Source organism: Eubalaena glacialis, chromosome 3, assembly GCF_028564815.1.
Source record: "Eubalaena glacialis isolate mEubGla1 chromosome 3, mEubGla1.1.hap2.+ XY, whole genome shotgun sequence".
Taxonomy (NCBI): domain Eukaryota; kingdom Metazoa; phylum Chordata; class Mammalia; order Artiodactyla; family Balaenidae; genus Eubalaena; species Eubalaena glacialis.
The window spans coordinates 94,155,762-94,299,247 of record NC_083718.1 but is presented as its reverse complement, the minus strand read 5'-3'; the positions used below and the strand labels follow the sequence as shown (position 1 = coordinate 94,299,247).

The 143,486-nt window shown below is 48.0% G+C and overlaps 1 protein-coding gene across 4 annotated transcripts; it reads right to left on the bottom strand.

Annotated features, from left to right (window-relative positions):
* Nucleotides 1-26,568: 26,568 nt before the first annotated feature.
* On the bottom strand, nucleotides 26,569-85,112 carry SYT6 (synaptotagmin 6). Of its 4 annotated transcripts, none has more exons than XM_061186145.1 (7): nucleotides 84,950-85,112; nucleotides 73,167-73,515; nucleotides 71,156-71,711; nucleotides 38,399-38,519; nucleotides 33,721-33,892; nucleotides 32,363-32,513; nucleotides 26,569-26,640 (listed from the first exon to the last, which is right to left on the bottom strand). In XM_061186145.1, exons 1-7 carry the CDS (start codon nucleotides 85,110-85,112, stop codon nucleotides 26,569-26,571), a joined length of 1,584 nt encoding a protein of 527 aa, XP_061042128.1. The 4 variants fall into 4 exon arrangements, with proteins under 4 accessions (XP_061042128.1, XP_061042131.1, XP_061042129.1 ...); XM_061186146.1 differs by lacking the exon at nucleotides 26,569-26,640 and adding an exon at nucleotides 28,357-28,374; XM_061186147.1 differs by lacking the exon at nucleotides 26,569-26,640 and adding an exon at nucleotides 28,357-28,374 and having other exon boundaries at nucleotides 32,384-32,513.
* Nucleotides 85,113-143,486: the final 58,374 nt, after the last annotated feature.

Sequence of the window (143,486 nt, the reverse complement as noted above, 5' to 3'; positions counted from 1 at the left end):
ACTATACTTCAATAAAATATATTTTTTAAAAAGTTCTTATTTACTAACTGCAGGGTGAGCTCTAAGTCAGAAGATCAAGTAATAAATTAATCGAGGAAACAAACAAAAAGAGTGGATAGGGGTCCGGGGTCTGATTCCAGCTGTGCTTCTGACCAGCTATGACCTTGGGCAAGTCAAGTGCCAGGTCCAGGTTCTTCTTCTGTAAAGTGAGGGAGGTATTTAAGGGCTCTCAGAGGCTTGGGTTTACTCACAGCAGGATGGGTCAGAGTGGAGGGCCTTTACTAGGTGAAACTAGCACCTGGCAGCTGACCCAGCTGTGGTGGGAGAATGTGGCCTTTCTAGCCCCATAGAATAAGGAGTGGACACCTTTACTGATATAGCAGGCAGACATTCAGTCTGAGACCCCTAATGAAATAGCAGGGTTTCTAAATAGTAAAGACCCTGAGGGGAAGCTGGAGTAAGTAACAGGCACCAGAGACGTGAGTCTGGGATTAGTTCAGCCCAGATATCTGGCTGGGGTCATCACCTGGGCACCATTCTGCTGGGAAGAGGACTTATTTATGCAAGCAAGACAGGCTTTTGTCACTCTTTCAGGTGGCTACTGTGACAGCGGTGGTAGCTGTATCTCCATCTGGAGATACAATGTTAGGATGACAAAGTCCACAGTCTTGTGAGGTTTAAATGCCAGCAGAGGGAGACAGGTAAAAAGCGGGCACGTTAAGTGCATGACTTATAGGAGCAAAGTAAATTCAGTGGTGGTGATCTTTTCTGCAATGGAAATGTGGGCAGATCTGAGGATTGGTCTGCTCACTCCTGGGTTGTAGACAATCCTTTGGTCACTTTAAGTTGTAAAGACAGCCTCAATTTGAAAACCAGAATGTCTGGTGCAAGATAATGATTAAATGCTCCAGTTTCATCCAAAGCTGGCTTCTTGACTCTAGGAAAAAGGAGGGATGTGGCCAGCTTCTGCTTTCTCTTATTACATCATCTTCCCCACCTCACCGTCTCACCTCTTCCTGGCTAGTATTTTGCTCCTTTCCGGGTGGGGACTGTGTATGTGAGAGGGAGAGGGAATGTGTGTTAAGGGGATGGGGCAGTTCTTACTAGACTGGGAGATTCTGTGTTCTTTGGCTCAGGCAGATGCTTAAAGCTGACTCTTTCTTTGGAGATTACAGTCACTGCAGTTTCTTTGGCCTAGGTAGATGCATCTTCATTGTGAGGGGTTATTTGCTTTTCTTCCTTGGTCCCTAGAAACCTGGTCTTCTCTTCCAGCTTCTTGCTGCTGGGATTTCTGCATCCTCTGGGGGCCTCACTGGGCGGAAAAACCCAAGACAACCCTTCTCTGATTTTTCTCACATGTTCACATTGGTCCAAAGGAAATACTCAAGCATCTCATATTCCAGCAGGCTCTGGAAGCACAGACTGAACCCAGTACAGCACCTTCCATCCTGTTTTCCCAGGCTGACCACTTTGGTTTTCTTGAGGGGAGTTGGCACCAGTCCAATATCTAACACTCCTCCTCCTCTCTTGCCAACCTGAGAGAACACACAGTAAGTGCTCTAAGGGGTCCTCTAACGCCCTCTCTCCAGGCTTGAAGGAGGTAGCACTCCCCATCCTACCCCTTCCCCTTGGGTGGAAGGAGTTGGCTCTCTCAGGACAGCGACAAATCCTTCCCAAAAAATCCTCTATAAATCCCTCCTTCTTCATTTTTTTTACCTCTCTTTTTATATACGTGAACTGGCTCAGGGGATCAACAATCATGGAAACATTCTTGACCATTTTCTTTGTAGATTTTGTATATGGTTATCTAGCTTTGAAATTTCACACCTATTGTTCCTTGGTGTTTTGGTGGAAACTTCCATTTTAATGTCCTATTACACAGGTAAACAAAGAGAAGATAATTTCAGATTTTAATAAGCTGCATGAAGAAATGGAAATGGGGTGATGTGACAGAGGGTGGCCTGGGGGGAAGAAGAGCTAATTTAGAAAGTGTGATCTGGGAAGGCATCTATCTCGGAGGACGTGGCAACCTGAGCTGTGACCTGAAAGACAAGGAGCCAGTTCTGCCAAGATCAGCCGGTTCTGCCAGTGTGTCGGGGGTGAGGGAAGATAAAGCATTTCAGGCAGTGGGAACAGCAGTCACAGAATCCCGGGGGCAACAGGTATGGTGTGATCAAGGAAGGCCACAGGCTGGATTGAATGGAACAAGTGATGAGAGGACATTGGAGAGGCGGGCAGGGACTGGATCATGCAAGACCGTGGGCTTGGTGAGGGTTTCGGATTTGTTCTAACTGCGTGGGGAAGTTGTTGGAGGGTTTTGAGCAGGAAATGACCTGGTCTGATTTATATTTTAAACAGATCAATCAATGACACGGAAAGAAAGAAGGAGAGGGAACTATTATAGAAGAAAAGAACCTTAAAGACATAACGAAACACAATGTATAGACCTGCTTTGAATCCTTATCTAAACAGATTGTGAAAAGAGATCTTTGAGACAACCTAGGAAATTTGAATACAGACTTGGTGTCAGATGATATTAATTAATTATTGTTAGTTTTGTTAAGTGGGATAATAGCATGATTCTTAAAAGAAATTCTGTATTAGTTTGAGATACATAATACACAGGTGTTTATGGGTGATATGCCATGATATCTAAGATTTGCTTTGACATATTACACACACACACACACAAACTCACAAACAAAACAACAGAAAACTGGGGCTTCATTATACTATGTTCTCTACTTAGGTATCTTTTTTTTTTAGAATTTTAAAAAAATTTATTTATTTTGTTTATTTATTTTTGACTGCATTGGGTCTTCATTGCTGTGCGGGCTTTCTCTTGTTGCGGCGAGTGAGGGCTACTCTTCGTTGTGGTGCACGGGCTTCTCATTACGGTGGCTTCTCTTGTTGCGGAGCATGGGCTCTAGGCACGTGGGCTTCAGTAGTTGTGGCGTGCGGGCTCAGTAGTTGTGGCGCACAGGCTTAGTTGCTCCGCGGCATGTGGGATCCTCCCAGACCAGGGCTCAAACCTGCGTTCCCTGCACTGGCAGGCAGACTCCCAACCACTGAGCCACCAGGGAAGCCCCTCTACTTAGGTATCTTTAAAAACATGCATATGATATAACATATGTGAAATCTAAAAAAATGATACACAGGAACTTATTTACAAAACAGACTCACAGACGTAGAAAACAAATTTATGGTTAACAAAGGGGAAAGGGGCAGGGACAAATTAGGGATTTGGGATTAACAGATACAGACTACTATATATAGAATATATAAAAAAGGTCCTACCGTATAGCACAGGGAACTATATTCAATATCTTGTAATAACCTATAATGGAAGAGAATCTGAAACAAAATATACATATATCTCTGAATCACTTTGCTGTATACCTGAAACATTGTAAACCAACTATACTTCAAAAAAATTGGGGGGAAATGCATATTAAAAGTTACAAAGAAAAGAATTTGGCTGTTGTGTGGAGAATGGATTGCAGGGGGCAAGAGTGGAAGCAAAGAGACCAGTCAGCAGGCCTTTGCAGTCATCCAAAAAGAGGAGAGAGGTGATGGTGGCTTAGAGTAGGGTGGTAGGGTTGGGGGTAGAGATGGAAATAAAGATAGAGATTTCAGACATAGACCCAACAGAGCTTGCAGGTTGGATGTGAAGGATAGGTAGCAGCCTGGGTAAGACTAATAAGAAAGTAACACTGGGGACATTGAGGGAGCTCATTTTTCCACCCCAGGGCTTTCATTCTCAAACTAATCCCCACTAGATTAGGGATGGAGAAATGGGGAACGAAGGCTCTTTCGATTATTCATGTCACAGGTCAATTTTATGTTCTTGGCTTTGGGGTTGGGCTTAGCCCAAGTTAGCAATACAACCGTAGGGAGGTAGCAAAGAGGCAGGGAGACTGGAAGACTGGCTGAAAAGTTTGGAATAGCTGCAAATTCTGTAATTCTACAAGGTAATTGGAAGAAATCACTCCCCATTAGGAGTTATGGTTCTAAACTTCTGGGAAAATCCTTGGTTTATCTTCTCCTGGATGAAATGGTTTTTTCCATACTAGGCCATTCCGTAATGCATTTCAGCAGTGGAACCCAGAAACACAGACCTCAGATTTACTCTTGGTGAGATCAACTATGCAAACACCCGTTTAGCCGCTAGAACCACTGTGTCAGCATTTAGGGAGCTTTAATACAGCCACAAGTACTGGTGCCAGTAAAGGGACTCCTGACTGCCTGTGATCTGCTCAGAGGCAAAGCTATTTGTTGGTAACTCTTTGTTTTTGGTGTCACCATTTTCTTTTTCCTTTCTGTACAACTGGTAAGACAAATGGAGATGTGCGTCTGTCACTGTGGATCTATCAATGGCTTGGATTTTCTGGATATAATCTTGTTTAATGGAGGCAGGTCTTTTTCTGCCTGAGTTTTTTCCCCTATGTGTAAAGCATTTTTTGTTGTTGTTGTCGCTAAAGTGCTCTGATGTCCTGGCACTAAAACACAAAACACACACACACACACACACACACACGCACAGAGTGCTTTTATTGCTCGTCCAGAATGGAGGCTCTGAATGGTGCTTGGAATGCAGTTGGGACAGTACCGTGTGAGATGAGCAGACCTCATCCCTCATAGGCGGCTGCTGCTTAGCCTGTTTCGTATCCTGTCATCCTCCCTGATCCTGCTTCTGCTCGGTCTACCCTGTCATGTTGTTCTCTAGAAAATCAGGTCACCCTGTACCTAACTTTCCCCTGGTCAGTGATTTTTAGCCACTTATTGGGCTTGTCGTGCTGTTTCTAATCCTTGCTCAGCCCAGCCATGTGCGCTGCCATTAGAGAACACTACAAATCATCACTTAAGGACCATAATATCCACTCTAATGGTTAGAACACAAGGTCGCCCTCTCCCTTGTGTCCAAGCGGCAGTTGTAAGCTCTTGCAATAGGTCCGTCATTGCCTTCTTAACAAATACAGTGTCTTCTGAGTTGGGGGTCTCAAATCTCACTCCTCAGGGCATAGTTTTCTTTATTTTTTTTATTATTATTTTTTTAATTAATTAATTAATTATTTTTAATTTTTGGCTGAGTTGGGTCTTCATTGCTGCGTGTGGGCTTTCTCTTTGATGCGGTGTGCGGGCTTCTCATTGCGGTGGCTTCTCTTGTCGCGGAGCACAGGCTCTAGGGACGTGGGCTTCAGTAGCTGTGGCACGTGGGCTCAGTAGTTGTGGCTCGCAGGCTCTAGAGCGCAGGCTCAGTAGTTGTGGCGCATGGGCTTAGTTGCTCCGCGGCATGTGGGATCTTCCCGGACCAGGGCTCAAACCTGTGTCCCCTGCATTGGCAGGTAGATTCTTAACCACTGAGCCACCGGGGAAGTCCCAGCATAGTTTTCTTTAGAACATGCTCATTCATGTGCTTTCTCTGCTACCAGAGTTTGGCACCTGCTCCCCAGCTGTCACTTATGGATTTCTCCAGTAGGAACCATCCCTAACCACTTGCCATCAGGCAAGTCACTTAGCATATTTGAATCATATATCCTTCTTAGGTAAATAAGAGTAACACTCCTCCTGGCCTTCTTTCTTGGCATTGTGCCAGGGCTGGGGGCGGCGGGTGCTGGGATTATCCAATGAGACACAACTTGTGAATATCCTTTACAAAATATAAGACGCTGCACGGAAGTTAGCAGTCATTGTAATAACCAAGAAGCGTCTCTAGGAGGTGGGAGGTATATATGCAGCAATAGCTAAGCGTGTCTTTTTTAATCAACAAACCTGTATTGAGTATGTGCCAAGCACCGTGATCAATAAGACACAGTCCCTGCATTAGGAACTTAAAGTCTTGTGCTATGGACAGACAAGAAAACAGATGCTTACAATTCAGAGAGATGAGAACTATGGTAATGCTAAGTCCCGTATGGGAGTGCACAGAAAACACATCTACCCTAGACTAAGAGACCTCCGAGAAGACCTCCTGGAAGAGGTGTGGGGCATGAGCAAAGCTGAGCCAAAAGAGAGACTGGAAGATAGAGGCTTCTGGGGACTGTAAGTTGTTCAGTATGGCTCTAAGAGTGAAGTCCAGCGGTAAGGCTGGAGAGGCAGGCAGAACTAGATTATGGGGTGGGGGGGTTTGGAACATTGGGGCACTACTGAAAGGTTTTAAGAGTGACACTCAGATATGTCTAAAAGCCACGTGAGGAATATTTGGGAAAGAGGGAAGACTGAATGGGGAAGATCAGTTAAAAGGCTACAGGGATAAACTAGTTAAGAGATTACAGTAGCATTCTCTAAGCTAATGCTGGAGGGTTGAAAAGAAGTAGATGGATTCAAGAGATATTTGGGAGGTAAAAATCAATAAAATTTGATGTTTAATTAGATATGAGGCTTGGAGTCAGGGACTCCAAGGATTCATTGGATTTCTGCTTACTTTAAATCCCAAGAGAGAGTGAAGGGTAACATCCTTATTTCTAGCTTGAAGAGCTGTATGGATGTATGGTGCCATTTACTCAGGTCAAGATCATGGAAGGAGAAGGATGGACATATAGAAACATGATAATTTCAGTTTGGGCTGTGACTCATTTTCAGGGCTTATGGAGTCCATGTAGAGACAGACATAGTATTTGGCTATTCTGATATTTATTTCATGATGCTTGGCTGCTCATAACTCCAGGAAGGGACAGAATTACAGAGTACATTGTTCTTATGTGACTGCCGATGCTGGCTTGACATAGAACTGATGGCAGACACTGGCTGACCAGCAACTGTTTGTGTGTGGTCTGGCTCAGACAAATGAGTGATGCCAATCAGATTTCGTCTCTGGAGAGTTTCAACCAAGCCACTGAATACTGCCAGTCATTAATGGACATTGGTGTTGGAAGGTCTTATAGAATCAGGGGCTGTGGTAGCAGTCACTGGGGCCATAAGTATGTTGCTGAGAGGGCAGCAGATTGGTCCCCCATTGTCTTCCTGAAAGGCCTGAAAAGAGAGGATGGAATAGACACAGATTGATGAAAAACCGGGTGACCATGTCACCACCCCTGAGAGAGAAAGACAGAGACAGAGAAAGAGAAGATGTCTGGTTTATTTTCTAATTTTTATTTCCAGTTTCCTTGAGCCTGGCTGTCCTTGTTCTTTCTCTCCCTTAATATCTCTCTCTCTCTCTCTCTCTCTCTGTCTATATATATATATATATATATATATATATATATATATATATATATGGATATATATACACACACACATATACACACATACATACACACACTCATATATATATACACATACATGTACCCACACATACATACACACATATATGTTTAAGTGTTACATAAACATATTCAAAAAATTTTACTTTAGTTCTTTTAAAAGTGTGCAACCAGAAAAGTTGTAATTAGGATGGAAATTGGAACCAGGAGTGTGGTTTCAAGTGCTAGAGCCTCAAGACTTGAGACTTGACACCAGCTATGGTATCATTGGAATGAGACATAATAAAAAACTTTCATTATAGGATAGGAAGTTTGCGGTCTGTGATTTTTGGTGGAAAAACACTAATTAAGTTGTCACCTGCTATCCCTTGAGACCCAGACCATAGGCACACCAAAGGTGAAACTTTGGGAGGCTTGATGCCTGAATGTAAGGATAATGAAGCAGATTACTTATTGCTTGAAACCTTAGATAAGGGCCAACAGCAAAGAGACAGGATTCTGTCCAGAATGCTGGTCTATGAGCAAATAAGAAAAACAGGGTGATTATGTAATTCTGGTGCAGGAAGCCCATTTTGCCTGTAGCTGGAGCTGTCTGATTACTTAGAACCAAGTCCAAAAACCAGTGGGCACTGCCAAAGTTTGGTCTGGTCCTAATTTTCTGTCTCACTGAGTTTCTAGTGCCAAAGTTAAAAACTCTGATAGACAAAGATGGATGTTCAGGCCATGGGGAAACAATTATTTGGGAGGAGAAAGAGTTGCTGGAGAAGATGACACACCCCACAAGCTCCTCCTAGGTATTTCTCACTCTGCCTTCCCCAAGAAGAACCCTCCCACCGAGAGGCAAGTCTCACAGCCAGAGTTGGAATTTGGATAAGGAAAGACAGGTTAGGAAAGACGAATCAAGTGTTTTTCAGCTACATCCCTTCTGTACCATGTGGCATCAGCCATTAAGAGAAGGACAGTCAGACTGAAGAAGCTAATCCTGGGTTCTAAACAACAGATTTGTGGGCCTGGTCCTCAGGATTCATTTGGGCTGTGAAGGATAGGCAGCTTCCCAAGGACATTGGCCTTTCTGTGCCAGCTAGGGGTTCCCTGTTGCTTTGGGATCTGATATATGCTTGGACCAGGAGCCACTGTATGATTCTTGTCCTAGAGATCTCTTTCTTTCCTTTATTTGTCAAAGTGAATGATTTTCCCCCTGCTGTCATCCTGTTTTTTTCTCCATTGTTGGATATCAGGGGAATGGCAGAGGTTACATTTACCATTTAGTTCACAGATTGTAAGAAAGCGAGCAGTCATATTTGGACAGGATCTCACAGAAATAGAAGAGGAATAGACAGAGACTGAATGTTTTGGATTCTGGGGCAAGCAAGCAATCTTTGAGATGGCCTTAGGATACTCACCAACTCTGGATGAGGAGCGGAACGTGACTTCATGGTGTTTCTGTTGGGGAGATGTATGATTTGTAGCTGTAAATGTGATCAAGTTAGGCGAGAGTGTCTTTGGAAATGTTTGAATAGGGAAAAGTTCTGTGTGCCAGGCAGGGAAGCAGAAGAATGAAATTGACAAGCCATTATTACTTGTCCTGTCCAGTGATGCTAGAAGGGACAACTCTATCTACCACATGATTCCCTCCCTCTATAGTGTCACAGCTCTTGGACCCATGATGGACACCTAACCCCGGGCAGCCAATCCTATGACTCCTGTTGTCTGGATTGAGTGGATAGACTCATTCAAGCAGACTCTTTCGCCCAACACTTGCACAAGGATTCATGGAATCTATTGCCATTTGGAGTGGGTTCTGGAGTTGGGTCCTATGCACTTGGGGGTTAATGAGTAGGCAGAAGAAGGTGATGGGGTGTGAGATGATAACAGAGCAGACCCTGGAGGGTGGGGAGACAGAATTGCTGCTTCTGTTCCTAATGGGTTTCTCCTGATTTCAATTCCAGATCCTCTCATATCTGGCAATGTTTTATTTTCTGTCATTGGAGTTCATTGGATTTCTGCTTACTTTAAATCCCAAACTGTAGCAGAAATCTAGAGTTCAGGAGAGAGATCTGGGTGGAGATATGGTTTTTGGGCCCATCCACATTTCCATGGAATCAAGACCCTGCGAGTAGATGAAATCACCTAAGGAAGGTATAGAGGGAAACAGAAAATGTTGCTTTTTTGATCATTTTAAATACTTTACATGCTTTAAAAGACGCTAAGTGCTTGTGCATATGATTTTACTTTCCCGTCTAAATAACTCTGTGAAGTAGCTATTATTATTAACCTATTTTTACAAATAAGGAAAGGTGATAATGAGGGTTGAATCACTTTGCCCAGGTCACACAGCCTATAGCAATAGCAGCGATGGGCCCTGTCTTCTGACTGATCCATTTTTAATCCCCCGATAGGAACAGATAGAGATCCACGGAGCCAAGCTATTTGCTCTGGGCAGGAATCTGGGGGGATCATTCCCCCCTTGAGGTGGGCACCACTTTGTAACTCTAAGAACCAGCATTGCCTGCTATTTGCAGAGAACTTGTCAAGAGAGTAAATGAAATGAGGGACATTTGTTGCCAGGGCCCCTCATTTCCCTTTGTATGTTTCCTCCTCCCTGATCCCCATGACGAGCCTGCTGGTCTCCAGAGCCTTTAAGGAAGACCACTGATGCCCCATCATCGGAGCAGGGAGGGACCTGCGCTCCAGAGTTATCTCTCCCTGGGACTTCCCTGGCAGGCCAGTGGTTAAGACTGCGTGCTGCCACTGCAGGGGACACGGGTTGGCTCCCTGGTCAGGGAAATAAGATCACACACACACAAAAAAATGACAAATTTATCCCTCCCAAGGTCAATTCCCAGTCCCTCAGAGATGCATTTAATGCCCCCAAATTTTACTAGTTTGGGGTGGGTAGTGGGGGGAGATGGTAAATGGTATTTTTTGGACAGAGGGTTAGTTTGGGAAATGCTGAGTTAAATAAACATAGAGATTTCTTTACCACACTTCTCAGAGCGTTAGATGTGTTAGTGTGCGTCTCCCCAAGGAGCATATTATGGAAAGAATTTCCTAAACCTACTTGACCACAGAACACTTCCAAATGTGGTTGTGTTCTGATGGGGGAGGGAGAGATATTGCGTAGGTGGGAGGCCGGAGGCTCACAGGACACCTCAAACCCACCTCCAGGGTAAGCAACCACCCCTCTCTATTTGCAAGCTACTGGCCTAGACCAGAAATCTCCCGACTGATAAGTGTGTGTGTGTGTGTGTGTTTAGCAAGTGTGTATTTGTGTCTATGCACCCTCGCAAGTAGACAGAATTCCTGGCTATCAGCTCAAAGGCAGGAACCAGATTGATTTTTATCACTTAGCCCTTAAGTTCTTTCATCTCCTAATATTCGCTCAGGTCCCTTTGAGCTTTGAGGACTCCCTGTTAAATAAGGCACAGCCTGCCTCACATGGTGGGGTGTGTGTGTGTGTGTGTGTGTGTGTGTGTGTGTGTGTGTGTGTGTGTGTGTCTCCAGTTGGTTGGAACGGGGCAGGGCAGGGTGGGAGAGCTCATTATCATTCTTAAAAGTCTAGGAAGGAGACAAGGCAAGATAAGAGGACACTTGGGCCCTTGCTGCTGGCCCTGACCCCTTGGGGGCCCTCTCTTTGGCCTGCCCTACCTACTGAGGATGTGTTGGAGGAGCCTTGCAGGGAACTTCTCTCAAATTGACACCCTCTGTTTATTTTTGCACCCCTAATTACCCCTTCAACTTGCCTTGGTTTATTTTTAGAGGTTTCCCATCCACCTCATTAACAGTTCGTAAAAGCTCCTGTCTCATATTTCTACCATTTATACCCTTAATTAAACACCATGTCCTTTTTTATCTCTGAATACTCGCCTTGTTAGAATTTAAATGGAATGACTCCCGGCTTTGGCCTTACTGATTTTAAGCATTCCCTCCCCTTCCTACCACCCTTTTGTGTGCCCTGGGGTTGTCTAGAGCCCTGTCTCCCCAGAGTTTTCTCTGTTGCCTTTTGGTTATTCTTTTTCATAATTGAGGACTGAGCTTGTAGAAGAAGAAGGTTGGAGACTCTGGCTGCTCTGTTTTGTGTTTTGGTTTTGTTTCGTTGATTTTTTTTTTGGCACCCTTGGCCTCCTTCCTCTATCCCTGCCTGAAATTATGAGGAAAGAGGTTGGTTGGGATTTTTTCAAGCTTTGCCATCCAGTGTGTAAACAGAACAGCGATGCTTAATTAAATGCACACCAGGACTCAGATCCCTGATCTTACACCTGTTGATCCTCCCATCTCATCAGGAAAGTGCTGCCTAATTACCTTTTCCTGCTGGCCCAGTTTATATTCAAATCCTCTTAGTGGGAAGGGCCAAAGTATTGAAAGCATCTATCATCAGAGACATAGATTCCAGGTACCACTTTGCAGAGGAAAGAAGGCTGGCGTGGGGGCAGGAGCAGCACGTTCAGTCTGGTGACACTCAGTGGCACGGGTCCAGGTTTCTAGGGCAGAAAAGAATATGCTTCCTGGGCAGTGTCTGGGGGCCTGTGGAGGAACCAGCACTTTGGGCAAGCAGCCAGTGGCCTGTCCTTCATGGTTTGGGCCCAATTTGCCTTGTGGAGCTCACAGCCTCCCCGGCAAGAGACAAACCTGTTGTCCATGCTGATGACTCAGGGGTGCAGGCTGTGACGGTGCCCCCGCCCGCTAGAAGCAGGACAGAGTAGTTAGGGTCAGACTTTTCCAGGTTTTATTCTCAGCTCTTCCCCTTGGCCTTAGACAAGTGACTTTACATCTCTTACTTGTTTCCTCATCTGTATAATGAGATAATACTAATTGTACCTACCTCCTTGTATTGATGTCAGAATTAATCGGGTAATGCAGGTAAAGAAACTGGCATGGTGACTGGCACATCATAACTATTTAACAGATAATAGCTGCTAGCATTAGTATTAGTATTGTTGGAAGGTAGTGGCCATGTGGTCCTAAGTGGCCATTCTGGACCACAGGGGCAGTGGGAATACTTAGAGAACCTTCCAAAGATGTATTCTCTTTAGCCTATTTCTCCCAGAAATTATCCTGTGTTCTGTGGATGGTGTAGGATAATTCTGGGTCATGGTGATGACGTTGATTTTATTCTGTAGGAGAAGTTATCTACTCATTCATTCACATGCCAACTTAGCCAACAGACATTTATCAAGCATCTACCAAGCAAGGTGCAGTGGGGACATCAGCTCTCAAGCAGGCTCTACTCTGAAGGGAAGACCCTAACTATGACATACATCAGAATGAAATGTATTCTAGGAAGGAGATACAAAAGTTGGACTTAGAGGCACAGAGAAAAAGAAGCTGTTAATTTTGACCTGGGAGGTGCAGAACTCAGGGATGATGGAGGAAGGACATTTGAGCAACAACACGAAGGACAAGAAAGGTTTCAAGGCAAAGGAGGAATGGAAGAACACTCCAGGATGAGGGAACAGCATTAGCAAAGTCATGGAGAAGTGGAGATCCATAGTTGTTTGGGAAATGCAGCCTGTGTGGAGAGAGGGGAACATGGCACTGGACTTGAATGCTCCGGTAGGGAGTCTGAAGGAATGTGAGTGGGTGGCCAAAGAGACCTGACATCAGATCTTTGTTTCAGAGAGATAGCTAACCGGGACTGTGTGAAGGTAGGTTTGCTCCCAACATTTCACCACGAGGAGACCCCTTTCATTAATTTACCTCCATAGATCTCACAGTTGATTTGGGCCATTTAACAAATTCTATTTATTAACATCTGTGAGGCTGTATTGAGGTAAATGTACAGTTTCTAGTAGTTCCTTTAAATATTGAAGATCCATAGATAATCTGAAAGTGCCAGGTTGGGAACCAAGGGCATCGAGAGAGGTCAAAGAGCAGAGATCTGCAGACCCCTTAGTAAATGCCCACAGTCTCCTGGGCCAAAGTCAGGGGACTGAGCTCGGGCAGGGCTGTGCTTTCCAAAAGGCAGGGATAGGTGGGAGACAGTCTGTGGGTGCAATGGACAGGACTTGTGAGTGAGTGGGGCAGAGGAGAGGGAGGAAAAGAAAGAAGGTGATTCAGAGGCCCTGGGCCTGGGGGTGAGACTATCAGTGGTGCATTCACCAAGGGAGGGGGTCACGGGAGCACTGGGAGGGGGAAGAGTCAGCAGAGAGTGGGATACAGAGTTTGAGGTCCCTACAGTCATCCACGTGGAGTTCTCCAGCAGGAGGTTGGGAGCTTGGGAGGCATCTCAAGACATTTTCTCATGGGCAGAAAAACTGGGGCTCTGTTGACCTTCTATCCTCAGGCTCAATGCATAGGATCAGTGGGTGGGACTAGTGATCCTAGGCCTCCACCTTATCTTTTTTTTTTTTAACATCTTTACTGGACTATAATTGATTTGCATTGTTGTGTTAGTTTATGCTGTATAACAAAGTGAATCAGCTATACGTATACATATATCCCCATATCCCCTCCCTCTTGCATCTCCCTCCCACCCTCCCTATCCCACCCCTCTAGGTCCTCACAAAGCACCGAGCTGATCTTCCTGTACTATGCGGCTGCTTCCCACTAGCTATCTATTTTACATTTGGCAGTGTATATATGTCCGTGCCACTCTCTCACTTCGTCCCAGCTTACCCTTCCCCTCCCGGTGTCCTTAAGTCCATTCTCTACGTCTGCATCTTTATTACTGTCCTGCCCCTAGGCTCTTCAGAACCTTTTTTTTTTTAGATTCCATATATATATGTTAGCATACTGTATTTGTTTTTCTCTTTCTGACTTACTTCACTCTCTATGACAGACTCTAGGTCCATCCACCTCACTACAAATAACTCAATTTCATTTCTTTTTGTGGCTGAGTAATATTCCACTGTATATATGTGCCACATCTTCTTTATCCATTCATCTGTCGATGGACACTTAGGTTGCTTCCATGTACTACCTATTGTAAATAGAGCTGCAATGAACTTTGTGGTACATGACTCTCTTTGAAATATTCCACCTTATCTTTTACCTTATGCTCCAATCAATCCCTGATCATATAGAGTCTACTTCCTAAAATTCTCCTGTATCTGTCCCTTGGAGCCTAGGCAATGCTTGTTGACTCTCAGAAGGCAAAGACTGGGTTAGGAAGCGGGGTGGATGGAGGGGCTCTGGATAGCACTCTGCCACCACCTCCTGTGTCCGTGCCCAGCCTGCGGTCAGCCTGATTTAGAGCAGATGCTCTCAGTCATGATCAACCTGTCTGCCTCTGCTTTTGCTCTGTGGTGACAGAGCAAGGGTGTGGAATGGGAAGCAGATGGCTTGCCCTGCTGTACTCGGGACTGAATTGCAATATCAGTGGTGGGGGCACTGGGCAGAGTTTCCAGAGTGGGTACTTCTGCTGCTAACACCCCTTCCTGTTCAGGTTGACAGTGTGCTGCCCTTGGGGCTGCCAGACAGACACCTGGTGAGGGGCATAATCCCACCCCAAGACTTTCCATGAATGCAGCCCTCCGTGACTGCCCACTACGTGGAATTCAGGAATTCAGAGCACAGTCACCCTATGAGCTGGGTCTGGGTCAGGGTCTTCTTGATTAGGAACAGCTGTCCCACGCCAGGTAAAGCCAATCTCTAATTCTGGGACCAAATGGTCCTCCATGCATGGGCTTGGACTTTACCAGCATCAGAATCATCTGCCAGCTTGTTGGAATACAGATTCCTAGGCTCCACCCCAGGTCTGGTGCATCAGAATCTCTGTGATAGTGATTTACATTTTTAGCAAGGTTTCCAGGTGGCTCGAATGCACAGTAAACTTTGAGAGCCACTGCTGGAGACCATCCATATTACCATTACACTTGATTTTCTAGAAACTGTTTCCTGAACCACACGCTTGTGTTCTGAATCTGGGTACTTGACTCTGGTCTAGGCTCGTGTGTCCTCTCGCTTCTGGCAGCAGGTGCTTCCTCTCTTGCAGGCCCACCATGATGGGGCACCTGGACATGCAGGGCAGCAGGGGGAGCTGGACAAGAAAAAGGGTCCGATCGTGTTCACTGATGTGGGGAGGGCTGGGAGTCGAGGATCAAACCAGCGGGATAATGCTGAAGTTCACAGACTGCCGAGGGAGAAGTTTGCTTTGGGAAATCCTGGGTTTATGTTGCAGCAGGAGGTCCAAGGGCCTTGTCTGTGGCAGGTGGCAGTTTGGGTCTGGTGCTCCAAGGGTCATGGGCTCTGGGATGTGGACCAGCATTGGCACGGAGGTGGTAGGTGATGTGGAGTTGGCGGTGGGTGAAATTGTCCAGGGAGAGGGTGGAGAGGTGGGGAGACGCCAAGCACTGGGCCTGGGGGCCTTCTCACTTCTACGGATGTCGGTATAAGAGTTGGGATGGATGCAAAACAGGATCCTATGAAGGAGACCAGAGTCAGGTAAGGCGAGAACCTCAAGGAGGGAGGGCTGATGGTGCAGGAGGCACTCCATCCGGGAGCCACAGAGATGGAGTGGGAACACTTGCTTTAACAAGCCATTGGCTCTGCGTACTTGCGAGGAGACAGTGGAGGCGAGTGTTCACGAGCTTTGGCTCTGCTCTAAGTGGGGTACGCTTGGGCGGTGGCGCACCTGTGCGTTTGGCTTCCCTGAGGGGCTGGCATGGACTCTCGCACAACCGGGCTGCAAACAGGGCAGTAGAAGGGGAGCCCCTCCTCTGACATGTCACCGTGTCCTCCCTGTGCAACTGGGCTTGGCCAAGGCTAAGCTGTTACCGCTTGCCCTGCGCTGGCTTCCCATGCCCTGCTCCCCAGGCAGCCTAGAACACCATGGCCCTTCTCTGCTCCTCGAGCCAGAAACTGCACTCTGCTAAATGAGCTGGAGTTGCTGGAACTTTCTCGTCCGCCTAGGCCACTTAAACTTCCAAGTTGGTTGAACACCAGCTGGTTTTCCGTTTGGGTTTGAGTTGCCCCTCCTCCTTGCACCTCGGCGGCAGCCGGTGAGGTCGAAGAGATGGCCGCTCAGCTGTGGCTGAATGTGGGGAAGCTCACTCCGGGGGACAGGCATGGAGTTGGGAATGAAAACTGATCCGTGCCACTTGGCTTCACGTTTTTCTCCCCAAAGTGAAAATCCAGCTGGCGCATTCCCCCTGGTTTGCTTCTGAAGCTGTATCCGGTATTTATAGAGGACTGAACCAAGGGCCAATCAGCTCGGAATGGAAATTCCTGAGCCTGGAGTTCTCTGGAGCAACCGGCTCTTGGCTTTCTCTCTCCCTGGAGTTCAGCTAAGGTTTTCTCTTGAAAACTTTCAAGTTCTGAGAAGTTTGAGGAGGCACAAATGGAGAATGGACATGACAACACACTGACTGTCTTCTCTTGGTGTGGACACCTTGTGTGTTTTTTGGGGTTGATGGCCACAGATGGGTGAAGGGCCAGGAGAATGGATCAGTGGGGGACCCCGGGGAAGCAGCTGCGATGCCCAGCTCTCTGGGGGTGACGGGCATTGTCTACTGTTCCTGCAGCCTCTAGGACCTCCCACTTCTGAAATTATGTGCCCGTGCTGACCTACTGGGTATCAACCAGAATTGGTGGTGGTTGTTAGCACGAGCCTTCCAGCTGCAAGGAAAAGGGATTGTGAGAGATTTGACATTTGAAAAGACAGCTGGAATGAGTGAGATATCGACTGACACATTCACTAAATGTCACCACTTTTGTTTCTTTTCAATGTTCAGTGCTTAAGTTATTCTAAATTAATTACATAGCCACTTGATTTATTCCTTATATTCCCCCTCCCTGCTCCCTCCCACCCTCTCTAAGCTTAAGAGCAGCACATTGGCTTATCCCCTTTGTTCTCAGGTTACTCAGTTGTGAAAGTGACAGGGCTTCAAGGAAAAAAGGAGAGGGTCCAGGCCGCTGTGCTGCAATAAGCTCTCAGGATGCAGATCCGAGGTGGAGCCTGACCACTGCCATCAAAGCAACTACGCCCCTGTTTTACAGATGAAGGAAATGAGGCTCAGAGAGGTTACGTGATCCGCCCAGGGTAGCCTGGAGAAGCTTGAGAAGGCAGGACTTAACCCAGATCTTCTGGTTCTAGGCCCTTGAGTTTTCCAGCTATACTGGGGTCAGAGAGTTGAATCCACCCTCACAAGGCAAATCTGGCAGGAAACAGGTAGCTGCTGGGATTGAAAACTGGAGAATATAGTTCTACCCCCTGCTTCATTGCCAGGGAGAGAGCCCCTGGGAGCATCAGGGCAGCTCCAGGTTCGAGACCAGGGGTTACAGGAAGAACTTCTCTGCATAGCATGTCACGTATATTTGGATCATATGGGAAAGAAAGTTCCTGGTAATTGAAGGATGACAGTGTCTGAAGCTCGTCTGGCCCTTTGATTTCACAATCCATTTTAACTGCAGTGTGTCATTGTCAGTAATTTCTCCAGGGAGATGAAAGACCATGGTATAAAGGGCCATAGCCCTTTCAACCATGATTAGCAAGTCCTCTGTCATCTCAGGGACTCACGTTTCCAAAAACACTTAGAATTTCTAGCCACGAGTTTTCATTCCTTATTACTCCAGCCTGAAGGGGCCTCACAAACCTGACTCAGGCACAGATTGCAAGGTGAAGCCACAGAGAAAAGAACTGCTACATGTCTCAGTATGCCTGAGGCTCCTGCCCACGTTGGCGCTCTGTGTCTCTCTGGATAATTCCTGATGTGTCACCAAACTTCCCCAATCTGTGCAGAAAAAAGAGTCACCTGGGGAAAAGAGTCACATACCTCCCCACTCCTACCCCCAGGACTAATTTACCACGAGTTACTCGTCCTCAGTTGAGATCCCTGTAGGAGGAGACTCACCACTCTGGTTCTGAAAGGAAAGAGATGCAAGAAGGCAGAGCTAGCCTGTGTGAATTCCTGAGTTTCCAGGCTTCCTCTGAACCCTCTGAATTCTTCTGTCTGTCCTCTCCCATGGCAGCTCATCATCAGTTTCCCTTTTCATCCCGTCTAATTGCACAGGCTTTGTTCGGAGCTGCACATCGTAGAGTGATGAGCCCTTGACTGTGCTCAACACTGCTTTCCAGTAGAGCTGCTGAATTACAGCCTTCACTCTTCCTTGTATTGTCCAACATAGAACACATTTATGGGCTGACTGGCTGGGGCTGGGTGTGATGGGCAGACTCCCCAAGTCTTTAGCTGTTCCTAGAGGAGTAACTGATGTAGGGAATCAAGTTAGTATGCGTGACTGAGGGTTCACAAAGAGGTCGTTGTAGGGCTGTCTCCGGGAAGGGATGAGGCTGGGCTCTCAGAGGGTACATTTGGGGTGCGCCATGAAGGGGATATGCATAGATGGCTGGGGTAGGCAATCCTTCTCTAGGATGCCTTAAATCTCTGGTATATCTCTAGCATTGCCCTTACCATATTGTAGAATAATTTTCTATTTTTGTGTCTATCTCCTCCTCTGAATTGTGAGCTCCTTGAAGAGCTATGTTTTGTTAGAAGGCAGCTTGGCATCGTGCTTAAGCATGTGAGCTCTGGGATTTAGATATCTGGGTTCAGCTGTGTGACCTTGGGCAAGTTTCTTAACCTCTTAGGCCTAGAGGAAGAATTAAGTGATATAATGGATGTAAAGAGCTTAAAACAGTGTCTGGCATATAGGAAATGTTTTGTGTTTGTTAGTTATTATTAATTTGTGTGCCCTCAGCCCTAGCATGTTACCTGATATATACTAGCTGTTCAACACATGTTTGTTGAGTGAATACCTATGTGCATGCAGAAGGAGATGAGCCTTCATTCATGGGAACGAGTCCAACTGAAGTTCTTGAGTGTTCTGGAACTGAGTGGGCAGGAAAGAGAGATTGGGCTATAGGGTTGAGTTTGGTCAGCAGGTTGGGAGTTGTGCCAGGACATTTGCAGTTGTGGGAGATGACTTCTACAGAAACTCGGCAAGAGTTGAGTTTAGTGTAAAAGGTCTGGTTAGCTGGTTTGAACTCCATGACTTGGTCCTGCACCAAGGATCACAACATGTGCTTAGAAGTAGGAACCCCAGAGGTGAGGATGAATTTGTGGACAGATTGTCAGCAAATGGCATTTGTGGGTGATTACAGTGTCCTTAAGAGTTGGATCTCTATTAATACTACCCAAAGCAATCTACAGATTCAATGTAATCCCCAGCAAAGTCCCAATGATTTTTTTTTTTTTTTGGAAATAGATTCATCCTAAAATTCATATGGAATCTCAAGGGACCCCAAAGAGCCAAAAATAATTTTGAAAAAGGACACAGTTGGAGAATTTACACTTCCTGATTTCAAAACTTACTACAAAGCTATGGTAATCAAAACAGTGTGGTACTCACATAAAGACAGACCTATAGACCAATGAAACAGAATAAAGAGCCCAGAAATAAACCCTCACATATATTGTCAAATGATTTTCAACAAGGGGGCCAAGATCATTCAATGGGGAAAAGACAGTCTTGGCAACAAATGATGTAGGAAAAAACTGGATATCCACATGATAAAAGAATGAAGTTGAACCCTTACCTCACAGCCTATACAAAATTTACCTGAAAATGGATCAAAGACCTAAGTATGAGAGGTAAAACTATAAAACTCTTAGAAGAAAACACTGGGGGAAATCATCATGGTATTGGATTTGGCAATGATTTCTTGAGTATGACACCAAAAGCACAGGTAACAAAAGAAAAAATAGACAAATTGGATGACATCAAAATTAAAAACTTTTGTTCATCAAAGGACATGATCAACAGAGTAAAATGGCAGCCCACAAAATGGGAGACAATATTTGCAAATCATAAATCTGATAAAGGATTAATATCTAGAATACATAAAGAACTCTTAAAACCTAATAAGGACAACAGCAAAAATTCAAAAATAAGCAAAGGACTTGAATAGACATTTTTCCAATGAAGATATACAGAGGGCCAATAAGCACATGAAAAGATACTCAGTGTTACTAATCATTAGGAAAATGAAAATCAAAACCACAACAAGATACCACTTCATACCTATTAGGTTGCCTACCATCAAAAAATCAAAAAATAACAATTATTGGTGAGGATATAGAGAAATTAGAATCTTTGTACACTGCTTGTGGGAATGTAAAATGGTGCAGCTGCTATGGAAAACAGTATGACGGTTCCTCAAAGTATTAAAAATAGAATTACCATGATACAGTAATTCCACTTCTGGGTATATGCCCTCTCAAAATTGAAATCAAATCAAGGACACGAAGAGATACTTGTGTACCTACGTTCATAGCAGCATTATTCCAATAGCCAAAAGGTGAAATGTCCACTGTGGATGAATAGAAAGCAAAATATGGTACATACATACCATGGACTATTACTCAGCCTTAAAAAGGAAGGAAATTCTGACACGTATTATAACATGGATGAACCTTCAGGACATTCTGCTAAGCGAAATAATCCAGGACGAAGAATAAATGTCATGGTAATTCCCTGGCAGTCCAGTGGTTAGGGTCCCACACTTCCACTGCAGGGGACACAGGTCCAATCCCTGGTCAGGGAACTAAGATTGAGCAAGCTGTGCAGTGCAGCCAAAAAATAAATAAAATAAAAAAGAATAAACATCATATGATTCCACTCTTATGAGGTACCTAGAGTAGTCAAATTTACAGACAGAAAACAGAATTATGGCTGCCAGCGGCTGGAGAGAGGGAGTGGTGGGGCTGCTAAATAATGGGTGTAGAATTTCAGTTTTGCAAGATGAAAAAAGTTCTGTGGATGGATGGCAGCGATAGTTGCACAAAAATGTGAATATATTTAAAGTCACTGAGCTGTACACTTAAAGATGGTTAAAATGGTAAATTTTATGATATGTATATTTTACTACAATTAAAAAAAAAAAAAAGGCAAGAGCATAGCTGAAGTGGAAAAAAAAGAGGTGGGTCCCGGCAAATGCGGGTGAAAATAGACTAGTGAGCCAAGTTATGTTTAAGCACTTTGGATTAACTTGTTATGAAGAAGCATTTTATGAAGCCCTTGATTGATGTTTTTGTTCATTAGCATTTTCATCGATCAGCTTCACTTGGGGACACCTCCATTATTATTCACATCACTTCTGTTCTCCTTGACCTCTAAATGTTGATGGGTCCTGAAGAACATCTCTTTGAGACTCTCCTTGTATTGGCGTGGCAGCGTCAGCCTCCTGTCTTCACATCTCATTTTGGTGTGTAAGCTTTCTATAAATTAACATCTCATGCCTGACCTCTCAGCCAAGCTGCATGTTGGACTGCAGCTGCCTGCTAGACATCCCTCCAGCATCTCAAACTCAGCTGGGCCCAAACTGGACTCATCAGTTTTTTTCTTGTTCTGCTGAGTTTCTGGTTTCCATGGAAGGCACCATCATTCTTCTGGTGCCTCAAGTGTAAAGCCAACAGCTTTGAATCCTGTTTCCCTCTCCCTTCTTCCAGATTTGCTCAGCTGTCAGCTCTGTGGTGTTTTCCACCTGTGATCACCACATTCTGTGCATGTGCCCTTGTTTCCCTGTGCACTGCCTATGCTAACCCAGCCCTTGGTCCACTCTCGACTGGACCGCTGCAACTGCCTGCTGGTCTCTTCGTCTCCAGTCTCTCCCAATGGGCTTGCCACAGCTGTGCGGGGGGTGCAGCTGTGAACCAGCCAGAGGAAAGCCAGGGAGAGGCCAGTCCTGTTCCCTGAGCTAGAAGATCAGACATCAGGATAGGGCTTACTTCAAAGAGGAGCAGAGCAGGACAGGACAAATCATAAAGTCCCGAGTGGCTTGTCGCTGAGAAATAGCCTGAGGAGGTGAGACTGGGTAAGTGGATGAGGTGTGGCAGCTGGACTAAGTCTCAGATTCAGGCAAGTCTTGAAGTTCCAGGTGATCAGCCTTTTTGGGAGCAGAAGCCAAGCCTCCAATGGGGGGTGGGCAGTGAGTCTGTTTCCCAGTGAAGGCAGCTGGCAAGAAGTAGGCGGGGGCCAGGGTAGGGGAAAGGAGCGCTTCTCGGGCAGAAGTCCAGCACTCTGTCTGGGAAGACCACTGCAAGCAAGGGGGAGGTGGTGCTCAGGGGCCTCCTTGTCTCCCCTGGATGCAGGCAGCTTGGCAGCCCTGGGAATTCCTCAGCTCCGGGTCTTCACGTGTATGGACCCCTCAGCCTGGAATGTGCGCCCTCCTCACAACTTCCACATCCCCAAGTCCTACCCATCCTTAAAAGGTCTAGATCAGGGGTCCCTTCTTCCTTGAGCTGTCACTCAATCGGCAGAGCTGTGGTATTCTTTCTTGGACTTCTGTAGCCTTTTATTTCACCTCCCTTCCTGCATTTACCACTTTCTACCTTGGACTAGAGTTACTTATGTTACCAAGTTACTAGACTAAAAAGCTTTTTGTGGGCAAGGTTCAAGTCTGAGGCTAGCACAGGTGTGTGGCCCAATATATAGCTGTGTGACTCAATGTACAGTCCTTGATTTCATTCGAAAATGAATAGACCACAGTTTCCCTTTATTAGTTTCTCGGAATCAGCCCTTCAGTAGCTGTCACCCTTCACGGGTCTGTGAAGTTCACTGTGGTCCTACCAAGTCCTGATGACCAAATATTTCTACTTCTTCTTCCTCTGGGAGCTTGAACCCCTTATGTTTTGGAGGCCACATGAGTAGTTCTGGGCAATGAACTGTGAAGGAAAGTGACATATGTCCCTTCTGGGCCAGAGCACTGAGGCCAGGATGAGACCCTTCCGAGTGCTCTTTACCCACCCTCGGGCGTGGCAACTGGCAATGTCTGAGATGTTGGCTGCTCTGTCATCCTGAGTTCCCCTGAATCAATCCGATGAGCAGAGCCCCCCCTTGCTGACCTGTGATGAACATCTAGCATGAATAAGAAATAAGCCTTTGTTGTTTTCAGTCACTGAAATCTGAATGTTGTTACTGCTGTATAACCCAGTGCAGCCAGCCAGACGCATTTACCCTGATGGCTGATCTGCTCTAGATGTGACTAGCGCATCATCAGATCCTGGCGGCTGGTGGGTGACCTGATGGGAAGTCAGAAGCAAGAGGAAGCTGCATCTTTGGGCAACAGAGTGCTTCTCTCAGCAGTTTGGCTCCCTTGGTGTCATGTCACTGTGGAGTGTCAGTAATTTAGATGCAGATGTGCAGGAAGAGATAGTACCTTCCACTCTCTACTCTATGGGTTGCTTTCTAAATTAATTAAAAGCTGAGGGTGAGCAGAGAGGATATTCTATTAAGTTAGAATGTTTTTTTTTTTTTTAAATTTTCGAGTCTGCAACAGGATTTTCTCAAGTTGTGTTTTATGAGAATTAGCAGGATTCCTCTCCCGGTAGGCGAAAGCATTGCACTTTCCCAGTATGAGTGTGTGACCCCTTCCCTAGAGAAGCTTCAGCATCTGGAGTGGCTGCTTGTTGAGCTGAACAGCTGAGAAAACAGCAGAGCCCCGTGTACCAAATGCTCTGTGAGCTACAAACCTGACAAAACACAGGTAGATTCCAGCCTTCCGGGGTACACAGGTATTCCTTGGGCAGAATAAAATATGAACAAGCCCTTCCGCTGTACCTTGATTGAAGGGAAGTGGTTATCTATGTGAAACAAAGATTAAAAATAAAAGCTTTCCAGTGTCCTGTGTGTGTGCTGACTGTTAAACCTCAGGAATGTACGATGATAAGAGAAATGGGCAAGAGGAGATTTAATTGAATAAAAACTCCAGGCTGTGACAAGGGTGGGAAGACACAAAGCAGTGATTAACAACATACTTTTTTAAATGACGATGCAACTAATTGCATCCTGAGTGTAAGGGGAGGGGAGGGGAGAAGCATTCTTCAGCCTAGAAACACTGCTCCATAAAGGGAACTTTGCACTTTCAAAAAAACATCGATGTACAAAAGGCCCTGGTTATCATGACTTCAGCGAAGCTCACATCACCAAACCAAGAAAGAGGTTACTCGTGGCAGAGGAAGCTGACAAATGGTTCAACCTTGTATTTCATTTTATTCTGCAACTTGTAATCATTTTATGCTCATCTTTGAGGGAGAGAGATCAGGGTAGACAATGAAATGGGCAGAAATTCAGGTTCCATTCATGCTTTGGGTTGAGGACTAGTCTCCCCTGAGGATGCTGGAGGCGGGGGTCCAGGAGCTGAAAGCCTCCCTTGGCGGGGGGGGCTCCCCAGCCTGTAGACATTTACTAAAACTGCCGTAGCGGGAGTGGTAGCAGTTGGTCAGGGTGGTGTGGAAGCTAACCATAATCTGCTCAGGAAATGATTTTTCACAGCCACTGGGAGGCTCACTCGTGCGAGATGGCTGCTTGGACATAAAAGGAATGCCTAAGAGCAGTGACTCTTCCATGATTCGCGCTGAACCTATTCCCTTCTCCAAAAGGTTAGACCAGTCCTCCCCATCTGCCTACAAGTTTGAAGATGACAGCTGGACATGCATTTCAAGCTCACTTCTGGAAGGAACCCCTCACACTAATTTCTGGGCTCCTTATGATGCTGGAAAGTCAATGCCCCCTTCATAGTTGCAGGACCCCCCAGCACCTGCCCAATGATTGAGATGGCCATCTTGATGGGGTCATTCTAGAGTCAAGAAACAGAATAAAGTTCATGGCCTGTTGGAAGTCTTGTCATGACCTTGAGTTTTTTCTTCTCTCAAGAGAACATCCAGCCGCAAGACCACTTGACTGGGAAGGCCTGTCAGTCACAAGACATTTGGGGAGAAAACTTATCTTTACACCAGTGACACGTTAGCCCCTAGCCTAAAGCTCAGTACAGGGTGAATTCTCAGTTTATCTACATTTTTTTAAGATGAAGACTTCTTTTGCCACAATATCCTGTTACCTCCTGCCCAATCTGGTCATTTTTAGGACTTAGAAGACGCTACCCAAAGTTATATCAGCACAGAAACCTGATAACTTGGCTTAAAACAAGGGTTACTTTATTGAGTTGCTGCTTCTAAAGCATGTGACATATGTAAAGAGTGAGACACAAGGTGTGTGAACAGTTTTTACGTTCTTGACCTGCCGTTGTTGAAGGAAGCGTTTCTTCAGCAGACTTGCCTCTAGCCAGTCACACACACAGCTCTGGAAATCGGCATTTCACAGCCACAAACTGAAGTGAAAACCCACCCACACATCTACCAGGGCTATACAGACTGAGATGGAGCAAATCAATCTAGTTCTAGGGGGTTGGTGGGAAGGCCACTATTAACTCAACAGAAATATACGATTACCATACAGAATAGTTCAAACATTCTTTTTTCCTAAACTGAACTTGACCTACGGTAGAGATCTAAAGAAAAAAAAAATCCTTCACTACCACTGAAACAAACAAACAAACACTGAAGTCCTTAATAATCTATAGAACTAAAGTTTAAGATGAACATTGTCCTAGAGTCAAGGGGACTGAAATAGACTTAAGCTGACTTGGTTTTAATCAAGAAGGTACTGTTCGTAAAAAGATAGACCACACCTATTCCTTGGATTTCAAAACTTCCCATTCAGAAAAGAACATTTTATGTAGTTTTTTTCTTTGATCTCTTTAGGCATTTTAAACAGTTGCTTGATACTTCATGGAACTATAAAGCTATGTATAACGCAGAAATCATTCCAGAACATATGTGCTTCCTTTTTTTTTTTTTACAATGAAGGTTATTTTTGAGAACAAAGATCTTGTTTTCAAACAAATATGGTCATTAACTGTGGCGCGCCAGAAAACATATGGCATGTTCGTTTCAACAGAATCATTCCTAAAGAAAGTGACTCAGTTCCCATGAGGAATCAAGACACGTTCAATTCAGGCAGAACGTTCGCGAGGACTGGGAGCGAGGAGCCCTGCACGACCAGCTGAAGGTTCAGACAGCTCGGAGCGCTCCCAATTTCAACATGGGACCAGGAGTCCACATCTCGGTTTATGTCACATCGGCAAAGAGCTTCTAAGAGTCGTAAGAAGTAGCCTTTGTAAAGGCTCTTCGCCAGATTTGCACCTTCCCGAAGCCCACTTAACAAAGCAGCCATTGCCCATCCCACTTCCCTCTCCTCCGGGGTTACGGAGGTCAGTGGAGACACAAAATTTCAGAAACTCAAAGCACCTCCCCCTCAAAGACGACTATTTTACACTGTATTTAATAGAACCAATGTCGGGGCTCTCCCCTCTTTTTTTTTTTTTTTTTTTTTCTCTTCTTTTCTTCCTGACCGCAGATCCATGAAAAGTGAAAGAACCAGAAAAACATCACCTTGGGAGACAGAAAAGACTAAGACAGATCTGACCACACGACGATTGTCTCGGCCTTGACCTACATGGGGCAGCTAAGACTCTGGAGTGAGAGGCGCTGCCCCTACCGCCGCTGCTGCGCAACACTGTGTTTAGACGGTTGAACAAGTGCAAAAAAGAACCCTGCTGAGTCTCGTTGGTGTGGCCCTTCCGCCGTGCAGCTCAGGGTGTCGGAGGTGGTTTCGGAGACGGGCACGAGCTCTCGCTGTCGAAGCTAGCGGCTCGGCCCTGCCACTGCGGAAAAGAGAAAAAGCCGCTTACCCGTTGCCAAGGGAATGTACATTTCAACTTCTGAAACTCACCCGGCCCATGCACTGAATTCACCTTTTCCCGGCTTTTCATAAGCTTTCGTGAATTTTGCTGTTAGCCATGCAAAAACGTAAGGAGACCAGCTTTCGAGCTTCTAGTTTGGAAGGCCTGATTTTTAGAAAAGACCTGCTGCAGAGATAATGAAAGCTTTCTTTAGCGTGTGGAGTGCATGCGTGCAGGTGCGTGTGTGTGTGTGCACGTGCGTGCGTGCGTGTTAGTTAATGAGGTGCTATGACCGAACCATTTCTGAATGCTTCAGCCATTTTTCACGCTGAAAATCGGATTCTGTTAGCAGCGAAAGAGGCCGTCTGCAGAGTATGCCCTTACTGCCAAGATCCTGCAAACATGAATTCGTAGCAATTTGTCTGGGAGCTGTTCGTACAGCTAAAGCCCTGATCTTGCTTCAGCGCTGGGCTCTCCTCTTCAGTCTGAGTGCTTCCCGGGGGCCTTCACACTCAACTTGTGAAGAGGTGGGAGGAGATGGCGGCCCCCTGCCCTTTCGGGTGCCTCCACCTTTCTTTTCCTCCCTCTCCTGTCTCACAGGCTGCCACCCCCTCAGCCCGACTCTAACCCCTCTGTGAAGATGGTGATGTAATGAGGTGTAATGGAGTGAGGAGAGGGCTGAGGATGGATGACCCGCACTTGGGCCATTGAACCCTTCTTTACATTGAAAAGCCAGGCAGAGCTGGAGCGATGTTTTCTGGACAAGGATCTGACCCTGTGAATATTCTAGACCCGTCTGGTGACTGTATAACTTCAAAGCATGTCGGCGTCCACTGCTCACCCCATCCTTTCTGTGAGCAGAGGAGACGCAATACTTTCCTAGGTGCCTGTGGGACAAGGCTCCAGGGAGAGAAGTTAGGTACGAAGGGGGGGGGGTGGCCTTTCTGAACCTGAAGTGCAGCCCCTTTTGCTTCTCATGGGCTTTTGGGGTCTCCATGTGGAGTGATGGGGCTGAGGAGAAGCGGATTACACCTTTGTGTTATGTGTAGGGTTAGGATGGGAAAGGACGCGGTCCCTCCTCCACCCCCCACCTCACAACACAGCCCTCTCTAGACAGAGCCGAGCCACTTAAGGATTAGACCATCCCTTCCAGCATCTCCTGTGGGAACCCACAACGCAGAGGAGAGACCCAGACCTGCTGATCGCCTTCATGTTCCTGGCTCTTAGGAAAGCCTCTGTTACCTGTCCCCGGGCTCGGTCCCTCATGGTCCCTTAGTACACACTGGACAGGCCAACCTGCAGATCTTTACAACTAATCAAAGGCTGGACAGGCAGGTATTGATGACCACCATAACGTGACCTGGGCCTGAGCAATCTTAGCATGCGAAACCCGAAGGCAGGCCTGGGGGATCATCCAGGCTAGCTCTCTTGTTCTTGCAGATAAGAAAACCAAGACGCAGAGGAGTCAATGCACAGCTACTTAGGAGCAGAGCCAGGATCTGAAGCCAGGTCTCCTAACTCCATCCACACTCAGTGTTTCCTCCGCTCCATCCTGTGGCCACCTTTGCACCTGGCCACATCAGGAGAAGAAGGAGACACACGATGGAATAAGAAACCTAACCTCTTTGGTGCCATACCAGGTACTTACTCCTAACTCCGGTGGCAGTCTCTCTGCTTGCAGCATCCACGTGAGTGAAATCACAACCGAGGGTTTCCCTGGTGAAATATTTTACATAAATAAATGCCTGGTTTTTGAGCCCACTGTGACTTCTGACTCAAGTGTTTCTTAACCAGAAGGTGACATAAGATGATTACTAATGCTTTCATTTAACAGATCTTCATTTTAGAACTTCTACTTTTCCTGTTACAACCTTTAACATCAGTGAAAGGTACATTGTAATTACTGGCTTCTCCCCTGGGTAAGCATGCCTCTTAAACAACCTGATTGATAGGCCAGCTCAGAGGAGAAAAAAAGAAATGGCTACATCTTTTTTCCTTTATATAATAGCTCAAAGAGAAGTCACACGGAGCATAATTGTTTATCCAGGACAAATGAAGAAGGCACACTGGCTCCCCTGCCAGCCCCTGATTTTTCCTGTGAAGATAAACAGAGGGAGGAGATGGGGTTCCTGGACAATGGGAAGATGAATGGTTCCTGCAGGCTTATCATGGTGGCTCTGAAATAGCAGTGAATTGGTCCCTGGCACACCAACGAGGATGATTATTCCAGGGCGGCTGTGGTCCAGTGAGATCTCTTATTGTTCTGAAATGTGTGACATTCCAACAGAGATCTAAAATCTCTGGCAGATGATCTGAATTTGACCCTTCATAGTAAACCGCCTTGGAGAAGATCGCTGGTCAACGTGGGCTCTGTGTGTGGTGACAGCGACAGCACTTAGCATTGGGCAGGAGTGCTGAGAGGAAAGAGGCCACAGCCTCTGCTGGGGAAGGATGCTCACTGTGGCTTAATCAATTTTTATTCATGAAAAAATCCCAGCAGGGAAAAATACCTTTTCAGTTAATTTGTTCCTTCAACCTAATTTTAAAACCCCAAACAAACAAGCCAGTGTGGTGCCCTCTGTTCTCGTTAATAAAAAAGAAATGATCACAGCACTTGAAACTCCTCTAAGAAAGGTGGAATATAAATATAGTGCTTTCTAGATATGATGCCATTTATCTTCCCAGGAGTGGGAGAATAAGATTTTTGTATGTATTATACAAACGAGAGAAACAAGTTCCAGGAGCAAGGTTCTTGCTCAGTGTCCAGAACAGGACCAAAAAGAAGGCAGGAGCTCTAAGGATGATTGAGATGATAAATGTTCAAGTACAATGCATCACATGAACACGAAGAGGGTTTACTTAATATTATCCTAGTGGGTTTTTAGATGCATCTCTATAAAGGTACTTAAACTATGGATGCTAAAAGTGTAGGTACACATTTTTACAAATTTGTACTGAAGAAATCCTAAGTTGCCAAGGTGAATGTCATTTTCAGCTTCTTCATACAGAGAAATGATCAGCTGAGCAGAAAATGGAAGGCCAGGGAGTGGGGGAAGGGAAAGTCTCGGGAACTTGGTGTGCGAGGTCAGGAAAAAAGTAAACCCAAAGGATATGAATCAATTTATTCTCTTTTCGTTTTCCATATACTGTTACTTTCCCTTTTCTGTCTCATCAAATATTCATTTTCAAGTGCTTGGTTCTACTTTATCTTTCTTTTGTAGTCTGGACCTGTGAGTCAGAGTTCTTAAAGAAACAGGACTTGAAATCAATTATTTGGCTTAATTAGGTGGTATTCATCATGGAGAGCAATTCTGGGGCCGAACCCCAGCCCCTCTGTGCTACCCTGCACCTCACCCCCATCTCCAGCCACTGTTGGCTGGTTACTCCAGTCTGTGTGGCCAGACTAACCCGGTAACAGCAATGGATTATTGCATCTTCAAGGTCAGAAAGGCGATGCAAGATGTGGGCTCACCTGCCACCTGTCGTCCTGTCATTTTGGGCCAGAGTTTCCTGGAAAAGCTGAGATGGGAGGAGCCTACCCCCTCATTTTAGCAACCAGGAAACTGAAGACCAGGTGGGGCAGTGAGGTGCCTGAGGCCCTGCAGCCCATCAGAGGCCCCTCAGCTCCCATTCCTTGCCCTTGCCCCACGCTATCCTGAACGTTTTAGTATACTTATTCTATCCTTAAATACCTGCAAAGGGGAAGAGATATGGCAACATATGTATATGTGTAACTGATTCACTTTGTTGTAAAGCAGAAGCTAGCACACCATTGTAAAGCAATTATACTTCAATAAAGATGTTTAAAAAAAAAAAAAAAAAACCTGCAAAGGATTTTAAAAGGAGGGGTGCCACACCCCCTCCCTAGACTGAATCAGCCCTGCAGTCGGTGAGGCGCTGGATGCCCACTGGCTGCCTCCTGTGTAGGTGCAGGCTGGTTGTGTGTACCCCACTCACACCCTGCAGAGAGGGCCTTCTGGAAGAAAGGGGAGCCCAGGAGCTGAGGGACTGGCCTCACTCATTAAAGCTCCACAGCTGTGGTAAAATCAAGGCAACCACCGGACAGAAATGTGAAGCCTCACACTGTGGGCAACAGGTGCCAGCAGGCTTGACCACCCTGAGAGGGAAGAGGAGCCGGCAGATTCTCTGGGTTTGCTGCCCACACCTTTTCTGTGTCACAGAACATGGGGAAGGGGTTACTCTGTTTTTAAGCTGAGGGGCCATGTGGCTTATTTTTTTATTAGTAGGTTTTCCAATTTTTATACAACTCTCTAGACTTCCTGGCTTGAAAGGATTAAAATGAGTGAATGATCACCTGGCTTTCTAGGATATGGGTGGAAGTAACAAGATGAGGTTTAAAATTTGCTTGGCTACCCCCATGTCCCAAACCATTTAAGAAAAAGCAGCCATAAAAAGAAACGAAATTGAGTTATTTGTAGTGAGGTGGATGGAGTTAGAGTCTGTCATACAGAGTGAAGTAAGTCAGAAAGAGAAAAACAAATACAGTATGCTAACACTTATATATGGAATCTAAGGGGAAAAAAAAAAAAAAGGTCATGAAGAACCTAGTGGTAAGACGGGAATAAAGACACAGACCTACTAGAGAATGGACTTGAGGATATGGGGAGGGGGAAGGGTAAGCTGTGACAAAGTGAGAGAGTGGCATGGACATATATACACTACCAAACGTAAAATAGATAGCTAGTGGGAAGCAACCGCATAGCACAGGGAGATCAGCTTGGTGCTTTGTGACCACCTAGAGGGATGGGATAGGGAGGGTGGGAGGGAGGGAGATGCAAGAGGGAAGAGATATGGGAACATATGTATATGTATAACAGATTCATTTTGTTATAAAGCAGAAACTAACACACACACAAAAAAAATTATCTTGAAAATGGAATTGCACAGCAAAAAAAAAAAGAAAAGAAAAGAAAAAGCCGGCTGGAGGACCACCAAGGTGATAAACGGCAGGATCGTAAATTGGTGCTGTTTGGTGGAGGTGGGGCAGACTGTGTCACTGGAAGAAACATTTTCTTTGCAGCTGAGAGAGCAATAACCAGCTCAAGATTATGCTACAAGTTGGAAAGGTCCAGGGCTGGAGCCCAAGTCTCGGGACTCCCAGGCAGTGCTGTGTCCATTACGTCTCTGTTAGGATCCAGCTGGAAACTGGGCCACCTTGAAGCCACACTCTCTTCTCCAACAATGGAGAGAAACAACATTCATGAGGGTAAGATCCTCTCTCTGGCCAGCTCCATCCACGCGGTGAGAACCGCCCCAGGACTGTCTGGCTAGAGCCTCAGGGAACTTACTGCTTCGACAGGGGTAGAATTTCTTGCCAAGTTCTGATCTCACCCTCTTGGGGCTCTCTCTGAAAGGACTGACTTGGCTCAGGGGCTTCATGGAAGCATTCCGGGCCTGGCGCAGTGAGCTGCTGGGAAGGCTTCCTCCAAGTTTTTCTTTTCCATTTTGAACTCAGTGTCACTTTCAATATATTCAACATCAAAGGCTTTTTGTCAAGCCGTTTCCCACCATCTTCCCCCATTTCCTTTCTGCCTGTTACACCCTGGGTGAGAAGCGTGTACCCCCCCACACCAGCGCCCCCCAAGGACCCACAAAGGCGAGGTCTCGCAGCAGCCAACTGCCATTCTCCAGCCCACGCTGCCATGCAGCAAACATGCCAAGGGCCAAGCGCGACCTCACCCACCTCTTTGAAGGATTTCTTTACCTCCACCAAGGAGTGCCAGTGTGCGATGGGCTTCCGCGGGTATGCCAGCATCTCGTTCCAGTGGTCCCTGCCCAGGCCTTCGGCATTGATCCCCACACGACAGACTCCTATGATCTCGTTGTGGCCCACTCTAAGGGAGAAACAAAGGGCCCGGCATCGGTGACCAGACATGCTCTCAGAAAGGGAAGTCCCGCGGTCTGGGTCTCAGCCCCACAGGTCTAACTCAGAATGCCGAGCTCTGTAAACAGATGCTTGGCAGGGCCTCAGGGTACCAGCGGCAGTGAAATACTGCCCAGCCTCCTTGGGTGGACATTGGACACAGACAGATGAGCAAAACGTTCTAAACTTGTTTGGAATCTCAGGAATGGTGGGCAGATGGCATGACTTTGGGGAGTGGGAGAGTTTAAGTCTCTTCCTTTATTTGACTCAACGAGCACTTGAGACATTAGCGCTATTGGGAAATAAATCAACCTGCTCTGAGTACCATTTCTCCATACCTAGCGGCTGTGATGTGATTTATTCACTCAGCAAGAACAGTCATCACTCACATTTGTTCACCCAGCATTTACTATGTCCAGGAACTTGTGCTAAAGATCCTGGATTGAGACTTTACTGCATGTTTTTTTTCTCCTTCAGTGAAAGTGACACCTGGAGAGAAGGAGTCACAGTGGCTGAAGTAGTTGGAGAATGTGTTGGAGCCAGCCTTGACGGGGATGCAGGATTTGGAAAGTGGTAGAGAAGAAACACATACAAGGTGGGGGAAATCAAGTTGGATGGATATGCCGGGTCCAGATCTGGAAGGTCTTGAGAGTTCAGGGGAAGAGCTTGTCCAGACAGCAGGAGCCATTGATGGTTCTTGAGAGGGGCAGGCCCAGGAACAAAGTGGTCTTTTAGGAAGGTGTGCCTTGGTGTGTTGGCTGGGTTGAGGCAGGAAGTGATGAAGGCAGGGGTCAGCTAGGAGGCTGCACAGACATCCCCAAGTGGGAGTGGTAGTAGCAGTGGAAATGGAGAGGACGGGGGGAGGGGGGGTGGGCGGGATTCTAAAGGACAGATGCCAGATGGAGGAATGGGAAGAGTCGGGAGTGAATTCAGGGAGATTGATGGGTGGGGCAGCCCCTGATGGAAATGAGCCCATTGGGAAGTGAAGCTTGAGCTTCTACTTTGGGAGGGAATCCATGCTTTTCCTCAAACTCCTGTACCCTCCTTGTGTAGAGCCAGATTTGAGACCAATGAGTGTCTGAGCCATGAACCACAATGTCCAAGTTCAAAGAGCCCTGTGCTGCACTGGGGTGGGGACGAGGGGCAGGGGATCGTGGCCCTCAGGGACCTGTACCTACCGATCATAATCCATAACTGAGATGAGCAGGCTGACTTGATCCATATTCTCCGGGGGAATGTCAAAGATGATGGCCTCATTGTAGACGGGGTTGAGGGTGTTCTTCTTTATGGTGGTTTTCTTCTTCTTCAGTCTCCGCCCGTCACAAAGCAGGGACACTTTGACGTATGGATCTGTGCCAATGGGGCCAGTGAGAAGGGAAGGGAGCGTGTTAAACAGATGTCCTTAAACATCATGTGCAGCAGAAGGATGGAAGCCCCAGACCTACTGTTATTCTCAGATGGTATCAGTGGGTTGTTAAAATAACTAAACCACCTTGTATTTATGTAGCACACCTGTCTCTGCGGATGCTCTGTGCTTAATAAACACAGAGTCTTTGGCGACCTCAGGCTTCTTATGAGAGTGCTTAACGGACTTTCACTAGTGGGGAAGCTGGCCCCAAATCAGACAGGATACTTGCCTGTGGGTATGCCATTCATGGCCCTAAATCTCAGCTCCATGGTGGCTGGCTGGCTCCAAAGGATGGGGAAGCTGAACAAAGGCACTCTGTTCCTTTCACCTACTTGGAGCCTTTTCTCTGGGGGGTCTTGTCAGCATTATTAACCAAAGCATAAAGTGGGTAAAAATAGAATCGATGACACCCAAGGAGTAGCAATGAGACAGAGTAAATGAACAGCGACAGTCACGATGCTTGTCCGGTCCTCCCTACCTGAGGACAGGATTATGGGTCTCATTGTCCCATCAAGCTCATTTCCATCTGGCATCAGGGAGGGGGTAGGAGCCCTGCTCTCTGCCTCCCTGGAAGCTGTTTCCTGCCCACTCTGGGCAGTGGAGGAGGAGAGGGCCGTGGTCGGGGGAGTGAGTGAGGCGGCCTCCTGGGACTCAGGGTGGCCGGCTGCCATTTCATCTGTCAGTGGGATCTTGGAATCTCTCCAGCCCTCGAGGAGATGTCTTTTTACTGACCTCCCATGCGCCTCCCATCCTTGTCTCTTCTTTAGTTTTCTGAATGAGTATTTCATGGTCAGCTTCCTACCCTGAAATTTTTTACTCATCCAAGTGAAGTGACACCGATTGTATCTCATCGCTCAGGTGTCTCAGTCACCGTCATAATTGTTATTTATGCTGCACAACTCAAGAAACGGGAGGGCAACTCACAGGTAATAACAGCTTTTGAGACACTGATGTGCTGAGACACCTGCTTGCCCAGAAGCCAGGGCTCCTGTGACTCTGTCAGGAGGTGCGGACCAAGCAGCCGCTCCCAGCTCCTCATTCACAGGCGTATGGCTCTATCTCATGGGCACCCAAGTACCCAACGAGGCGCTCATGCTCCCTGGGGAATTGTTCAGGTGGCAGAAGAGGTGCACAGCTTTGGGGAAGCTACAGAGAGCCGTGACATGGGATCAGAAACTCAAGCCTTAAAGGCAGTTCTGTAGATGCCCACATGTGCTGCAGACTCTCCAACGTGACAGCAGCAGCTGTGCCTTAGCCATGGGGGCATTTGGGTTTATGGGGGACCTGGGGAGACCATGAGGTGTTTAATCACCCTGCTGTCTCTGACAACCCATTTGCAAGGGTTCTCTCTCAGGATGATGTTCAGTAAAAAGGAAGGAGGAGTTCCTAGAACTGCTGTGAGATAGCTGTCTCATGTCCGCAGGCTCCATTCTCTATGGATACGCCCCGGACAGTGTTTAGGTCCAAGCAGATGGGTGGGATAGCTACCTCCGAGACCTGTTGTTAACTTGGCAACCTCTATGCTCCTGAAGTGTGAACATTGCCTTGGAAAGCGTCTTCAGGCTTGAGGCTGCCCAAGTGCTGCCTCATCCCCTGCCATGCCTATTTCCATACACGCCCACAGCGGAGCAAACCTCCATGTCGCCAGGCTCAGAAAGATGTGACAGAGCCACCTGTCCCACGGGGCACTAGGCAAATGCCTGATGATTAGCTGGGAGATTCTCAGCTTCCTTCCCCACCTCTATTCACTCGTATGAGGCATATCTAATTTATAAAAGTCAGTGGGTGTTTCCCTTGAAGGAACCCATACTCTCACCATCATCCAAGAGGCTAAGCAGAGAGAGGGCTCTTCCTTAGGGTTTTTGCTCTAGGGCAGAAGCCTGTGCTTCTAATGGAATGCTGGCTCCAGACGACCTTTGAGGCCCTTTCCTCTCCAGCAGCCTATGATGTTTATGCAGCTGAGGGAAGGGACACAAAGACCAGCAGTGTGTTTCAGCCTCCTTGTCATGAGGGCCATCATAATTCAGCATGCAGTATGTGCCAGGCACCACTCTAAGAGATTTACACATATCATGTCATTTAAACTTCATGTCAACCCTATAAAATATTCATCATCCCCCTCTTATAGATAGGGGAATTGAGGTTTGAGAGATCAAGAAACTTGCCTAAGATTTCAACTTAGGTCTGACTCCAAAGTTTACATTTGTAACCACTAGACTCAAAGCAGTACGGACCAGATGTGGCAGAGGTGGGTGTGTTTACTCACTCACCATCCCTTTGGGGTATACTGATCCTTATTATTATTTTTTATTATTTTTTATTGTCATGGTTCTAGTGGATAGGCTTAAAGAATTGATTCACGACTAGTTTAGATCAAGGAGAATAGGAAGATCCTTGGTTTTAGAGGTCAAAGTCATATAAATCAAGAATAGGCAATTAATGAGCTCCATCCACTCCCCAGTTTAGTCCAACATCAAAGCAGTCTGGGCTGAAGGCAACCTCAAACTTATCCTCCAAAACAGGAGATCTAGTTTGAGAGGCCCCTGGCAGGTGTATCCCCACTGCATCACCCTCTGACAAAGTTCTTTATCCTATAAATTCATTCATTCATTCATCATTCAATACAGACTTATTCAATGCTTATTGTGTTCCATGAACTGTCCCAGACACTTGCTTACCTCAATGAACAAAATAGATATCCCTAGCAAAAAGAGGACCCCTGAATTTTCAGAATCAAGCTGAGATTTAATACCAGATTCCAAACCCAGGTAGAAAAGAGAGGCAATCATGAGAGGAAGGTTAGAACTTAGCGTGAGAAAAGTCTCTCACCCCCAACCCTCTGATGTGGAACAGCCTTTACGATTACCTTGGCGGCTTCGCTGTAAGCTCTCTCTCTAGCACATCAATTTAATTACACCAGAGGAGATAGTGTGGGGACTTGGGTAGCAACATCCTATTTCCTTCAGCAGTCTTGAGAGTCCTCAGTGAATTTCCGTCCCTGCACACACTTATTTTGATATTAAAATGAAATCTACATTGGTTGTATTTTTGGAGGAAGCCAGCTTCCTGCTGCCTAAGAGCTTTGCACGTGTCGGAAGAGGTTCTTTAAGCTGCTCACCACATCCTGATGTGTGGTGGTAGCTTCAGGGGAAGGAGAGGCATCAGGGCAGGCGCTAGAGGCATTGGGTCAGGCGCTATCTGGGGCAGCTTTTGGCCTGGAAGGTATGAGTGTTGCAGAGAGACAGTGCGGGCTGGGAGCAGAGGCTCCGAGGGCTTCAAAGCCACAACTGATACACCTTACTTCAGCGTTTCTTGACCACCCTTCCCTGAAACCTCATATTTCAAGGCCTAATATCTCATCTTCTTCCAAATGCACCAAGTTGGGCCTGGGCCCAGATATTTTCAGCTAGACGGTCACCTCTTTATGGCAACTGTGGTTACACTAAGGAAATAATTAATGAGTAAAAGGAAAAATCTTCCATATACTCCCAGCCAAGTTCAGAGGCACCTCTGGAGTGGATTTATGTTGCTAACTGGAATCTCCAGAAGAGCCTCTTGGGTAGGGGTCCAGGGAAACAAACCAAGCCTTTCCCTGCATTTGCTACTGAGTGCAGCCCAGGCTGTTCTACATGCCGGCTCTTGGGGACGCTCTACCCCATCCCTTGGGCTAATGAGCTGACACGGGGAAGGAGGCTCCTGGGACTCCTCTGTTATATCAAAACTCAAAAACCTTCTCTGACAAATGACTTGCAGAATCGTGGAAAAGGATCAAACCTCTGACACCGGGTCCAGCCTGCAGGCTCTGAGGCTGCATCCAAACAAGCATCTCCTCGGTTGCTAGGACAGGACTTCTTTCTCCTGCTGTACCTAGCAGCTCTCCTGGTGCTGAGACAGAGGCCCAGAGCCCTGCAGGAAAACCTCAAATACAAGTGCACTTTGTTTTTCAGCGCCTCTGTTCCTTTGACTCAGTCTTCAGGGCTGCCGTCGCTGCGTGGACCTACAAACACTTAAGACACTCAAACTTGACATAACCCTTGGAAGTCCTGAGGCCTCACACAAACTAGAATGATGTTCCTTAATTTTTTTCTCCTATTTATTTGCTTCTTATTCTCTCCATCCTCAAAGAGAAAGAATGATAGTAATAGCTAATATCTACTGACTGCTTATTATGTGTCTGGCACATTTCTAAGCATTTACGTGAATTTACTCGTTTATCCTTAAAGCAACCTGTGTCAGTTTTTTTTTTTTTTTCAGATCAGGAAACCAAAGCATTACACCGCAAGGAAGTAGCAGAACTGGAATTCAAAGCCAGGCCATTTGCCTGCAGGGCTGTGCTCCTGTTCGAAGAATACTGACAATTCTTCCCCCTTCTCTCTGAACATCTTTCCACATCCTAATATCTAGGCTGCGGGGAGGCCACTTGGCAAGCGCTTGGGTAGGAGAGGTACCTGAGTAGCCTGTGATGTCCATCGCCTTGAGGTTCCGACATTTGATCACAGTGAGGGTGAGCCTGCCTGCTGTGGGCAGGTAGCAGAGGGAGAACATGATCTCTCCCAAATCCACGCTTTCCTGCAAAGAAGCAGACAAGAGGGCAGATGAGGGCCACACAGCTCCAGTGCAGCTGCAGGGCCACTCCGGAGCCCAGGAGAAGGCTCTCTGAGGGAGAGTGCTATGTCTTTAAGGCCTGACGTTCTGGCCTCTATGCTGAGAGTCACTGGATATAAAAGGCAATGATAACAACGTTGGCTCTTCAGCAGAATTTGTCCCCTTCAGTATTCCTTCTGAGCTCTGATCAGACTCTGGTCCTGGTCCTCCCCTCCTGCTTTGGCCTCACCTGCCCTACCTATGCCCTTTGGTTGCAGCCTCCAGACCACCAGGCCTTTTGGGGTCCAGCCCTATTCTCCAACTTACGCTTCTCAGTCACTGGACCCCTTGACTCCCCACCCTGCCTGGCCTGGGGTCATGACAGTATTCTGTACAAGACCCACTCTGGCCATCAGGGGTCCCCTCTCCCCACATATCTGGTTCTAGCTCTCAGCTCAGTCATTCTTTGTGAGTCCCTCTGCTTTGGCAGCTTCCTAGCCTCTCCCGAAACACATCTAGCACTCCAACTTCCAGGCTTCAGTGTGGAAGCACAGGGAATCAGGACCTGCCCAGGATATGGTGCTGACCAAGAAGACGTACACTCGTCATTCCAAGTTTGTGCCAGGTCTTGGATCCGCTTTGTCCTTAAATGTGGTCACGCTTCAGAAGTGAACCCAGCATGGAGCACACACTCTGCTGCCTCTCCTGCCCCTAGAATCATCATGACCAGGGATCCCAATCCTAGGAAGTTTCTGAGCAACAGGGAATAGGAAAATGTCAAAGATGGTAAGTGTGTCCAGCTGTTGAATTAAACAGCACCCTGCTGGACTGTCTCCTCTTCCTGATCCACGCCTGGTGGAGGAAGGTGCTGTCACTGCAAAACCTCTCCCTCAGGCTCTGAGGCTGACGTGGGGCTCCAAGACATGGAGATGTTTCCTCTCTTAAATCTCCCAGACCCAGGGTGGAAGAAGAGGAGGTCGGGGTTTGGGGTGGCTCTGATTTCAGATGCAGATATCCATTTGTTCACTCATTCAGTCAGTCAACAAGCAGTAATTGAGCACCTGCTATGTGCCAGGTGTTGCTCTGGCGTACTAGAGATATGGAAAAGAACAAAATAGACAAAAATCGCTGCTCTAATGGAGCTTACATTTTAATAGGGCAAAGGACAAGAAAGATGGTAAGTAAGTTGGTAAAAAGGATCAAAGAGAAAAAAATAAGGCAGGGAAAGAAGATATGAAATGTTCATGGGTGAGGCCATAGTTGTTGAAATTTTAGACAGGCTAGCCGGGGAGGCCTCCTGGAGGAGGTGACTTTTGAGAAAGAGAGCAGTCAAGGGTGGCTCCAAGGTTCTTGTCCCTTCTCCTCACAAAGAACCACCCTCTACTGGGGACTCCAAGAGACCCCTGATACTTGGCCTCACCTGGAGAATAACCCGCCACCCCTTCCAGAACCTGTGGTCCCAATGATCTCCCCTAGGTGGCACTGATACCCACCCTTTCCCTAGCCCAGGATTTGTCCTTTTTTAATCCACTGGTGAATCAAATCCCAGGAGTAGCTGGTGAATCCTCCCGGCTCCCTGGGTGAAGAGGTGGAGGGGGCGGGGGTATTGGGGGTGGGTGTGAAGGGTGGAAGGGTGGTGTCTGGCTGGGGCAGAGCTGGACACGCCATACAGAGAGCTACCCCCACACCCCCACCCCAGCACAAGAGCCAAGACCAACACCCACGAGCTCCTGTGCCCCATGAAGCTCTTCTGTGACGGGCAGCTCCACTTCTGAGGCTCACAGCCACTATGCAAAGCAGGGTGCATTGTCATTATTCCCTCCATCTCACAGAGAAGAACTCAGTGTTTAAACTTGGGTGTAAAGGCCCGACCAGGCTTGCGTGGCTGGTGGGAGACACAGCTGGACTCCGACCCTTAGGAGAGCAATGCCCTCCCAGCCCACCTAGGGAGCATCTCAAGGTAACCCTGGCTCCTCTAGACCTTAGACCACAACTTCACCTGTTCTTCTGTTTCTATTTGCTGAGAACCTGCTAGAGGCACCATGTTTAGTGGGGTGTAACCGGTTAAAAGAAAGCACCAGGATCTCCCTCTCCCTTAGGGAGACACAGGAAGTGGCCCGTGACAGGTGCTGTGGGTGTACGACTGTCCCCTCATACAGCAGGGGTCGGGTCAGCAGTGCACCTGGCTGAATGTTCCATCTCTGGCGGGGGCACCGAGGTACAAGGAGGCCCCCAGCTGCCTTTATTTCCTTGTAACTCTCCAATCCTGCCCAGACTTAGAGAAACCCTTTCAGACTCAATAACAGGAATAAGAACCAAGGTTATTGCATGCGTACCAGGCGCCAAATCCTTTGCTAAATTATCTCCGTGAGTCTCACCACAGCCCTGTGAGGTAGGTGATCTTAGTATCCCTACTGCACACAGGAGGAAATGACTATTTGGTGAAGTTAAGCCTTTCATAGGCCAGCACTGCTGCTTGCACGCTCTCAGTGGCTCCCCCTGTTCGGCTTCTGGAATCAAGGCCCATCATCCCAGCTTGCGTTCCAAACCCTTAACAACTGGGTCCTGTCTTCCCTCCTCACCTGATTATTTCTTTCTGTTCCTCTATGCCAACCCTGTGCTCCAACTGGCTGGTATATCTTTGGTCCCTTTGGCCAAAATGCCTCCTCCTCTTATCTTTGCTTGGACAATCCCATGCATCTTGTAGGGCCCAGGGCCATGCCCCTCACAGGGATCCTCGCCCAGGGTCCAGCCCACACAGAGCATATCTCCCCTACACCCCTGCAGCACTTTCTGTCCCTGAGCTGCTCACAGGTGTTACCGAGTCCCTGCCTTGCTGCAGCTGGGCCCTCCCATGCCGTCCAGGGACTGGAGGCCCCTTAGGGGCAGGGGCTTTGCTTTACACCTGCTGTGCTTCAGGGGTGCCCGATAGCACAAGAGGAGCTACACACATGCCCGGATCATATTAGGGCCCTGGTAAGGAATCTGGAAGCTCCTAGGGCCCCCCTGTGAGGGGGGTGAACAAAAGGCTGCTGTCACCGTTTCCCCACATGGCTACTCTGGAGCCTTCGAAGGCTGTCTTGTCGCAGGAGTCTGAGCTGATTGGTTTGTGAGCTTCGGAGACTTGCCTGGGGATGTGGGAGATCCCTCGGGGTGAGTGGAATCACCTGGGGCGCTATGGGCTGCCCTCAAGGATGGCTCCCTCCAGGGAGAGCACCGACCCAGCGGGCCCCCTCCTTTTGTGGTAGAACTGTGGCAGCTGGGGGCACTCGTGGTGCTGAGTCTGCAGCGAGGTTTGGGACCCCCCACCCCCATCCTGGTCCCTGCACCGAACAGTGAGTTCCACCCTGCATCGTTGGGCCCGGACAGGCCAAGGGCGTGAGCCCATATCCCCCTACGACTTGGACGCAGAGAGGAAACTGGGGCCGGGGGGCCCGAAACCCAGTCCAGGACCTTCTGCTGTGGGTGATCGGGCCTCGCTGGACCTGATGGCAAGATAGCTGCCCCTGGCTCCATGGATCAAGGTGGGTATTAATTCCCCTGCACACATAGGCAGGAGAGGACGGGTTATTTGATAAGGGAAAATAAATGGGTTACTTTTGAGTAAATAGATGGAGCTAAGCAAACAGAGTCAGCATCTCCTGGTCGCCACCTTCCTCTCTACAAAGCTGGGCCCAGCTTGACCCCATGGGCGGCCTTCCTGGGTTCTCTCGGCACCACCCCCTTTCTCAGGGGGTTTCAGCCCCAGATCGTGTGCACCTTGCCAGCCTTTTATCCTCATTAGGGATGTTCGCGACTTTGGCTTTAATAAAACCAGGGGTGAGCAGGGGCTGCAGAACAGCCAGCGTGTTATTGCTTTCATCTTCACCCTCCGTCAGGGGAGGCCGCCATAGGGCCCCTGACTGATAAGGAGCTCCCTGGTGCTGGGGAGGTCACTGCTGTCCAGAAAGAACCAGAATCCAAGTTGGCCCTCTGGACTGCTAACCCAGGGGCTGACAGGGTGGGTCTGAGCCCAGTAGCGGCTGGTAAGCGTCTTGGCTAATGCTTGCAGGGGGTAGGCCTGCAGCCAGGATGTCGGCTCCTGGAGCAGTCTATCCTTACATGCATGCAGCCTGTCCAGCTACACTGTCGCCCGTTATAGTAGCACTCTCCCCTGGCTGCAGTATCCAGGCATCTGGGCAGGAAGATTTGTAAAGGCCCATCTATTGCACCACACTGCCCTTGCTGGTTCCCCAGCTGCCCATCTGCAACAGCTCATTAAAACACTTCTCTCTCCTTGATGCACTCACACAGCCCTAGGCATAGAAAAAAATTCCTATCCGTGGACTGCCCGGGAAAGAGCAGTGAACCACAAGTCAGGAGACTTGGGCATTAGTCCCTCCACCACTAACTAGCCCAGAGATGTCGGGCTCATCATTTCACATCTCTGGGCTTCGGTCTGTAAAAATGAGGGCGTTGCACTAGATGTTGTAGCCTTAAGGTCCCTGCCAGCCATAAAAACCAAGCATTCAAACTGGAAAATCCATCGTCAGGCATCATCAATTGAGATGGCCCAAGGATGCCTAACTGGTGTCTGTCTATTACCCACCTCAAGGTATCTAGCAACTTTGTTTTGAAATTCAAAGACACTCATTCCTTCGGCTCCTAATGCCCCGCAAGTGTTTTTTGTTCTTCTCCAGGGCTAGCCTTCTTCCTCCTAAATAGGCAATGAGCGGCGTCAATGCCTCAGCGTCCGTCTTGGGAATCCAGGCTGAGCGAAACAAGAACGATACTTCCCCATCTCTTAGAGAACACTTCTAGTCTCTTAATCATTAAGTGGCTTGTCTGAATTTCCCATCATCAGCAGAGAAGCATCCGCTACACTTTCGGAAAAGCCACAGGAGAGTAAAAGGATCTCTGAAGCACTGGGCAGGAAGTGCTGTTCAGTTACCCTGGCTGGGGGGCTGGAAGAGAGATGGGGTGGAAGCGAGTTTGGCTCCAATGGGTAAAGAAACGGCCAGTGAGCAATCCCTCTGTGTAGGCCTGGGGCTTGGAAGTGGAGTTAGAGGTGAGTCAGATGTGGAGGCTGGATGCCGGAACTGCTCCCACAGCCCCCCAGACCTCTTCAGAGCCCACGCCACGACCGTAACCTTTACCTTGATTGTGGGGATTATATGATGAATGCTGTGTCCTCATTAGATGCTGGGCTCTTTGGCGGCAGGGATAGGGTTTGGTGTTACTCATCATCAACCCCCCACGTCTAGCCCAGGGCCTGATTCACAGTAAGAGCTCAGGAAATACTGGCTTGATGAAGGAATGGTTGAGCCTATGGATTTGGGGTCAGGCCGCTCTGGGTCCAGGTTCCAGCTCTGACGTTTATGAGGAGTGTGGCTTACTTTAATCCTCTCACGGTCTTGGTTTTCTAATCTGTGAAATGGGGCTAATAACAGTATCTACCTCTTAGGACTGTTAAGATTAAATGAGGTAATTTGTGTAAAGCACTTAGCATAGTGCCTGGCACAGAGTAAGCACTCAGGAAGCATTAGCTGCTATTATAATTATTATAACTACAATGACTATTGTTATCAAGAGTTCACAGTCTTGGTGCAGGGCCAGGGGAGAGAAAGGCACGTGGGTAAGCAGTGGTATCTGGCTTGATCAGTGAGCCCTGTAAGAGAGGTGTGGACAGATGTAGGAGGTAGACGAGGGAGGAATAAACTCTGCGAGGGATTCCAGGGTAGGCTTCCCAGAGGGGGTGAGACTTGGTAGATTCCGGCGAGGTGAGTGAAAGGAGCTGACAGCAGAAGAAACAAGCAAGCACATTCCAGGCAGGGGGTCAGCGGGCGCATAAAGACACAGGGGGCAGGCGCGGAGGTCCCACGTGGCTAGAGGGCAACGTGGACGCAGGGTGGGCAAGAGCAGCCCAGACAAGGCTGTGAACAGGGCAGGGCCCACCTTGTCTGCCTCAGGGCCCACACCTAGCAGCTTGCCCTTGACCCTGCAGGTGTCTTCTGCCCCATCTCCCTCTCAGCCCACCGCACCACCCTCCACCCAGACCGCCACACCAGAGACCATCTTCACGTGTGTCATTCTTTCGTCACCCGCCTACTAAAGGTTCCCAAATACGGGGAGACAGTAGTGGTGAGACAGACAGAGTCCCAGCCCTCCAGGAGCTTATATTCTGGGGGAGGGAGACAAAAATAAAGTAAGCAAGAGAGTATCTGAAGGCACTGAGTGAACCAGGGCCGGGACAGAGGGTAGCGAATGGCAGGGGGGCAGTTTAGACAGAGGGGTCAGGAGGCCGGTCTGACCTGAGAGGTGGGGAGATGGCCTGCCAGGAGGGGAAAGTGAGAAGCGCCACGGGAGTGGCACACGGGGTGGCTGAGAGGCGCTGTGCTGGGGAGCCCCGGGTTAGGGAGACAGGGCCAGGTCTCAGAGGCCCTGAAAGATGTTTGGATTTTCCCCCTGTGAAAAGCAGGACCTCAGCAGGCTTGCAGAAAATGGATGGCCGGGGGAAGAGTGGAAGCCAGAAGGATCCTAGCTTCCTCGCCCGCCTGCAGCCTCCACATCCAGTCAGGTACCCCGCCATGCTGTTCTGCCACCTAAGAGTCCGCAGACTCCAAGGCCCTCTCTTCCCCTCCCGCCTGCACTGCCTTAGTTCTGACCTGCACCAGCTCTTGCCTGGACCTCCCAGCTTTCTGACTCCCTCCCCCCAACCCCTCTGATCTATCCTCCTTGCTATAACCAGGGGGTCATTCTCCTGCTCAGAATCCTTCAGTGGCTCCCCATTCCATACCTGTTTTGTAACTGGAAAACTCTTCTTCAAATGAAATATTGTTAGAAGTCCAAATATATACAATGGATGAAAAGTGGCTTAGAGACAAAGCACCCAGAGCTCCTACCTTCAACCCCTCCTTGGAGCTTCTAGGAGTCAGCTTGAAAATCACTTACCCACAGCATCGTGTGGCATTCAGGTTTCTTCATGATTTGGCCCTTGCCTTTCTTGCCAACCATTCTGGTCCAGGTGCCCTATCATGGGCTGTCCTGTCCTAAGTGCTCATACGTACCGAGCCATATAAATTTCACAAAAGCCTTATGATTATCTGCATTTTCTCCACGGGGACCCTGATGTGCAGTGAGGCTGTGCCTCTGGCCCAGCCCACAGCCACTACATGGCAGAGCTGGGATGTGACCCCAGGCAGCCTGGCTCGAGAGCCCACAGTTTCAGGCACTACAGCATCTTGCCTCTCTGTAACTGCCCCTCCCAAACCCTCCAGGTTCTTTTGTACCTTCATGCCTTCGCTCTGTTCTTTCCACTGCCTGAAATAACCTCTCCCTCCCTCTGACTGTCCCGGACAACACTCCTCTTTCCAGCCCAGCTGTCCTGTTCCCTCCTCTTGGGTCACCTCCTCTCACTCCTCTGGTCAGACTTAGGGTGTCTCCCATGGCCCCTGGGTCTAATGGCCTAGGGGACAGGAGTTACGAACGCCTTGAAGCCCGGCAAGGCACATCTGGGACGAAATCAGCAGGATCTGGTGACCCACTGGCCGAAGGGGATGCAGTGGAGAAGGGCGGAGACTGACACCCCGGCTGCCCCGAGCCCGAGCCCGCATGGTTGAATCAACTCTCTGCTGGGGGAGGGGAGCGGAGGGGGCTCCGGCTGTGAGCCCCGGGCTGTTCCCTGCTCCTCCTCGGGCCTGGGCTTGCAGGGGGAGAACGCCCAATGCTGGGGGCGGCCGGGGTAGAAGGCAGGCTGTGTCTGTTGTGCTGCTTGGGCTCCCTGCTGGGAGCTGGGGCAGCTTCTATTTGTTCTGACTTCCATGCCTGCTTTTTCTCTCAAGTGTTTTCTGCCCCAAGGGCATTGCAGCGTTATGAATAAATGATCTAGCAGAATGGAGGCGCCTTAAACGAACTCCATACGCTCTGGCTGCAGCCTGTGTTGTGGACACTGGAAGCCTGGGACCCGGCCTGGCCCATGGAGAAGGAGGCCCTCCAGCTCACAGGGAGCGGGGAGGTGAGGGAGACCCTCGCGGTGGGTGTGGTCCCGGGGGACCCCTTGAGACACTACAGCACATCAGTGGGAGACAAGTGTTTCTCTATCTGAACATCTTCAGGGAAACAGATGGTTTTATTTAGGAAACTTTTTCACAGCCTCTGCTTCGTGAACCTACCCTTGAAAAGAGGTTTAGCGTCTCACACGCACCGTTACTTTTGGGCAAATATCCATGAGTCAGAATCACACTGGGAGGTACAGATCTCTTCCTAATGACTTTAAAAAAAAGTGGGTAGAGAGGAAGGGGAGCTATGAGGGGCTGGAAGGAGTCTGAGGAGAGCAGAGTTTGGGGAAGTTCTAGAAGAGATGGAGGCAATGCCTGATCAAGTCGAAAAGTCTGCACCATGGGTGCTTGTCTGTGAGAGGCCAGGGTCGAGGACATCACCTCCGCTCTGGTCCATCCACGGGCATCTTCACTAATGACAGGAGTTAGTGGCACATTAATGAACTTAATGATGAGAATCTGTCTTCATTTCTTGCCTCAAGTTGTCCTGCCGCGTGGCTGTCAAACAGCTGTCAGTTTCCCCCGGAAAGGGCGGGCAACTCAGCAGTGAGTGATCTGCTCTCTGCCCGAGAAGGGCTGTGGCCGCAGGGCTCTCGGCAGGAGGCAAGCTGCCCTGGTCCCAGTGGGGCAAGTCTCCTGGGACAGCGGAGGAACATTTCTGCAAACAGGTGCCCTGGGGATGCCAACAGGCAGGGCTTTGGTGCCAGACAAGGGCATGTGCTTGAACCACCAGTGATGGGGGCTTTAGCTTCTTCCTATCTTTGCTGACCTGAAGGTTTAGGTTTGCACCTGTCTCCTGCTCCAGACACTCCAGATGCTCCAGACCTCTGGGTCTTGCTGTGATGAGGCTCCTCTCTGAAGACCCTCTTTGCAGCCTCTCATGGAGTTGCCCACGCTGCTCTTAAAGCATTCTCTTCGTTCAGTTCTCCTCCCACCTCTGCAGCTACCCCTTTCAGTCCCTGCTGGATCCTCCTCTCGTCCCTACCGCTAAGCAGTGGGTTCTAAACACTCATTCTCTCCTCACTCACCCACAGCATTAACGCCCATCCCCATGCTCGTGACCCCCGAATTTATGGCGCCTTCACCGACCTCTCCTCTAGACTCCAGCCTCGTACGTCCAACATGACATCCCATCCTGGACATCTCACAGAAATTCAAACTTCTCAGATGCTCGGGGTGAACTCTGAGCTTCTTCTGTTTACATTTTCCTCTTGTTTTCTCCAACTCAGGAAATGGCCCCTCCATCCATCCAGTTTCTCCAGGCAGAAACAAGACCTCATCATTGATGCCTGCCCTCCTTGCTCCTTTGCATTTAGTTCAACCCCAGGCCCTGTCAATTCTATCTCAATTCAATCTTGAGTCTACCCACCTCTCTCCACCTCCAGTGCCACACAGAGGGCAAAATCCCGTCTCACTTGCTCACAGGCCACAGCCTCCTAACAGGTCCCCTGCTTCCCTTTGTTCTCCTGCCTCACTTTCCATACAGCAGCCAGAAAGCACTTCCAAAACTGTAAGATGGACCATGTCACTCCTCTGTTTGAAACCCTCTAGTGGCTTCCCCCTGTGGTAGAATAAAAGCCAAAAACCCTTCCCAAGGGCTTCCCTGGTGGCGCAGTGGTTGAGAATCTGCCTGCCAATGCAGGGGACACGGGTTCGAGCCCTGGTCTGGGAAGATCCCACATGCCGCGGAGCAACTAGGCCCGTGAGCCACAATTACTGAGCCTGCGCGTCTGGAGCCTGTGCTCCGCAACAAGAAAGGCCGCGGTAGTGAGAGGCCCGCGCACCGCGATGAAGAGTGGCCCCCACATGCCACAACTGGAGAGAGCCCTCGCACAGAAACGAAGACCCAACACAGCCAAAAATAAATAAATAATTTTAAAAACAAAACAAAAAAACCCTTCCCAAGACCTACAGGGCCCTACATGATCAGGGCCCAAGGCTTCCCCCTCCCCCTGCCTCAGCCCTCCTCACTATGCATTAGCCCCTCAGGCTCTTTCAGCTCCTCAACTGTGCCCCCAGAACTTCGCACATTCGTCTCCCTCTGCTTGATCATTCTTTCCCCAACTCTTCACACGGCAGGTGTCCTCTCATCCTTCAGGCCACTTCCTCCAAAGCCACAGCCCCTGCTCTAGACTGTGTGTTCCCAAAGGACAGGAACTGGGTCTGTTTCACCAGGGCCAGGAACTAGGGCAGAGTAAACCAAAGTGCCCAGGGTGCAAAAGCAAAGGCGGTGGAGGCCCTCATTCTTAGCTTCACTCACGCATGCCTCCAAGAGCGAATGCTTCCATACATTCTGCCCTCTTGGTGCCTTGCTTACCTTACCCTGGTCCCTGTCCCGTATTTTACTCACCACTATATTCCCGGGACTAAGCACGTGCCTGGTAAATAAATAACACAGGCTCACCAATATTTGTTGAATTAATGAGCAACTCAGCTTTGTGGGGTGCACCTGGTTAGAAGGCGGTGAAAAGGACGGGTGTGGGCCCTTGCATAACCTCAGCCTCGGGTCTGTCCAGCAGTGTCCCTGTGGGTAACGAGATGTGGGTAACAGCTCAGGGTGGAGCCTCATAAGTTGTTGCTCAGGGTGTGGTCTGGAGGTCTCCTGAGTTGGACTCACTTGGGGAGGTGGGGACTTGACTCCTGAGCTGCGCCCCAAGTCTACAGAGTCAGGATCTCTGAGGGTGGGACCTACATGTGCGAATGACTGACAGGTTTCCCAGGTGATTCTTCTGCATCCTCGGTTTGTAACATAAGGCAAATGAGGAGATTCCGAGGCTGCCCTGGACAAGACCCTATTAGAGCCTCTGTGGCATGGCGTATGACGAAAGTCATTCAATATCAGTGTTGCCAAGCAAAAGTTAGGATCATAGAAGGGCCTCTTCGCCTTTGTTAGGTGCGAACGAAGTTCCAGTGGATCAAAGCCACGCTGAGCCACCTGGAGCGCTTGCTCACCACCACCCTTCGCTTTTTCCCTACGCATCTCAGGCACGCCGCAGAGCTGAGTTTTAGCAAGAAGGGGCCTCACCCAAATTTAGATGGTTTAAGAAAACTGGATAGCTCTCTAAAAAGGTCTGACACAGCAGCAGAACTTGGAACTTGCCAGAAATGCAAATTATTGGGCCCACCCTCACAGGGGGTGGGGCCTGGCACTCCATGTTTTAACAAGCCCTGTAGGGAAGTCTTAGGGGCTGAGAACCATTGCCTTGTGGAGTTAGAAGAACCAACTGAGCACGCACACTCTGGCCGGGATTTTGACGTTGCTTCCACTTTGCCTCCTTCTTTTCGTGATCAAAGCCAAAGTCAAGAGAGAAGGAGACTGACAGATATGGAGCATCTGCTTGTTTGTAGAGCCCATGCTGGGTACTTATCATACTGTACTTAATTCATATGGTTCATACAACATTCCTGGGAGGAATCCAAAATTATTGCCATATTGAGGATCACAGAGGTTAAGTAATCACCTAGGTTCTCAGAGGGATCGAGCAGGTCTGGATCTGGTCTCCCGTCTGCTGACTCTGAGGCCTTGTTCTCCTCCTCCGTGCCACGCAGCCTCCTCTGGAACTGTGCTCCACTGCACCTACCTTCTGCCCCTGGTTATTGAGGATCAGGTGGGCTAAGGACACGTGTGGGTGTTTTTTTTTTAAATACATTTATTTATTTGTTTATTTTTGGCTGCATTGGGTCTTTGTTGCTGCATGCAGACTTTCTCTAGTTGCGGCAAGCGGGGGCTACTCTTGCGGTGTGCGGACTTCTCATCTCGGTGGCTTCTCTTGTTGCAGAGCACGGGCTCTAGGTGCACGGGCTTCAGTAGTTGTGGCACGTGGCCTCCATAGTTGTGGCTCACAGGCTCTAGAGCGCAGGCTCAGTAGTTGTGGTGCACGGGCCCAGCTGCTCCATGGCATGTGGGATCTTCCCGGACCAGGGCTTGAACCCGTGTGCCCTGCATTGGCAGGGGGATTCTTAACCACTGCACCACCAGGGAAGTCCCTCCCATGTGGGTTTTGAAAGCAAAATTTTTCAGTGTTCTGGAAGCAAGAAGCCCTAAAGAGGAAGCCTCTGAGACTCAGAGTCATTGCTTCTCTCTGCCTGCCCCAGTCTGCTTCCTCTTGAAAGGGGACAAGCGTGTGATGTGAGGGGATCCATCTCCTGCTCACTTCAACCAGCCAGTGCCGGCATCCTCAGTCAGCCGTTCCTCATGAAATGCACCTATATGTCATCATCTCACCCAGGGCTAAGTTGCTCCAGTGGACACTGCCTCATGCAAGAAGACTGGGAGAGGAGGAAGCCGGGCCAGCAGTGGAAGGACCCTGCGCTCTCTCTGCACGGATCTTCCCACCTGAACTTCTCTGGGGTGCAGACACCAGGTCTGGGAGGAGGAAACCCTTCATGAAGAAATTCTGGGCAGGTAAAGTGTTTCCCTCTGTGTCTTGCAGAGTTGGAGTTATTTTCCTCACTTTTGTTTTCCAGCTTCCTCAGGTCTTAAGGTGGGGCGAGGGGATGGTCTGCAGTCCCTGTGGGCCTCCTGGGAGAGTTGCAAGCATCATATCTTGGGATTCACTCCCTTGGTGTAGGATCTTTGTGGATCGGAGCAAGACAACTCCACATGCCACTAGGCAGCAAGAGACGACGAGTGACTGGTCAACTCATCCAATCCTAGCTTCCAAGCAGGACCACATTAAACTCAACAAATGAGGCCTCTTTTAAAGACATCTCACTCACACCTTTCGCAGTGTTCCATCATCCTGGAACTCAGGAAATTCTCCTTGACGTCCAACCCAGTGCCTCCCAGGTTACTTACACCTGCCCTCCTAGTTCCCACCTGCTGTTTCATCATAACACAGACATTATGCCTTCACAGTCTTGAAGACAGTATCAGTTTTGACTTCCTTCCCTTCTCCAAGGCTGGGAAATCCAGTGTCCTTGGCCTTCTAAAGTTTCCAGGCATTTCAGTGGCCCTCATCCAGACCCACAATAGTCATCAACAAAGAACTCTCAATTGGGGGGTTGGTGGGAAGCTGAGGTCTTGGCTCTTCATCCAGCCAGAGGAGAGGGAATCACAATTCTGCTACAAAACAGCCCCAATGGGGGATGCATGGGACTTGGGGCAGAACCCAGGGTTCAAATCCCTACTCTACTACATTCCAGCTGCATAACTGTGAACGCCATTGAACTTGTCTAACCCTCTCTGACAATGAGCATCAGCCATCCTCAGGGTGGTTCCCTGTTGGGCAGCTGCTCTAAGCCCCTGATTTGGAGGCATATGAGGAAACCACAGGAAAGACTTTGCCAGCTGCTAGTAGAAAAATCAAGATTTACGTGCAGCGAGCATACAATCATTCTCCTGCCATATTGGGGCAGGTGGTGGCCCTGCACCCAGTGGATGTGCTATCCAAAGCCCACCTGGTGGGCTGAGGGGCCAGGTGTGCTCTATGGACATCTGAGTCAGGAAGAGGAGGAGGGGCAGCTGCCCTGGGAACGTCCCTGGGTAGAGGGTGGGAATGAGAACATCGTCTAGCCTGGGTTTCAGAGGCCACAGCTCCTGACTTCAAGGCCCATGGGAAGCTGTGCTGGCTAGCAGCCTGCCTCATTCTTTCCTCCCAGCCCTGGGCTTCCCCACCCAGCAGCATCTTCAATAAGTGGGGTTACGGAAGGACACCTGTGGGTCTTCTTAGGCTCCAGGCACCAGCTCAGGTGTCCCCAGCAACAGGATAAACTTAGGGGTAACATTGAACTTAGAGCCAGGAGGCCTAGGTTCAAATCCCAGCTCTGCTGATAGTTGGCCGAGTGATCTAGGGTGCGTCATTGGGCCTCCCTGAGCTGTAAAATGAAAGCGTTGTACCAGATGACTTCACCTTCTCATCTGTAAAATGGGCTTAACCTTGAAGATGAACGAATGTGTGCACTTAAACCCCTTGCATGGGGGGTCTAGTGCAGAGCAGGCTCTTCATACACTTGCTCAAACGTTCAGGCCCCTTCCTGCTTTGTCCTGCTGTGGCGCTGCATCGGGCTGGGGTTGGCCTCAGGAATCTCCAAGCTGCATTCTGACAATCCACCTCTGGAAGGAGAAGCTACTGGTGGAAGAGGAGGGCAAGGGAGGAGGGAGCGTGGCTCCAGGACCCCTAAAGCTGCCCGAGGAAGTACAGAGCTCTGTGCTGGGAGGTTGTTCTGCCCCAGGCCCAGGGCCTCCCTTCCCCCTCTGCTCACCCAGAAGCATGATGATGAAACACCAAATTAGCTCCATAATTGTAACTCCTCCAAAAATTATAGGCCGCACGCTCTGCCAGAGCCAGCTAATGTCTCCCACTGGTGAGCAGGTGACACTAATGGTTATTTCCTCTCTTCCAGGCACCAAGTGCAGAGTGGCAGAAACAAAGAGTGAGGCTCAGGCTGGGAGGCAGCCCCGGGGGTGGGGAAGAGAGGTATCGTGGAATCAGTGCTCCTGCCTGCCCCTGTACCAGAGCCACGGCTAGTGCTGCCTGAGCTCCAGAGCGGGCGTTCTTTCAAATCCTTCCTTCCTTCTCCCGGAGGGACTGTCTCTTGGCACTGAATGAGCCTGGACAGCCCCCAGGTTCAGGAAGAGGCCAGCCTGGCATTAAGGCAAGGCCATACCCCACAGCCGTACCCGTGGCCCAGCCCAGCCTCAGCCCCTCATGCTGGGCGTCCCCAGGGTTCCTGCTACTCTTGCTGTGGCAACTGCTTTTGACCAGGGGACCTGCTGCTCCCTGGACACCCCCATCTCTCAGGCCCACCTCTCAGGCTCCTTACGCAAGTTGCAGCTCGGCTTTCCTTGCCGTCCTCTCTCAGCTCCTCCTCCCACCCCACCTCCACCTGCCTCTGCTCTCACGCCAGACAGCACCATCTCCTGTCTGCAGCAGTGAGGCCACCTGTCCTCAAGGAGGTAGGCCTTTCTCAGGCTGAGCCGGGCCCCTTCCTGCCAGGCCAGGCAACGGGAAATCACAGATTCCGGGACCTGCGTTCTCCGCCAACCACGCTCCCCACGGCTCTGCAGAGCACCCGCCAGTCTGTTTTGGCCCACGCGTTTCTTAGAGACTAAGGTGGGAACTGGGTCTCTTTATAGAATTCCTAGCCAAGCACCTTCTGCCACTACTGCAATTAGCAGGTCGAGAGTAAAGATCTCTCTGTGATAATCAGTATAAGAGCTCAAGGGTCCTTGGATATTACAAAGATCCCTTCTCGTTTTACAGATCAGAAAACAGAGGCTTTGAAAGCCTGGGCGGCCCAGTTGATGCTAGATGGAGTTTTTTTAACCCCTAGACTGCTTTGGAATCCCCTTCTTTCACTTTCCAGTTTCACTCCACATGTATAAATGGAGCACCTACAGATGAAGGCCCGGGTTAAGGGCTAGAGGGGACATGCAAATAAACAAGACCCCGAGGGGCAACAGTGGAAAGTCGAGAGCCCTGGATTCCAGAGACTGCTAGCCTCTACCACAGTGAGGATGATTACAAGGAAGAGCCTTCAAGATCCCACTCGTAGCTCACACCCATCCAGCACTCGCGGCGTGCTGGGCACTTGGCTAAGAGCTCTGTGTTTATAGATTAGGGGCTACTCTTGCCCATATTTTACAGATGAGGACGCAAGCACAGAGATATTCACAAAGATATGAACCAGCCCACTTTGCTAAAGAGGAGGGAGATATGGCTTAAACCCACGCAGCCAGACCACAGGGCCACCCTCTCAACCACCGTGCCAAACCAGCTTGGTTTTCTGAAAGGTTGTCCTCGGGGATCACATCCATTACCCTCACTACCCAGTGTTTTGGTTTCCTCTAATGCTTCTGGAGCCCTGGTGAAGCAGTGTGTGACAGTGCTTTATGTCTGTTTTCTCAGTTACTCGTTTTTATAAATCTTTTTAAAAGAACCTCATTTACGTGTCACAGCAAATTCATGAACTAGGTCTTATGATTACCTCCACCCCCTTTGAAGAAACTGAAGCTTAGAGGTGTTCGTAAGGTTTTGGAGTTCAAAGACCAGGCTGTGAACTGGCCCCGTGATGTTCATTATTCCCTCTGGTCCCAGGAGCAGGGGGTAGCTTTGTTTTCCCCAAGCATCTGGTTTATACTTATTTCATGGACACAGAACCCTGTGACTAGGCTTCCCTTCTCACATAGCTGCTAGAATGCTTCCAGGCAAGTGTGAGTCTGCTCTGGACAGCGTTCAGATGGTGGGCACACGTACTGGGTGGTGGCCTCTCTGGACTCCACTTGACTTTCTTTCATTTATTCTTTTGCCACATTTGTATGTTGTCTTAAGTTTATTTGTAATCATATTATAGGTCTTGTGAGCTAGCTAAATCCTTCTTAGAGCAACACAAAGTGACAGACACAAATAAATGAAAGTTTTTAGTACTTGCTGTGCAACCTTCAGACAATTCACTCTGTCTTGCCTCAGCTTAATTTTCTCTATCTGCAGAATTAGAATAATGTCCCTGCGAAGACTTGCTGAGGACTGAATGAGACAATGTGTGTAAAAGGGTCCTGTAAATTAAATAGTGCTATGTAAGGGCCAGGTGGACTTGTAATATTGTTATTAATAGCAAGATGGGGTCCCGGCCCTTGGGGCACGTGCCCCATGAGTGGTCTGGACCCAGGGATTGGTGAGGAGGGCCTGGCTGGCTGCGACCCAGTCCTGCATGTTGGGAAGATACCCAGAGCTGCTGATGGGTTTCTCAGAGTGGCCCAATGCTGCCGTGGTGGGGTTAGAGCTGTGCCAGACCACACTGCCCGTACCTGGAGGCTGTCCCTGGGGCTCTGCCCACTAAGAAGCCAGCTGGCTGAAGAGGGAGAGGTGATATCCCCAGGGCCACCCCCGGGCCCCAGAAGAAGGTCAACCGTTCACTGTGAGGCTGTAGGGCTCCCCAGAGGGTCTTCCAGGATGTCCCAACCTCATCAGCTGGGAAGAGGAGACCACTCCTCACGTCTCTGGGAACTCAGGGATTCACTGATAAAGACGAGCAGTGGCCATGGTCCATGGTGAGAAGGCAGGCCTGGGGGGCCCAGGTTCCTGAGCCTGGTCTTCACAACCCCGCCTCTGAGCCTCGGCCCTGCTCGCCTAACAGTCTCCCCCTCCTGTTCTCCACACCACATCCTTCCCTTCATGCTAGCATTCTTCCAGAATCGCTTAATCCCAGAAACTTCCAGGCCTAACCTAGACAATGCTTCAACCCTCTCTCGGTCTCCAGATCATTCCTGTCCCTCACTGCCTTCAGGTGATTTTTCTAAGTAAGGGGAAGATTTTGGATTTCATCAAAATGTTAATGGAGGTTATCTCGGGATAATGGGCTTATGATGCATTGCATTTCTTTTTTTGTGGCTTTCTGTATTTTCCAGAATATCTAAAACAAGAATATAATGCTTTGCCTTGAGGCAAGGAAGGGTAAAATATATTACAGTCTTACAGCTTTTAAAGAAAATGATCTCACATTTGGTTCTTCGCTTTAAAACTGACTCCAGGGAATCTCCTCAGTTTGCCTCATCTACAAAATTGAAATGCTGATTTCTTACTGTGTCGAGAGTGTTAAATGAGATAATGTACTTGGAACATGCTTTATAAACACATTAGGTGTTATTGTTGTTAGTCCCGGGAACAATCAACTGCGGCAAGAACCTCTGGAGGTCCTTTCTCATTGACATTTCACCTCAACCTTGTGAAATACAGGTTATTTCCCACATTTTACTAATGAGGAAACAGAGAGGTGATGTGATTTGTCTAAGGCCACACAGCAGAGGCAGGATTCTCCCTCTGGTCTCCTGACTCCCAGTCCTGCTGACCTGCAGGTTCTTGGGGGATGGCACCGTGTTTGCCAAATGCCTTGCGGAGGCCTCTTGGATCCTGACTGACAGACCAGAGCTGGCCGTGTGGCCTTGAACAGTCCTGCTCCCTTATCAGTGCCTCGGCTTCCCCAAGAGTGAAGAGATAATCCTTATCCTCCCTTCTCAACATGTGGGGGACAACCTGTGGAAGCAGTTGTGGGCTTATTATCGTCACCCATATGGGTACGTCACAAGCTGCATAATCTTCAGGACACAAGGTCTTCCTGAAATTCTTCTTTTCCAAATGCAGTTTCTCGGGGCAACCAAAAGTTGTCTCTCTCTGGGGGACTGGAGTCCCAGAGAGCCAATCAAGCAAGATTGAATGGGAAGAAGCCCCTTGCTGGGTCCCCAGTGTCTGATGGACGAAGCGTGCGTGCAGGTGTGTGTGTACACACGCGTGCGTACAGGGCTGCCCGAGGTCTGGCCCAGGGAGGCCCAGGCTGGCTCCAGCTGGCCAGACCCAAGGTGGTCAGGGGACCCTGCTGAGTCCTCCCTTCCTCTCTCATGCAAGAGGAATAGTTGCTCAGCCAGAGTTTCTCTGGTAAACATTGCCCAAATTGGGTTGGGGGAATATTTTTCCTTAGGGAGCACTCACTCCCGAAAGTGAGCTGTGTGTCTGCCCAGCCTTGGACAGGATTTACTAAAACCAAACCAAACCAAAACAAACCAAAACAAAAAAAAGCCCTGTCAGCAGGAATTGGAATTACAAAGGCCCTCGCTGCCTGCCTTTTTTTCCCTGGCCCCTTTTTCTCCCCAAGCCTACCAAAACGGCCCAGAAGCAAGAAGAAAGTTTGGTCCCATGTTTTTCCCCTTAAAGCATTTTCAAGCAGGTGCTTCCAGTCACCAAGTCAGCCTGTCCCCAACTTCTTAAGAAGGGACATGCTTATTGTGTTTTCATGACACACCACCAAGAGCTGTTTTCCTCTCTCTGGAAGCTGGACTGTTCCGAGCACATGGTCCAATGTGTCACTACAGGGATGTGAGTCAACTGAAGGTTCTCAGAAAGTGGCATCGCTCGGCCCCGCGGGGAAGGAGTCCCATGCCAGTGCTGTTCTAGGGCTGGGCTGGGAGAACCCTGCCCCCGCATCCCTCCCGACAAGGGCTCTGGAGAAGGCTAGCCTGGGGGGGAAGGGCTGAAGCAGTACCTCCCTTCTCCCCCGACCCTGAGCTGCCCCATCTTCCCTTTTGGGTTTTCTCTTCAGTTCTATCTGCCCCATCATCTTCTGCACTCTGTTTAAAGCTCCAACCCAAGTGTAGACCCATACCTGGTCTACTCCTGGTTCCCACCGCATCCCTGAAATAGCCCTGCAATGTGAAAAAGAACTCCAAATGCTGAGGGTGAACAAAAGAAATAACCACAGAAAACACAATGGCACACAGATAGGGTGCCTTCGAAGTCTTTCACCACTGGCCTCCAGGCCCAAAGGGCTGGGACAACTTCACAGGCCCCTCCCTGGAAGCTCTGTGCCCATTTCTGGGGAGTGGCACCCTCTCTTTTCTGGACATTCATCTGTGGTCTCCTAACAGCCTGTATCCTTCCTGGCTGAAACCTCATCCAATCCTACCACCTGGGGTCTCCCATTTAGGCCTCATTTTGGTGGGCAGGGCTGTTTCATTCTCAGCCCACTGGCAGAACTGGTAGAGCTGAGATGGAAAGTGGGTCCCCCTTCCTATCTCAGGTAGCAATTTCACCTGTCCCCCTAAAGAGGGGCCTCTCCTGCATATACAGGGACGGCCCTACATGCCCCTTTGTGGGCTCAAGGAATGCCAATGGCCATAGCAGTTCTTAGGTAAAAAGAGAAAACAAATGCTATTTAAAACCACAGTTGCCTTCTATGGAGGGTGGAGCCAGCAAAGGCAATATAAGAGTCTCAGGGTTCCATTGCTCCTGGGGAAGAGGGCCCGTCATTCAGTTGAATACCTTCTTGGGCTCTGAATGTTTGCAGATGGGGCCGGAGCTGAGCCTGGGCTTAAGGGCTGGCGAGAACAAAATTTCCCAGGGCAATTTAAAGAGGGGCATAGTTTGTTTGTGATTGAGGCAGAGAGCCTGGGGAAGGTGGAGAGGAGCCAGCAGGCTGAGGGGAGCAGGCATTCTATGGGAGGCAGGGCAGGAAGAACCCCTGGGAGCAAGTGCCTCCCGCTCGAGGCTGTTCACTGGGCAGAGGGGCATAGATACCCGATTCCCACGAGAACAAACCTCCAGTCGAGCTCTGCTATTCACTTTGTGTTGCTTGGGGTGGGGTGGAGCTGGGCTTGCATCCCGTGACTGGGTCAGTGAAAGAAAAGGCTGAGAGGGGGACCCTTCAGAAGAGACAGACAATTAGCGCCAGAGGGGGACCAGGAGAACATCTGCTGTCCCCATCCTAGGAAGAGGCGGCTCTCGGGGAGAGCCCCCCGAGCCAGCTCTTGAGGCAGCAGAGAGGAGAGTTAGGGGCACATACAGTGGAGCCCACACACCCAGTGTGACTCCGGGCTCTGCTTGCCACTGGCTTTGTGAGCAGTGGATCATAACGGTACCCGCTCTGCAGGGTGGTAGTGAGGGTTAAAGGTAAGCACACAGAGCCTGGCACGTGGAGGCAGAGAGGCCCCAGCTGATGCCCCGCTTATGCCTGCAGTCAGAATTCTGTGCACAGACGGCGATCTGAATCTTGTTCTCTGATCGGTTCCCACCTCACCTCGACTCCTTCCCACCACGTACACGCTCAGACACACGATTTCTTATCACAGTAGAAAACAGCTCTTGTAGAAACCGGTCCCATTGTCAAGGATGTTGGCACCCTCCCTGAACTCCAAGCCGTGCCAAGTCCAGACCATCAGCAGGAAGACAGGGAGTCTTCTGAAGCAATCATTGGCGCTTCTCGGGCCATCAAGACCGGGGGCAATGCCAGCCTGCGCTGGCCAGAGAGGGGTGAGGGTTTAAACATCTTGCCCCAGCCCCTCCCATCCCAGGGGCTGTCTCCCCCACTCTAATTCCCAAGGCCAAGTGGATTCCATGGAAAACCCTCCATCCCAAATTTCGCTGCAGCCCTAGAGAAACCCTCAAGGTCTCAGAGACTTTGTCCAGAAAGGAAGGCATTAAACATTCATGGAGAATGAGTAGGTGTCATTTCAGACCTGCGAGGAAAACGTGGCTACAGGGGACGACTGATGAGGATGAATGAGGGCCAGTTGGGCACGGGGTTGGCAAGGGATTGGGGTGGGGATGGGAGCTGCCTGCTGGAGAGGCCACATCTTTCTACATTGTTGCTGACATGGAAACATCATAAAAATATGCTAGCACTTGGACAAGGCTGACCCGGACTCTACAGCTAGCTTTGTCTCCTTCCCCCTCCAAGGAATAAATATGTGTGCACAGTGGGAGGCTTGGAGGTGGGGGTTAGTTGGCTTAGGGTCCAAGGCACTTTGATATGTAGTTTCTCTTCCCTCCTTGGTTTCCTTGCTGGCGTTGCTTGTTGGTTTGCCTATTTCCTCTCCTAGTAGAGACTGGACATCTCTTGCGTGGAAGAGACTAATTGTGACAGAGAGAGTGTCGTCTTTGCTCTGTGCCCTTTGACACTTCATGCCTTGGACTCCAAGTCTTGGCCCTCTTCCATACAGGATAGAGAGGTTCACAGGCACAGAATGAAGACAGGGAGTGGGCAGAGGCCTGGGAAGGGAAGGGAGGAAGGAGGGAGTAAAATAACCAGGGCAAGAGAATTCCCTATAAAAGCCTAGAGGCAAGGAAGACAGTAGGAAGAGCACAGGGCTGGGTCTCATGAGACCGGGGTTGGGGTCCAGATTCACACAGACTCACTGAGCCACCCCAGACAAGTTGTGTGATTTCTCTGGTCTTAACTTGCTCATCTGTGGCAGCAGGACGTTGGGCCAGATCACCTCCGAGGCCCTTTCCAGCTCTGACCTTCCCCGAGTCCATGAGAAAGCGGAGTCATAACACCGGGATCCGCAGAAATTAGAAACCCCTCAGGGACTTCCCCAATTCTTCCAAGTCGGTTGCCATTCTGGTCATAGTTATACCCAGTGGCCCCAGTCTCTCTGGATTGCTGCTGATGTAGGGAACCCATTGCAATCCCTTCCTCCTAAAGGAATCCTGCAGTTTGAATGTCCTTGATAGTGTCCAGAAGGGATGTTTGGCTGTTGCTTCCCTTGTGACCAAATAATCTCTCTCCAGGAGAAAAATGTCACTGTGAGTTATCAGGTGGTAGAAGCCGTAAGACAAGTGCATGCTCTGCACGGCAAGGTGGGGGAAGCACATAAAATGCACCAGTGTTGGAGGAATAGATTTTTGTTGATGCATGAGCTTGTTGCCTAATGATTTCCCGTTCATTCTCTTGTAAGGGAAAGATTGGATATTTATACCATTAAGATGCACAGCATACTAATGAAGGGCACGTGGGGCCGGGGCAGGGCAGTGCTGGCTGGCCCAGCCAGTTCAGAGCTATGGCAAGCTGCTGGCAGAGGAGGGAGGCACAACAGGGCTGCGGTCTGGTTGCCAGTGGGAGCTGGGTTCTGCAGGCAGCTGGCCAGAGTGGGCAGTGGGGCTGTCCGGAAGCTAGGAATTTATCAAGGGTGAGAAGGGAACTGTCTCCACTGTTCTGAGCCTCTAGCAGTCTCTTAAGGCCATTTCTTCCCATGCTGCAGGGAAAGACCTATTGTGAAAGGCTGAGTTTAGAAACAACTTAAAAGAGAACATCCAAGGCCAGTGGAGCCATTATTTACAGCCGGGTCAGAGCCCTGCATGGACCAATTAACTTTGTTTTCCAGCCCCGCATGGGAAACCTTTAACCCCATGTACCCAAGAACGGCTACTGGTCCCACTTGGCCCAAGTGAGAGGGTGTGGAAGGTGCACATCCATCACCTCTGCTGAAGGGACAACCTGCAGGCCTGGAGCTCTCACCTGTGGTGCAGGGACCCTGTTGTCATTCTGGGATTCTATCCCCTCTCTCTCCTGAACAGACACGCTGCCTGTGGGATGGAGCTCGGACCCCACACCCCGCCTCTCCCCCTTTCTGGGTTCTTGATGGATTTCAGCAACCCTTTGCTAGAGGAGCCTTGGCCATTTGAGTAGTTCCCAGAAAAGTCAAGGTCACATTGGCTGCAGAACCTGGGGCCTGGCGGGTTGAGTCACCTTCTCAGGACCTGAGCTTTGAGCATGGAGGGACCCCTGGCGCACCCCCTTCCAACTTCCTCCTGGTCATTATAGGACATGAGCTTGGAGGGCGGGGTTGCAGGTCTTATTCTGCAGCAGGAAAAGCTGCTCCCAGCTTCGACATCCCTAACATCACATGGCATCCTTGCGGGAGGCAACCAACCAGGTCCTTCTCCTCCTCCCATCTTCAGGGAGGAGAGCAGAGGAAAGAGCCCAGCCAGCTGCCCTCTGCAGTGGCAGGGGCTGAAGGAATAAACTGGGTGGGGGCAGGGACTGGACATTGTCGCCCCTCCCCCAGCCTGAGGGTGTGGGTGCAGGAGGAGAGCTCGGCATTCCAGAGAATAATGAGTATAAGGATGCCAGGCCCCAGGGAGTGTGTGGGTAAACGAACATTAGCAGAGACAAGCAGCTCCAGCTGAGCAGCAAGTAAACAAGAGAGGCCTGCAGCCCTGGAGTGACCCAGGGCTTCTGACTCGGGCAGTGGAGTCAGGCTGCCGGGAGGGCACAGCCAGGGCTCGCGGGGGCCAGGCCGCTCAAAGAGCGGGCAGGGCTGGCCGGCTTCATACATGATTCAGAGCAGCTCTGGCTGGAGGGATTGGGGAGCAGTCTTCATGGGTTTGGCGGGCAGCCCAGGCCCAGGCTTGCTTCCTTCACACCTCCTGGGGCTTCCATGTGACCCTGATCTGATCTCTTTTAGCAGGTTCTCTCTCTCTGCTTCTATCCTGGTTTGGTTCTGCTTCCAAGAGTCCAGACACTCGGGAATTCAAGGCAGAATTCTAGGGATACCTAGCCTTGCTGCAAATTCCTGATGCAACGTGTTGTCTTGGCCTGATTTGCTCTGAGTGAACTGGGGCTGCTCACCCACTTCCCCCCATCCCCACCCCACCTTTTCCCCAAGTATGGCCCATACATGGAGCTAGCCTGCTGGCACACTGCAAAACCAGCCTTCCTAGTCCTTGAAATCTTGTTTCCCTAAATGATACATAAATGTTAAAAAAGAGTTCCCCTAAAATGATACAACCTATGTCCCAATCTTCCGCAAATGACCTCATCTCCAATGGGGCTCCACCAGACAGCTCTTGGCAAGGCTGATGCTGAACAAAATGGTCACATCTCAGTCTGCATCTTACTTGATCCATTGCAGCATCTGATACGCTTGATCCTTCCCTCTCTCATCCTGGACACATTGTCTTTGTTTCCTAGGACACTGCACTTTCCTGTTTTTCCTCCTATTTCACTGGCTGGGGGTTATCAGTCTCTTTTACTTCCTCGTGGTCCCCACATCTAAACATTAGAGTGTCCCAAACTCAGTCTTAGGTCTTTTCTCTAAATTTGGGATCTCAACTAGTCTCATGGCTTTTAACACCATCTATATGCCGACATCCCCTAAATTCAGTTGGTTAGCCAAGGCTTCTCTTTTGGACTCTACACACTTTTTTTTGGCCACGCAGCATACGGGATCTTAGTTTCCCGACCAGGGATGATCAAACCCGTGCCCTCTGCAGTGGAAGTGCAGATTCTTAACCACTGGACCACCAGGGAAATCCCTGGATTCCACACTCTGTATCCAAGTTTCTATCCAACATCTCCAGTTGGATGTCCCAACGGTACCTCAACTACAACATGTTCAAACCTGAGCTCTTGATCTTCCTCCCCATATGGGTTCTTCCTCCAGAATTCAATGGCGACTCCCTCCTGAGTTACTCAGGCTGACAACCTTGATTTTTCTCTTTCTCTACACCCTAGACCCTGCACCCAATCTGTCAGCAAATACTGCTAGTTCTACTTTCAAAATGCATCCAGAATCAAGCACATCTTACATTTCTACCCCCCATCCTTGTCCAAGCCACCATTGTGTCTTTTTTATGGCAATAGCCTCCCAACGGATTTCCCTGTCTTTGCCCTGGTTGTAGAGTCTATTCCCAACCCATCAAGTATAGTGATGCTTTTAAACTTTTGACTGTGGAACTCCATGAACCTTTCCTGCCCCTTTACCTCTCTCACTTCATCTTTTATTCTCTCTCCTCTCCAGTCCCATTTCTGCTTCAGCCACACTGGACCCTTACGGTTCTTTGAACAAGCCAGGCGTCCTCCCACCTCAGGGTCTTTCCATTTACCATTCTCTCACCTGGACCTCTCTTCTTCCAGATATATGCATGGCTCTCTCCCTCTTGTCTTTCAGGCCTACTCAGATGGCCTCCTCTTGGGGATGTCTCCCCGCCTACCCTGTTTTACCCTGCAATCCTCTCCTCCCGCCACCCTCCCAACCCCAATACCTCACCCCCCACTTCCTGGCTTTATTTTCTCCAGGCCACTTACCACTCTCAGTCAGACTATTTATCTCACATACTCATTGTCTCCCCCACACGAGTGTAAGCTTCATTTACCACTGCATCCCCAGTGTCTAAGACGGTGCTTGGTACCCCACAGATGCTGGAACACATCACTGCTGGTTGCCTAGTTCCCGAACAATCCCTCCTTTGCCTTCCTCAGTTCTCTTCTTTTCTCTCGGATCTCGCCCTGCTTGGTACCCTTTTCTTGCCCCTGTCCTTCTTCTTCTTGACTGCGGGTGTTCCCCAAACTCAGTTCTTGTTCTCAAATTCTCCTTCCGCCATCTGCATCTCCCATTCCACTCCCTCACTCTCCCAGCTTCAGCAATCACCTCTATATTCCCCTTTTCCCATTTCATGCAATTTAAATAATTGTGTTCTTTGGATTACATTTTTACTTGCTCCGAAAGCTCCACTCAACTGTAAGCTCCTTAAAAGCAAGGACTATATTTGTCCTTCAATACCCAGTGTTCTTGGACCCAAATAAGTTCTTTAAGAGATCACTGAAGACATGTTGAGTGGATGAAGGTTCATTATGCTTCCCTCTTGCTTCTGCCCCTCTCCTAGCCAGGATAGAACTGGGAGCCCAAGATCCAAGGTGGGTACTTTGAAGGCATTGCATCAAGCTGCTGGTCAATGAGCGTCTGGGAGGCTTCATCCCAGGTGATTGACTGAGTCACAGTGAATCAATTGTGCAGATTCTTTGGCTCTACTTGAAAAGGCCTTTTGTAAGCTACCCTTGGATCACACTGGACTTGAGTATGTGGGTGTGAGAAAAGGATGCAACTAACTCTTTTCTGACAAGGAAGGCAATTTCATTCCAGGAGGCCAGCCTTCCATCAGCATGCTGGGACCTGTGTGTCCCCTGGAATGGTGGAGGTACTTTCCTGACTCCCCATTAGACTGTGAGGCTTTGAGGACTGGACTGAGTTGAAGTTATTGTATTCCCTGTGCTAGCCTGGTGCCTGGTACACGGTAATTACACCACAAGTAGTTACTGCATAAAGAAAAGAAACCCATTGTATTCGAGAGAAGTTCTTTCTAGATCCTTCTCCCAATCCAAAGAAAATAGAGAAACACACTCCCTTCCCTCTGACCCTCCCTCTTTCAACATTCTCTTCCTTCACTGCCATCAAAGCCTGGCCTAAAACTTTCCTTTTCTAGAAGCTTTCCCAGCCCCATCTCATCTGACTCTGATTTCTTTTCTCCATCTCTCCTCAACACTTCTGCACATGGCTTGCAGGGCAGCAGCTTGAGTGATTTGGTTGTGAGCATCCTGAATTGCTCTGTCCCCGAGTGTGTGCCCTGTGTGAGAGGGGGTTGAGGGGTTTGGGGGTCACTGGGCATGCTCCACACTTCCCAGTAGCTTGGTCAGAGGTAGGGCTTTTTCTTTGCCATCCTCTCCACAGCCCAGCCCAGCTTCTGTATCCAACACATGCTCAGTGATCAAACTGACAGCACATAGCTGACACTCAATACATGTTTGTTGAATGAAAGAGGAATGAATGTCAAACTCAGTGCCACAGGAAGAACACTGGGGCGATGGTAATGGAATCCAAGTGTCAGCACAAAAGCTGCCCCCTGAAACGAGAGGAATGATCCAGGCCACAAAGAGAAAATCAAACCAGTCACTCTTCCGGATCCCCTGACGAGCTGCACAGTTTCAGGGTCTATCTTCTGTCCAAGGAGCAATGTAATCACACGCACTCCCCTCTAGCCATGCAAGGATGTGGGCTCTGTTGAAGACCTGGACTTGAGTCTTGGCTCTCTACCACCTTCTGTCTGGGTGACACTGGGTGTCACTTAACCTGGAACCTTCGTTTCTTTACTTACATACAGGGCACAATAATAAGGCTTATGGTGAGGATGAAATGGGATAAAGTTGGTTGTGCTCTTGGCTCCCGGTAGGAGCTCAAATAATAACCTGCATATTAATAACCAGTAAATGGGGGACCTGAAAGGTGGGGAGGGTGCTGAGCCTGTTTGCAGGACTGTGCCAGGACTGTGCCTCGTGGGAAAAGGAGGAAGGAAGCTTGCTGGTGGGGACTTGCTTGTGGCAGGAACTCCCTGGAGGACATTTCCAAGGGGTTTAAAGAGAGGACTGATTCTGCCTGACATTGAAAGGAGGAGGGTGTGTCTGGAAGTTCTGCCCTGTGGCCTATCAGCCTGGGGTTTAGGCCTCTACTAGGGAGACCACACTTCCAGGGACTGGGTATCTCTGCTCTGAAAGCAAGAGAGCCAACCACTTCTCTATAGGGGAAGCTGAGAGTCTCAGACTCTCACAACTTGGAAACTGGTTTCTGAGGAAACCACAGCTCAGAGAGGGCAAATCACTTTTCCAAGGTCACACAGAGAACACATGATAGGACAAGAAGTAAAAGAGAGAAATAAATAAAACAGGAATAATAACAACCAACAACCTGTCGGAATAGGTGGTCTGGAAAAAAGTGGGGGATCAGGCCTGGGAGTGGTACAAATAGTGACCCACAGGCCGAGTTAGAAAGAAAGGCACTGTAAGAACGGGGCTCAGGAGGCTGCTCTGTGACAGTGTTGCCCTAGGCATCTTGTGCATTTTATTTAATTTACTACATAGAATACCGCTATGAGGTATGTACCATCATTATCCCCATTTTACTGATGTAGAAACTGAGGCTTTGTTTAGACACTGTCCCCAAGGTCTCAAAGCTAGAAAGTGCAGAAGCTAGAATGCAGCACAGGTTTGTCTGGTATCAAAGCCTGAGCTCTTTGTACACAGCTCTGCTCATTCCCAGGCTAGAAAAGAGACTGTTCTACCGCATAAGGCCCCCCCTCCTCCCTGCAGACTCTGAGTCCAGGCTCCCTGGAATTATACAGAGCACTCCATCACCCCCAAAACACACACACATACATACACACACACACACACACACACACATGCACACACACACACACACACTCATTCTGACCTGGCGGGGACCTGGTAAGGCAGGAAGTTGGCCGAGTCCATTAAAGCCACCAAGCACAACACATATTTATGACCCCAATTACAGCCTCCATAAAGGAGCTGGAATGGCAACAGGAATACTTGTGTGCACTGGGGTCTGAGGCCTCTGTAGCAATAGCTACAAGATTACAGAGATGTTAGCAAACCCTGGTGATGGCGGCTCTATTTTAATGATAAATCTACAGCTTCACATAGAAATAATGAGACTGGGGGCTGGAGAGGGGGGAAGGGAAGAGCAGAATGATTTCAGCCAATCGAAGTTCTGTGTGCAGAGAAAATGGCAAACCACGGGGAATGCCTGGGAGACCACCAGAGGACCTTAGTCAAGCCAGGCAAGAGGTGGGAGCCTCAGTGGCAGACCTGCCCATGCCTGAGCTTCTTGATTCCAGGGAACAGCAGAGACCTCTGACTGTCCTAGCACGTCTGGTTTGCCTGTTTCTCACCCTCCGGTGGGGTGTATGCTAGCTCCGTTACAGCCTAGGCTTCCATCCAGAACAACCTGGGGATGCTGAGGGCAGTGGCCCTTGGGGCTTAAGATTTGCAATTAACAAAGGGCTAGCCTCCCCACATGAACGCCTCCCCTTCACTAGCCTTGAAGCTCCATGTTCAGTGGTTGTGAGAAAACAGCACAAATGTTCCAGGCTTTGCTACTTCAGACCACCTTGGGCACTGGGGCAGGGGCCAAAACAAGGAACCTGCCTGGTTCCACCTGCCAGGGCTGCACCTGATTCTCCCATACAAGTGTGAGGAGCACCAGGGGGACAGAATTCATGGACTCCTGTGACATCAGAGCAGCCTCCCGAGCCCATTCTCACAGGGCCTATCCTTCTACCCAGACTATTGGTCCCTGACCCTCCACTTCAGTCCAGACTATGGGTCCCTGACCCTCCACTTCAGTCCAGGCTGGTTAATCTCTTTGCTACTCCAGACATAAACCATCTACCCGAACCACCTCTCTGAAGGAATGCACAGCCCAGGTCTCTCCCCATCATGCCTGGCTCTACTCACTTTCAAAATACTACTTGACTTTCTCCTCCAGGAAGCCTTCCCAGGTTAACTGCACCCAAATCCCATTGCTTCTTTAATAATCCTTTCCTTGTGCACCAACACATAATTTTGTTTGAATTAACTAAGCCATCCGTCATTCAACAAGAACGTGCTGAGTTCTTACGTTTGCATAAAATCACACGCTCAGCCCTGAGGGAAAATACAAGAGACAGTCAAATGTGGGACACAAGCCATTCCTGAGCCACTGGGGACTCTGCAAGACAGAATATGACTCGGTGTATAAATGAGGGACCCAGAGAATAAATCCAGAGGAGTGATTGCTGTGAGAGCGGAAGGACTTCGGGGAAGCTTTGAAAGGTGGATTGGTTTGGGCCACGCAGAGAGGTGGGGGAAAAGCCTGTGTGCCCGAGGAAACCTTGGGAGCAAAGGCAAGAGGCAGAAATGCTGGACGTGTTCAGCGACCAGCCTGCAGGCCGGAGGAGCTGGGGGCCAAAATGCAGCTCTAGGAATGAAATCTGGCAGGAATCTGGCATGCAGGAAAGATGGGAGCCGGCTGTGCTCATGTGCACCGCGCCCCACGATGCTGGCTGCAGGATTTCATGTACACTGAGTGCTCAATCATTCCCCGTTACGAGGGCTTGGGCCTCTCTGGCCTCAAAATAATTACAATTTTAGAGTAAGCACAGGTAAAAGCACCAGCCTTTTATTTCCTTTTCCTTTCCTTTGTCTGATTCCTCACCCCCCAGGATAAAGAGCCCGCCCCTGAGAGCTGGCCTGCTGGAGAGGCTGTGGATGGGAGGGCCCCAGGGGCCTCACCAGGCAGAACATTCAGTGCAGACAGACTGTGAGCAAGACAGGCAGTGTGAACAAGTCACCCGATCTTCTGCTTCAGAAACTCCTGGGCCCAGACTCCTCCTGCTTTTGGCTAGAATGCTCCCCCTTCCTTTTCGCCTATCAAGTTATATATGCTAGTCCCTCCCTACCCACCTGAATTCTCCTTCCCCACCCAGGAAACCTTCCCTGGCTGTCCTAACTCTCAGATCTTACAACCTCACAGTATTTGCTACTTTGCATCACTAGCTGCTGTTCTGTGGGTCAAAGAGGCTGTCTTCTATCCCAGCCCCCCTTGCTCCCCAGTGCCTGGCACAGTCCTGCTTAGGAGGAGATGGAGGAGGGCTATAGTGGTACTGACTGAGGATGATGATGATGGCAATGATTTGTCCAGCTCCTTTTGGACGATCTGCCTTTTTCTGAAGCTGGGCTGAGGAAGGGGTGTGGGACGAGTGCAGGGACAGCCACGGAATTCTAGGATGTAGGAAGTTAGCATTCAGATGAGGGGCATCCTTGGGCATGGACCGCATGCTCCAGGACTAGGGCTTCCATCGTGCCCAGAGCTCAAGTTACAGGAAAGGGAGGTCTCAGGAGAGGAGAAGGGAGCCTCCTCAGAGGGCTGAGTTGAGCCCTGCTTCCCACAGCCCCTGGCCCTCACACCTACCTCTCTCTGAGCACTTGGGCCTCAGCCTTAGTATGGGGGGGGGGGGGACTGAGCCACTTTTCTCTACCTGTATAGTCACGATAATGAAGCTGCTGCCTTACGAGACCACAAGGGAAGAGCTGCACCAGATGTAAACTTCAGAGTGATTTATAAAGCGGAGCTCTTGGGCTTCAGGCTGGCACACAGCTGCTGTTCCAGCCCGCCCCGTCTGCCCGCCCTGTCTGCCGGCCCCGCTGCTTGTGCTGTTCTTGGGGATGACATTTCGGGAAAGCAAAAGTAGGGGAGGCACTGAGACATCGGACTGGGCTGGTCAAAGTCAGCAGCAGCTAGGAGAATGGGCTGTCCCAGAGACTTTCCCTGGAGCAGAAACGGAGCCCACAAAGCTTTCTCTCTTTGAACAAATCAATTCTTATCCTTTTCCCACCAGAGCGGGGCTGATTCTCCCAGCCGCTCTCCTTACAAGTTCAGCCCATAGATATTGAGTATTGATTGTCCAAAGGGAGGGCTTGCACCCAGAGAAAGAGTGCAAGAAATATCCCAGGAGACACTCAACCAGTTAGCGTTCAAGACACCAGACACAAGGCCATTGGTGTTTGGTGGCAACACCCCTGCAGGGCTCTCAGCTGCCTGGCTGGGCTTAGAGAGAGGCATGCCACCTACATCTGTGGGATGCAATTACACAGCTTCCTCAACAGCCACCCAGGGGACTGGAGAACACTGTCTACACTGGACCAAAGGGCTCTGGAGATGCCCTCTTAACTCTCTGTGCCAAACCTGTCCTCCCTCTTAAAAGCCAGCTTGAGCCCCAGCTCCTTGACACCGTCATGGTTAATTCCAGTTGATCATGAACAGCCAAGCATCCCCTTCCCCCATGTGTGGATTAGCCAGGTCTCCCTTCAAGCCCCCCCTACTCCAACTCCTGGACTGGCCCCGGCAGGCAGGGCCTAAGAGCAGGGGCTCTGCTGCATGGTAGTCACTAGTGCTGGTCGTTAAGTACTTCCAGTGCCCCTTCTGGACACGTGGTAGGATTGCTTTGCTCGGCCCCCTTGATAGTAGGAGTTGCATGTGTCTTGCTTTGGCTAATGAAATATGAGTGAGAGTGACATGTGCCACTTCTGCACGGAAGCTTTAAGAACTAGCACATGATGTGTCACATCTTCTTCCTCCTCAGGTGGTAACTATGGGGGCACAGGTCAAAACGGAGCCTCTGTTGGCTTGGATCCCTAAGTAACAAGGAAGAATGGCCAAGCTGCAAAGCACATGTAACATGAACGAGAACTAAACTTTGGCTGCTTTAAGCTACCAAATCCTAGGATCGTTTGTGGCTATGGCATAACCTGGTTTATCCCAATTAATACAGCCTGTTCTTGATTGCTTGTGCCGGGCTTCCAGTACACACCAATGCCCTTGGCTCACACTGCTGTCTGAGTCAGTCTATGGGCCTGGCCCGATCCTTACCCATGATTAAAGACATATATTATTTTATAGGTGGTAGACCTGAGGCCTGGCAGGTAGAGAGAACCACTTCAGAACATGCGATCAGAATCCATAGATATCAGTTCCCTTCTCTTCCCACCCACATGGGGGCTCTGCTCCCTGCCCCGCCCCCCCCCCAACGTGGGCCCCAGGGCAAGGACTTCCCCAGAGTGGGCTGGGCTATTAGAGTCCCCTTCGTATCCTGAAGGGCAGAGGCCCATTTGTCTCTAGGGGTGAGGAGGATGCGGGACACATCCCAGTCAAATCCAGAACTGCAAATCCTCAAGAAGCCCAGGGAGCAGGGCGGTACTCACACTGGTTGCGTACTGGATGTCCTTCCAGATGGAGGTTTCCTGGGACAGGTCAGAGGCCTCAAAGAGGTTGTCCAGGATGACCTCCCCGATCATGTCATGGCGGGAGAAGCGGTCAAAGTCGAAGACACTGAGATGCAGCTTGCGGTCGGCCAGCTCCTCATAGGGCACGGGGAAGTGAAAGTTCTCATCGAAGGTGGGGTTCAGGGTCTTGCGATGCACCCGTGTCTGCAGCTTGCATTTGCGATCAGGTAAGAGGTAGATCTTGACGTAAGGGTCAGAGCTGCCACAAAAGTCCTTGGCGGGGAGGTCGAAGGCCTTCAGGATGTGCACGATCAAGGTCTCATTCTCGTAGTCGTAGCGCAGGCTGAAGTTGATCTTCCCGCAGGTCTTGGCCTCGGTTTTGGCCTCGTCCCCATCCACTGACTTCTGCTTGTAGAGCTCGGGCTTGATGCGGCCAATGCTGGTGGGCTGCTCCGCCGCAGGGGGCAGCTCATTGCCGTAGTCCACGCTGGAGACATGCATCTGCCGTGGCAGGTGGCGCTTGAAGGACGTGTGCCTGGCGGAGGGCAGGAGGGGGTGAGAGAGTGAGGTGGGGGAAGGGGTGGGGGAATGCAGGCAGGCATGGCTCGGGGCCCTGGCTCATCCTACCCCTTGTGAGGCCCCCTTTTCCTCCTGCTAGTTGACCCCCTTTCCCTCTGCACACACTTGGTGTGCATGACTTAATATATGAAAAGTAGTTGGAATGGGGCCTGGTACATAACAACCTTCAGTAAGTGTTAGCCATTGTGATCATTATCATTTTTCCTGCTTTACTGCTCCCTGCTTTCTAGATTTCTTTCCTGGTAGGCATGACTCTGGTTCCCTCATTAAACCATAAGCTCCCTGACTGAGAAGGACCACCCTTTCCCACCCTCCACGTGGCATTCCTTCATCACCACCACTACCATCCCCACCACCATAGTTAACATTTATTGTGCTTTGGAGTCAGACTGCATAGGTTAATTTGGGCTCTGCCACTTCCTAGCTGTATGACCTGGGGCAAGTTATTTAACCTCTCTGTGTTATAAAATGAGAATAATAAAAGTAGGAATTGCATAGGATTGCTGTGGGGGTGAAATGAATAAATACAATAAAGTGCTTAGAACAGGGCCAGGTATATACTAAGCTCTTATTATCACATGGATTCTTTCACTGGCTCCTCACGGATACCCTTATGAGAGTCATTAGCCCTATTTTACAGTTGGGAAAAGTGAGGCTCAGGATAGGTGAGCAACTTGCCTGAGGTCAAACAACAAACTCTGTAAACGTGACCCAGCACTTTCATCATTTCTGGCTTTCAATCTGAAGACCAGGCCTGCTTCCTTTTGGCTAGTCCCCTGGGGGCCTGGACCCAGGAATCCACAAGAGCCCCAAGTTTTTAATAAATACAATGCCTTATACCTGCACATACCACATCATTTAAAAGTGTTTCTGAATTTGGAGTAGGTTTTTGTCATTATGTGGTGGTTGTTTTTTGTTGTCATTTTGTTTTTTCAGTTAAAGAATGCCATGTATACAATTGCTGTCATACGGGGAACGCTGTCAAAAGCTATCCTCATTCTCAAAATGTTAGGAATCTCTTGCTTTATCTCCCACGCACTGCAGCCTCCATCTAGGAGGCTGTATTGACATAGACACATCATGAACTTTTATGCCTCTGCGCCTTTGCATATTCTCTTCCCTCAGCCTGAAGTCTTTCCTTCCCTCCAGACAAGCCAACACCTCCCACCCGCACACATCCCAGGGCTTACCACCTGCACAGCACCCCACCTCAAAGGTTCCCCTCTCCTGAAGTCTCTCCTGGCACCCACCTCCGAGTTGATCACCCACCAAGGAGCACATCATCTGACATATTCTCCAACCAGAATATGCACATGATTATTTCTGGTCTCTGATCCTCACAGGCTGGAATCTCATTAATGTATTGGATCCAGGAATATGGAGGTAGGGAAGGGAGGGGTCCACCCCTCACCTGGTGGATGACGCTGGCTCTGTGGTCTGTCGCTGCAGCCGTGTGTGACGCATGATGTGCTCTTTGACCGACCTCTGCACCTCGGCGGGGATATCTGGGGACGTGTGGCTGATCTTCACGGCCGCCTCTAGGAAGCCCAGGGTGTTGGGGTCTTTCAGCTTGTCCGCCATGTTGCCTCTGGAGCTGGGGCTCTGGAGGGCCTCCGGGGAGGGGTTAGCATAGGAGGGGCTGGAGGCCTCCTTGTTCCTCCAGGGCATCCAGCACAGCTTCCAAAAGAGAAAGAGAAAAACTGCCACCAGGGCCACGCCACACACGATAACTACCACTGGGAGGAGGCTGACAGAGGTGCCTGCCCTCAGCCAGGCAGGGAGGGACAGAGACAGACACAGGAGGGGAGAAGCAGGGAAGGGTGTTCAAAGAGGGGCCACACAGAAGGGACAGAGACGGAAGAAGAGAAGAGAGTGGTCATGAGAAGGCTGCCCAGGTAGAGGAGGGATGGTCGTAGGGTTGATTCTCCATATCCACCTTGTAAAATATCTGCAGCCTCGGGTTCACCTCGGTCTGATTTCTCCAGCTTTGCTCCTCCCCCCACCGCCAGCTTGGGGAGCACCTGGGTTGCCTCCCCTCCCCATGGGCATGTGTATGGGGAAGGGAACGTAATTTAAATAGCAGCCTAAGCAAATGTGCAAATTCGTGAAGCATTCACATTTGGATGCTGTTTGAATTTCTATTAGAGCTGTGACTATGGCCAGACTTACAGCAGAGTCGGTTTTGCGGACAGCTCTCTTCCTCCACAGGCTGTGAGGCCTTGGGGACCCCAGGCTGGGCTACCTCATTCCCTTCCCTTACCCCGCGCCTGCCAAGCCCACAGCAGGAGCTAATATATAGTGAGTAGGTTGACTTGAAGTGAATGAGATTGGGCATAATCTTCTCGAGGCGGGGGATTAGGTCTAATGATTCTGCTGTACTCCCTGAACTCTGCACATAGTAGGCTCAATAAATACTTGTATTAAGTTGGAATCTGATCCACACAGTTGACTTCAAAGCTAAATACAGATGATTCTGATAGCTGTCCTTTCCCCCCATTCCTGTGGCTATGTGAGAGCTTTGTTGTAAAACTGGTATTTTTGAATGTCGTGATTCGTTCAGAGACAGGCATTCACTGTCTCACCCTCAGCCCACCTCTGCCCCCAGTAGGATGCCCAATACCCCAGGAGAGCTGTGAAGGATGCCTCCCTCTGGGAGAAATTATTAAGCAGGCTTCCCACCCCACCTTTAGGAATGAAGCTTTGAGCCCAAGGCCTCTTCTTACTCTGAGATGTCAGAGGCCTTGAACCAATGATGGGTTTGCACAAAGGTCACTTGTAGACAAGCCAGCAGAGGAGGCTCGTTTGGCTTACATGATGATTGAAAAATTGAGCAATTCCATCATCACTATCGTCATCATCACACCAGATTTCTGGCTTCTCTGGAAAAGGCCTGAGGACTTGCTAACTGGACCTACGCTCCCGCATGGTGGGAACTGGCAATGCCCTTTGGAAGGCTGCGTGCTCACCAGCTGCTCTCCCTGTTACCTGCCTGGCCCCTGCAGGCCTGTGAGTTTGTAGCCTCTGGATTATCCTGTCCCCATGCCTTAAGAATCTTGGGATTTAAGATGAGAAATGACCCTACAAGTGAGGCTGTGCTTTTGCAGATGGGAGCAGTGGTCCAGAGAAGGGACTTGCCTGGGGTCACAGGTCAGACACAGAGACTGGACCAGGGTCCAGATGTCCACTGCCCAGCCTGGGGCTCATTCCACTGTCCCAGACTGTTTGTCCCTGATTAAACTATAGGCTACTATAGCCCTGTGTTTTTTAAATTTGTCTGACTCAGGGCTCAGCATAGAAACTGACACGTGAGAATGAATGAATGAATGAGTCAATCAATGGCACATAAAACAGCTGTAAATATCTCTCAACCAACATTTACTGAGCACTTGCCATGTTCCAGGTGCTAAGCTAGACTGGGAGTATAGAGATGCCCGGTCCCTCCTGGGGGGATCAGGAGTACTCTCACGGCACATGGGCCCCCGCGACAGCTGTCCCCCATCCAAAGGCACCTGAGAAGGAGGCCAGAACATCAGCCATCCTCTCTGGGGAGTTAGCACTGCCTCCAAGCTCCCTGGTTGTAGGGCACTGGGCTTGACCAGCTACCACCTTCAGGAATAAGGAATAAAAGCACAGGATCCTCAAGTCCTTAGCAACCTACTTCAGCCCCCAGATCCCTGCATGGAGACAGTGGAGTCTCTCCCCAATATAGGAACTGAGGTTAGTCCACCAAAGACTGCCAGGGACCAAAAACTGATTCCTGTTTAACTTCTAGACTAAAGATCTGCAATTATGGTGTGCATGCATCCTGGGAGCACAAGAGAAAAAATATCAGATTGCTTAATATTTATTTATTATCTTAAAAATAAGAAATCAAAATTGCAATATACAGGTTGACAGTAATAGGAATGATACCATTTTATTATTGGATTTAGTCAAGTTATTGAACATTACTATGTCCGAGGTACAGAGTGCTTTTTATGTATTCATCATTTAATACTCTCCAGTGAAATAGGTAAAGATTATTATCCTCACTTTGCAGATGAGGAAACTGAGGCACAGAGGGTTAAATAGATTGCCCAGGGTCACACAGCTGCCCAGGGTCACACAGCTGGTAAGTGTTTGGACTGAGATACAACCCAGACAGTTCAGCTCTACAATACCCCCTCTGTACGTGTGTATAGAACGTGGGAACAAAAAACACATATTGGGGGCTTCCCTTGGTGGCGCAGTGGTTGAGAATCTGCCTGCCAATGCAGGGGACACGGGTTCGAGCCCTGGTCTGGGAAGATCCCACATGCCGCGGAGCAACTGGGCCCGTGAGCCACAACTACTGAGCCTGCGCGTCTGGAGCCTGTCCTCCGCAACAAGAGAGGCCGCGATAGTGAGAGGCCCGCGCACCGCGATGAAGAGTGGCCCCCGCTTGCCACAACTAGAGAAAGCCCTCGCACAGAAACGAAGACCCAACACAGCCAAAATAAATAAATAAATAAATAAATAAAAATTAAAAAAAAAAAACAAAACACATATTGGAGGTATTAAATCAAAATAATTTTTGCTGTTATGAGTTCATGATCTAAATGGTTTGAAGACTGTTTTTTAGGCCTGGATCCCCTGGGGGTTCACCAGGAACGCTACCACAGATATGGGTGTCCTTATTCTAAGTATCTGGCCATCTCTGGGCCCTCCACATCTGTTCTCTGTTACAGCTGTTCCAGGTGCATTCTCTGCAATATGGGTCACCTTAAAACAAAAGGTATTTCTAGGGTTTTGCTTTCCTTTGATCATACATCTTACTTGCTCTGGTAATAATTAGAATTTTAATGAGAAAGGAGGAGAATGGGGGAAATGCAGAGAGCAGAGAGTGCATTTAAACGTTCAGCCTGACAAAAAAACTGAATTCATAAATGAAAAAAGACGTGGAGGAATCAATTTTTCCTCCGTGTGGTTGCTATTTTGAATGCGTCTCCACGTGACCCCCGCCCTGGCTGTTATTCCCTCGGAGCTGTGATTAGGGAAGGCAGAGGTATGGATTATTGGGAATTGGCACCCAGCGCTCAATACTGGTTATGTAAGACCAGGAGGCCCTTCCTCTGCCTGGAGAATCTTCTTCACAGGCAGGCAATGAGAATATCTCACAGGCAGGCAATGCAAGGAGAATTAGGTCCTGATGCTGAGTAGGTTCACCCACACAGGGGAACAAGGTGGTGAGCAAGGCTGGTAAGACCAGAATTAGGTCAGGATGGGTATGATTGTATAGGATTTAGCCCCTTTAAAATCACTACATGTGGCCTTGAACTCAGCTAGCCCGTGTAGCCTGGTTGAAGGTACATAATGGCCCAAGGGCTGTCCAAAGGCCCAGATGACCTAAGATATGTGCCTTTCTACCCTAGGCCTGCTGGGGCCAACCCACCAGGATGTGTTGCCCTCTAGTAAATCACAGGTGCATAGCAGCCTTCAAAGCCTTCTTCCCACTCACGTCTTGTTTGAACCTCAACTTTATGAGGCAGACAGAATTTTGACGGGCAACTCAGCCACCTTTTGAGTCCTGACCCAGTGCTCTTCATATTTATACCATGCACTGGCTTCGTGGCAAGATAGAGGTAAGCCTCCAGGAAGGGAGAAAGTCCTTAGCACAGCACTGAAAAAGAGAAAGGACTTCCTAAGTGTTTCTATTTGTATTCTTCCTCCCTGTCTTTTTCCTTCTTTAGTTCCCCTTCAGCCTGGAGAGAAAGAAGCACTGCTCTAAAGTCAGACTGGGCTCATTCAATGTCCATCTCTACTGGTTTTAATCTCTCCCAGCCTCTGTTTCCTCATCTGTAAAATGGGTACAGTAATAGTATCTACCTCATAGGGTCATTGTGAGATTTAAACGAGATCACGTGCATCACAAGTGCTAAGGACAAAAAAAAAAATAAAATAAAAAAATATATATAATAAATAAATAAATTTAAAAAGTGCTAAGGACAGTGCCTAGAATGTAGTAAGCCATATAATAAATATTTGCTATTTTTATTAGAATTATGTAGCTCTGCCCAATATGATTTTGGACATCTCCTAGTTCTGAAATTTGTTTAGTGGGCAGAACACGTGCAAACCATGAACACTAATAAACAGAGATAGCTTTAACTTTATCATTACAAACTAGGAACCACCTTACTAGTAGAAATAATATAACTATTTCATATATAGCTAGGTGTCTCTGTATCTCAAGACATAATACATACTATATCAAAGATCTCACATCTCCAAGTTTTTCTGTCAACACTCATTTGCTTGCTACTTGTTCAGTTGTTTTGTCATTACTGTCACCAGCCAGCTGGTGAACAGGAGCAAGCTCCAAAGGAATGAGAAGAAATTCATGGAAGAAAAATGTTCAACTGAGAACATGCTATGCTTTTGCAAAGTTTTCTTGGAAACTGGGGGAAAGAAGTCCATTACTCAGTATTAGGTGCGAAACATCTTCATTGAGGTATCAGAGGAGACCAGTATTCCATGGGTACCTGGTTTGGGAAACCCTATTGGCCAGTCACCCAGCAGCCTCTGGGAGAGCAAATAGCTATGGAATTTGGCTTCAGAAACACACCCAGTGACCTGGCGCTGTGCAGGGCCCGTGGCTTCTAGCCTGGGCTGGGGAAGTGGGCATCGCTGGGTGCTCAGACACCAGGCAGACATCTCAGCTGAGCACCAGTGCCAGAATGACCACAGAGCACACCCACCCACATTTCTAATTGTGTGACCTTGAGCAAGTCACTTAACTTCTCCGAACATTGTTCTCCTCTTTTATTTAATGGGGATTCTAATTATCCCTACTTCACAGAATCATTGTGAATATTAAATAAACTAAGGCTTTGAGCACAGTGCCCAATACATGGTGAATGCTCCCAAAAGTAAGCTGCTATTATTTCTTCCTGTTTTGTTTTGTTTGTGTTTGTCTGTTTGTTTGTTTGGTGGAGGATAATAGTTTACTGGGTACAGGATGGACCCAAAGCTTGGCCATCTGAGGCAGGGAAGGGGGACACAGGACCAGAGGGCAAAGCACCTGAGAGACCTCAGGCCTCTTCTTTCCTGGGAAGTTAAGGTCCCCTGAATGCCATCAAGGCAGGACCTGCTTGTCACCTTAAGTGAGACTGTCTGACAGGGGTGATGGCTCATGGCCTCCCTCTCTTTCTGGAAAATGGTAAGCTATTAATTAGCAAGCCAGGGCTTTCTTATCACCCCAGTGACACTTCTTTCTCCAGAGACAGAGCCCTGGTGCCCCGGTGCCCCCTCCTCTTCTCTCCACCCATAGTGTTAGGATTTATCAGCAGTCCTCATCGCTTGCTATTGTTCCCATTTTTCTAATGGGCCTTCATGTCAGGAAGATCCATTTTGTAATAGTAACAGACATTCTCGCTAACAGATTGTAATTGAAAAGATAAACTGGGGAGAGGAAGTGAAAAGAAAGGACCATTTTCCCTGCTCCCCTCAAAGCTGGAGAAGGCTGGCTTCAGGGTCTGGGGCTGCTGATGGACCCTCAGAAACGGGCAATGCCAGGCTCTGCAGAGCAGGAGCTGCCTTGGCCAAGGAGCTGCCATTCAGACACAGACGGAGAGATAGACCAGCACAACCCAGAGACCAACCAGCAAGAAAGTCAGAGGCCCCAAAGCCTGGAAGGAGCAGCGGGTAGTCTGGGAAGGGAAAAAGACTCTGGGCAGAAACATTAATACTAATACTAGTAATATTATTTGTTATTTATTTCTACATGGTAAGCACTGTGGACCTCAGTGATCTCATTTAACCTTTACAACCTCCCTAAGAAATTCACCTCTCAAAGATAAGTTAACTAAGTTTAGAGATGTTAAAAAAATAACTTGCTCAAGTGTACCTCAGTTAAGTGGAAGAGCTGGTATTTGAACCTGGACTTTCTGATGCCAAAGCCCAGGTTCTTGAGCCAGGCCCTTGAGGGGTCTGGAGGCTGAGCTGAAGAACTACAGAGGAGAAGCCTGGGCAGAGAAGCTAGAAGCTAGAGAGGTATTTCTTCACTATAATCAGGAGAGGGTGGGGACCATAATCTACGTTTTGGTATGACCCTCTGAACCTGGGCAGAGCCCCGGGGACTCGGATTACGACCAGCCTCCTCATCCTCCATTTCTTTCTCCTTCCCTGGAAGATGCAGACACTACAGCCACCAGGCAAATAACCAATGGCCCCTGGAAAAGTCGCATTCAGAGATGTATCTGAGAAATACCTGAGTGTGTGTGTATGTGTTGGGGCAACAGGGGCTATACTGTTCTGAGGCTCACAGACGTCCTCCATTAATAATAAGCTCTGTTGTGGCTTGTAAATTTATTAGGAGAACCTAGTATAATTAAAATTTAGGGTTGGGGGGAGGGGGAGCAGAAAGCCTTTGCTTCCTTTCCTTCTTTCAGAGATCCCGGCGGAACTACCAATGGGGATAATTAGCAGAGTCCAGACAGAGAAGGAATTAATGCTCTTGGAAAAGCTGTGATGAGGAGAGACAATGCTGGGTTAATTACGGCCGCACCAAGCTTTATGACTGGGAGCCTGTTTCCACCATCATTAGGGGATTCAGGGATAAATCGGAGACTAATGTGGAGTGTTAGAGCTAACAGAGCATTGGCGTTAATTTGGCAATTATTAGTATTATTTTGGCAGATGGTAACTGTGCCTTTCTGCCTGATTGGTCAGGGCATGTGGCCCCTCTGAATGGGGCAATCAAGCCTGGGGTGATGGGGGGAGAGGCAGACAGAAAGCTGCGTTCTTTTCCCTCTACTCCCCTCTCCCTGTTTATACCTGCAACTAGTGAGAAGAGAGGTCTGCCTGGGTCCTCGTGGAGCGAGAAAAACAGTTCAGCGCCCCGCACAGAGAGAAGGGAGGGATGAGGTAGTGTCATACACCTGGAGCATCCAGGGCTGGATGCCCTGCTCACTTCTACTTTCAGCCCCTCTGCTTTCAGTTCAAGTGTGGCTGAGTCCTTCCATTTTTAGAGGCTTCTTTTCCTAAGCTGGACCAGCAGGGGTGCCACTTAGCTGGGTCAGGACTTTCTCTTAGCCTGCTGTGCCCCGCTCCAGACAGCCCTACAGAGACCAAGGAAACCTGGCCTGATCCACACGCCTCAGTCTTAGTCCTCCTTATTTTCAGTCATACATCATATCCCAACTCCGTGAACAGGGAGGACAGAGTAACATTAGGACAGTTAGAAGAGAACACATCTTTTGTACAGAGCTTGGAGGGATGGAGCATTCTGGATCTACCATCCCCACTCTTGAAGTTTCCACACAGAGAGAAGAGAACTTCTAGAACTGGTTATCCAAGGGCTCTACAACCCCTAGATACTGGACCTTGGTTCTAGAATTGTAAAGCCCAAGACACACCATAGTGTCCGAATAGCATCACCATGGGTTCTAAAGGATTGTGCATTGCACCTTTCCCCAAAGAAGGCAAAATCTGCAGAATTCCTTCCTTCCATCAAGGAGTGAGGGAGTGACTCACTCAGTTATAGAAACAGGACTTTTGTATTTTGATGAAATGCTGTGCATTTTCTTTTTTTTTTTTAATAAATTTATTTATTTATTTATTTTTATTTTTGGCTGTGTTGGGTCTTCATTGCTGTGCGAGGGCTTTCTCTAGTTGTGGCAAGTGGGGGCCACTCTTCATCGCGGTGCGCGGGCCTCTCACTATCGCGGTCTCTCCTGTTGCGGAGCACAGGCTCCAGACGCGCAGGCTCAGTAATTGTGGCTCACGGGCCCAGCCGCTCCGCGGCATGTGGGATCCTCCCAGACCAGGGCTCAAACCCGCGTCCCCTGCATTGGCAGGCGGACTCTCAACCACTGCGCCACCAGGGAAGCCCTGTGCATTTAATTTGGCATCACAAGCAGGAAAAATACCTGTGCTGCAAAAGGCCAACTTTAAAGCCAGGTGGCTGAATCACAGAACATCTCCAGTCATTAGAAAAGTGAACAAACATCACATACATCTCATAGCCATAGGTAAGCCAGAGAATAACCATTCCTGCCTACCAGTCTGGGAGGGGCAGGGCAGCTCAGGCTCTCTCAACAGATTCCTGCATTTTCTGGAACAACTCTGTCCTTCTGCTCACTACCTTGAGAACCATACAACCAGAACCCATGCTACCCACACTTAACTCTCTGCAACTTGGCTCATGGAAAAAGCTTATTCACCTCCATAAGGCAAATGACATAAAGAAAGGTGACGAACTGCCTGCCAGTTTCCCCTGGGGTGGGGGTGTGGGGGTGGATATTAAGAAGGAGAGCAGACCCTTTACCTTTAGAGGTTTTTTTTAATTAAAAAAAAAAAGATGGGACTTGCTTTCAGCTTGGACAGTTTGTGTAGAGATGTTTCCAAGTCAGGGTCTGATTGAGATTTCCTGTGCAATTCCTAGCACAGACCTTGGCATATAGGAGTGTCCCAGTAAATGATAGCAGAGTCTGAATCTCAGTCGTTGAATCTCAGGGTGTTACTAGAAATCCCATGAGCTAGAGACTTAGAGAAGGAGGAAGGCAGGGGAAAACATACAATGGTAAAGGGAACTGGGCATGTTCTTGTCACTTGCATTTTTCATGAAACTGCAAATGAAAAGATGCAGCATTTCTCTGACTGGAGAATCTGGACCCAGGCAGTGGCTCTGGGATGCAGGGAGTAGGCTGGGAGGTGTGATACCTGGGGGCCCTGGTCCCGAATACCACAGCATCTCCTCAGACCCCGTGCTCCCCTAAACCCCCAAGATCCCAAAGCCACACTCAACCATTTTCTTTCTACTGCTATGATCAAGGGTCTCCTTCGGCCTTCCCCATCCCTTTCAGCCCTCCCCCGCCCCAGTTTGGCCCCAGGGCTTACTGAGGCTTGTGATTCAGCAGCCAAAGTTAAAGTTCCCCAAGGCTGACAACTCAACCTCGCTTTCTGAAGCAGCCTGCAGGAAAGGCATACTGATTCATCTGGGCCTATTGGCTCTCACCCCTCAGCCTTCTCTCACCCGCAGCCTGGCCATCCAGGTACCTGTCATTCCAGACTATGGGGCGTCCCTCTGGAGTCAGAACACCAGTGCCTCCCTGTATCAGGATGTGCTACACACATATGCCAGCCGCACCCCCCACCCCACTCCTAGCATTTCTGCCCTAAACAGACAGGAGAAACAGCCTCCATCCCCGGCGGAACTCGACAGGTGTGTTCTCACCTTGAATTATCCCCTTTAGGATCGGAGGGGTCAGAACCAGCATTAAGGGCCTCACTGGAGATGGATCACTGGAGGAAAGGATGGAAGGAGCTGGGGAGGCAGGCAGGAAGAGACACCCTGACTTGGGGAAAATTGTGTGTCTGTTGGATATAGGGAGCTGGGTGGTGTAGGTGGTGATGGCATGGAGAACCAAAGTCTGATAATACTTGCTGGGCCTAATTTGCTCAGAGATTCTTCAAGAAGAATCAACCTCTTCAACCTCCATCACTGTACCACCCTCTAAAAGTTCTTCTGCATGTCTAACCTCAGTCCCTTCTGCTGCAGTAATCGACCCATTGATTAAACATTGCCAGGGCCGGGGGGAGAGAGAGAGAGAGCAGCGCCCCCCTACAACCCACACAGGGCTGAGGTGGGCTCCACCCGCCCCGAGGCTGGACACAGCTCCACCTCACGCACACAAGCCTCCCTTGGCCCACTACCCTCTTCTCTCTCCCCCATCCCCCAGCGGCACTGTTCCTAACCTAGGACCTATCTATATCTCCGACCTTTAACCTCAAGTGAAAACAGGGCCCTGGAACCTGCGGCCTCCGGGGAGCTTACCCCACCTGTACCTCCTCCAAGAACCGCGGCTCCAGTCGCGGCTTCTGGTCCCAGGAGAAGCGCGTGGAGACGAAATTCCCGCCTCTCGAGGCCCCCTCCTCGCTTTCCCGCGCGGGTGGTGCGCAGCCGCGGGCCGACCCCAGCGTACCTCTAGGCCCAGCGCCACTGGGGTCAGGGCCGGGGTACAAGGAGGGGTGCAGGCTGCGGAGCCAAAGGAACCCCGGCGCCTTGGTCCCTGCAGGATCTCCCCACCCCCACTCCGCATTCTCTCGAGGCTTCGCACTGCTCCCAGCCTCTCCCCGCGCAGAGGGAACGCGACCCGGTACTCCTTTCCGCCCAGGACCCTCCAGACGTCGGGATCCGGACAAAGAAGCCCGACTGCAGCGGGCGAGCGCGGCCGCGCGGCGCCGGTGAGGCAGGTAAATACCCGCCGCCGGCCGGCCGCCAAGCTGCCCACCCACCCGCGGCTCCGGCCGCCAGGGCGCGACACGCCATTCCCGCTGTCGCGACTCCCGGGAGACGCCGCAGCTGTGCGCCGGGCCCGGGCCCCGCGGGGCTCGGGCTCCGGACTCACCGGCTCCGGCGAGCTCGACCGGCACGGGCTCCCGCCTGGGCTCGGCGGCCGCCTGGGACTGCGTCCGGCGCAGGGTCCGCACCGCTCGGGCAGGAGGCGCCCGCTTGGCAAAGTCGGCAAGAGGCACCGGCTCAGTCGCGCACCGGCCCCGAGCCCGAGTGAGTCAGAGAGAGACCGAGGGAGCAAGTTATAGGGGCGGGGGGTAGGGGGGAGGGTGCCGAGACACCCTCCCCCACCCCGCCCCCCGCCCCCCAGCGGAGACGCAGAAAGCCACTCGCAGCCGGAGACACCCGGACACAAAGACCTCGTGCCAGCCGCAGATCCAAGTTTCTCCCTGAGAGACCCAGGGGGGCTCGGGCCGCGTTCCCCGAGAGAACAGATAAACTGACGGACAGACCGACAGACGCACCCAGGGACGTCGACACCCCCGAAGAGACGAGTTACTTCCCCAGCCGGGATGTCCCTGGTCTCCTGCTCGCTCCATAGACCCCTCCCCTGGCAGATCGCCCGCAGGGCGAGCAGAGAGACTGGAGGGAAACTGAGGCCCCTTGGGGCGCCGCGTCCCGGGAGCCCGGCTTACCGCGGGGGCCCCGCAGAGTCACACAGGAGGGGGCAGTGGGATTCTCTCCCTCCCGGATCCCCTTCACGTCTCTCTGCTTGCCCTGCAGGCGATGGGCCAGGGCACTGGCCGAGGCTGGATCCGAATCCAGAATCCTGAGCCGGAGTTCTCCATCTAGGTTCCGGGGTTCCGGGGTTGGGGCTTTGGGGAGCGGGGACAGCCAGGGCGAGAATCCGGGAAGGGAGGGGGCCTCGGCTTTTCTGTTACCTGCGTCGGCAGCGCTCGGACTCCGCTCTGGGGGCTCTAGCTCGAAGCTCCGACAGGTCTCCACGTCCAGCCCGAGAGGGGGCGGCCGGGCCCGGCACAGCGAGGCCAGGACCGCGAGCGCCGCCTGGCACCGAGGCTCCCCGGTCTCCCACACCCCGCTCATGCCCTGGACACCCCAGCCCTCCAAGCAGCCGCCCGAAACCGCGCCGCGGCCGGACTGGGGCGGGGCAAGGTGGCCCCAAGAAGGAAGACCCTCCCAGCAGCGGCCCCCTCGGGCTCCGTTCGGCTTTTAATCACTTCCCCGCAGGGTCTCCGCCCCTCACGTGGCATCCCGCAGCAGCTGGCAAGTCTGGCGCCTCACGGCCGCCCCCTCTACACCCAGCGACCAGTCTGAGTCCGGGCGGTTCAAGGCGGAGGAGCCAGGTTGTTCCGCATCCTGGAGGGTGCAAGACTCGGGAAAGAGCCTGGGATCTGGCTCCGCATTCACGGCCTGGTGTGACCTTGGGCCTCTCTGAGCCTCAATTTTTCCTCTCTGTAAAAGGGGTATAATGATTACGAGTGTTTCACGGGTTGCCTGGGGATATAAAGATAGTGTTTGTGAAAACACTTGGTAAATTGTAACATGCCACACAAGTGGCAACGAAATAGACAAACCTATTACAGAAAGAAGGATGACCCCGCTGGGGGTGGGAGGACCTTGGCCAAGGTTCCTGATGGGAGAAATTAGTCAGGCTTGCCCCAAGTCGCAGCTTCGAAGACAGAAAACCCTAAGACTGCGGGGCGATGCGAACTGCAAAAAGACTTTCTGAGCCCCGCAATCCTGAGGTCCGCGGTACTCGCACGTTGCTATGGCGACGGGAGGCAGCGGCCGTCTCTCTCCATGGCAACGGGGAGGGAAAGTTTCTGGCGAATCGGAATGGGGGGCGTTTCAAGAGGGCTCTCAGTTCCCGCCAGGCCCATCTCTCCGCATCCGTGCAACACCGCTGATGTTACGCGTGCTATTAAGCGTAACAAGGTCCAGGAAGACGGAAAACTAAACGGGAGGATTGAGGCTAGACAGGGCAGAACAATTCCCTCCAGGAATCGTGGCGTGAGGTCCAGGAGCAGATTGACTGAGGGGCTCCTAGGCGCCTCAGCCTGGAGGTCTGTGGAGAGCCACCGGGTCGCGGCCCTGTGGGGGCCCTGTCACTAAAGTCTTGCGTCATCGGCTGGTCGGCGGGTGGACCTCTTCCTCTGTGGGGTTCACCCGAAACCCCAGGCTCAGGTCCCTTTGCCTTCCCGGAGCTGGGAAGGAAACTTTAGCTGGAGCCTCTGGAAGCCACGGGGCTGGTGTGTACCCGGGTGGCGGGTGGAGGAGGAGGGTCTTTCCTCCTAATTAACACGCTAATTGGAAGTGGCTCGCGGGGTGACTCACGTTCCGGGGGCAGGAGATTCGGAGCCCCAGCTCCTGGCGGTCTCCATCGTGCTCCATCTGCACCAGCCGCGCTAGCCGACACTTGACAGCCCTGGGCATGCCCTGGGTACAGAGGGTCAAGCCAAGGCCTAAGAGGACCCTGGCCTAACTGGGCGGTTTTTCCTCCCCCCCTGCGCTTCCTAGCTCTGTCCATGGTGCTGAAGGCCCAGTTGGTGCAACTGTCGTGTGGGCACCCCGTTAGGGAGGGGGGGTGGGGCGGGCAATTGCGGTGGGTTCGAAGCTTCCACCCTGACTTCAGGCGCTTGCGACAGGGGAGGGCTAGGAACTCAGGCAGGAGGGACTGAGCGGGCGTGATCCCAGCCACACAATGCAATCCAGGCCGCCTTCCTGTGGGAGGTGCTCAGTTGCTGTTCCAAGAACAGGTGAGGCTGTGGAGTCCCCATTCTCCTCCCAGTGCTTTTAGAACCCACCTGAGGAGCCCAGAGGCCCTATCACTTTCCCCTCCACCACCCGAAGCAGAGCTCAGTAGCTGGGAGAGACTGGAGCTCAGAGGCCCCTTGTCACATGCTCATTAGCAGTTTCCAAGGGGGTTGGTTTGTGTTTATGTAAAACAACAAATGGAGAAGAACCGCTCTCTGCCCGTGTTTATAGCAACTCTGTCACTCCGCGGCGATTTCTCCCTCCCCCTCTCGAATTCCCGGGGAAATTTGCAGAACAAAGCGCCTTGTGTTGCCTTTGCAGAAAATGAAAAAACACAAGTCCGTTCCAAGGGCCCAGGCCCGTGATGCAGGGAAATCAATATTTTGCTTTACAACTAGTGGGGGAATTTGCATCTAAACTGAAGGCAAAGGAGCCTGTTCGGAGCAGAGCAGGTGGTAGGAACCGAGAATTAACAGATAATTTCTCATTGTTCCCGGATTCTGCCTCCACACTCGGCAGGCGGTTCTGCAGCGTCTCTGGCGCCCCGGCAGCAGCTCCGGACCTGGCATTTCTCATCCGAACGGGGAGAAAAAGGTTCTGCTCTGACAGGGCTGCGGAAAGGGGCTGGGGCTCCCCAGTCAATAACCATTGAATTTGGATTGTGCAAGTGACTGTGTGTGTGTGTGTGTGTGTGAGAGAGAGAGAGAGAGAGAAACAAGAGAGACAGAGACCGAGATAGAGATAGGAGACAGAGACACCTGGAGAGGCAGAGAATGAGAGAGACATACAAAGAGACAAATATAGGAGATAGATTCAGAGAGCAGAGAGAGAGACAGAACTGGCATGCATATAAAGGGATGTATAAAGAGACACTCATTCAGAAAGAGAGATAAAAGAGAAAGGTAGTTTTTCTTACATTGAGAAAAAAGCCCTGCCTTAGTGGTCGTTTTTCTGCCCTCTCCCCCACAGTTAATTGCTGATACTTGTGGTCACATAACCAGCCACAAAGCAGAAAAAAAATCCTCATGTAAAGATGGGACCCTTTCCTCTCTAGAACCCCTTTCCCTTACAAGCCCACTCCCAAAACACATCTATGCTTCTTCCCATATGAAGAGACCAAATTCAGACTCCCAGGGTCCGTCCTAGTCAGACCTGGGGAGGGAAGGAGAGAGAAGAAGTGAAATTGTTGCCCCTCAATGCTACCTCTCACAGGAAGACCATTCTGAGTTTTATTTAGGGGTGGGGAAGAGAAGGAGGAGAGGAGACAGCCAGCATGGCATAGGCAAACAAGGGCACAGGAGGCTGGGTTCCACGACTGGTGCACCAAAGCAGCCCTGGGGCAGTCACCTCCCCTGCCAGGGCCTTGGTTTCCTTATTGACAAGACAATGAAGTGGGATGAGGAGCTCTTTGAGTCTCCTTCCAGCAGCCACACTCTAGGATTTTACAGGAGGGGAAAGGAGGAAGCTGAGCAGGGAAAGGAAGGAGGGAGTGAAGAGCAGGTTTTTCTGGCTCTCGAGAAAAGAGTGTGTCACAGATGTTCAGACTCACTTTGGGCTTCTCCTCCCTCATTACTCTCATCTCCTGTACAGTCATGGCTGGAGCATCCTGAGCCTGGAGCCCCCGAGGCCAGACTGCTCAGAAGTAGGAGAGGGCGCTGGGGGTGAGGCGAGAGGAAGAACAAGAAGAGGTCTGAGGCAAAAACCAGCGGCCTCCCACTCCTTTGCCCTCCTCTGATCAGAAATAGCCAAAGTACACTTCCCCTTCGCCCCCCACCCCCAGCCAAGTCTCTTAGGCAGTGGCCTGACTGCCCCACCCTGTTCTGAGCAGCAATGTCCTGTTGAGTTATGCTACAAATAAAATAAATTAAAACAAAATAATAATTTCAAAAAAAAATTAAACCTCAGTAGGAAATTGCTAATGCTGTAGGCGGGAAGAATGAGCTCCTTTGACATGAGCCGATGTGTCATATTGTCTTTCCATCTCAATGCAATTTCTAAATAGGGAACCCTTTCCCCATTCTCTCCTCCCCTCCAATCCCCCAGCAGAGATGTGAAGGAATCAGTCTGATGTTCATAGGTGGATAGTCTGACGCTCAGGGAGAGATACAGAGAAATAGACACAAGCAGACCCACTGCTTTGCCGAGCAGATTGGAGCCAAGGGGGCTGTGACCCAACCTCGAGGACCACCGATCGCCTCTCTCCACCTCTCCCGTTTCCTGTTTACTGAGGCATCTGGCCACTTTCTGAGGTTTTTAACTTAAAGAAAACAGACATCAGCTGAACCTGTTCTCCTGCTGGTGGAGAGTTCAGCTGACACCCTGAATTGGGGAGTGGGAGTAACTTTATACCATTATCTGGAACACACTCTTCTATGGAATCCCCATGGGGTTTCTGCCAAAACAGCTTTATCGGTGTTTCCAGCAGATGTCACCCTGTGCCCCCAACCTCACACCAACACAGCAACTCTAGCCAAAGCTGGGTGACTTCTGCAAACCATGCCCTTCCAAGCCATTATAAGTGTTTTCAGGAATTCCTCCTTGCCTGAAAGATGCAGAAGACATTGCAGAGCCCTGAGTCAATGCCCAGGTGTTTTTGAGAGTCCAGTCTTGCTTTTATTCTAGGAAAGGTCCTTGACAATTCAAACCTCCTGAGCCGAGGTTATATTTGCCCCTGTCTCATTTCTTCCCCATTTCAGAGGGCCCATTTCTGTTGTGCTTTCTGCTCAAGCATACAGAGTTCTAGATCAGACTTGGGAAGACTGGACAGAGTTTGCTGCTTCCAGCCTGGCTTTGTGGGCTAAAGCAGGCTGGGGACCAGAAAAGCAGATACAGGTTCAAGGTCAGAAGGCAACATCATCCCTAAAACAGTTTTAGACATGCACCTAACAATGTTGGGCCCAGGGCTTTCTCTGCATTACTTGAGAAGTGAGAATGATATTGGAGGGGAAGGGCTGGGAAGGAAGCCAATTGTGCTCTTCTTCACACTGACCTTGGATAGAAGAAAGAGCATCGGTTTTGGAGTCAGACAGACCTGTGTTCAAACCCTGGCTCTGTCACTTACTAGCTGTATCACTTGAGGCACTGTACCTTAGCTCTCTTAACCTCAACTTTTCATCTGTAAATTGGGACATATAAGAACTGCTTTATAGTGTACAAGGATTGAATACCTGGAGTTAAATGCTTACTATATTATGGCTGATTCATGGCAGGTGTTCAAACAAATGACAGTTCCTATCCCTTTCTTCCTTCTCTCAGATCATAGAGGGAAAGCCAGCAAGAACATTGTCTAAAGGTTAACCATACCCTGAAGATTGCCAAGAGCAAATTTGCCTCATTTAATTTGATAACAACCCTAAGAGGCAGAATGGGTGGGTGCTAGCAGTCCATTTGATAAATGAGGAAATTAAGTGACTGGTTCCTGGTCTCACAAGCTAGGAGGTAGCAGGTAACTGGAATCTAGGCCTTCTGACCCCTGGTGAGCGTCTCTTCCTTCTACTGGGGAGGATGGTGAGGGTATGAATAACTTTTTTCTTTTACAAAAAAAGGTTATAATATTTTCAAATTGGCTTCATAATAAATAAAAAGTATTTGGAAAGAAATTACAGAGTACTGAAAGATTCACTCCTGTGTCTCTTTGCAAAGGTCTTGGCCCTCTGACCTTAGCCATCCAATTACCCCCTGGACCCAGTTGCTGGTGTAGAGAAAAGACAGTGTCATTGATGAAACACAAGGCTGGGACCAGACAGCTTCATGGCTCAGGACATGCTTGGCTGCTTCACTCGACAGAGATAGGACTCCTCAGAGGACAGCTTAGGGAGTCTCTGCGACAGCTGGGTTGTGTCCTGCGGTCATAGCACAGCTTCCAGGAAAGGTCTGAGCCAAGATTCTTGTACGACCAGGACCCCAAGGACTGGAATTATCCCCAAGAAGCCTGGAGAGAGTTTGTAATCTCAGGACTCTGGCTGTTCCACTAATGAAAAGAAACCGGATAAAATGCCAAAACTAATTAAAGTGACAAATCCAAAAAAGGCCCTGTCAAAACTAGGAAGTCTTAATCCTGGATTTCAACAGAACCCAAGCAGGAAGAATCAACAGAGAGTGTGCTGGGTCAGGGGCCTACAGCCCCCTGTGCAATGAAGGGCTGGAGCCCCTGGAGAGAACAAACCTGTTCCCTAAATTTTAGCCTCCATCCATTCAGTAGGATAAAAATCCTTTTCCATCCCAGTCCCCAAGCATCATCTATGTGTCTGCTGTTTGCTAGAGGTACAGTGAGTGGTTTTATTGACTCAGTCCCCACCTTCATTACTACTCCTGTACATTTGTAAAGCGGAACAGTTTATACAACGGTCTTACGTATGTTGTCTCATTTCATACTTGCAACAGCCCTAGGAAGTGAATATTATTATCTTCCTTTTACTGGTGAGGTCTTAAGAGAGGCTAAAAATAACTGACTTGGGATCACAGCTAGCAAGTAACAGAGCCAGAACTTGAGCCTGTCTTTTTACATCATTCATTCATTCAGCATTTATTGAGGTCCTACTAAGTCCCAGTTCTGGACCAGGCACACAAGAACAGTCCTGTATTGTTTCCCATAAGCACTGGCCCTCCATCACACACAGTGTGCAGAGCCCTAAGCATATGGCCTTTGTCCCGGGGGAGTGCGCATAATCGGTTGCAGAGAGAGGCCACACTTGAAATTGGTTTAAAATGAGTTCTCTGACCTCTTTGTTGCAGAGTTGCTCATGCCCACATCGACTGTGAAATTCTCTTCTGTGACATGACTCTCTCTGGATTGCTCTTTTTTCCTGATTCTCTCACTCTCTCCTCTGACTCCTCCCAGCCCTTCCATTTTCTCCAGGGTTCAACTCTCATCCCTTCTTCTGTCTCTGCACATTCTCTCCAGTGATCTCATCTACTCCTAGGGCTTTAAATACTAAATAATACGAATAGTAATAGTACTAAACACTTACTAAGACTTATTGTGTTTCAGGGTCTATGTTGCTTGCTTAACATGGATTACATCATTTAATTCCTACAACAACCCTATTATTATCTGCAGTTTATAGGTATCAAGTGATGGAGCCAGCATTTGAACCCAGGCAGTCTCACTCCAGAACCTAGATCCTAAGGACTCCCAATTCTGCATGTGACTCATCAGTCTCTCCTTGGTTCTACACATGCATTTCTAAATTCCTCTTCTGAACACTTTTACCCCAGACCTCCTGAATTTAATATGTTCAAGGTAGAATTCATATTTTCCTTCACAAACCTGCTGTACATCCTTAAAGAAGGACGTAACTAAACCAAACTAAACCCAAAACCTCAGAACCCTCCTTGATTCTTGCCTCTTCCTTATCCACCCACATTCGGCCTGTCACCAAATCCTCTTGTTTTTATCTTTAAAATGATCTAACCCTTGTCCTCCGCACCACTGTCACTGCCCCAGCTTAGACACTCAAACTTCCTCTTCTGGATCACGGAAGTCACCTTACGGGATACTCTAATTATGTCAGCCTCTCACTTAAAACCCTTCACAGGGGCTTCCCTGGTGGTGCAGTGGTTAAGAGTCTGCCTGCCAATACAGGGGACACGGGTTCAGGCCCTGGTCTGGGAAGATCCCACATGCCGCGGAGCAAATGGGCCCGTGAGCCACAATTGCTGAGCCTGCGCGCCTGGAGCCTGTGCTCCACGGCAAGAGAGGCCGCGATAGTGAGAGGCCCGCGCACCGCGATGAAGAGTGGCCCCCGCTTGCCACAACTAGAGAAAGCTCTCGCACAGAAACGAAGACCCAACACAGCCATAAATAAAATAAATAAAATGAAACTTTAAAAAAAGAAAAAAGAAAGCTACGATCAGTAACTTTAAAAAAAACCCTTCACAGACTTCCTGGGGCCTTCAGGATGAGGTTGACACTCTCTAGCACCGCATACAAGTCCCTTCCAGACATGGCCTCCGTCCACCTATGTAGCCTCCTCTCCAGACACTCCGGGTATCCCTGGAGGCTGCCTGTGCTGTGGTCACAGGGTGATAATCCCTGTCTCTCATCCTCCCACCCCACCCAACCTCCTGCTTTTGCTGATTGTTCCTGCACATCCTCTCTCCTTTACCCATGCCCTCTCTAGATTCTGGAACTTTGCAATTGCTTGTCCCTCTGCCTTGAACACCTTTCCTCTTTTCCTCATCACCCAGCTGGTTCCTATAGGACATAGAGGAGCACAGAGGTAAAGACTGTGGGCTTTGGAGCCAGGCTGTCTGGGTTTAAATCTTAGATCTGCCGTGTAGTAGCTGTGTGACCTTGGGCAAGTTGCTAAACTTATCTGTGCTTCAGTTTTCCTGTTCATAAAATGGAGACAATAATAGCAGTACCTCTCTCGTCAGTTTACCAAGAGGTTTAAATGAGTTGACGTACATGAAGCACTCAGAACAGCCCCTTCCCTGACTTCCAAATCTGTCTCAAGATGTCCCCTTTCTCATCAGCCCAATGCTCACTTTTTTTCACAGAGTTTTGCAACAGCTTCATGGCTCAGGACATGCTTGGCTGCTTCACACCATTAACTTGTCACTAGGCTGTGAGCTCCTTGAGCTAGGGTCAGGATCTCATTCATCTTCATCTCCTCAGTGCCTCACACCTAATCCACATTCAGTGAGTGACTACTGCTCTGAAGACAGGTACATATGTGAATGTAATACAGTGCAAAGCAAGGGTGTGAGTGCCAGAAGAATCCCAGAGTAGACTTAAATGGGCCAAATCAGGGAAGGCTTCCTGGGGGAGTAGAGTTTTGAGTTTTTTAGGCAGGCGAGACTGGAAGGAATGGGGGAACACCTTCATTCCAGGCTGCAGGAACAGCCTGGGATAAGGCTTTCAGGCAAAAATAAGCCCTCCATGTGAAGGGGAAGTGAGCAGCTTTTCTTGGCTGGAGCATAGGTGAGGGACAGGTGGGAGAGAGAACCATCAGCCTTCATGCATTCCCACATTCACCGCCAGGAAGCTCAATCTCACTTGGCTGGGTTTTTACGAAGAGCCCAGTTTGTTCCAGCCAGTCAGGAGGCCAGCTGAGGAAGACCCAAACCCTGCCCTCAGAGAGATTATGATGAAGCTACAGGAAGCTGGGGGGGAAGCAGCTCCAAAGTCCTCTGTGAACACACCAGAGTCTGGGTCCTGAAAAGTTTATTCATGAGAAGTAATTGCTCATTTTTCCAGGTATCAAGCCATTACTGGGAAGCAAGTGTGTGTCTGCTGGCACAGCTAACTGTTTTCCAGGAAACGTTTCTGATGATAACACCAAGTCATTAGTGTGCAATGAGCGCTGCTAAGGGGAATTCAGAGTACCCCACACCCCACCTCCCACTCGCCTCCCTCCCTTTCTACTGTCTCTGCTCTTCCTCACCCTTGCACACACGTTCTCCTCCCATCTTTCCCTCCAACTGCTGAGCTGGCTGTGGGAGAAGAGAGAGCCCAGGGTGGGACTCTCAGGCCTTCCAAATTAGCAAAGTGCCCTTGGAGCTGGGAGGGGGGCAGAGAACAAAAGGCATTGGATGAAGGGGAGGTGGAGGTTGGCCTCGGATGAGAACATCTGTAAAGTTAAAAAAGAGAGGCGCCCTGTAGCCTGTGGGGGCAACCTGACAACTATTTGCCTCCCAGGACCCTGTCCAGCGCCCTGGTAATTGGGCGATTTGCCCCAGCAGTGTGGAGATGGCCCACTGCTGAAGCCAGGTGATGCATTTTTGTTTGTTTAGGCTGCTGGTAGGGACAGCAGCTAACATGGGAACATGCTTTGTTTCATTCTGAGTAATTCTTTCCCCTGCGCACACGCACCTACCCTGCCACAGGGACATACACACACAGGCCACAGTCAGATACACGCCGCCAGGGGGATTTTTCAGCCCTGCTCCTGAAAGCACCTGACAGCTTCTCTGACTTGCTCTCCCTCTGGGAGGCTATTGAGCTTTCAGGAAATCTCAGCAGTCTTTGTAGGATGGAGTGGGACAAGTTTTTTTGTTGTTTTTTTTTGTGTGTTTGTTTTGCAAAAAAAGGCCACTAGCCCAGTAGCCAATAGGATCCCTCCTTTCTTTTTTTTTTTTTTTCCACATGCAACACACCTATAGTATTTATTTTGGCCTTTCTAATAAAATACAAGTAACATTTTTATCCCCACTTTTACAGAAATGAAAACAAGGCTCAATGAAGTGAAAATTCCCAGGTTATAAAAAGAGTGGTGGACCTAGGTCTTCCTACACTAATTTCAGTAGGACAAGTTTTGAAAGTGCTGAGAAAATCATGGAGGGGAGGCCCAGCGCCCACTGAGGCCTCAGTTCCTGAGTGGGCTTCATCACAGGGGTTGGGGGGAGGGCTGGAGAGCCGCCCACTGCCCCAGCCAGCGGAAACCAACAGTGGCTGATGGAGCCCAAGCCCAGCACCATGGGGGCAGTGGGGAGGTGGGGCGGTGGGCAGAGAGGAAGAAACAAGGCAGGAGTAGGAAACGGTTAAGCCTAGGGCTTAAGGAGGAGGAATCAGGGACAGGCTGTGGCTGAAGTGGGGTCTGGATGCAGAGGAGACTTCCAGATAGAGCAGGCGTTGGGGTGGCAGCCGGGCCACAGTGCCACAGCTCGGGGAAGCCACAGAGAGTGAGGTAAGTGCCTCCAGCCCCTACAGGAGGAGCGGACAGCCTGGCTTGTCTCATATCCAACTGTTCATGATTCTTGCGCGTGAAAATTGCCGAAAACCAATCGCTTTCCTCACAGCTGTGCTCACCTGGGGTGGTAGGTGGCAGGGAGGGTGGCGGGGGGCTTTCCACTATTCATTGCATTAAATTGTTAGAGCCAAACAGTACAACAAAAGGAAGTCAGTTGCTCTCCCTGAAAGCCATCTTGATTGGCCTGGAGGCTGCCTTTGGGTTTGTGAGCGGAACTTGGGCTCTGCTTTCCTCAGTCCCCTCTGGCTACCCTCAAACCCTGCTCAGACAGTTCCCTGGCCAAGAAAGCGATTCCCATGCACCTCCCTCAACTCTGACTGCCCTCTCATTCCCCCACACGGCCCAGAGACACAAACATTGAGCCTTTCCTCATTTTGAGGATCTGCTTTGGGAGGAGGGGACGGTCCCATCTTCCTATCTGGTTTACACCCTCGAGAGCCCTTTATAGACCCTATATATCTGCTGCCTTAACTGCCCTCAGACTTCATGGGAATGACTTACCTAATTATCTGTCTCCTAGACCAGATAGGGACCAGACCATCGGCCGGGTGAGGGAAAGTTCTGCATCTGTTTTGTTCACTTTGGTTTTCTCAGTCCTTGCTTAGGGTCTGTTGCCTAGTAGGTGCTCAATCAATTTTAATCAGATGGATTAACTGAGATAAGAGTTTCAAAATTGGTGGTAGTGATGGGGGGAGTTGTTTCTAATTTGATTAATTCCTCCTTGCCAAGAAGGGCATAGCCATGAAGTGTCTAAAGGCAAAGGATAGGTTTGTGGACCACAAGATGGGAGAAAGGCGTGAAATCCAACCTGAAATTCCTAAAATCAGCTGCACAGTGAGAACAACTGCTTTGAAGATCTGCCAAGTAAAGCTTTGAGACCTTCTCAGAAGCTCAGTCACCTGGACCAGAGCCAGGGGCAACCATCAGAGGAGGCCTCTCCCTTCCTTCTCTGATCTCCCAGGATCCAATGCTAGGTGCCTCCAGAGACGTAGCTCAGGGCAGGTGCCGCCTGACTGGCTCCACACCCTGGAAATCCTCTTCTTGGACCAGGAGCCTCATTACTTCTGCTCAGTTTCACCTGGGAGCTGTTGCAGATTTCTGCTGCCACCTCCATGTTCTGCTTCCGGGAGGAGCTGCCCCACCCCTTAGTGGCCCCACCCAAGTGAAGACAGAATTCTCTTCCTTGGGTCTTCTCAGGGTGCAATGACAGGCTGGCAGTTTGAAAAAGAACCTCAAGAACAACTAAGGAAGGAACTGTAGATCATATAAAAAGTTTTGGGTAGTTAGAGTCCCAAAGCAGAGCCTCTGATCAGAGTCGCCACACTCAAGCCAGAAAGAGCAGGTGCATGTCACCAGTGCCTCACTGGGGTCCCGGCCCGGTGAGGTTGAGCCAGTAGGGCTGGGTCCTCAGGGGTCACCAGCTAAATGGCTGGAATGAGGCAGTCCTGACATTCACTGTAAGCTCTGCAGCAGCAGCTCATTGGTTGCCTGTGCAATACCATAGAGGCCAAAGCGAAAGACTACCAGAACCAGGGGCAGGAGATGAGATCCCTGCTGCAGACCCAGAATGTCAGAGGCCAGCAGGGCTGGGGTCAACACAAAGCAGGCTGAGCCCCAGGGCAAGTGCCACAAACACTTGTGAATGTCCACAACTTGCCTGTACGGAGTGGTGGTGGTGTGAGTGTGGCTGTGTGGCTTGAGCAAGATGAGAGAGTTTGGGGCTGAGCAGAAAGCCTCCTTTCCTTCCAGCCACTGCCAATCTCCAGATGAGCTGGGCACGCTACACTGACCTCTCTGGTCAAAACATGAAATAGGACCACAGTAAACTGTCACCCAGAGACTTGGATGACCTTCATTTTCAGCCCAAGACAATTGTCATTGGGCAAGACCCAGCAGAGGTTAAGAGCATGGGCCTTGGAGTTAGGCAGAGACCATTATAAATACTGGGGATCCTATTAATTTAATGTATATAAAACCCCACCCCCCGACTTAACCTCCTTTTTGTCATCTGTAAAAGGTGCTAATATGACCACCTGTTGAGTTGTCAGGAGGATTGAATGTGGTAATACCTGAAAAAGACTTAGCAGACGGTAAGCGCTTATTAATAATGATGATGATTCGGACTTGGTAAGTGATTACTGAGTGACCTCAAGTACAAGGGGATGGCCTTGGTAAAGTCCCCTATCCCAGACCCCCCAACTGAACACCTTAACCACATGGGGACAGTCATGCCCCGCCCCTGCCCTGGCCCCAGTTTGTCCTCAGGTCCAGCAGGAGTGCTCTGCCCCCAGATAAGGCAGGCAGGGTCTTTGCGGGCCTGGAAATCTTCAGATGGCCCCTCTGCCTCAACACTGAGGTGGGCACTAGTGGAGGAGGGGGCTGCTGGTTAAATCGAGCCATTTGACATAAATTATGAATGGGTGACCTTTCCTAGCTTAATTACTCCCGCTGCTGGGTGGTCCGGGCTCTGGTGCTAGGCCCCCAGGGTGCAAATTTTGCTCACAGTCAGCAAGCCCATGGCCTAGAGCTTCTGCTTTCATCCACTCTGGTTCGTGTGGCTATTTTGGTGGGAGGAAAATTCTCTCACTGTGATGAATGTCACACCCTAGGTCAGGGGCTGTCCCCCTTTGGGCTTTTCTAATCCCTTGACCTTTGCAGAATTAACTTATCATTCTTTTAAGCTTGATATCATTGCCAGCTCTTTTTTTTTTTAAGTTGAACCTGAGGGTTATTAATGAAGCTGAGATACTAATAGATCTATGTGTTCTTGAACTGATACATAGAAACAAATGCATTCAGACAAAAAATGCACAGGGCACTCCATGACCCTCTGGAACCTGAGGGGGATTCTGTTAGTTTGCAGCCTTGAGAGGGAAGAACCAAGATGTTGACCTTTTTTTCTTTAATAGAAAAGTTCAAACATATGTAAGAGAGTAAAATGAAATTCTACATACCTATCCCCTAGCTTGAAAAGTTATCAACATCCTCCCAATCTTGTTTCATCTCTTCCCCCATCCCTTTAACTTTCCTAAAGTATTTTAAAGCAAATTACAGATTTTATATCATTTCACTCGTCAACCAATTCTTCTGCATATGCTTCTAACTAATAAAAGCCATATATATTATACATACCTAATAAAACTAACAAAATAATAATTCTATAATATTACCCAGTCCATATTCAAATTACCCTGTGGTCTGAAAAAATGTCTTTTTATAGTTGCCTTGTTTCAATTAGGATCCAAAGTGGTTGGTTTTTTGGTTTTTTTTTTTTTGGCTGCGTTTGGGCTTTCTCTAGTTGCGGCGAGCAGGGGCTACTCTTCATTGAGGTGTGTGGGCTTCTCACTGAGGTGGCTTCTCTTGTTGCGGAGCACGGGCTCTAGGCGCACGAGCTTCTGTAGTTGCAGCACGCAAGCTCAGTAGTTGCGGCACGTGAGGCCTAGAGCGCGCGGGCTTCAATAATAGTTGCAGCGTGTGGGCTCTAGGGCATGTGGGCTTCAGTAGTTGTGGTGCACGGGCTCAGTAGTTGTGGCTCATGGGCTCTAGAGCGGAGGCTCAGTAGTTGGGGCGCATGGGCTTAGTTGCTCCATGGTATGTGGGATCTTCCCGGACCAAGGATCGAACCCATGTCCCCTGCATTGGCAGGCAGATTCTTAACCACTGCACCACCAGGGAAGTCCCCAAAGTGGTTGGTTTTTAATGGCTTTTTAGTCAAAGTTGGTGACCCGATGGAATGACCTAGAGAAAAATCTGGTAGTCATTAATGTAGGGTGGGGATGGGGACATGGGGAAAAACAATCTACATTTTCCAAAGACAAGGCCTGAGCCCCAGAAAATTGTTTTAAGCTTGGGCTTTTGGGGAGTGTGCCTCGGAGCCTTGGAAACAGAGATACCCCTTTGGCATAGTACAATAGCCATCCTCTGGGATAGGTCTCACGTGATCACTACAAACTGGGCTAGGGGCTTTGCCAGAGCCTTTGTGCTGCTCCTGTCTCGGAAGTTGTGCTGTCTCTTCCACTCATGGATTTAAGGGATGGTTATGGGCATCTGTTCTGAGCTGAGAGCTGGGGGAACAGACAAGGAGAAGACACAGTCTGGGTGCTACAGGAGCTTGCCACAAGACAATGTCTTAAGCCCCTTGGCAAGTGTGTGCAAAGAGCAGCAGAAGCCAGAGGGAGCCCCTGAGTCCGCTGGGAGTCAGGGAAGACTTCCAGAAGGGGTCACATTTTGAACTGATTCTGGAGGTTTTGCAGTTTCTGAGGGGGCCAGTAAGTCAAATCTGCAGATTTTAAATCAGAAACAGACATGGAAATCAGAAAGAGATCAAATATCTACTTTATTAGAGGTAAAGCTGAATTGGAGAAAACAGCTTAGATCCAAGGCCCAAAGGGGCTACCTGCTCCTCATCCCGAGTGATTTTAAGTTAAATGCAACAGGGAAGCATTGAGGCTGCAGAGAACAGAATGCAACATTAAAGAAATACCAGGCAGTTTGTAAAATGCTTTGTAAACAGGTCAGAGCTTCATTAGAGTGGACCTTGGAGTTTGACATTGAGAGCTTGTCTTAGCATGGGCCAGGAGAAGCTGTGGATCATTAGTTCAGGGAGGTCTCACACATAAAGAGAGAGGAAGGCTTCCAGTCTAGTCTGTGGCCTCACTGTCCTTGCTCAAAGTGTTCTCCTGGCTTAGGGACACTGCCTAAATCCTTTCAGTCATATCGTGCCCCTCACACACTCTTCTTCGGGAAAGCTTCTCTTGCATCACTTTTTGCTCTCCTTGTCAATCTTTGCAGACCTGCCCACACACACTGCACTCAATGATTGCAATGGAGGTCCCAGCATTTCCCACAGGATCTTCCACATTATACAAGTATTTTTTGCCAATGCTAAGTCATCTCCCATGGACTTCCAGAAGTAAGCACTTAGGTTAAGATGAGGTCATGGGGTTGGGGCCCCTGAGATGAGATCAGTGCCCTTATAAGAAGAAAAGACCAGAGCATGTGCTCGCTCTCTCTCGTGCTCTCTCTCTCTCTCTTTCTATCTCTCCACTATATGAGGATACAGCAAGAAAGCCACAGTCTACAAGCCAGGAAGAGAGCTTTCACCAGGAACTGAATCATCCAGCACCTCAATCTTGGACTTCCTAGCCTCTAGAACTTTGAGAAATGAATGTTTTCTTTTAAGTCATGCAGTCCATGGCATTTTTAAAGTAGCAGCCTTTAAAGCTAAGACAAGTGGGGACCTTGACAATCACTCTATGGGTGGAGTGTTTGGGAGAAAAACATGATTGGGGAGCATGCAAGAGAGAGCAGTTGGTGAAGTTGTGGAAATTACAAGAATGGTCAAGTTTTTCAAGGAGTTTTGCTTTAAAGGGGCACAAAGAAAGGAGGCAGCTGCTGAAGAAGATTGTGGTGTCAAGGGATACCTTTATTTTTAAGATGAGAGATATTACAGCACGTTTGTATGCTGATAAGGATGACCAAGGAGGGAGGGGAAAGTGATGATACAGCAGAAAGAGGAGTCTGTGCAGAAACGATGACCTTGAGTGGGAGGGGAGAGGTCCAGTGCTGAGAGAGAGGGCTTAGCCTTTGATGGCAGCATGTACACTTCATTCCTGGTAACAGGAGAGAAGTGGACTTCATGCATTCACCGTGTAGGCGGGTAGATGGATACAGCTGTGGGAATTTCTATTCTTTCAGTGATGCTAGGTCATCAGCTGAGAGTGAGGATGGGATCATGGGTATAGGGGGTTTGAGGAGATGGAGAAAGTATGAGAAAGTCCTCTTGGAGCATATGAGCATGAATCAACTAGATGAATGTAGGAGCACTGCCCAGCAGCACTGAGGGCCCACTTGAGGTTTGCGGTCATGAATTTAAAATGAGACAAATCAATATGGGTGTGTGGATTTTGTTTTTTTTTCAGCCATGATTGCAGGTGAGGAGTAGGCAGAGTTGGATTTAATCAGGGTTGGTATTTGCCAGGGAAATACCAAGAATGAGACAGGGGCAAGAGAGTTTATTACAATGATGCCAGGTGGTGATTCTACGGATGGACGTGGGAATCTAAACTGCATAAGGAGGAAGGCAGGCATGAGCTGGGGAATGGAGAGTGAGGGGTGATAAAGTCAGAGTGACATTGTAGGTAAAGATGAATGGGAACAAGTGGCTAAGGAGGGGAACAGGGCTGGGGCAGTGAGCAAGCCAAGGAACTGAAAGACCAGGGACTTTGATATGGCTGTGGAAGTCACCAGGAATCGTGACAGGTAGAGAGAGCAAGTAAAGCAGGTGATAAAGTGGTCAGTGAATGGGGGAGTCTTTAGGAGGGACAGTAGATAATTGCAAAAAGGGAGGATACTGGGTGGTATCACATGACAACCTGTGTTCCTAAGCAGCTGAGGAGTTCTAGGAAGGAAAGAGAGAAAATCATCTGAAAGTGGCAAAGAGAAGTGAGGGCACCGACCCTAGGTCTGGGTCGAGGGAGGTGTATGTGATATTGGACTCCTGGTGCTGGGAGTATGCTGCGAACCGGACAGCCATGGATTTTATGAAGGTTATATTTCAAATGAGGAAGACAGACAATATACAAGTACATAAATAAATATACAAGATAATGTCAGAAAATGAGAAGTGTTATGATGAAAATGAAAATGGTGATGTTACTGATGGTGTCGGCCATTGGGAGTGGGGTAGAGCTGCTTTCCCGTTAGGATGGTCTCAGTGAGTTGGCTGTGGGGATCAGATTCCCAGGAATAGTGAAAAGCAAGTGTAAAGACAAGTTCAAAAGCATGATGCTTGAAGCAAGATCAGAAAGGATCAGGATCCTCCAGACTTAGGGGGCTGGGCTCCAAGTCTGAAAGAGGACCTTAGCCAAACAGAGCCCCCAAGAACTAAGACCTGAACTGGAGTTGTTTGTCCGCAATGCCTCGGGATGTATTAGAACTGAAAAGAACATTCTTGATGAATCTCTGTGTGGCTCAGAAAAGTTACAGTATTCCCAATACCCGCTTTTTATAAAGTTACACTTTTTTTTTTTTTTTTGCCCTTAACCAAATTCTTCTATCTTTGTCTAAAATCGAAGAACATTTTTATTCTGTTTGCATTGTTGGCTGAACATTGCGTCGTTGGTCTTCTCTCTCACTTGTTCTCATTTTTTATTTTATTGTTATTCAGTGCAAAACAAAAAGCTGTGATCATGAAAAGACAATAGAGGGATGGCTGGAAGAAGCTTGTCAAAATAACCTCCTGGCTACTAGTTTTGCTTCTGTTCATCCCTATGACTTTCATATGCATAGAAAGGCCAGAAATTTATCAGAAATGGCAGGAAATTGCATTCTATTAATTTCAGAGCCTTTGGCTCCAACAGCTCTATCTTCAAGAGTGGTTGCTTCTAGGGTGTTCAAGAAAATAGCACGTCAGAATAAAAGCTATTTTGCTTATCTGTTTCATTGTTTAGAAGAATATATTTCAGTACATTTTCCAGAGAGAATTTGCTCAGAATCTCATCAGTTTATTTAGAGTTAGCTTGCCGGCACAAGCCCTTGACTTCAACTTGAAGACAAAAGCTTAGAAACTGTGGGTGAGGCTGGTGAAAGAGACTCTCTTACAGGAATCAAATTAAGAAAAGTGAAATGTCTTTCAAAATGAACGGAATTACTTGAGAAGCAGAGAATGAAAAGAAAACTCAGAGCCTTAGAAACAATACCCCCTCCCATTATATCCCTGATATTTGTTCATTCAGCCTTTGCTTGAATTTCTCTAGTGATAAGGAACTCACTACCTGCAAAGACAGACCGTTCCATTTTTAAGCAATATTAATTGGGAGAAGTTTCTTCCTCCGTAAGGGCAGAAATGGACTTTCTGCCCCATTCACCTGTTGATCCCATTTCTATCTTCCAGAGCCTCCCACACACAGCAATTCTTCATGTATCAAAAGGCAACCTTTCCATCTCCCTTGGGTCCAACATCTCTGATCACTTCTCTTTGGGATTGCCATTTTCTAAGGTCTCTTCTGCTGCCCATGGCCTTCTAAATTCCAAAATGGTAAAACTCGAAGATTGCAACTCAAATTCAGACATGTGTTTATCTCACTGTGTTAAGGAAACACTGGGCAGAGTGACACATGATCTGCAGAGGCTCAGGGCCTGCAAGTGACTGTCTACCACTCAGTATCTCCAGCAGATGGCTGGTGCTGCCCTACAAAGCCGGAACTCGCTCCCATCCCTCCTCCTCCATGAGGGTCAAGGCCAAAGATTACATAAGCACATGAATTTCTCATGCTTTTTTGTGGTCATGTATCACTTTGAAAAGCTGATAAAAAGCTCTGGGCACCTTCTCCAGAAAAATGAACATGCACATAAATATTGTATTCAATTTTGTCAAATTTACCCACCCCACCCTGAATCCCATGCATGAACCACACCCCCTCCCATAGGGTACAAAGACTCCGTGTTAAGGATTCCTGCTCTAAACAAAGCGTACACAGCCCAGCCCTCCACAGCATTTCAAAAGGGTTTTCAATTGAGGGCTTGAAATGAGTCACCCCATCCACCCATCCTTTCCATCAAATATATCAAGTATGTGTCATGTGTCACATCCCAGGGGATGGCACTGAATAGGATGCAGTCTCCATTCTCGGAGAGTTCATAGTCCAGTGGGCAGAGAACAAGTAAGCAATCATGCTTACACAATTATGCTATTATAACAACAACACTGTAATAGGTACAAGGACGTGGCATGCACAGCGGCAAGGCACGTAACCTGGTCTGGGGTGTTTCCAGGAAGACTTTTATTTTTTTTAATTTTACTGAAGTATAGTTGATTTACAATGTTGTATTACTTTCTGCTCTACAGCAAAATGACTCAGTTATACATACATATATTCTTTTCATATTCTTTTCCATTATGGTTTATCACAGGATATTGAATATAGTTCCCTGTGCTATACAGTAGGACCTTGTTGTTTATCCATCCTCTATGTAATAGTTTGCATCTCCCAGTCTATCCCTCACCCAGCCCCCCAGCCCCCTCCACAACCACAAGTCTGTTCTCTATGCCTGTGAGTCTGTTTTTGTTTCATAGATATGTTCATTTGTGTCATGTTTTAGATTCCACATATAAGTGATATCATATGGTATTTGTCCTTCTCTTTCTGACTTACTTTGCTTAGTATGATCATCTCTAGGTTCAACCATGTTGCTGCAAATGGCATTATTTTATTCTTTTTAATGGCTGAGTAATATTCCATTGTGTATGTGTATATATATATATATATATATATATATATATCTACTACATCTTCTTTATCCAATAATCTATTGATGGACATTTAGGTTGTTTCCATGTCTTGGCTATTGTAAATAGTTGCTGCTATGAACATAGGGGTATCTTTTCCAGTGATAGTTTTGTCTGGGTATATGCCTAGGAGTAGGATTGATGGATCTTATGGCAGCTCTATTTTTAGTTTTTTGAGGAACCTCCATACTGTTTTCCATAGTGGCTGCACCGATTTACATTCCCACCAACAATGTAAGAGGGTTCCTTTTTCTCCACACCCTCTCCAGCATTTATTATTTTTAGACTTTTTAAGGATGGCCACTCTGAATGGTGTGCGGTGGTACCTCATTGTTGTTTTGATTTGCATTTCTCTAATAAGTCGTGATAATGAGCATCTTTTCATGTGCCTACTGGCCATCTGTATGTCTTCTTTGGAGAAATGTCTATTTAAGTCTGCTGCCCATTTTTCAATTGGGTTGTTTGTTTTTGCTGTTGTTGTTATTGAATTGTAGGAGCTGTTTGCATATTTTGGAAATTAAGGTCTTGTTGGTTGCATCACTTGCAAATATTTTCTCCTATTCCGCAGGTTGTCTTTTCATTTTGTTTATGGTTTCCTTTGCTGTGCAAAAGCTTATAAGTTTGAATAGGTCCCATTTGTTTATTTTACTTTTATTTCTATTGCCTTGGGAGACTGACCTAAGAAAACATTTGTACAATTTATGTGAGAGAATGTTTTTCCTGTGTTCTCTTCTAGAAGTTTTATGGTGTCTTGTCTTATATTTAAGTCTTTAAGCCATTTTGAGTTTATTTTTGTGTATGGTGTGAGGGTGTGTTCTAGCTTCATTGATTTACATGTGGCTGTCCAACTTTCCTAACATCACTTGCTGAAGAGACTGTTTTTTCCCATTGTATATTCTTGCCTCCTTTGTCAAAGATTAATTGTCCATAGGTATGTGGCTTTATTTCTGGGCTCTCTATTCTGTTCCATTGATCCGTATGTCTGTTTTTGTGCCAATACTACACTGTTTTGATTCCTGTAGCTTTGTAGTATAGTCTGAAGTCTGGGAGGGTTATGCTTCCCACTTTGTTCTTTTTCCACAGGATTGCTTTGGCAATTCTGGGTCTTTTGGCAATTCTGGGTCCAAATAAATTTTAGGATTATTTGTTCTAGCTCTGTGAAAATGTCATGGGTATCATGAGGAGTTTTCAGAAGAGACTGCTAAGTCCTCCAGAAGTTTCATATTTAGATAGATGTCTTTGAATCCCAGGTTTGGTACTAATTCGATAGGCCAAACTGACCATACTCTCGGCACAACACAACTCCTCACAGCAGAGACTCCCTTATTCATCTGCTCGCAAGGCTGCCAGCCCCCAGGCTCACAGTACATGCTACAAGAGCCACTTTTCCTTATCCATCATGCTATCTCCTCCCTTAGGAGCAGCTGCTGCTTCTTCCAAACATCGCTGGCCCCCAGGCAGGTAAAATTGGGACACAACTCCAATTGCTAATGAAGACATGATGTTCCTCTAATGAACACAGTGGTGCTGGGATCCCACTATGGATGAATAATTACATCCTAATTAAACACTGCCTTTTGTTTCCCACTCATCTATTTAGTACTCAATGTGAATGAAGTTTGCTTCATGTAAGATTCAGCTCTGACATATTCCTATGGAGTCACCAAGAAGTTATTTCTCCAGTGATGCTTATTTTACCACTGGTGCTTTTAAAGATCAGAATGTACATATAATCTTTGTAGGTGGAAAACATTCCCTTGTAACTGGATTCTCTTTGGACAGATGATCTGCACTGGGATTTTTTTTCTTGCTTCCAGATTCTCCTTGGCATGATCCTCTCCACTGATTAAATCCATTCTTCAATGCCATATTGACCAACTTCATTTACTCTTCATGCCACTGAAGCCAGGAAGGGAAGGGTGAGAAAAGATCTCCTTAGCTCAGTTCCTGGAATAAAACTAAGAGGGAATGCAGTCATTTTCCAGCACAGAACAGGGCTGACTTGGGAGAGAGGCAAGTTTTCAAGGTCTTGTAGGTTTTTCTTTGTGGCTTGACTGTATCATCTGTTCAGAAGCTTTGCAATTTCTCCAAACATTAGACATCTTCATACTCAAATGCCTTTCAAAGGCCAGGCAGGATTTTTTCTGAGCTAAACAGGCTTATCTGGGCAGCTTTCTCTGGCATAGAGCATCCAGATTTATCTGTATTTTGAAAAGATCATGACCCCAGATGGGCAGGAGACAGCACAACAGGTGAAGAAAAACAAATCAGGAGTCAGGGCAGTCATTAGTCCTGTTTGCCAGGATGGTGCTTCCGGCTCTCCTTGTGTTTGGGCTCACATGGTTGGTTTGGGCCAGTGAGTTGGAAACCAAAGAAACATGTGACACTTTCACACCAGAGCACTTAATTGCTGGTGTGAGAGCCTCTGGAGAGTTTGAGGTGGTGGCAGCTCCATCAGCAAGAGTCCCTGGGTTCCTGCAATGAGCAGACCTGCTCTTCCTAGTATGCGTGAATTATACACATGCACCACCATAACTAACACACACCTCAAGGTCCCAAGGGTGACATTCATCCCTAATAAAAATGAATGTGAACCCACATTTCAAAAAGTGTTTCCGATCATTTCTTTCTTTCTTTCCTTTTTTTTTTTTTTGCCAGTGTCTTGTCAGATCTGATTAGATCATCATTGTTTTACTGGGGAATGTGGCAGATGCAGAACGCATTTCGCATTTTGGGAGCAGAAATGTCAGTTCTGCCTCTTTCTTATTGCTCATTCAGGCTTCTATTATTGGTGTTAACTTCTAACCACAGGAATTCTTTTAAACCATTTGTCTATTTTATGAGGGCTCTTTTAGCTAAAATTAGATGACATAATCTCTAACTCCATAAAAACTAAACATTATGGAAAAACAAAAAAAAGTGCATTGACAAGCAACACCACATTAACCCCTCTGGACCCCACTTTTGCTTCTGAGTCTCTCTGGACCATTCACAGTTCAGAACCATTCAACATGTAGGCCAAGTAAGGGTTCCGGTGTCATTAAAGTATTAAATAATGCTAAGTGTGATATCTTATTTTTTTTAAATATAAAATACAAACACTGCATTTTATTGATTCAAAGACACATTTTTTTCACATTTTAATATCTCCGAAATTAGGATGCATCATACAACTGATAGCATGTCATAGTTTAATTGGTAGCTTTAAAAAATTTTTTCACTAACACAACATTGTACATCAACTATACTTCGATTTTTAAAAATAAATTAAAAAAATTTTTCCCCAATGTACACAAAATAATGGTAATCAGTGACATCTTCGGTAAATAAAATATGAGAAATAGAAATCCCAGAATCATCTTCTTTAGACCTGAATGGATTGTTTTGTGATCACTGTTGGAGAGCACTGCTCTGGAGTCTTGCTACTCAAAGTGTGTTTTGGGACCAGCATTATGGACATCACCTAGGAGTTTGTTAGAAAAGCAGAATCTCTGGCCCCACCCCAGACCTCCTAAATCATATCTAACAAGATCCCCAGGTAATTTGTGTGCATATTAAGGTTGGAGAAGCCCTGCTCTAGAGGCATTGAAATTTGGGACTTGTCCAGCGGGAGCTTATGCTATATTTGATGAGAGCAGATATACTTCAAAGGCAAGTGCCTTATGCACCTGGCTGGCTGATGTCTACTCTTTTAAGACTCTGGGGTACCTCCTCAGTAGTGTGCTGGTAAATGTTTAACAACTGGCTCTCTGGAAAAGAGGGAAGAAAAGACACCTGATGTGTAGCATTTTCCAGTTTCTATGGTGTAAATATTCCTCCCATGGCTGATTTCAAGCTACCAATGGTTGTTTTGGGTAACATTCCTGGAAATTTGACAGTCATCTCTCAAGAGCCAGTCTGAGTCAACTGTAGTACTTTCCTCCAGAAAGTCCTTCCTGACTCCTTCTCTTCTCCCTTTTCCAAGTTTGAGTAAGAACCACCCCACCTGTGCACGTTTCCCTCAAGGCAGAACCACACTGCACTACTTCACCTTATTCAGTGTCTGTGCGGTAGGCAGAATAATGGCTCCCCCAAAGATGTCCACTTCCTAGTCCCCAGAATTTGTTCATAAATTATGCTGTATTACTGACAGTTGGCCTTGAGACCGGACGATTTTATCCTGGATTATCTGCGTGGATTGAATATAATCACAAGGGTCCTTATAAATCAAAGAGAAAGGCAGGAGAGTCTGAGTGATACAAGGTGGGAAAGACTACATCAGAGCTGATGGGAGGTGCCAAGGAATGCGGCAGCCTGCAGAAGCTGGAAAAGGCAAGAAAACAAGTTCTCCCTTAGAGTCTCCAGAAAGGAATACCTACCAACACCTTGATTTTAGTGAGATTGATTTAGTGAGACCCATTTTAAATTCCTGACCTCCAGAACTGTAAGATAATAAATTTGTGTTGCTTTAAATAACTAAGTTTGTGGCAGTTTATTACAGCAGATATAGGAAATTAATACAGTCTGTCTTTCCCTACAGATCAGTGGTTTACGAACCACTTAGCTACATATTAGAATCACTAAGAATATTTAAAAATCACAGATGCTGATTTCATCATGGCCTACACATTAGGATTTTTAAAGGCATCCCAGAGGGCATGTGGGAGCACTGGGCTCCTGATTCCATCATCGGAGAACTTGCTAGAAAGGCAGAATTTCAGACCCTAACTCAGATCTACGGAATCAAAATCTGCATTTTAAAAGATCCCCAGGTGACTTGTGTGAACATCAAATTTGAGGGGCATTACTTTAGCTTATGAGTGTTTTGAGGACGGAGGCTGTGTTTCCTCACCTGGCTTCCCAAGCACCCAGCACAGTGCCTGGCACAGAGTATGGACTAAGTAAATATCAAATGAATGGCTAACTGAGTTCTGAGCAAACTAAAAGCTTGAATGCTAGAGCGATATACAGAAATAAAATGATGGCTTCAGAAAGATCTAAGATAATCGTTTTCAAACTTTTTTTTTTTTGAAGTAGAGGAGCTTTTTTTTTTTTTTAACTGCAGTCTTAAGTAGAACTTGAATATATAAGACAGATAAAAGTGGCACCAATAGATTTCCCACTCAGCCTCTCCCTGGGTCTCTGCTCCCTACCACACCCCCAGGGTGGTACCCTGAAGCTCAGAGGACACAGCAGGAAACTTTAGCTGGAGGAGAGCACAGGGAGGGCCTGAACAGGATGCTGGGTACAGAAGGTCCAGAGCAAGAACAGGCCAGGTCATCTTAAACAGAGCTGCCAGGGAGCCGTGGAGAAAGCCCACATGTGATTTCTTTTAATTTGAAACACTTAGGAGGAGAGGCTGGGTGAAGGGTATATGAGGACTCTCTCAACTATACAATATTTTCAGTTTTTCTTTAAATTTAAAACTATTCCAAAAGAAAAATATTTTAAAAACTTGAGTTTTATTAATTTCACTATATATTACTGAAATTTCATTAAGTAGGAAATACATATTCACTCATGCTTTCTTCAGCCTACCCCAATTTAATATTTAAAAAATAAAATCAGAAAGGAAGAATAATGTAAAGGCTTATATTTGGCATTTAAATGGAACAAAAATGGTTATTTTGTCTATTTCAAGGTTAACACCATTTACTGAATGTTTTCGTCTCAAAAGAGATGTCTGTTTAATGGCCACCTTATATTTTCACAAAAATAAAATTATAGAATGAGAAAAAAAAAAAAGAACAGGCCAGGTGGCAGTGTGACCCACAGCAAGTGTACAGATAGGATAGTTGTATAGAAAAAAGCAGTGCAAGTTCATAGGAGTCCAAGGTGTCAGGCCTAGCCAGGCCAAATAGACTCAGTGCAAAGTAAGCTAAGGTCAAGGGGCAGAGGTGACGACTGGGCAGGGGGAGAAAGGCAGATGCGGAGTGCCAACATCCAGATGGGGCTCAGACAAGGCTAGAGGGAACAGGCAGCCCTGCCATCCACTGGTGTCTCCGTTCATGTGCCACTCTATTCCAAAGTCCAGGAAAATAGAGTCCAGCTGGCCTAACTTGGGGTCCTTGCCTTCCCTGGCTGAGGGAGGACAGGTCACCTCCATTTACAATCCTGTCAATCCTATACCCAGCAGGAAACAGGTAATTTTCCCAAAGGAAATCAACGTGCTGATAGGAATGAACAGTTAAAACCAGCACATGTCCTTTATGGGCAGGGAGCGTTATCTCTGCTTTTGGAGCCCCCTTCTTGGCACCAGGAGAAACTTACTGGCTGATATATGCTCCTGCTTGACTCAAGGGAGGACTGTATGTACACAGGGCATATTATTCCCCAAAGCTTTTGGAACATCTACTGTGTACCTGGCAGTGAATTCCAGCTCACAGAATTCACAGGTTGGTGAGGGAGAAAGGACTTGTAAATGGACTATTCTACAAGGCATTTAGTGGCACGTAGTTTAACAGAGTGGTTAAGAGCCCAAATTCTGCGACCAGATTGCATTTGAATTCTGGCCCTGCCACTTATGCGCTGGGTGACCTTGAGCAAATTGCTGTCTTTCTGTGTCTTTGTTTTCTGATCTATAAAAGAGGCATCATATTAGTAAATACCTTCTTGGTTGTTATGAAGAGTCAATGAGTAAATATTCCTAAAAGTGCTTAGCAAGTGCTATGTAAGTGTTTGTAAAATATAGCCGCTAAAAGTGAGCCCAGGGTGTCAAGGAAACACAGAGGAGAGATACCTAACACTGACTTAGAAGCTTGAGGCACAGTCAGGGCCACTTCCTAGAGTCGGGTATCTGGGACTTGATGGAGGCTGCTGAGGACAAAAAACCAGGGTTTTCCAGGGGGCATCTGTGAGATGTCATAGAGGAGGTGGGGGTGATAAGGTGGAGGCTTCAGCTCCCCTGGAATATGCGGGGCGAGGCTGGGCCAACTCAGGCACAGTGGGTTTGGGGAAAGGGAAATGTCGACAGAAAAGGCACAGTCCAGTCTAAGTCCCTGTGAAGACTTCGTGCAGCCTGGAGGAAGGATGGGCCTCTCTCCCGTTAATGCACAGGTCACTTGTAAGATTTTAATCCAAGTCCAGCTCCCTGAGGTTACCAAGTGTATGTCTGGGTTGCCTCTACCTCTGAGTCTGTGTGCATCCAAGGGATTAAATAATTAACAAACTAAGACAGCTTAGAGACCCAGCTCTTCTTTAACACTATCCCAACTTTGCTCCCACCACCCAAATTGTTTTAATCAACTCACAGGCCTTCCACAGCCATCCGGTCCTGTCCAGATAAACTGTAGTTTAAAAAATTGTCCATGCCCTAAGGACCCTGCCCCCAAGGCATGGTTAATTAAAGCAACCTTATTCCTACAAATTTGAACGAGAGCCACATTTGATGTGAGCCTCGCAAGCGCTAATGAGCTTCTTTGCCGACAGGTGGAGAGAGGGCCACGGACGTGCTGTCTGCAAGGTTGGGGGAGCAGCCGCTGTTTATAAAGCTCCTCTCTGGGGTCTGCCATCAGAAATCAAAGCCGGGGCTCTCATCGGACCAGGCCACTCCCGAAGCGGTTGGTCCACGCAGAGCCACGGTCACCTCTCTCTTCTCAATTGCTCTGAGGAGTATCGATCCAGTATGGAGATCTCTCGTTATTTCCATTTCTCGGCTTGCTTAGAATTAGTTTCTTCGTTGGGCAGTGAGTGAAACTGGGGAGTACGTTAGTAGGAACGGTGGCCCCCAGGGGGCCTCCACCCATTATTTACGAGAAGGTGACACGCTGAGAAAAAGGTTGTTTCCTCTCGAGATGTCAAATGTACTAGCGACCTAATGAAGCCAATGTGCAAGGAATAAGAAAATTCATTTCATGCCGCATGTCGTTATTGGTGAACACTCGCCTATCGATACGTTTAAGCTGCAACAGAGCAGCCCATTAAGCGGCTTAGATCAGGAGGTGAGCACACTCTGGAGTAAGGGGCGGGGGGCAGAGGCAGGGATGGGGGACAGTTTGTGTGGGAGTCACATTTGCCAGCTCACCAGGATCCTCAAACATGCCGCTCCTTGCTGTCTCCTTGTCAGACAGGAGTGGGCAATGAACCAGAGAGTGAAGTGGAATTGCATTAAAGCAAAGATGCAAGAAATGATTGGGCTTAGCATCCCTTCTCTCCTTTGCTGGAAGCGTCTCAAGAGCCAGGGGTGTGTCTTTTAATTCTTCCAAAGCCAGCCTCCCACCAGATGCCCTGCCCACCCCTGTTCTCACCAAAGTGGATTCAAAGGCAAAAACTTCCGTGATGGAAGAGGAGAAGGGCGAGGACCCCAGCTTCAACCATGGTCACAGAAAGCCATGGAGGGAAGGCGAGAGGGGGAAAGATAGCCATGGCTGGGGTTATACTGTCTCTCTCATTTGTTGAGCCTTACTCAACACAAGCACAGCCCCTGCAGAGTACAGTTCTTCAAGAATCCCAGCACAAGGGTCTTTCTCCTCTGAATGGGTAAGGGGGACAAGCCAGGTGTAGCAGGACAATGCCCAGAGACCCTGCTACAGGCTGCAGGGAGCTGTGCATCCCACGTCTGCATTTTGTTCCAATACACATACATCAGGATGTTTTAGTTTAATCTTCACAGCAACGCTTGGGGGTAGGAACTACTGTTCCCAATTTGCATAGGAAGAAACTGACGGAAGTCAGGGGGTCTGATGGACAACTGGTGAACGGTAGAGCTTGGATTCAAACCTAGCTCTGCCTCTCTCCAAAGCTGGTGCACTAGTCTGTCCCCCCAGATATCCATTTAGGGGAGGCCCAAACACAAATAAATGGTCTGGTCACGTGGTGTGGAAAAACGCAGCCTCTAAGGCACGTGCCTCCCCTCTGGGGTAGCTGGAGCTCCATAACTTTCTCTGCTGGTCAAGGAAGCTAATCATTATGCAAGTGTGTGAGAGCCATGCTATTGTATCTGTTCTGTTCAAAAAGGAAATAATGCCCCCAAATTGAGTGCTTTAAGTATTATTAGTAACCAGTTATTTGCAACACCCTTCAAAACTGATTGTAACATCTGCCTTCAGTGGCTCTCAAAGAAAGCAGTGCATCAGAAGGAGATTCCTGGTCCCCACTCCACTGATTCTGATCTAGTCGGTCTGGGGTAGCTTCAGAAAGCTGCATTTTAAGCAAGCTTCCTGGATGATTCTGAAGCCAATTGGTCCTTAGGCTCCACTTGGAGGAACCCCACTTAGAGTATGCTGGGTCTTCACTCCCAAGTCGTGGGTTGGGAGGGAAGGGCACTAAGACTGGGGTCAAGAGTCCTAGGTTCTGACCTCAGCCAGCTGCTCCTCAGAGGTATGGCCTTAGTCTGGTCTCTCTGGCCCCAATTTCTTCCTGGGACACTGAACTGGGTGAGCTCTGAGGGTCCCTCCAGTTCTAAGAGGGAAAGCCTCTGAGGCAGGGCCCCAGTCCAGCCCACTGGGAGTAGAACTGTGTGCTTTCTTTTTATTTTATTATTTTTTAATTGAAATATAATTGATTTACAATGTTTCAGGTGTATAGCAAAATAATTCAGTTATATATATATATATTCTCTTTTTCAGATTCTTTTCCATTATAGGTTATTACAAGATATTGAGTATAGTTCCCTGTGCTATACAGTAGGTCCTTGTTGTTTATCTATTTTATATATAATGGTGGGTATCTGTTAATCCCAAACTCCTAATTTATCCCTCCCCCCGTTCTTTCCCCTTTGGTAACCATAAGTTTGTTTTCTAACTCCGTGAGTCTATTTCTGTTTTGTAAATAAGTTCATTTGTATCATTTTTTTAGATTTCACATATAAGTGATATCATATGATATTTGTCTTTCTCTGACTTACTCCACTCAGTATGACAATCTCTAGATCCATCCATGTTGCTGCAAATGGCATTATTTCATTCTTTTTTTATGGCTGAGTAATAATCCATTGTATATATTTATATACCACATCTTCTTTATCCATTCCTCTATCGATGGACATTTAGGTTGCTTCCATGTTTTCGCTATTGTAAACAGGGCTGCTGTGAACATTGGGGTGCATGTATCTTTCGAATTAGAGTTTTTGTCTTTTCTGGATATATGTCCAGGAGCGGGATTGCTGGATTATATAGTAACTCTATTTTTAGTTTTTTAAGGAACCTCCGCACTGTTCTCCATAGTGCTGTGTGCTTTCTTAAAGGTAGAGAAGATGGAAGGGAGCTGGAGGAGCAGGTGAAGAAAGAGGAGGGTTGGTGGACAGACGTAGTCCTGCCATCCAGTGAGTGGGGCCCCACGGACAGGACTGTACCAAGATGCTTCAGAGCAGTTGAGTTACCTGGACCCAGATTCCTGGAAACTCAAGACAGCCCAGCCCGAGGTGGAGCTAACTTACTGGGGTCCCGTCCCCTCGGCAGACGTGGTTCAGGGCAAAGAGTTCTAGACCATCCAGGTCCTCGGAAGGGATTCTATGCAGGTGGGATTCAGAAGCCCTAGGTTCCCCTTGCTCTGGCACAAACCCTGTGTCCTTTCCCGAGTTCCTTTACCTCTTTGGCCTTCAGGGTCAGCCACACCATAAAACAAGCCTCTGGGATTAGACCATATCGAAGGCCCCTTCTCAGTCTATGATCTGACGATTCTGAGGCATCCTTCCCACCATGTGGAACCCTATATCTCATAGATCCTGTCACGGGAGCCAAGCTGTTGAAGACAGCCCTGCATTGCTCCGCAAACCAAAGTGAATGAAGACTAATGGTGGGTGGGAGCTGTCACAGCCTTAATTCTATATGAATAAAACATCTACGTTCAGAGGTGCCACTTGTACCTCTGCACACACTCAAAATTAATGTGCCGTTACTGCTCGACAGCCCGTCCCTAACACCGCAGCCGAAATCACTTTGCCCCTGAAGCAACGTTAGGAGGGGGCCAAGCACAGCATCAGCTGTGCCTGTGAAAGTGGCTTTGTGTTGGGAGCGAGAGTCCCTTCATACTGACAACTGTTAATCTGGGCTGCAAAGAAATGGAAGGGACAGAATGCGGGGAGAGAGGGGAGGGCGGGAGGAGGGCAGGAGCAGCCCCTGCACCTTGCTCAGTGTTCTCGCCCCTGCCTGGACTTCTTAGCCAGCTGTGCAGGGGGTGGAGGGGACAGTGGGAGCTGTGTCTTGCAGGTGCCCGCGTCCTGTCCTGTCCTGTCCAAGCCCTGCCTGCCAGCCCTGCAGCCATGAGGAAGAAGGGGATGCTTCTGTCCTTTTAGTACCCTCTCACCAAGGAGCTACAGAAGGGCCATGCCCTGTGCTAAGTGAAAGGGATACCGAAATGAATCAGGCACCCATCCCTCTGAACACCAGCCTTGAACCACACCTTAGTCCAGTTCCTGCCACCAGGAACTGCCCGCGAAGCCCAGCTGGAGGAAGCCAGGCCCATGGCAGCCCCCGCCCACCGTGGTGCAGGCCAGCAGGCAGGGCAGGTTGATGGGGAGGTTCATTCTGTGTGATCAGGGGCAGCTCTCCCTGCTCCCGCATTTCTCCTGACGCTGCCCGAATTCAGGTCCTTTTACATGCTCACCTAGAGGTCACAATGGCCTTCTCACAGTGGTGAAGCCGTGTTCTAAACAGCAGGATAGAGACATGGGGACCGGGCCTGTGCTGTAAGTTGATGGGCCAGTGTTTCAGTCTTGCACTCACTTCAAGGTCTCTGTTGTTGTTGTTGTTGTTTTTATCATAGTCTTAACAGCAGCCTTGTTAACATACTTCTTCAAATTGTGGAAAAGGCACCACACTGAGGAGCTGTGCTGGGAAGGGATGCTGCGCCCCCTTCTCCCTCATTCTTCCTCCAGCGGCTCTCCTGACTTCCAGCTCTGGCTCCCCTTTCGTACTCCTCGGCTCTGCCAGGTAGACCTCTCCCAAGCCCACTGGGATGGGTCACTCCGCTGCTCACTGACCTCTCAGATTCAGGCTGACTGACAACAGTGCTTACAAGGACAATTTGACTATCGGCTACATTCCAGAAGCTATTCTGGATACTTCATGTACATGACCTCATGTGATCTTCACCCCATCTCACTAGGTTGGTAGTATTACTAATCCCATTTTACAGATGGGAAAACTGAGCTTCAGAGATAGCGTGAAAGTGGCAGAGCCAGGACTTGAACCCTCAGCCAGTGCATTGCCACTGCACTTCAAAGTCTCTTTGTCCTTTCATGTGTCTACCTGATAATGTCATAAACTGCTGTCAGGCAAAGGCCAGAGTTAGGAATTGTGAACAGCTAACTCCTAATGCAGAATTTCCTGAGGCATGTTCTACGGACTAGTCCTTGAGATGCTGGGCAGAGAAGAGGGTCCCAGGTCAAATGCACATAGGAGAGGTTGTCCATCTGCCTCCTGAGAGGTTCTCTGGGAAGTGACCAGTCTCTCTTCATGACAAGGCAATTAATTGAGATAATATTTTGCATTTTGTTCTCACTCAATTTTTCCTCCACCAACCCCATCTCCCTGAGAAAGTAACCAGTCTTTTGTTCCCTGTCAATGGAGGGGAGAGTGGTTCTGTAGGATCTCAGTAGCCACTTGCTGATACACCCTTTCCTGCCTGTGGAAGAAATTTCCTAGATTCTCCCAGAGGGGAAGACAAAGGCAAGTGTTTTTTTAAAAATTTTATTTTATTGAAGTATAGTTCATTTACAATGTTGTGTTAATTTCTGCTGTACAGCAAAGTGACCCAGTTTTATGTATATATATATATTCTTTTTCATATTCTTTTCCATTATGGTTTATCACAGCGTATTGAATATATTTCCCTGTGCTACACAGTAGGAATTTTTTGTTTATCCATTCTATATGTAATAGTTCAAAGGCAAGTGCTTTTGCCTGGTGGAGAATGGGGTGGGGAGGCAAAAGCAGAGAGAGGTGCTAGAAATTCTTTAAGATGAAAGGCAAGCAGAGGTTGAGGGCTTCTGGGAGAAGCTGGCACCAGGCCTGATGGGAGCTGTCAGGACCTGATGGGGAACTGTGGGGAAGCCGGGCTCCGGGCACTGAGGCTCCAGCCTCAGCTAAGCTCCCTGTGCCCAAGCCTGGCACAGGTGCAGTGGCGCCACCCCCCGTCACGTGGCCATGGGCCCTGCACCAAGAGCCCTTTCATGATGCCATGCCACGCTGAGCCCCAAGGGTCCTGCCCTGTGTCAAACCCCAGGACATTGTCATAACCCTGGAGGGGGCGGGCAGGATCAGGAGGTGAATTTTCCATTAGCTTGGTGGGTTGGAGGCTCAGGTTGTGTCAAACTGATTTTAAGAAAATGAGATCATACGACAGTTCTTACACAGCCAAGTTTGAATTTAAATGCTTACCGTTAAATTTGGTAACTCTTTATTTGTCCACAGAAATCTTTTGAACACATGAAGTCTATATTAACAGCTGTTGGAATTGTTGGTCATTGGAGCGCTTTTTGGGAAATTCTGACTTTAGAGCAGTAGCCTCCATATCTGGGACTTAACCTTCCAGGAATAATGGGCCAACCAGACCAGATAAGAAGGAGGAGGCTGGTAGAGAGAAGGAGGGAAGAGTGGGAGAGGGAGAAAAAAAAGGAGAGAGGGAGAGAGCAAGGGAGTCAAGGGCGGGCAGCAAGGGCTTGAGCTAGTGAACTCTGGGGAGAAAGGACAGAGGGGGAGAGATTGGCGGAGCAGGGAGGTGGAGGAGAGTCCGCTGCAGGAGCAGGTGGGGACTCGGCCCTGCTCAGAACACCTGGGCCTGGGCCGCGCCCCACCGTACCTGTGAGTGAAGCAGACCCCGGGGGGTTGCAACACCAGATGGGCACTCTGCGAGAGGGAAGACAGGGCTGGATGTGTGGCTGAGAAGAGGCCCAGCTCAGTTTTGAGGGCAGGATTCTTTCAGAGAACTGAGGATCAGGAGACTAGATGTAGGCCTGCCTTGGCCAGTTGGCTCGAGGAAGGGGCTGCCTCAACCCAATGCTTCTTGTTCTGTTTACAGGGGGTGTTCAGTCCAGACATTTCCTCCTGCAGGGTACCTCCCAGCTCTAACATTCTATAGTTCCATAAATGGAGTTTAGGTAAAAATCAAGAAAAACTTACAACCAGATCAACCCAGTACAGGTATGCGAAGGCCATAGTTGTTACTGAGCTACAGAAACAAATGGTCAGAAGTTCATTCAAAGAGTTATACTTAGTGTTACTTTTCCCTCCAGAACAACTGTTTCTGGGGTCACATGCACAAAGCAAAGTGAGAGGGGCAAAGAGTCTGTGGGCTCTGCCCTGCCATGTACACACAGAAGGAGGAGCACGTTTTGCTTCCACCGGCCTGAGGGCTGATGACTGAGGCCCAGGCTGCCTCGCCTTGTTCTGGGCGAGGGAGATGTGATGCCATGATCCAGCCTTAAATCCCTTTACAGACATTATTCCCACAACACCCTTCAAGTAGTATACTGGTCAAGACTTCTGGTGGTGGATGTCAGAAACCCAACTCAGACTAGTTTAAACACAAAAGGGAATTTACTGACTCAGATAACTAGGAAACTTAAGGGTGCTTTCAGACGTAGCTGGAACCAAAAATTAAACTATTTCATTAGGGCTCTCTCTTTTTTAACCTCTGCTATTTCTACTTGGCTACATTCTTTGGACAGCATAATCCCACATAGTAGGATAGTTTGCCGACCACACCCCATACTCCATCTTCGCAGTTAGCAGCTCCAGCAGAAAAAAAAATCTATCTTTCTCACTAGCCCCACCAGAAAAATCTGGTTGACCAGCTTAAGTCACATGCTACTCTGTGAATCAAACTCTGTGGCCGAGGGATGAAATTCTCTGAGTGGACAGACCTGGGTCACATGCCTTCCCTGTGACTGGGAGGATGAAATGGGTGAGGCCCAACCCCACTTGAACCCCAGGGCATGGATTACCTACAGGAAAGAAGTGGGTAAAGAAGGGATTCTAGACAGATGAAGACATCAGATGTCCTCAAATAGACTTTTTTTTTTTTTACTTTGTAATTTTAAAGAAACATTTATTTTAATCATATAGATTATACTTGAATACATAATTATAGTTAACAGTTTAAACTTCAGAGACACGTCTAGGGCAAAAATCTCAATAAAGTATCCTAGATAAAATCAATATTATCTCTTTCTTAGTATCGCCTACAGTTTTCTTTGCTTTTTAAATACATATATGTAACTTAGAAATATATAATTTGCTGCACATAAATAAATACTAACATCCTATAGATATTGCAGTGTAATTTCTTTTTTGGCTCTACATATGATTGTACCTAATTTAATTACATAAATTCATATCAAATAGATTGTTTTTAAACCCATTTTGCAGATGAGAAAATTGAGGATCAGACCGGTTAAATAACTCACCTAAGTTCACAAAACTAGAAAGTTGCAGAGCTTGGACTTGAAGCCACATTTTTCTGCCTCCAATATGGATGTTTTAACCACTAAACTCTACTGTCTAAACTGTTCCAGCATCCCCAGGAACTAAATTATCTCAGCTCCAAATATTTGGGGCTTGTCATTCAGGGCTCCCAAAATAACTGATGCTGCAGGGAGCCTGACAGTAAGTTCAAGACCCCTGGATCCTCAAGGAACTTGTTGCTCTGCTCCATTCATATTCCTCTGCCTTTTCCCAGTTGGAGGGAAAGAACGAGGGAACCACAAGCACACCCCTCATTATCCCTTCCAAGGCTGAATACACAGTATGCAGAATAAGCCAAGCAACATCATTTAGGGCAAAAGTTCTCAACCACAACGTGTTCACACTGGTGTGGTGACTCACTCATAAGGTGCCTTGCAAATGATCTGTTTTATTAATAGTTAAAATACTGGAGTTTGCAAATGATTTACTCTTAAAAAAATAAACCAGAGAAAATCCAAGGCTATCCCTATAACAACACCCATTGCATTCACTTGTATTTTATGCTTTCTTGAGCGGGAGAGAGGTGATGTTAAAGCAGCAGGCATGACCTCATCATCACCCTGGCATTGGTTCGGGGAGATTTTCTTGCTTGTGTGCCCTACTGGAGAAACGGTTAGGAATTATCGATTTAAAGGAGGATTTCTGCCCACAAATATCTTCTCGATACCTACTTTCAACTCCACCAAGTAAAGGTGCATTGGTTTTAAAAGCTAAAGCTAGGTAGGGAGACTGCTCAACATTTGTTGGCATATCAGAGTGAATTATAGGATACCCTTGTTCTAGAATAAGGTACTCCAGAGATCCCAGATGAATGGAGACGTTTCTGAGTACTTTCAGATAATAAAAACTTCTCAAGGGCTAAAAAAAAAAAAAAAAAAAGTCAAACTTTAAAGTGGAGCTTTAAATAGAGGTGAAAGCTTTGAGTTAATAGATAATCTTATGCAAAATAAATTTCACACTAGCAAGCAGCTTCCAGAGTGAGTGACAAAGTAGGCAGCAGATTTTTTTTTTTTTTTCTTTTTGCCATTGTGGCAAAGTGGAGCTTTATCCTTTCAGTTCTGTTTTGCTTTCTGGATATTTTTAATATACTTACAGTATAAGAGAGAACCAGATCACACACCCTTGTTCACTGCAGCATTATTCACGAGAGCTAAGGGGTAGAAACACCCCGAATGTCCAGTGACAGATGAATGGATAAAGAAAATGTTGTGTGTATATACAACGGAATATTATTCAGCCTTAAAAAGGAAGGAAATTCTGACACATGTTACAACATGGATGGAATGTCCATGTAATGTTACATTACACTGTAATGTTCTCAAGTGTAATGTCCTTGAGGACATTATACTAAGTGAAAGTGTTAGTATTTTGTCACAGAAAGACAATTACTGTATGATTCCACTTACAGGAGGTATCTAAAGTGGTCAAACTTATAGAAACAGAAAGTAGAATGAGAGTTGCAGGGGCTGGAGGGGGAGGATGGGGAGTTAAGTGGATACAGAGTTTCAATGCTACAGGATGAAACGGTTCTAGAGAGCTGTTGCACAACAAGGTGAATATAGTTGACACTACTGAACTGTATATTTTTGAATGGTTAAGATGATAAATTTTATGTTATGCATTTTCTACACAATTTTTAAAAGTTTTTTTAAAAAGAAAGAGACAGAAAACTAGGGCTGAGCTGTTCAGTCATTTGAAACAAACAAACAAAAAAAGCAGGGGTGGGGAGGCAGTAATTGGTCCCAGAATCAAATCCCAGTAGCCTTTGGAAGTCAAAAGTGACAGTGATCCCTTCTCTGGCAGAATAAAGGTCAAAAGAAAAATCTACATGGAGTAATTTAGTTCAAAAAAGGAACATTCAGAAGTAGGAAGAAGAGGGGAGAGGAAGGGAAGGAGTGGTGAGAAGCAAGCTGCAGTTGTAGTCTTAAAAAGGATTATTTTCAACAATACACCAAAAAAACCCCAAAATAATGCAGCAATGTCATATCCGGCATTGTACAAAGTGTAAAAGTGTCTCCACAGCTGTCACAAAAGCCCTTCATGCTGCTGGCAGGGAAAGATTGCTTATGACTAATTAAAATCTCACCAATCAGTGGTGAACGTTCTGGAGTTTAATCAGATTGCTTTCCCCACACCTAGCGTAAGAAAATGGAATGGAGATAAAGAATAGTTTGAAGGCATAGAACCCTATGATGGTAAACAGGCCAAGGCCAGGAGTTCTGAGTTGTCAAAAGGTAATCTGTGCAGGTGAAAGGGAGTATTCGTGGCCAACTAGAGGAGGTAGGGGCAAGGCCTTGAAAGGATGGTGAGAAGAGAGACAAATGTTACCAGTAAAATTTTGGCATGTATCAACACATTGGTTCTGCCTTCTCCCTTCCTACAAACAAACTATTTCTATTTGTTCTTTCCTTTTTTCCTCCATTGAAGTGTAGTTGACTTACAATGCTGTGTTAGTTTCTGATGTACAGCAAAGTGAGTCAGTTATACATATATATAATACATATTCTTTTTCATATTCTTTTCCATCATGGTTTATTACAAGGTATTGAATATAGTTCCCTGTGCTATACAGTAGGACCTTGTTGTTTATCTATTGTATACATAGTAGTTTGTATCTGCTAATCCCAGACTACTAATTTATCCCTCCCCCACCCCCTTTCCCCTTTGGTAACCACAAGTTTGTTTTCTATGTCTGTGAGTCTGTTTCTGCTTTGTAAGTAAGTTTAGCTGTGTCATATTTTAGATTCCACATATAAGTGATATCCTATGGTATTTGTCTTTCTCTTTCTGACTTACTTCACTTAATATGATAATCTCTAGGTCCATCCATGTTGCTGCAAATGGCATTATTTCATTCTTGAAACAAAATAGTTCTTTTTTTTTTTTTTAATTTATTTATTTATTTATTTTTGGCTGCGTTGGGTCTTTGTTGCTGCGCGCCGGTTTTCTCTATTTGCGGCGAGCGGGTTTTCTCTATTTGCGGCGAGCGTGGGCTACTCTTCGTTGCGGTGCGCAGGCTTCTCATCGCAGTGGCTTCTGTTGTTGCAGAGCACGGGCTCTAGGGCGCACGGGCTTCAGTAGTTGCGGCACGCAGGCTCAGCAGTTGTGGCTCGTGGACTCTAGAGTGCAGGCTCAGTAGTTGTGGCACACGGGCTTAGTTGCTCCGCGGGATGTGGGATCTTCCCGGACCAGGGCTCAAACCCGTGTCCCCTGCATTGGCAGGCGGATTCTTAACGACTGCACCACCAGGGAAGCCCACAAAATAGTTCTTACTTAAATTTTATTAGTCTCTGCCTTCTTCTCCTCCTAACCCCCACAGCTACCAGAGGGTTGAGACAGGCAAAGACAGACCCACCTCGGGGAGCTGGCTCATGGCAAGGATGGAGCTCCCAGGCATCGCCCCAGACTAGCTGCAAGGCCCGCACAGGAATGTGCCGGGTTACTGATGCCATGAGGTGGTGTACACAAAGGCAGCTTGGTGGAAACTTTGTCACACAGATGGCTACATGAAAGCCAGCCCGGCCAGCAGCCATACATCACGTCATTTCAACGTGCAGCCCTTCTGGACCGGGCGAGGGCTGGCTAAGGCGGCATCCCCTGAGAGAGGCTGTGTTCCCTGCCCTGTCCGCTCTGGACACCAGGATCCTGTCAGCAGTGGTTAGGTGGGGCTCTTCTCCCAGGCAGATTCCATCTATGAAAATACTTGGAGTGTTCTTTAATTTAGACTGCAATAAAGACAAAACCGAGGTTAATTGAGAATGGCTGAGTCTCACATTCTGTAATGAGAAGCATCTAAAATTCACTGTACTGTTAACTTGGGAAAACTGCAGCTGGGTTCTGCTGTTGACTTTCACTCCTTCCTAAGGAGCTGAGAAGTCTGCTGATTTTATGGTATCCAGGCCTAGCTGCTCTGCTTCTTCCATTCCACATAATTCTTGACTCATACTGGTCCAGGTTCAGGGGATTGTTTCTTGTATCAAGGCTCTTGTTATTAATTGCAGCGAATTCTCAATCTCCATATCTGTAATCTCTCAAAGTGCAGATTTTAAATAACAAAGGCCGTATCAGTTGACATCTAGGAAGGGTGCCTTTTCCAAGGTGTTCTGCAAAATGCCTACGGTCACTTATTTATAACCCACAAATGGCTCCTTTCTCTACTTGCGATGTGCCCTGTTGCTCCATCATCAGCATTTGCTTGCCTCTGCTCAGTTGCCTCTGTGGTGGGCTGGGTTGGGAACTGGAATTCTTGGTATCAAGAATTGCTTCCGGACTGAATCTGAGCTTCCCCCGTTGGAAAGAAATATAGATTCTAGGTCACTTCTTGAACAATCCCATTCAACATCCCCCTTTGACTTCAGATGGTTTAGGGTTTTACTCTTGAAGCATTTCACGTTTTCAGATGAGGGCAGGAAAGAACTCGAAGACTGCGCTACTGCGTATGGATGCGAGTTTATACACTGTGCCAAGGTGCCCAGCCAAGGAGGCAAATAGGGCTGAATTCCAGTCCTGCAGGAAGGGATGCCTTTTTTTTTTTTTTTTTTTTTGCACAAAAGCGGCAGCTTTCCACTAAGCCATATGCTGGTAGAGTGTGTCCACACAGAAGGGGTATCATTTTAGAATTTACATACTTTATAGGCTGGCAGCATCTTATCCTGAAACAGATGCCATGGGATGGGGAAATTAGGGTTCTAAGGAACCTAAAGAAAAGTTTACTGGGATTGTGAAGGGAGAAAATTCCACAGGATCATTCCCCCAAATGGAAGCCGACAATGTTCAGTCTAAAGACCAAAGATTAAGAATCTGAAACTCTGCGCCCTGATAGACTCTCCAATGGGACATGCATCACTTTCCCCATCTAACTCCTTTTTCCTCTCCCCTAACACTAATTTGGGAGAAAGAGAGCTTACATAATGTACAAATACCACAGAGCATAGTAGACAGTTCAGAGCTGCACTAGACGCCATAACCTGACATACACACTCACTTAGCCGGCAGAGTAACTCTTGGGACTGATTACATTCAGCCACAGTGGAAGTGGCGTGGGAGCCCAAGGTGCCAGGCCGACATGCAACAAAAGAGAGCCTTGTTTAGCGTGGTGAGCTCTGCCCACAAATCTGGCTCCTCCAGACTTCCCTTTCATTCCTCATCTTTTGCACACCCTCTCTTGCTGCTCGTGTTCCATGTTCTGGAATTCTCACTGCCTCCCAGACCCTGTGGTTTGCTTTAATTGATGCTCTTTGTTTTTGTGAAGCGGAGCTGTGATGAACAGAATACTAGAGTCTCCAGCCAACTCGAGTCGTTCCTTTTGTTCCTACCTTTGCTGCTCAGGCACAGCAGTAAATGTGGAAACAGATATTTTGGAGCACCTAGTACGTTCCAGGCGTGATATGTACTTCTAGGCACTGGGAATACAGTGGTGATTCAAACAGCCGAAAACCCCTGCTCATGTGGAACCTACACTTTAGAGCTGGTGGGGTGGGGGAAAGACAGGTAATAAACAAAATAAGCAAGGGAAATGTGTAGTGTGTCAGATGGTGACAAGAAAGCAGGAGAGTGTGGAGGTGGAGGTGCCATTTTCTAAAGGTGCTTAAGAAGGCCCTCAATGAGAAGACCACATCTGACTAAAGATCTGAAGGAGGTAAGTGAGCTGTGACATAGCTGAGAGAAGAACTCACCGTGATTCTTTTGTAACTCTCACGCTTCTGATTGGCTACACTGGGTTTATATTTTACTAACTCATACCAAGGGTATTAGTTATCAGTCGCTGTGTAACAAATCACCCCCGAACTTAGTAACTTAATACAACCAATGTTTACTTCTCGCAGTTGCTGTGGGTCAGGAATCCAAGTGTGGCTTGGTTGAGTCCCTCTGGTTTAGGGTCTGTCACAAGGTTGCATTGAAGGTGTCAGCCGGTGCTGCAGTCATCCCAAGGCTCAGTTGGAAGAGGACCCACTTCCAAGATCACTCAGGTGGCTGTTGGCAGGTCCTCACTGAATCTTAGCTGGAGGTATCAGATCCTTGCCACCTGGAGCTCACAACAAAGCAAGCCAGCAAGAGTGTGAGCACGATAGAAGTCGCAGTCTTTTTATACCTTAATCTTAGAAGTGACATCTCATCAGGTTTGCCATATTATGGAAGAGAGTCATTATGTCCAGCTCACACTCAAGGGGAGGGGATTACAGAGGGATGTGAATACCAGGATGCGGGGATCACTGAAGGCATCTTAGAGGTTGCCTACCACCCCAAGAATAGAACAAAGGCATGCACATCTTTTAACACTCACCTGGACTACACCTCCCAGTCACTTTTCCCTGTAGCCAGAGTGGTCCTTATAAAGTGTAGGCGAGAGCTATTACTAATCTCTGCAAACCCTCCATCACATCTTAGCACAACATCCGCATTTCAGGTTCTGACCTCTGCCTATCTGCCCACACTTATCCCACCACCCACCTGACTGATGCTGCTCGAGCCACAGGAGCTGTCTTGCTCTTGCTCGAATACACAGAACCCATTCCTGCCCTTTGCATTAGCTGTTCCTCCTGCCTCGCATGCTTCCCACATGGTCCTCCTCCCATCATTTGGGTCTCTGATCAGAGCTGGGGGCTTTACCTGATCACCCCCATTTAAAACATCCCCCTATACCTCCTCTTCTCCCCTTTATTCTATTTTATTTTCCTCAGACCACTTAACACTTTCTGAAATTGTATATATGTTTGTGTTTGTCTATTGTCCACCTCCCTGTCTAGAAGGTAAGATCCATGAGGGCAGGGATTTTTGTCTGTTTTGTTCATCACTACATTCCCAGTGCCTGGGATTTAGGGGATTCTCAGTAAATGCTGCCAGAATGAATGCCATTTATATGTATGTAAAGATGAAATCATCTCTAACACAGTAATAATAGTATTTTCCATTTGGGGGGTATTACATTCTAGGAAATTTATAAACATAATTTTATTTAATCTTTATGAAGATCCCACGAGGTAGATATGATCATTATCCACATTTTACAGAGGAGGAAACTTACCAGCAGTCACACAGTAAAAGGAAGAGCTGAGATCGGAACCCAGGGCTGTCTGACTCCATGGCCCACACTCACCACTGAGGTCTACTGTCTCCCCGGCAACAAGGCAGTGGCCGCCAAGGGCATCTGCAGGGCATGGGCCCTGTCCTCATAGGACCACAGTCACTATTAGACCATTTCTAAAGCTTCTCCCTGGGAAATCCTAATGAACAGCCTGGGATAAGAACCTTTGCTCTAAAGCATCCTGTCTTATACTTCAAGATCCAGTGAAAAATATTAATGCAGTGCCTTCCTCAATCTATACTTTAATAGAACATTTATTTACTCTCAAGCCAGTTTTGGACAAAACTGTGACATTTAGGTCGGGGCAACCCAGAGTTCTGGGTGAGACTTGGGCAGCCCTGGGTTTCTGCCCTCCTCACCCACACTTACCCATGTTGTGGCCTCTTCCCTCAGGGTTCTGTGCTGTCGGGGGTGAGGCTTAGGGTGGGCGACTCTGGCCAGCAATGGAGCCAAGCAGAGCTAGGAAATGGAGAGAAAAAAACAAAGTCCTGGTCACATTATTTGAGCCCCTGGATCAAGCATTGCCTGAAACTAGAGCTACCTTTAGACTTGTCAGTTACACAGACCAATAAATTCCCCTTGTATTTAAACCAGGTTGAGGGTTTGATTATTTGTTGTTGCTACTTGCAACTAAGGAACATGTTAATTTCAAATTCTGCCTTATCACCACCCTCTCTGGAGGCCTCAGCATAACACCTCACACTTTGTTTTGAGTGAATGAAGAAGTTTCTTTGTTCTGGGTAAGAAACCGGGGGACTGGCACAGGACAGGCCCTGGAAGCACTCAGCTCTCTCTACTCTGGTAGCTGGAAAGGCTGGTTCTACTTCTATCTCCCCTATTCCTACTCAAGGGCTGGTCAGACATCCCTCCCTCAGCTCCCCTGGGCCCTGCAGACTCAGGAGCTCTTCTATCTGCCTAAGACACAATCTCCAACTCCTGGTCCCACTTACAGAATCATCCCTGACTAGCTTCATTCAAGCCCCCAACTTGCCTTAGCAGGTCTAGTAACTCAGAGCTGTTTAGGGACCATGGACCACTCAAAGCACAGATTTAGGGCACTGTCTACTTGTCTTTAAAAAAAAAAATCCAGGCTGTGATTGGTTCTTCTACTCACACTCTGAATGAATTCTGTGCCCTGTTGGTGTCACCAGTCTGTTTCTATTTCTGTTGCTGGAGTCACAGAATCTGAGAAAGAAACACAGAGGTCACCTTGTTCAACCCCCTCCCAAGGTAGGGGGTCTAGCCTGCCTTGGCTTGAACACATCAGGGACCGGCTGCTCCATCCTTTGCAAAGCAGGCATGTATTCAGACAGCTCAGATTGTTAGAAAGCTCTTCCTGTAATTGAGCTGGAATCTGTTTTCTTGTCATTCCACCTAGTCCTGGATCTGCCATCTGGAGTCGCTGGCATCAGCCTGATCCCTCCCCAACATGGCAGCCATTGGGATATATGAGGACAGCTCACATGTCCCTAAAGTCTCCTTGACTCCAGGCAAAGCATTCCCTGTGCCCTCACCCAGTCCTCCTAGGATTTAGTCTCCTGATATTGCACTAGCACATCATCCTCTGGATGTCCTCCAATTTGTGGTTGTCCTTCTGAACATACGGCTCCTTGAAGAGATCTCAACAGTCTAGATATGGCCTCTCCAGCACCAAGTACAATAGAACCATCCTGTACCTTGTTCTGGACTCACCACACCTATTAATAATGACATTAAGTTTCCAGTGTCATTTTGGCAGCCTCATCATACTATTGGTTCACTATAATGTTAACAAGAAAAAAATTCATTGAATTTTCCATATTTGAACATTTGATGTATGGAGCTCTACATTGATTTCTCCTTAATCTTATCTTGTCAGTTTCAGACTGGGCAAGAATCACTAAGGTGACCATATAATTTATCATCTGAATCAGGAAACTTTTGAGAGTGAAAGTGGTGCTATTATTGCTATTAATAATCACATTGAGACAGCAGGCATAACCAGGACTGTCCCAGATGAACCTGGACATAAGCCAGGTAGTAGCTAGGACCTCAGGACAGTGGTTAGGACCACAGAGTCCAAGTTCAAAGCCCAGTGCTCTCATTTACCAGCTCTGTACTTAATTTCTCAAAGTTTCTGTTTTCCCATCTTGAAAAGGGAGATAATATTCCTACATCATAGGGTTATCATAAGCATCAAGCAAGATCATTTATGGAAAGCATTTAACCCAGAGCCTGGCTTGGATTAAGTGCTTAGAAAATATCACCTGTTATTTTTAGCTTCTTGAGCTCTTTTTGAATTTGAGCAGCTAGCCCTCTCAGTATTGTGTCATCTTTAAATCTGATAAGTATGACTTCCACTGCTTTGTCTGAATTATTGCTTAAAATAACCTGTGTTAGCGTCTAAGACAGAACCCTATGGCCTGTCTCTGGTGTTCTCTTTCCAAGTTCATGTTGATGCATTGGTCACTATTCTTGGGACTTGGCTGTTAAACTAGCTAACGCAGTGCATTACAGGAAAGTGAGTTCAGTATTAAGAGATCCCACAACAATTCAGAGGCTTAACAGACGTACAAGTATCTTTCTCACGTAACTGTCTGGAGAGGCCCCACTTAGGCGAGAAGCCATCCTCCCACCGTCAGTCAGGGAGCCAGGCTGAGGGCAGTTCTTCCATCTTTAGCACATGGCTGCTCTTCCTCAGTTGGTCACCATTCCAGCCAGCAGGAAGGGGAAGAGCTTGGAGGAGCAAATAAGAGAAGCTTTAGGGCCGGGCCCGGAAGTGGCAGGCATCACTTCTGCTCAGGTGCCAGTGGGGAGAACCTAGATACAGCAGGCACCTTCCGGCACGGAAGGTGGGAAATACAGTATAGCTGAGCAGACAGGGGCCAGCTCCACTCCTCTTCCGACGAAGAGGGGGAGGTGGGAACTTGGTGGCCAGCTAGCCATCTCTACCTCAACCATGCCCCTAACGTATTATCATTCAGCCCACATTTTCTATCTTGTCCTTGAGGAAATAAAGTCAGACTCTCCCAAATGCCTTATGAAGTCAAAGGCCTCCAGCATTCTGCTCTGCCACTGGCCTGGCAACCTCCCACAAAAGGAAGTAGTTTCCAGGGCCTTGTAAGAAGATGGCATACAGGTGGCCTGCACTGTCTCTGAAAAATGGTTTCACATTTTGGGCAGTGAAATTTATTTAATCTTCCTGTTAATCTGTGTGGGGAAGAAACAAAAAGGAGAATGCAGGAACACAGTGGAGTTCAAAAAATAAAATCAAATGAAATTCCAAGACTTTAGAACTTTATGGAAGAGTCAAGCAAACAGGGAATTCTACATGAAAGTTAAAGTAATGTAATAGATGGTTCAACATTTGTCTTTGAGCAGTTCTGAGCTCCTTGAAATAGATTGTAGGAACCAGATTTCTGAGGCAAGTAACATAAACATTATGTTCAGCTCTGAAACTCCAGGCTGGAGCTATTAAAACCAAGCACTGTGGATAAGTAACCTCTCCCGAGATAATTCAGCTGTTCATTCAACAAACATATGTACAGAAGCTACTTGGTGCCAGGCACTGTGCAGGGAATAAAGAAATAAACAAGCAGTGGTCCCTGCTCTTGAAGGTTTTTCAGACCAAAAGGTCAAAATTCCTAGCAGCAAAAATCAGAAGCCAAGTCTGGCTACTTTAAGCAGAAAATGAATTTATTGAAGAATATTAGTTAGATCACAAAATCTCTGGGAAACTACGCAGTTAGGAATCACACCCAAAACACTTTGCAGAACTATCTAGAGGAGACACTACTGGTCCCCCTGTTGACACAGACACGCAGCCTGAACTGGTGACATTGCTGATGCAGGACCTCAGATGCTCTCATCAGGATCTTCTGCCACTACCTCTGAGACTGCGGTTGATACAGGCCACATTTGCCAGATTGCATTCTGCCCGGTGTTTGCTGCTTTGCAGCACTAGCTTCTGATTCAGGGTCCTGGACGGACATGTGCTGTTGGTCATCCAGGTCACATGCTGTGCCTTAGCTGCAAGGGAAGCTGGCAAAGTGAATATGTGCCTTCCATGATGGGATGTGAAGATTCATAAAACAGAGAATTCCCCAAACAGAGGAAGAATGTGAAAGGTCTTGGGTGGCAAAAAAAAAAAAAAAAAAAAAAAAATTTATAAATGTCCATGATGAGGTGAAAAAAATGCATGTAAGTGCATACATTAAAATGGAGTGTTTTATAAACTTTATGAACAAAGAATTGTGGAAACAAAGAGGACAGAAAAGTAAAATCTGACTGGGCAGGTCAGCAAAAACTTCACCAAGGTGACCTCCACCTCTCCCACCCATCCGATGCATTATCATTTTGCTCACATTTTCTGTCTTGTCCTCTGGGTCCTAAAGTACGAGTAAGAGCTTTATGGGAAAAGAATCTGAGGAGAGACACTTCACCTAGAGAAAAGGCCTGTGAAAAGGCACAGGAGTGGAAGGCTTGGCATGTCTGCTGAGAGTTGCATATAGGGAAGTGAAGGTTGTGTATCAGCAGCAAGGGGTAGATGGGCTGAGAGGTTAAGATCAGACCATGAAAAGCCTTGTATGGTGGGTAGGGAGCATGGATTTTATTTTGAAGAAAAAGAACTCACTGGGTGTCATTTAAAGATGGGCGTTGATAAGACCTGCTTGTTTTTAAGAAGTAAACTGGTGCAATGTAGTGGGTGGATTGGGTAGGACAGAAAATGTGGATGAAGAAAGAGACCAGAGGCTGGTGCAAAAGGTAAGTGAAGATGATGCAGACCTAAACCAATGCAGTGGCATCAGGAATGGAGGGAAGGCTGAAAAATGCTTCCAAGTGGATATGTCCAATGGGAAACCCAGACTGTGGGTCTGGAGACACAGTTTGGGAATCCCATTAGCATTTAGATAGTCATCGATACAATAAGAGAGGGCACAGGTGGTGAACAGAAGGAGACCGTGAACATCGCTTAAGCGTTAGAATCTTCAAGTCAGGTTTCCCAATCCCAGCACCAAGCCAAGGGCAGGGTGTGCCCAGGGCATAAAGCGCCACACTGGGTGTCAGTGGCAAGAGGGAGATCGTGAGCCAAACTTCCCAGAACTCATGGTCTGGTTGAAGTGCCTAGAGGGCAATTGGGGTTCTGGCTACCCAGGACCAGTTTCCTCTTCTCATTGCAATAGCACCTGGTTTCTTTGGAAGAATTATCTCACCCATTGTGTGCAGTCTTGGGAATGTCAATCAAGGTGACCTGTCCAGCCCTGGGCTAAGAGGTGGGCATGAGGCCCAAGGGCAATCAGATACTCTTCAAGGACTTTGTATGTTGAGGCAAGTGAAGCAAGGCTGCAAAGAAGAGTTTGGAGTTGGTTCAATCAGGCAACTTCTCCCTCAGGAGACTGTCCATCAGTCCCTGCTCCATGGAATCCTGAGCTGCCCTCACTCGGTCCTTCTGCAAGCCTGCCTTTCTAGCTTTCCTTTCAACTCTGTGAACTCAGTGAGACTCTTCAGTTGGATTTCTCTTCTGCTTAGAAGCTGGAATCTGTGGCTTGCAATCAGAGAACCCAACCAACTCACAGAGCGATAAACACTCGTGGGAACTCTATGTAGGAATCCTTACAAACCAACCTCCAAACAGAGGCAAAGTAATTATGCAAAAGGAATAGGGTTCTCATGTGCCCCAGAACAGGGAGTAGGAGGCTTAGATTCTAACTGATTCCATCCTCACTTGTCAGAAGACCTTGATCCCTTTACATCTCTGGTGCTTAGGGTTCCCATCTGCAAATCATAGTACTGGGCTGGATGATAACTCAGTGTCCAGTGGTGTGCTGGTAAACTGAGTCTCAGAAGTGGGGGTGGGGGGCGCTTGATTCATAGTGTTTGATGATTTTTACAGTGTAAATATGCACCCTCATGGGTTTAACAAGCAGCTTACAAATTTCCTGAAAATGTTGCTCTTGCCATGAGGTACAGGCCGGCTCTGGCACATGACTGTTGGTGTCCCTTCTAGAGCTAGCCCCATATTGCGGCAGAGCAATTAAGAGCTCACATGTCAGACTTATGATGAAGAAATGGACTTGCAAAAGGGAACTCTAATGAGGAAGAGATCAATTCCAGAGAGATTTAGGAAGCTGTCTCGTTAGCATTTGATGACTGTTGGTGGCGGGATGACAAAGGAGATTTGGCTTGGGTTACTGGATAGTGATGCCTTCCACAAGAGAGGGGAATACAAGAAGAAGGGTAGATATTGTACTCATAATGTTCAGCCAAAGGGATGGTCTGGGAAGCTAGAAGACTAAGTATTTGGCTCTTGTTGGAAGGAGAGCGTGTAGGGCAGTGTTTCTTAAACTCTGGTGTGGGAGAATCACACAGGAAACTTATTAAAATGCAGTTGACCATGGACCACCATCAGACGCTCTGAATTAGCATGGGGGGGCTCTCAGAAATCTGCACACACTCCCCATTTGATTCTGATGCAGGAGGTGTGAGGTCCATACTTTGAGAGACAGCAGCTTGGTAAGTGGAAGGGAATGTGAAGAAAGATGAGGGTACCAGTGGTGGTGGGAAATGGAGAGGCAAGGGGAGAGAAGAGGACTGTGGAGGAAATGGTAACCCAGACCACAAACACCACTGGATGCAGAGGCTGACGGAGGAAAAGAGGGGAGGGAGGCAGGAAGTATTCTCAGCTAAACATCCAGACACGGAGTGCTCTACAGAACGCCACGTACCAGAGGGCTTTTAATAAAATTTGATGATGATGGTGATGATGACGGTGATGGTGATGACAGTGATGCTGGTGGTGATGGAGGGCAGTAGGCTGTGTTCACCAGCCTTACAGGGCTGATAGGAAGCAGAGCCATCTGGTGCATACTCGGCACACTACAGAATCTATTCTGCTTTCACTAGAGCTGCTCAGCCAAATTTATCTCTGTTTCTGGCTGCAAAACTTGCCTGGTATTGGACTAAGCCCTGAGCTCTGAGCAGGAAGAATCCCACGCCGAGGACGTGATCAGTTTTCCCCGAGCCCAGGGCAAGTCTGCATCTCTGAGCCTTCCTAGAATTTGAGTCCTTGTTCTAGAGGGTGGGAACCCAGGAATGTCTCCAAATGAATGATTAAAAGCTCTGAAGGAACGTGTGCTCGCATAGCCAACCCTCTGTCTCCTCCCACAGGAGAGGGCAGCTGTGGCCCAACCTCATTGCTTTTTCACATCCTCGATCCTGTTATTCTATGGCTTCCGGGGGCAGGGACGGGGTTTTGCTCAGCTTTTCAGGCCACAGCCTGTTCCACGGGTGTGTCTGCTGGGTGGATGGGAAGATGATGCAGGCAGGTGATGGCCACATACTATCAGGGCTGGGCTGACTGAGACAGATACAAACAGAAGAAAAGTAATTGACCAGTGGCAGTGGGTGACTGAAGACTAGGGGTCCAAATACCCCGAAATTTACCATTCTAGAGGAGGAAAATGATTCTGCTTAAAGATACACAGGGAATTAATAATGATACACTTTGTAAAAAAACTGACTTATGCTTCTCCCTGCCCTAATCACTCCCAACAAATAAAAGAGGAAAACAAGACAAGTTGCAGGAGAGTAGGGGATGGGGAGGTATGGGCTGGTAGAAGAGGCTCTAGGGACCCACAGACATTTGACTCTGTAGTCTTTCAACTGACTGAAAGGCACTGTTCCAGGTGTTCCAAGGCACACAGGCAGAATTTCTCTTCCAGGGGCTGAAACACAGGACATCGCTAAAACTCTTCTGGATCCTGAAATGATGCTTTGAGCTGCACGCACCTGACTTTCTCCATTTACAATTCCTCGTCAGAAGTCCTTCCTTCTACCCTGACATCTGAGACACCACGTTCCGCTCTTCAGCCCGGCTTGCTTTGTGTTCCCACAGCTCAGCTCAGACAGATGAAATGCTGGATAAAACCTCTCAGTTCATGGGGCAGGGACCTTGTCTTTGTGTCTCATAAAATGCTGTGTACACCTGCAGTGCTTTGTAAATAATTAATGGCCATAATAAAGAAGCTGCCTCTTTGGGGTCAGGGACACATGTTTGCAGAAAAACAGCCCCTCCTGCTTCCCAGGTCTGGCTGGTGTAGCTGTTTCCGAGCCTGAAAATGCACTGCACAGAGCTTTCCAAAGGGCCATGTGACCCGAAAACTTAGGGTTCCAAATAGAAGAAAAGGCACAATGCCAGGATTTCTTGGCCAAAGGAGGTCAGGGAGCAGCCTGCTGACGTACCATGTACTTGCACATGGAAATGCAAGATGTCATTATTCAAGTTTTATTGTTCTGTTTAATCTGACCTTTACAAATTATAACAGCACAGGCCTTTTTATCCAAGTACATAATAATAATTTACTATTGAAAGAGAGAATGATTGGTAATATCAGGTATTATTTTTATAATAATGACTTACCAATTCAGTATAGGTAAGTATAGGGCAGAAGGGAGGCCTCTTTCCAAACAGGTAAACAAGGTGAAATGGACAAAGAAGGTCTCATTAGGGGAACTATGGGAAGGGCATCGATGATTCCCACATGGTCACTCTCTGTGATGACCCCATGCCACTGACACTGGGAACAGGTAGAGTAAAGCACTGGTGCGTCCCACTGGTCTCTCACTACAACTAAGAAATGACAGTTCATCTTTTTGAAAATGTGCGGCTAAAGTCTCCCCTCCTTCTTCCTTTCCATTATGCTCCTTCCAGGGCATCATCAGGGCAAGAAAGTCTCGACCATTACATGCCCATCTATTAGATATTTTGGCTGCAGAAGTTTAGAGCACATTCGTAATATTACTAGCTATCATTTATTGCAGGCTTGCTGTGTACCAGGCACTGTGCACCCCTTCATTTAATCCTCTCCACCTACCCTACGAAGTAAATCCTATTATTATCCATTAGGTTCATGATCTAGGGTCCAGTATAGTTAGGATTCAAATAGTCTTATATTTGAATCCAGAACTCAAGATCTCAACCACTATGATCTACCACATCTACTGCCATTTGGAACTTTTTTTTTTTTAGACTGCACCATGTAGCACGCAGGATCTTAGTTCACTGACCAGGGATCCAACCCACACCCCCTGCAGTGAAAGCGTGGAGTCTTAACCACTGGACCACCAGGGAAGTCCCCGGAAATTTTTTAATGGTTGAAATAGTTTACTCAGCATAAGTGGCTCAACCTTGACACCTCTAGTCAAGAGGGAATAATTTTCAATCACCCAAACTGATGGGAAGGACAGAGCAGTGGTGTGGGTAATCCCAACACATGGATCTTCAGGAAATCATTTACCTTGGGCTCTGGACTGCCCAGCTGGGATAGTTTCCAGCAGATTGTTTTCTGAATGATGTTTTTCCAAGGCAGGTATTAAAAGTAGCCCATGGTCTCTAAGAATATTCTGGTTAAGTGGAAGAGGGGAGTAACTCTGAAGGAGGGATGGGGATGGAGGAACTGCTGAGGCATGAAAACCACGGATAATCTGTAAAGCTGATCATCAAAGTTGACTAGATTTGCTCTTTCTAATTAGCAGAGCTATATGGTTGTAGCTCCTTTATACCTCTGAGACTTTCTTTTTAAAATTTCTTTATCTTGAAATGAGGAAAGTTGGAGGAAGATTAGAAAGGTGGATGCTTCAAGGTTCTTATCATCTTGACCTGACCATCTGCCCTAGACTCGATTTATTCCAGATTGCATGAGCCATATTAACGAGCAAGTAGGGAGACGGTCTCCATCCAAGCCTTGCTCTGGACTAAAGTTATTGCCTCACAAATGACTCACTAATTCCTAATTAATCCTCTGAGCCATCCCAGAGCCCTGGCTGGAGCATACTGTGCCCCTTCCCTGCCCTCCTCACAAGCAGGGAGCAAGATGAAACACAAGCTGGGCAGCGCACGTCCCTTTCATCTTCACATTTGGTTCATGTCACAGAACCATATTTGTTTTTAAAATCTCAAGGGTGGGGGGCTGGCTGGGAGGAATTATGGAGGGAGAAGGGATGTGTATGTGTGTGGAGGGGGCTATTATGTGGTGGTAGTTACGGCAGTGGTGTGTATGTTTGTGTGTGTGTGTGTGTGTGTTCATGTGCAGTGTGGTGTGTAGTGTGATGTCATGTGTGTTGTGTCAGTCAAGTGCGTGGTGTGGTGCACGTGATGTGGTATGAGTGTGGAGGGGACAGATGTAGTGGTAGTGATGGTGATGGGGTGTGTGTGTGTGTGTGTGAGTGTGTGAGTGTGAGTGTATAAAGACAGACAGAGAGTGAAGCTGTCTCCAACAAAATAAACTGCTTGAAAAGGGAGTTTTTCTATTCCCTAGAAATCTGCCAGGATATCTTCATTTTTGACTAAAGCTTCTGTTCAGAGGATCTCTGGTGCTCAGAATAAAAAAGGACAAGCTGGACTTCAACCAAATAAAATGAGTGTTAAAGATATTTGGGGGAGAAGCATTTAAAAAAAAAACAAACCCAGCGCTAACAATGCAGTGGTTTCAGTTTCCTTCCACTGGGTGAGAAAGGGTATTTAATTTTAAAAAACAGGTCGCGTCTCCAATGCTACACCAGGAGGGAAATGAGACAAGCACACCACCTTATTTGTAGATTCATCTCCGCTCCTGTGATAGCTCCTGTTTGCCAGGTCGTGGATGGGATGAAATTCTCTCTTTGTGGAATATTAAAAAGGACTTTTTGGGTCTCCTAGGATTTGGAATGAATCTTGCAGAAACCGATAAAATCACCCTGAGAGGGAGGTGCCACCTAGGGGCAGGAAGGGGCTGGAGGATTGTGTCCCAAATGCTAGCTCTTGGATTTGGGGTCCTCACCCAGGGATCAGCCCAGACCACTCCAGCAGCAAAAAGTATTTCCACTGAGAGGCTTTTCTTCAAGCCAAATTCCCCTGCACAGAGGCATTCCAGAGTAATGCAAAGGAAGTAAACATATGAAAAGATGTTTGACTTCATATTCATCAAGGAAATGCAAATTAAAACAATAAATCAATACCAACTTGGCAAAGGTTTTAAAAATGATCACGCCAGGGCACTTTCATATGTTGCTGGAAGTAATGTAAATTAGTGTAACCTTTCTGGAAGTTTGTCAGTACATACCGAGAGACTTTAAATTTTCCTACCCTTTGATGCAATAATTCCATTGCTAAGAGTTTACTCTACAGAACTCACCAGAGCATAAAGGTTTTTCTGCAAAGATGTCCACTGCAGTGTTAGTTATAAATGTAAAAAATTGATATTAACTGTAATGTCCAAAATAGGGAAGTTTTAAGATAAATGATGGAACAAGCCCATGATGGAATGCCATATATTCAATAAAAATCATATTTTGGGGGAATTTCCTGGTGGTCCAGTGGTTAAGACTCTGCGCTTCCACTGCAGGGGCCATGGCTTCAATCCCTGGTCAGGGAACTGAGATCCCTCAAGCTGCATGGTGTGGCCAAAAAAAAAAATGATATTTTTGGACCCTACTAAATGACATGAAAAAATAGTGAAATATAATGAGAAATGGAAAAAGCCACATACAAGAAAGTATATATATAATAAATATTCATAGAAAAGGGGGCTAAAAGGATATACATTAAACTGTTACTAGCTGTTTCCTTTGAGGAAAGATTGTAAGTAATTTTTTTCTTTCTATTTTTTGCATTTTCTATAATTTTCTATATTGACCATGACGTATTATTATAATAATAAAAACAATATATGTGATTAAAGAACAAGTATTGTTATGAACAACAATCACAAAGACAGTAGAGGAATTCCTTTCTGTTCGAGGGAAAGGCACTAATATTTATAAGCATCTCCTCTGTGTCAGGCCCTGTGCTGTGTCATCTCAGTTAATGTGCATAACAGACTTGGAAGGAGTGTCTCTTCTCATACCTCCGACACCTCTCCCTGCCCCTCCCTTTCAGCCCATGGCCTTGCTTCCCATTTTAGCCAGGGAAACCTGCTAAAATGCAAGTCAGATCATGTTACGCAGGCTGAAAGCCCAGGTCCCTTCAATAGCCTACATGGTCCTGTATAACCTGGGCTCCTAATTCCTCCTCCAGCCTCACCCTGCTTCTCTCTACCTTGCTCCCTCTGCTATCCACAATACTCTTCTGGATGCTTCTAGAACATACCAGGCATGCTCCTCCCACAGATATCTGCCTGACTTGCTCCTTTATATCCTCAGGCGTTGCTCAAATATCACTTTCTCAATGAGGCTTTCCCTGAGCATCCTGTTTAAAATTGCAGGTTTTCCCCCATGTCCCCTTCCCCTGCCTCATCGTCTCGATAGCTCTTATCACCATCTGATATACTGTGTAGTTTATCTTTTCATTTCTTTGTCATCTAGAACGTATACTCCTTAAGGGCAGAGTCTTTGTAGGTCTTTTTTGTTCCTTACTACTTCTTTTGCTCTCTTCTCTTGTGATTTGATGGCTATCTTTAGTGTTATGTTTGGATTCCTTTTTCTTTTTGTGTGTGTGCATCTATTATAGGTTTTTTTCTTTGTGGTTAACATGAGGTTTTTATATAGCAATATATAAATAGATATGATTGGTTTAAGCTGCTGATCTCTTAGTTTCAAATGCATTTTAACAGCCCTGCATTTGTACTCTCCTACCCTCATAATTACTGTTTTCGATATCATATTTTACATTGAGTTGTTTTGTGTATCACTTAACTGCTTATTGTGGGTATAGGTGATTTTACTACTTTTGTCTTTTAACCTTCCTACTAGCTTTGCGTGTGGATGATTTTGTACCCCTATTGTAGGTTTGCCTTTGTTGATGAGCTTTTTCATTTTGTAATTTTCATGTGTCCAGTTTGACATTTTCTTTTTTGCTTAGAGAAGTTCTTTTAACATTTCTTGTAAAGCTGGTTTGGTGGTGCTGAACTCTTTTAACTTTTGCTTGTCTCTAAAGTTTTTGACCTCTCCATCAGATCTGAATAAGAGCCTTGCTGGGTAGAGTATTCTTGGTTGTAGGTATTCCCCTTTCATCACTTTAAATATATCGTGCCACTCCCTTCTGGACTGCAGTCAGGGATAGTTCTGGGAGTTCCCCTGTACATCACTTGTTACTTTTCCCTTGCTGCTTTTAATATTCTCTCTTTATCTTTAATTTTTATCATTTTAATTACAATGTGTCTTGGTGTGTTCCTCTTTGGGTTATTCCTGTATGGGACTCTCAGCACTTCCCAGACTTGGATGTTTGCTTCCTTTACCAGGTTAGGGAAGTTTTCAACTATTATGTCTTCAACTATGTTCTCAGACCCTTTCTCTCTCTCTTCTCCTCTGGGACCCCTATAATAGGAAGATTAGTGTGCTTGGTGCTGTCTCAGAGGTCTCAAACTGTACTCATTTCTTTTCATTCTTTTTTCTGTTCAGCATCAGTGATTTCTACTACTTTATTCTAGCTCACTGATCCATTCCTCTGTCATTTAGTCTACTGTTAATTCCTTCCAGTGTATTTTTCATTTCAGTTATTGTATTATTCATCTCTGTTTGGTTATTCTTTATATTTTCTCTTTGTTAAAAACTTCTAACTTCTTGCTCTGTGTGTCCATTCTTCTCCCTAATTCTTTGATCATCTTTACAATCACTACCTTGAACCCTTTCTTGGGTAGATTGCCTATCTCTGCTTCACTTAGTTCTTCTTCTGGGGTTTTATCTTGTCCCTTTGTCTGGAACATGTTCTTCTGTCACCCCACTTTGCCTAAGTTACTGTTTGTATTTTTATGTATCTGGTAGGTTGGTTCTATTTCCCAACCTTGGAAAAGTGGCCTTTTGTAGGAGACTTCCTATGCTCTAGGGGTTCCTCCTATGAGGGCTGCATGGGTCCTTCTGTTGTGGTGGACCAACTATATGGGTGGTCTGGTATGCTTGGTTGGCCCCTGGTCCAGTTGGTTACCAGGCCCTGCCTTATGTGGAGGCTGCTGCCCGCTAGTTGGCAGGGCTGGTCACAGGGCCCCTGACTGTGGAACCCCAGAGGGCCCCGGGGCTAGTGCTGGCTCACTGGTGGGCAGAGTCAGGGTTAGAAAACTCCAGTGCTGTTGCCTACTCACTGGTGGGTGAACCCAGGTCCTGGGGTTAAATGCTGGCCTACTGGTGGGCAGAGCCAGGACCTGGAGTCTTGTTGTAGGATCCAAGGGTCCCAGAGCTGGTGTCGGATCACTGGTGGCAGGGGGCCAGTTCCTGATACAGTTGGGTATGGGATCCAGGGTGTTCCAAAGCTTGTGTTGGCCTGCTAGTGGGCAGGGCCAGAGCCCAGCTGGTCCCAGGGCAGGGGACCAGTTTGCTGCGTATGCAAACTATGGGACTGTGGTTTTCTTGGGTCTGGTGTCTGCCCCCTGGTGGGTGAGGCTGTTTCAGAGACCAGAGCAGACTTCCTGGCAGGCAGAGCAGAGGGCTCAGGGGATTCTGGGGCTGGTGCCTGCCCACTGGTGGGTGGAGCTGGGTCCTGAGCTCTCTGGTGGGCAGGGTTGTTTCTAGGGCCATGTCCAGAGGCAGCTGTGGGCTCAGGGAGTCTTAAGGCAGCTGATGGGCAGGGTTGTGTCCCCACAGTTGCTTGGCCTGAGGCGTCCTAGCACTGGTTAGTTGCTTGGCCTGTCACTGGTGCCTACAGGCTGTTGGATGGGGCCAGGTCTTGGTGCTAATGAGCTTACCAGCACCAGTGTCTGCTGCGGTAGAAGGAACTCCCAAGAATGGCTGCCGCCAGTGTCCATGTCCCCAGGGTGGGCTGCAGTTGCCTCCTGCCTCTCCGGGAGACTCTCCAGGATCAGCAGGTGGATCTGACCCAAGCTCTTTTCAAATTGCTGCTTTGGCCAGGGGTCCTGGAGCATGTGAGATTTTGTGTGGGCCTTTGAAGAGTGGAGTCCAGGTTTCCCACAGCGTCTGGGTCTCTTGAAAGTAAGCCCCATTGGCCTCCAAAGCCAAACATTCTTGGGCCTCGTCTTCCTGGTACAGGACCCCCGGGCTGGGGAGCCTGACATGGGGCTCAGACCTCTCATTCCTTGGGGAGAAGCTCTGCAATTGTAATTATTTGCCTGTCTGTGGGTCGCCCACCACGGCCGCTCAATATAGTCCGCCCCTCCTATCCATCTCGTTTTGGTTCCTTCTTTATATCTCCAGTTGTAGAAGATCTTTTCTGGCAGGTTCTAATCTTTTCCATCGTGGTTGCTCTGCAAATAGTTGCGGTTTTGGTGTGCCCGTAAGTGGAGGTGAGTGCAGGGCCTTTCTACCCCACCATGCTGGCCAGTCTCCAGGGCAGTCTTTTGTCTGTCTTGTTCCCTGTTACATCCCCAACACCAGATCAACGCCTGGCATACAACAGGCACTCCGAACATTTGTCGTGTTGAATAAATGAATGAATGAACTCATAGTAATTGAAGTGGACTTAACACCCTACTCGGTGCTTTAAAAATGTGCTACTAATAATAGGAACAGAAAGGGAATTGGCCGTGAGTATTTCTTTTCCACTCCCATTAGAACCTCTGATGAGACTGCACTGTTGTGTTATTATTCCAAAAGCAACCATTTAAACAATGTGCTAAATACTTTTGCTGTTTGTTTCCATCCCTTTTTCCCTAACGGGTGAGGGGATTTGCTTGCTGATTACCCCACTCTAATCACCATCAGGAGGCTGGTTCTCCTTTGGCATTCGGCTTCTGTTTCTCTTCTCCAATTCAGCCAGTCACTTGGTCATTTGATAAACACTTTGAGCACCTACTATGTCCTATGGGTTCTCTATCTGAATTATAAGTCCATTGTGCACCACAAAACACAGACCAAACATTTGCGCCACAATCCTAGTTCTCCCCCCTCCTACGAATTTTTGTGCCCAGTGTCCCTAGTGATAAAGCATGTCACATCTCTGCCAGGAGGTCTTTGACACAGTGTGGGGTGAGGTAGTGGTTCCCACTCTTCTGTAGAATCTGTATCAGTGTCAGAAACTCTGGGCCCTCTTCCCATGATAGTGGTTTTATATCTATTGACTGAGGCTACCGGTGGTACTTACTGTACATTCGGATTCCTGAATACCTTACAATAACTGAAACTGCCTGGTCTACAGACCAAAACACTGATGTCACTGGCAAGAGCATGGTTCTTAGAGCCAAAAGACCCTGTCTCATTCTCGGTTCTGCCACCTACTGGCTGTGCCTCCCCAAGCAAGTTGCTCTAACTTTCAAAGTCTGTAAAGTGGAAATAGGAAGGCTGCCTGGAACCTGTGTGGAGGCTGCAGGGAGGATTCCCTGGTAGACTGTGAAGGGACACATGGGTGGATGCAAG

Excerpts from the sequence above, each read along its gene's own strand:
- SYT6 (XM_061186145.1), bottom strand. The coding sequence starts at position 85,112 with ATGAGCGGGGTGTGGGAGACCGGGGAGCCTCGGTGCCAGGCGGCGCTC. Across the intron at positions 73,516-84,949 it reads TCCGAGCGCTGCCGACGCAG|GCACCTCTGTCAGCCTCCTC; the intron begins GTAACAGAAAAG and ends GGCTGAGGGCAG. Across the intron at positions 33,893-38,398 it reads GGACATCACAGGCTACTCAG|ATCCATACGTCAAAGTGTCC; the intron begins GTACCTCTCCTA and ends CCATTGGCACAG.